Below are 121,896 nucleotides of genomic sequence, written 5' to 3' on the forward strand. Positions count from 1 at the left end.
ATCTGTGAGTAGTGGCTAAATGAACACTAGCCTGGCTTGCTACTTGTCTCAGACGACTAGTAAGAACTAGTAGCTGCACTACTTGCCAGCATTTTCCTGAAACCATATGGCATGACAAGTACGCCGGAGCCTGCGCTCCCTTATGCGCAGCTAATAGAAAAATGAGAAAAATGACTTGAATGAAACACTTCAGTAAAGAGAGCAGGCTGCCTATAGCTGACAGTCAGAAGAATGAGCTTTGAACTAAAGCTGCATCTGACATGATGAGTTGAGTTGAGTTGAGACAATGATAATTCATTTGTATTTCTGGCTGACGACAAATTTATTAAAACTTTCTTCTACATTTCAGAGAAGAACTTAGGAGGATTATTATCACCAGCTATACTTGAAGGACAATGGACAAATGTAGCTATACAGAATTTCTCAGTACTGACCATTGTTGGCTGAAACGTTAATAAACTGCACTCTAATCCCAACAGGCTATGCTGTATAGGCAGTGACTCAATACACATATCTATGGAAGGCAGACCGTTCCCTTTTTATTATTCCTTTCATTATGCTTGGCCCCAAGAGTTCAAAACCATAAACTGTATTTCAGAAATCATATAAACAAGTAAGAAGGACTTCAGTTTACTCTTTTAACTCCCCCAGTTCACCCACACGTGATAGTCTCGCCAATTTTCTCAAATTAACATATATTTTGGAGACTGCTGAAAACTGCAAAACACGGGAGACATCTCACCTCCCCAGTTTCGCATTTTTAGGGATTATTTTCAAGGAATGCAAGTCAGAGACACTAATACTGTTTCTACTATTGGCGAAAGGAATGAAAATGGATACAAAAAGCGTAAGAAAATTAAATGCTGTTTTTTCCACTAGGTGTAACATAAGCAGACCTGAAGTCAGTGAAATACATAAACTCAAATATGGAGAACACCTTAGACTCATTCACCTAACTTGACTGGCATGACTTCCTGCAGAAGGAACTACCTACAACAGGAAACAACCTTTTCAGATTTCCCCTTGGCTGTCTAGAAAATCAGGCACCAAAGACGTGATTTTGAAGCTGGTAGTATTATTTCAAGGAAAATGGATTAAGAGATTATGCTGCCTTGGATCAGCTGCTGCTTCACATGATTTCTGTCTGGGTTATTCATCGCTGTCTGTACACAGCTGAACACTGGTCTCAGCGGAGCCACCAAGCGCAGCTCCTCCGGCCTGGCCCCTTCCCTCGGTCCCTGGGTAAGTGGAGCCCAGCAGAACCGCAGCTCCTTCCCCCTGCCCCGTTCTGACTTGCAATGGCAGAAACACACAGAAACAGAAAGAAACGCCCTTTCCCCCTCGGGCCCGCTACTCTCCTTCACAGAGAGCACCGCCTTTCCTCTCACAAACCACCCGTCAGGAACACCGCCGCAGCAACACGAAGGTTTTGGTGGCAGCACAGCCAAATCTCCCTCAGACTGAGCCTCCTCATCAAGGCTTCAGCTCATCCGGGCTACCACAGCAGGTGCTCGGGCTACCACAGCGGGTGTCGGGGCCTGCCGGAGCCGCGGCCCCCGCCCAGCAGCGCATAGTACCCGCTGCCACCATGGCCACCACCACCCTCTCACGGCTGAGGGGTGATGGGCACGTGACCCAGAGAGAGCGGGAAGGGCGGCCGCGAGCAGGGGGCGGGGCAGTTCCGCCCCTCTGTCTAGGTCCCGCCCCGCCTCCGGGCGCCGGCGAGTCTGCGCCGCAAAGGCTGCCGGGAACTGTGTCCGCCCGCTGCGGCCTTCGCCCTCCCCGACGGCGCTCCGCCCGGCCTCGGCCGCCCCGGGCAAGGGGCGACCGAACCCTCTCCGGGGCGCTCCCTCTATCGCCCTGACCCCTTGTCGTTGCTTGTGTTGTGGGGCCGGGTGGGCGGAGAAAGGAGGCCGCCACGGCCCCTCAACGGAACTACAGCTCCCGGCGTGCGTTGCGCCCCGGGCAGCTAACTGGGGGGGGTGGGGGGGAAGATGGCGGCTGGTAAAGGGAGCCGGAGAGGTGGCTGAGGTGAGTGTGGGGCAGCCAGGAAGCGGTCCCTTTACTTGTCTTCACCTTCACAGCCGTCTCCTTTTCCCGTGGTTCCGCTCTCTCCCCCGCTCTCTGCCTTTGGGCGGGCGCTGAGGGGGGGCGGTGGTGGCGGCGGCAGGCTGGGGCTGACCCGCATGGCGGGAGCCCTCAGGGCGGCGGGAGGCGGGAGAAGAACCCGCGGGACGTGGCCTCAGCCCACTGTCAGCCGAGCACGGAGGGGCCCTGCTGAGCGCTCTGGCCGGCGGGCCGGCTCCAGCCCTCCCTGCGGGCGGGCTGCGCCCCGCAAAAGCTGTCCTGGGGGGGCTTGTGGTAATGAGCGGGACGCCCCTGGCCTTTCCCAGGGGAGGACCTGAGGTGTTGCTACCGCCGAGCGGTGCCTGCACGACGCTCCTCCGAAGGCAGGGACATTCCGTGGGGCGATCGTAAGTCAAAACGTTGTTAGTAGTCAGCCGTGTCCGCTGTGGTCAGGCATCCCTGTGCCATCAGCCTGAGGGCAGCGAAGCACCAGAGGACTCTGGCTTTGGGATTTGCCTAAGCTGGTTTTCTTCAAATGGACCGTAACACAGCGAGGTATTGCTAAGCATTAACTGAACACAGTGCAAATTTACAAAAGGACTATGCTGTGAGCTTCATCGTTTAAAGTTGATTGTGCATCACGGAGCCATGCTTTAGATAATTAAGGTGTAGGTTCACAAATCTTGTTAGTGAGAACTAATTTCGTACAACTTCTCTTTCGTTAAGCTGAATACATCTAGGGAGGTGTCCCATGGTTCTCTGAGCTGAGATACTGGGAAGAAAAGATCCTGGCGTGGGCTGAGTTCTCTGTGCTCTGTTGGAGAACTTGTGAAAAAGCCTGCAACTCAGAACCAGAGTTTTAATTCCTGTATCAAAATCAAGTTTGCCGGGCCAGGTGGTTATGCTTTGTAAAGCTACATCAGATGTTTGCTCTGGAAATTGAGTGGGTAAGCTAAAACCAGAGCAACAGTCAAGGCTTTGGGAAGCTATGGGTAATCTACTTCCTGAAGCTTTTGTAATGCATTCAGAATAACTTGAAATGTTTTCCTGAGTGACTTTAGTATTTAGGGCATCTTACTGGAAAACTCAGTGCATGGATGTTCTTAAACGTGTGGTAAAATTTCCCTAAGAAATTGGCGGTTTAGGGTTGAAATCTCGATTGTAATGCCTTGATACATGTAAAGGCTTATGCATGAGTTTTATGTAGGCCTTTTAATAACACTTTCAATATTTGCTTAAAAAAATCTGTTAGAATTTGAGTAATTTCTGATTCAGGGAAAAAAGCTCACAAAAATGGGAATTAGAATGTAGTTTGTAATTAAGCAACTGTTTTAAAATTAAATATTTAACTTTGGTATCTTGTCATGAAAATGTTTGCAGTTAATGATGAATGGTAACTTCTCTCTATTTCTGATCCAACTTGTGCAGGAGAAAAAGAATAAACAAATTTGATATTACACACAAGTGGAAGGAGGCATTAAAGCATTAGAATACTGATCAGACTTGGCAATTAAACTTCAGGTATAATGAAAGGGGATTGCACTACTGATTATGAAAGCTAAATTGTAAAATGCACAGGTTAGAAACAGCTGTGGTTGGTGTCAGTGACTTAACTGCCCAGCCAAACTCTTTAACAAAGTAATTCTTGTAAAATTACTGTGCTATTTTTAAACAACTTTGAAGTTTTATTTTTTTTTTAAAGTAAAAGCAAATCATGTTTTCTAGAGTTGGAATAGAGCAAAATCTATTTATCTGATGGATGTTTAACCCACCACTGGCAACTTATGTCCCTAGGCATAGGAACATTGATTTTAATTTTGCCAGTGAAATGGATGTTGGGTTAAACTAGCCTTTGAGATGGTGGGAAGGGTTGCTAAGGAACACTTATTTAATGTGCAGGGTTTTTCTTGTCCTAAAACCGTCTGCTCATAAAATTCTTTAAGGTGAGCCAGGACAAATGTCCTTTTAGATGTGCCTGTGTAGATGAGCTCTCTTGGGTGAGAGAACAGGGTGGCCTCATTAATACAGCCAGGCTCATGCGTGGCATTGCTTCTCTACCTGAGAAAGCCAATCCAAAATGAAGTCAGGTACTTTCACAGAATTGCACTGTGCTATGTAAATCCATTTTATATTGCATGTTTTGGATTCTGGGAATTGTAGTTGGAGCCTAACTGTCTATATTTAGGAATGAATGTGTGACTTATTAATCTTGCATTGCATTGGCCATTTGCCTACCTTCAAAACTAAAGGCACTGATTAATTTTTCAAATGGGAAATATGAGTGGGGAACGAAGCGATGTAAAAAGCTAATGTGCAGTGTATTTTTAGTTTTTCAGCTCATGCCTGCCCAGCCTGGGTTGCCTGCCTGTCAGAGGTGCTTAAACCTGTACTCTTCTTTGGCTTAATTTGGAGGAATGGATAGATGCCCAGCTGGCAATTTCATTTTGAATACTCAAAATCAAGTTAATCATTTATAGTGTTACATAATAGAATAACATAATGGTGGACTTACTGAAAGAAAATAGAAAACTTCAGGTATGCTGACTTCTATTTCTTTACCTGTAGCACAAGGCTATATACATTTTTCCATTTTAGATCTTTTACAGAGGTCTGTTGTTTTAGGGCAGACAGGAAGAAGATATCTGCTCTTCTGTTTGGCTTTCAGTGCCATTTATGGAATCTTGTGATAATAAGAAATGTAAGCATATAACTGGGGGAAGAAGATGATCAAAACTAATAAGTAGAACAAAGTGTATTTTTACTGCTGTGTTAGTGCTGCTTGAATCTGATAGAACAGTAAATTGACCTTGGATTTCCTTATTGTAGCCAAATTGTGTAGAATCTCCTTAAACCTAAACTGAAAGTTTTTGGTAAGAAAATTTACACTTGTGTCATACAAGTGTTGATCTGCCTTTTCAGGTACATTCAGTAGCATGGTACTGTGATTATAATTGCGATTAGAATTACTATTATATCCTTAGGAAAACAAATTAACTTTTAGTCCTCTGTAAAAAGCAGACGTGACTCTTATCTGCCTTTTTAAAATCCAGGAGTCATTTGCTTTGGTGCAGGAGACATTGTATAGGTAGGTAACATCCTTAACTTGCTTCTGGTGATCTGTCAAATATCACAAAATGACATAAATACGTTAAACAGTAAATGTTCGGTTATTTAGGAAAACTAAATTATATTTCATGGTTTGCTAGATCTCTTTTTTTTTTTTTTTTAATTCTACTTCATCAAATTCTGGATTTTTTTATTCCCCCTCTTTTGATATGCAAAATTTAATTCAGTGACAAACAGCAGAGCAGACTCATGGTGGGAAGCATCTTATTTTATTTTAGTTCTACTGTAACAGATATCAGCATCTGTGCACTCAACTTTGCCCTAGGCATAATGAGCCTGTGATTGAACGCTTCATGGAGAGGAAATTGTGTAGTCTGTTCTGTGTGTAGAAGCCAGGCCACCTCCATATTGAATTTTTGGTTCTGTTACAGATGATAAAATGATTAGAAATCAGTGAACTATTTAAAAATAAAACCAAAAATCTTCAATTTGAACACCTGTCTTAATTGCTATACAACTTTTCAGGTAATTTCTGCATTAATACCTTCTAAAGTTAGTTGACTTTGCTAGGAGTAACAGTGATAATGTTGTAGCAAAATTTATTGAATTTCTGATTGCTAATGATGGTCAGTAAAATGTTCTGAGTCTCTGGCACTTGACTCGCTTAAGCTTCTCATCAGGCTCTTTGCATTTTTATGTTCTGACAGTAAATCTGTCTTCTCTAATCTCTCAGCTAAATTCTTAACTGCACTCTAATTTAGAGATTTCATTTTTCCATGTCTGTTGAACATCACAATCTACATTACATGTTTCCTTTTATAAAATTATGTTGCCTCTAACTCTGTCCTTGGAGAGGGACATACAGCCTTCTAATAGGATAGGATATTTAAAATAAATTACTTTGAAGCACTATTTTTAATCTCGGTTGCTATCAGCAGATTCAAACCTTTGACTGAAGTACATATACAATGAGAATAAAGTTTATTTTTAGTAACTAAGAATGTTGCTTTAGTGTGTGATCATTAAACATATTTTGTGACCAAATAAAATATTTATTCTCACATCATCGGTGTCTAGGTTTATAGTTTTTTGGTGTTCAAATAAAAACAACTATTAGCTGTATTTTTTAATTTTCTTTTATTTTATCTTTGAAAACAACAACACAGTCTCTTTAACTGAGAACTTTTTTCCTTATTTGTGAAAAGGTACGTTTGCAGGGAGGTTGCATTTGGTAGTTAATGAAACCCAAATGCACTGGTTTCATATTAAAAAAAAAAAATCTTAAATTATTTGCATTTTAATACTGATTAATTAAATGGTACATTATGCTGTTTTTATTCCCAAAATAGGTTGTTGTAACTTCATTTGAGTTAGCTGTATGAAAATATCTGGTTGCATCAAAAATCCTTTGGGCAGCTATTGTTTATAGTAGTTTGCTCTCTGATCTAAAAATCTATATTTTTTGATACTGGGGTAAAAATGTCCTAGAAAGTGCCACGCAGATTTTTCAGCATCATTTTTCTCTGTATAGAGCAGAGACCTTTCACAGGCATTTTAACAGAGAAGTGCTGTGATTTACATTTGAATCCTATGAGGCCATACACCATTTAGCATTATAAACAATGGCAGTTCAAAAGGTCATCCCTAGAAATACACAGAAAAATGTTTGTTCAGGCATCAATTGCAAGAACAGAATGACTAAATTTCAAGAACTGGAAAAAAACTGCATGTAGTCTGGTCAGATAAAATGATATCTTGGTTTCTCTTTGATGTTGGGGCTGAAGTATGTGACTTTGGCTCATTCTGCATAAGTTTCCATGTATATTTGGCTGTAAATTGTCTAAAGCTATTTTCTTGAATTAATTTTTTGTTTTCTTTATAGCGTATTGTGGTTTTGCAAAATTGAAGACAGATTCCTGATTAACAATGCCTGGCAGTAAGTATTGTTACCTTAAGTATCTTAAGACACTATGCAGGGGTGTTCATTATTACGATATTTTCTTTGGGGGCTAAAGAATCTACCAAAATTAAAATGGAATAAACCCAAATTATGATATTTGCTGTCATTTTAAAGATATTTAACATCTCAAGATTATCCAGCCTCTGCCTTTGTAGATCTCTATATTTTTCAAAGGAACCTAGTATGGGCTCTGCATTTTTCTTTTCAGTAAGAAGTTCACAGTTTAACATTGGTGAATTTTGTGATTGAAAGTCTGTTCTGAAATAGTTGTATTCAGAAAATAAAAAGATATTTCAATATAACAATAATCCTAGCTTTGGAAAATTACAAATTATAGAAGATAGAATTACTATTTAGGATATAAAGTGATAAGACATTACTTTTAACATTCAAAGTTAAATGAGATTTTGAGGTTTCTAAGAGTCAAGTTATTTACCTTGAAGAGTAGTAAATTTCTCTAACACAAAGGCTCAAATTATGAAAAGTATTATAATAGTATTAATTGCAACTATTTTTTTTTGATTTTTCTATTTTGTATTTAGAGAAATCCTGCATGGTCTCTAGTAAAGTTACTAGCAACAATTTTTAGATAAAGTGGACTAAGTCTTCATAGAGTTACAGTACCAGTCATACTGAGTGCTCCTTAATTATAGGTTTGTAATGAGTTTCACAAATGTTTAATCTCGTGAGGAAAAGTTTGAGCATTTTTTTTTTTTTTTGCAGTGAGTTAAGATTTGTTATAAGTTGTGACTACTGAGTACTTAAAATTATGTCTTACAGGAATTCTAGGTTTTGTGTTGCATGGTCACACAGAAATGACTGTTCTATAACTGTGGAAGTGCTTTGATGTATTGTGTTGCTTGAACCACTGTCGTATAAAATATCTCACTGAAAGTGTTTAGGTGTTTTCTGCTTTTGTGGTAAATAGTTGAAATTATTCCTCTACATGGACATGAGCTTTTGTGATAAAATAGTGACCAATATGTATGTATTGTATTGTATATTTACACGAGAAGCAGCTGGCATAAATTGTTCCAATTTCACTGTGGTTCAGTTTTTGTAATGTAATGAACTGCTGCTGTGTTTCTGTTGCAGTGTTTGGTACTATTAAGGCCTCTATCATGATACTCACTTTTGCTGTGAAGGAGCGTGTGGGTTTTTTAAACAGTTAAGCTGGAAAAGTAAGAGGTATTTTTTTTCTAAACCAGATATGCTTATGTTCAGGGTTATTATTAACACTATTGACACTAATGCATGTAGAGTCTTCAGAGTTGGATGGAAGTTAAAGGAGACCAAAACCAACTTATTTGTCTGTAGTGAGACATTCATAACTAGGCAGCCACTTATTTCTCTTCTGCGTATATTTGTTGAGTTTTTAAGCGTGTAGCTGAAGGGAAGGTAACCTAACAAATGTGTGTGTATTGTAATTTTTATGAAATAACAGTACTTTCTTAATATATTCCTTCCAAAAGTTGTGGCGAAGAAGAAATATTATTATATTTTAATGCAAGCAAGCATCACTTTGTGGCTAGTTGTACATTTTATCAGTGTGTGTAGGGACAGCCTTCCAGACTTCAACTTTGTTGCCTGTGAAAGGGAAGGCTTCTGCCTGCTAATTTAGGTATCTTTAGAGATTCCACAGGATTCTTTTCAGAGCATATTGATGAAACAGGTTGCTACTATTCAGTGTTACTTTGAAATTTTAAAGCATTTGTCCTTGAAATCTGAGAAGCTCAGTTGTTTGTAAAAGCTGGGATTTTTTTTTTTTTTTTTTTTTTTTTTCCACATGGAGTTCACTCATCCCACACATCAAGAAGTGCATTGAGCATCTTTTGGAATAAATTGTCGAAAAGGTTGTTAGAGTGAAATATTTTCCAAAAATGTTTTCTGTCATGCTAGAATGAGTTCTTTATAAATGAAGTGGAATAATAGTATCTAGTTAAAAGGAAAGTTTGATGCAGTTCTTGGGTCATACTGATCAACGCCTGCTTCCAGTGTTGTCCTGCTTGCTATCCTGAGTCTCTGTATCAGGTCCTGGTAATATTTTTACTCCTTTTTTGCAGTACAGTAGTTAGGGAATGTCTAGGTCTAAAGGTGGTGGTTTGGAAGGTCAGGGGAGGCCAACATACTGGTATTATGGAAAGACTGGACAAGGATACTTAATTAGTCTTTCTGGGGACTTCAGCTGTTCCTAGAGACACTTTAGAAGTCAGCCTTGAAGTCATTGTACATGAAATGTTCACAGGATAATGTACTACTTTTCTCCCTCCATATTAACCGTCCCAAAACCAGGCATGTAGTCAGAACTGGGATGTGGTGTTGAGAGGGAGAGAGATGAACATAGGCAGTTAACCAAAGGTAACGTTCTTATTTAACCTTGTATCAGTCTTGCGTGCTGGTCTCTGCAGTAGTTGTTTGTTACATATTGGATTATCCAATTTTTTATTGATGTTGCTGTTTAGTGATCCCATATGAGAATACGGAGATATAATTCTGCATTGAGTCCTTAATAAAAGAATGTTAAGGTTTTAGCCTCAATACAGTAATAGCCCATAAACAGAAAATTTTTAGTCTGCTCTCTTATTCTTAAAATGTACAAGTGCTTGGTTTTGACTGGCCATGGCACGGCATTGGTATTGACATCTAGTCTATAGTGGAAGTGTAATGCTGCAGCACTTGTAGCAACCTTGCCAAAGCATTGTTTTTCCCTATATTCTTTGTAGCTATAATTTTTCTGTATAGCTCCTATTGTGCAAATAACATGGGCGTTGATGCAAGATATGCTTACAAACGTGGTGTCTTCATCTGAAGTTGAAGTGCAAGTTCTGAAACATTGAGAAAGCAAATGTGTTTTCTCACTGCTAATATAATACAGTAGAAGATTGATTTGAGCCACAGCTATTCTATTAACCAATTTAGCTGTTCCTTATCACAAAGAACCCGTGGATTAAAATATTAATTAGTCCTTTTATTTAAAAACAAAACGAAAGAACTTGTAACCAGATAGTCTTTGCAGTACAGGCAGTATGTTTTTTTCATTTGTCACAAGTTTGCTCTCAATTTCCCTATTCAATAATTTGTACAGATAATTTGATTTAACATACTTCTGTTATGGAACATGGGTGGGTTTTTATAAGTTCTTAGCTTGGCTGCGCTTGGATTGAAATGTTACAAGTGTTTCTGTTGAGGAAAAAAACAGAGCTAAATCATATAACAAAACATTTGTTTAAGACTCTCTTCTGTTTGGACATTATGTTCCAGATATTCACACTTAATCAGATGCTTGAAACGTAGTTTGGTAGATAATGAGTTTTTTCAGAAAGAGCTGACCTACTTACTGGCTGTATTCCCTGACTTCAATTACATACTTAACTTAAAGGTAGATTTTATACTAAAATGAAATTGTTTGGACTAGAAAAATTATGTGCGATACAGATGAGAACAGTTGCTGATTATAAGAGTGTATTTTACTTGTGGTAGCTATGTACATGATTTTTTAATTTTTTTATTATCTCTTATCTTTTTCTATTATTTATGCTGTTAACGTACCTAAATATATCTTTGCTTTTCAAGGTTTTGCTAATAATGATTGTTACGTTAAACTGATTTTAGCTGCTGATTAGCAGGTCCTTGCATGACTGATTAGAACATGTAAATTAAGGGAGCAAATAAGTAAATAAAAAGGATTTTTAAGATTCAGCAGCTCAGAGTCTAGTTGGAGGCCTGTAACTAGCGGTGTTCCCCAGGGGTCAGTCAGTACTGGGTCCAGTCTTGTTCAATATATTTATCAACGACCTGGGTGAGGGGACAGAGTGTACCCTCAGCAAGTTTGCTGATGACACAAAACTAGGAGTGGCTGACACACCAGAAGGCTGTGCTGCTATTCAGTAAGACCTGGACAGGCTGGAGAGTTGCACAGAGAGGAACCTAATGAAGTTCAACAAGGGCAAGTGTAGGGTCCTGCACCTGGGGAAGAATAACCCCATGAACCAGTACAGGTTGGGGGCTGACCTGCTGGAAGGCAGCTCTGCAGAGAGGGACCTGGGAGTCCTGGTGGACAACAAGTTGACCATGAGCCAGCAATGTGCCCTTGTGGCCAAGAGGGCCAATGGTCTCCTGGGGTGCATTAAAAAGAGCATGGCCAGCAGGTCGAGGGAGGTCATCCTCCCCCTCTACGTTGCACTGGTGAGGCCACATCTGGAGTGCTGTGTCCAGTTCTGGGCTCCCCAGTTCAAGAAAGACAAGGAACTACCAGAGAGAGCCCAGCAAAGGGTTACAAAGATGATCAAGTGAATGGAGCACCTCTTTTAGAGGAAAGGCAGAGACCTGGGGCTGTTGAGATTGAGAGGGGATCTCATCAGTACTTATAAATACCTAAAGGGTGGGTGTCAAGAGGATGGGGCCAGAGTCTTTTCAGTGGTGCCCAGCGAGAGGACAAGGGGCAACGGGCACAAACTGAAACACAGGAAATTCCACCTCAACATGAGGAAAAACTTCTTTACTTTGAAGGTGGCAGAGCACTGGCACAGGCTGCCCAGAGATTCTCCTTCTCTGGAGATATTTACAACCTGCCTGGGTGCGTTCCTGTGCAACCTGCTGCAGGTGACCCTGCTTTGGCAGGGAGGTTGGACTAGATCTCCAAAGGTCCCTTCCAGCCCCTACAGTTCTATGATCCTGTGATTTTGACTGCGGTTTGAAATGACATGGTTCGTATCCTAAGCAAATAAATAGAATGTAATTTTCCCGCGTTCTTCCATTGAATTACTGCTGTGAAATTTAGTAATACGAACATCCCCTGTGCTATTCTGTCAAATATTTGCCAGTTAGAAAGAGACCACGCTGATTTAGGAGATACATGTATCAGTTGTGTGGAAAATCTTCCATGATTTGGCCTGTTCTTGGTTCTGGTGAAATGTCGGTTTTGATAACTTCAGAATGCTTCTCCAAGTATGTTCAAGGCATTGATTGCTTCTCATTAAACTATGTAACATTTTGTTTCCTCGGCTTTCCAGACACCCATGGCTTTTTGCCAGTTGTCTTTGTAGAGGCAACTAGCCTGCAGTTGGTGTGTACTGGTGCTTCCCTAGTTTGTTTGAGGTGAAAGTAAATAAAGATAGAACAACTGAATAGTGATTGTCTGTGTTCTTTGTTCTTGGATGCGTCTGCTTTTGGTTGAGTTGTTTCATGGTCTTTAAACAAACAACCCATCCCTCCCCTCCAAACAAAAAAAAAAAAACCACAACAAACTTTTATTTTTGAATAGAGCTTCCTTGCCAAGTGTAGGAAGGAAAGCAACACTTGAAATGGAATTTGAAATGAGTGAATACTTAACTCATATTTAATGTCCTTAATGCATTTTAAGATGCAGATAATCTCCTTGTTTTGGGTTTCTTCCCTCACAACAATTTTGGGAAATTCATTTATTTGTTTCTTGCAATTCTAGTTTTTATTCTGCGTATAATAAGTAATAACAAGATTCTTAATGAGAATATTTATTTCCCTGTGAAATACAGTTCTAAAATATCCATGGTGGCTGGAGATGTATTCCTAAATCTGTTTATATAAATATTTCATGGGCTAAGCATGCTAATGTTTTTAGTGAAAATTAAGCCATAGTTCTAATTAATAAATTTCTACACTTTCTATCTATTATATTTTTTTCCTCATCTGAAGTGTGTTTCTCATATACCCTTGATACTTTAAAACCCCAAACAGGACCTTCCGCTTAATGAGGCATTTTTTGTAATTGCTCTAATTTATTTTATATGCAGTAGAAACCCTATTAGTTTTCTGACTTATTGTTGACTACTTAGAATAGTGTTCAAATACATTATGATCCTATAAAATTTTCATATTTTGGCTGTTACACAAGAGCTACATGGGAGGGTATCTCAAATCATTGTCTGCTGCTCAATTTTAGTATGCTAGAGAATGAGAAACACAAGCAGCCCTGTGTCATGTCCATCTTTCAGGTACTAACCTAATCAACGCAGGAACTTGAAAAACGGCTGCCAAGGGAATGTCATGATTTGGACTACCTTTGGCAGTTTGTCGTTTGCTAGCCCTAGACTGCTAAAGGAAAATAACCGTATTTTAGAATATCTATAACTATTATAAAACTGTGGTCACAAAATAGATAATGGATTCTTTACATAATAATATATAGTAAATGTTTTCAATATGTAAACACTTAGATACAGATTTTTTTCATCTGATTTTTAGGTGATTGTCTTTTCTACGCTGAAAAGAAAAAGTAGTAACTTATCTAAATGTGTCCTTTGATTAAGCTAAGAACAAAAACTGCAGGAACTTTTAGCTGGAAAACTGAAGCTCTTTGTACACCTGTTTATTTCACTCATGATACTCTGAGCTACTTCCTGTGCTAGTGGTGGCTTCCATATTCTTTAATGAATCTGTATGGATTTCTCTAAGACTTGTTAATTTTTAACAAAAGTTCATTTTGTTGTTTTCTGTTAGCTGTTAGTTCTCCCTATGTACATGTCATCCTAACCCCATTTGGGAAAGTTTAATGTTTAGGAGCAGCTCCACAGAAAATGAAGATCACTCGTATTAACATATTGCAAATAATGTCTAGTAACATCATTCCTGCTTTCATTCCATTTGTTTTGGAATAAGCTTCAGTATAGCCAAGGAATGAACAGTCTTATTTCATCCAGTTCTTGTCAAAACCTGAAAAATTCATTTTTTCAGCTGTTGTCATTTATGTGTGTGTTATCTGGGCATATAACATAGGAAATCAAATACTTTAGAGACAAACTTAATTCTGTCCCCATCAAAGCCTTTATGTGCTTTTAAAATATATATGGACAGTTTACCAAATGCTAAAATGTAGCTTAATAGTTTTTTCAGGTTTTATTAAAACATGGCTATCGTTGTTATTTACAGAAATCACTTTGCAGCTGGTTTTCCTGTCAGTCGATTAACCTTCATGTGCAGCATTGTTTGCTATTGATTTCTGAATCATGGGACGAAAGGGTAAGAAGGCTCATGCTGATCATGCATGCAAGTGTCCTATTTTTTTTATGCATGACAACAAAGAAAAATTGATTTTTGGGAGGGGGCTAATTTTTCCACTATGTGATTAAATGCATGTCAATGTGGAAAGACCATGGTAAACTGCTTTTACAATTATGCTGGCCTTCCCATTACGTGGTATATGGGCTCTCTTTCCCATCATGGACCACTAGGATCCCCGGTGGCTCTCTAGAGAATCAGGTACCTTGTGAATCACTGAAGATGGAAGTTAGCTGTGTACATGACTCTTGGCTTTCAAAGAGTGCTGTTTCATTTCTAGAAAGTTACATCATTCAAGATTAATTCATGCAGGAATTAGGCAGAAATGAGTAGAAAGTTGGGGTAAGTAGATGAATGAGACTCTTATCGACTAACTTGTAGACTTCAGCTAATGATCATGTTCAAAGCTGAGCAGTTCCAGATTTTGCTGTCTTGAAGGTGCTTAGCTAAACAGCCAAAGTTCTGTTTGATTCTGTGTTCTGGAGTGCATGTCTATGAAATATACTAGCACATCCTGTTTGTAGCTGATGTGTTCAAGGGAACCACCTATGACTTACTGGTAACCCAGCTGGCTCAAAGGACACAAGCCTTTTGGTAGAATACCAGCCATGTAGAGGTCAGTATGAGTTTTTCTGACATGAGGGACATGTTATAATTGTTTACATTTCAAAAGCTAAAACAGTTACAGAATTCTTGTCTTGCATGGGTATATTTAAGAATCTTAAGACTAGCAAGTCATTTGTAAACTAGGAAATTTCTTAATTTGCCTAAGTACAAAGGCAAATTAGTTTTCTTGAACAGAAGTTTAAATCAGTAAATATATTTGTGTAGAGTGAATATTACAGTAGTGTGACTTGCATGCTTTTAATTCAGAGCAAAAGGTTTCATTGTAGGTAAAAGACTGTCTAGCCTTTGATAATTTACATGTGCAAATAACTGAGCTGATGAAATGAATGCTACTGAAGTTTTGGTATTTTGTATTTAAGAACTTCGGCTTCTTTCAAATATTGAATCGTTTTTCTAAACTTGAAACATGGCAGTAAGGCTTAATCTTTTGTAAAGATGTGCGAATTCCCCAGCAATTATGTGAGAAAAGGTAAATATTTGATTTCAAAATAAACATTGTTTTAGTTCTTGAATTCAATGGCTTCTAAAAAATAGTATTATACTGTGTAAAGTCTGAGTAGAATTCTAGACCCTGAGATTTTAAAAAATAGTTGCTACCTGTATAACTCATCCTTCCTTTTCATGTCGAACTTGAAATCTGTTAAAGGTTTCAGTCCTTTCATTTTCAAGAGCACAATTGTGATTCTAAACTGTACTTGGACATGTCACAGTATTTTGCCGATTAAGGTCTGTACTTTGGCTTTAAATGGGCACCCCAAGTCTTTAATTCTGCCATGAGAATGCTTACTCATTCCTGACTAAGAAAATCAATAAGGAATTTCAACCTAACACTCAGGCATGTCATCTTCCTAAATCATTACTCCTTCCTGATACTTTTGTGAAGCTGTTAATATGTAAGGAAACATGTGAAGATAAGTTTTAACAGATATTTTGTTGTTCTCCTTATGTAGTTCTAACAAATACAGAATAATTTATGTGGTTAAAACAGATTCTCTCATTTTTATTAAACTAAAACATAACTGTTGAATGATTCGAAAAGGACTTTAAGATGCTGACACCCTACTTTTGAACTTCGTAGGTAATAAAATGTGAATAGTTACTAAGGTATAATTGATCAGGGTCTGATATGATTGAGCTAGCAGAGTTCTTGACTTGTAATAAATGCAGTGCAAGCTGGATCCAAGACACTTTTCTGTATGTGTGGGTTGTTTTTTTTTTAAATGAGTTTGTGATCTGCTGCTGACATTAGTTTAGACATGAGCTTAACGTTTTTCAGAACTGACAGAACATTATTTTTGCAAGTTGAATCTGCTGTTGGAATTGCAGCGTTGTGAGAAGTGCTGGCTGTGGGGGAGAATGCTTGCATTGCCGTAGAAACCGATGAGTCTGTGTGTGCATGGATGTCCTGTCTGGTTTCTACAGAGGGCTGAGACATGGAAGACTTGCTGATTAACAATATGTATATATATAAAACTACTTCTTTGTGTATAAATATAAAGCTGTCTGTCTCCTAGACTGACCATCTCCTAGACTGAGCAGTTTAGTTTGGTGGCAGTAGCAAAGGGCCGTTGCCTTAAGGTACTGAAGATGCACAGAATAGCAATCGGCTGCATGTGTGTTCCTTGTGTACTCTGTGGCTGATTAGAAATTACAGGAAGGGGGAAACTGCTTTTAATTAGCTGGGACACATGGTTCTAGATAGGCATATGTTCTGCCCTTAAATCTCACTGTTTTGGAGAGGAGAAGATAATTCGGAATTCTGTGACGGCTGCTTTGCAGTTATTCTGGGAAACCCGAATCCAAGCTGGAGCACTTTTTAGAACTGATTGGAAAAATAACAACCACAAAGATATTTTATAATTCAGATTAACCTAGAAGGAGTTTTTTTTTAGTGTAACTTCTGTCTTTCACCTCTGTGTTTAAAACTGTTAATATTGGAAAGTTGTTGCATGAACTTCTGCTTGATTGTTGTAGCACAAAGCTGCTCTGCTATGAGGGCAGGGTGAACTAGGTAAGGCTGTCTGCAGAGAAAGGAAAGTGTGTGAAATGGAGTGTGTGGGCAGCTCTGAGGACCTGTTCTTGACAACAGGTAAAGAGGTTTTTTCAAATTTTTGATTGAGAATAATTTTAATGTTCTTCTATATGTATGTTCACAAATTGCAATATCCCATTTTGTCAATACTTTCTGGGAAAAGCAAGTGGGTAGGTACAGACACAAATGGAGTACTTAACTGAAGATTGGTAAGACTCAAACAAGAATTTGAGTTCTTAAGCTTATTTATCTTCTGTGACTCTTTTTCAAAGTAACATTACAACATTTTTGTTTAGCATTTTATTTTTCAATAACGTCAATAGAATTTAAACACTTCGTTACTGAGCAGGACCAGATGTTTTGTCATATTTTGAGCCCTGTGTATGTGGGTCAGAAGGTTTTCTCAATGTAGATAGCACAGTATGGTTCTAGATTCACAGAAAAGTTTTTATCCATTCTCTTTCCTATGTTGCTTTTTATGTACAGTTGTGTGTGAAATAAAATTTATGTAATGTGGTATTGAACTACTTGTATAAAGAAAGTTTTCTTTTTAATGAGGAAATATTTTTCAAAATTTGTGTATATGTACTGAAGTCTATATCTGCGTGTGCTCAAATAGGGGTAAAACTTGGTTTTGAAGCTCTGGCTGTGCTTATGCTATCATTTGGCATGTTTTAATAGAAAAATGGATATATAGATCAACACACTCTTACATTGCTTGTCAGTTCAGTGGTTTACTCTCAACTAGTTAAAATCTAGTTCCCTGAGCTAAACCTTCCCACTGCATGAGCTTTGAGGCTTCCAAAAAGAAGGCCTGTGAACCTTTGTTTCTTCCTCATCACGACTTTCAAACCTGACACATATGCTGTTTTCACTCGCAGAAAGCTTCTCATGTCTCATTTTTCTTCATGATGCAATTCAAGTGACAATGTGGTACCTACTCCCTGGTCCTACTTCAGCACTGTGCATCTGAGCAACGTGTGCTCAAGGCGCCATTGGCAGGAGTGGAGAATGTAATCCTTCCAGCCTGCAGCCACAGGATACCTGTGGTAAAGGAGTGACACAACTGATCTGAGCATCCTTTTGTCTGAGGAAAAAGGTGGGCAGCAGCTTAAGATTCTGGGAGTTCTTACTGCTGTAGCTGTGTTCCTCCCCCACAGACTGGGTCAAGAAAACAAGCTGTGTCATCTTAAGAAAATGGGAAAAAGTAGCAGTAATCAGGAACTTCTTCATGCTTCTCTACATTCAGGTTTTTCAATGCACAAAGTTTCAGGTGTTTGTCACCCTGAGAAGACTTGCAACCCTGGGCACTTCATGACCAGTTACTCATTGGTTCAAAGTGAGCTTGTCTTCTGTAGGGCAGGTGGTGATCATAGTTTACCAGTCCCATCCTTCCATCTCTCTTCAAATAGTGCAAATGATTGATAAAATCTTCATGACATTCCAAAAGCAGGGAGCGTTTGACACTGTTCCATCTGTTCCTTGGTGTAAGAAAGCCACAGCTTCAAAACCAGAAGCAACTGCTATGTAATAGAGATTTCAGTTGATCAGCAAGGTAGATCTTTAGACATTTCGGCAACTTTCCCAAGTGTAAAGAGTCATTCCAGTTTCTTTTGTGACTGACCTTGGAATCATAACATGTGCTGAAAGGCAGAACTGTTCATGGGGCTTAGTGGACCATTTGCGTTCTAAGAGATGCCAAATAATTCATACGTGCTACTGCCATAAGCCTGAGACTAATCATAACATTACCACATTTACAATGGGAGTTTGTGTAATTTGCAACATGACGGTGAGAGGGTTGGCTTTGCTCTCATCATAATTTGCAACATGACAGTGAGAGGGTTGGCTTTGCTGTCAACATACCGTGTCCTAATGCCCTGCCTAGAGTTGTATCCATCCCCATGCTCTTGTCCCGGCTTCCTGTTGATGCCCTCTTCTTCCTCCCCTCTCATACTCAAAATACACACATATACACAGGATGCTGCTTTAAAGGCAATGGCTTAATCTACGTGAGTTTCTGTAGCAAAACAGAAGTGAGCAGCAAGTGTTCAAACAACGAAATAACTTTCTTCCTTGCTGGGAATGAGGGCTGTGTCCAGTAACCAATGAGGAAATGCAATGGGAAAGGGGGTGTGGAAAATCTAGTTTAGAACTGTTAAAACCAAAACTGGGAGTGGTACAGACAAAATCCCTGTCAGCCATCTGCCTTGCCGCCCGAAGCTGGGACTGGGAAGAGAAGGTATGGCCACCTTGAGCTTCTGGGATGGATTCTGTAGCCTGGGCATGAGTAGCAGTCACCAAAGCTTACTGAGGCATTTAGCCAAGTATATATAATCTTACCTGTAGCCAGCCAACCTGCTGACCAGAAGTATGGTTTAAAGGCTCCAGAGGCAGACAGTGGCCCTTTTGGAATAGTTTTGCCCCTGGTGCCCCTCAAGAACTGCTTGTTGTCAACCTCCTGGGCACCCTGAAGATAGGCTATGCGCTGCTGTGTGTCCTGTTACCTTTCAACCATGCCTTCCATAGCGTCTTTCCTCTCCTTCAAACACAACATCTATCTCAGTCCTGAGGTGCTGCAGCATCTTCTGTAGAACGGCTGTCTGTGTGAGATGTTGCTTCTTACCGACAGCAATGTGGGAAGGAGGTGGTAGGGGAGGTGAAGGTGTTGCAGCCCCCCTCCTTGTTGGAACCTGTGGAGGAGCGTGAAGCAAGTTTGATGGCCTTTGAGTGCCTATAAAGGTTACGGTCACCTGCAGCTGTGAAATGTTCAAGGATGCAGTATTCTGAAAATTGCTTCTCTGGGTTAGAGAACAGGTTAGGGCCAAGGTGAAGCCAGGCCTTGAACAGGATGGTCTCTCTGGCGCTGGGAGCTTCCTTCTGCTCCAGAATCATCACTGTGCTGGGGAGACCCCCTTCTGTACCCACTGAATGTGGGAGGAGCTGGGAGAGATGGGTCAAAGTGTTTGGGTTAAGTAGCAAGAGCAGAGGGAGGCTGCTGCCGTGTTGTCAATTCTTCTTTACTTTTTTTATTCCAAATTAAATCGTGGGTACAGGATATCCTGCTGGCTCAGTGTGTTACTGGATGAGGTCTTTGAGTACAGCGGGTGTTTTATCAGTGTTTGTTTTGAATCTGCTCCATTCTCTACTGCCGGTCTGAATGGAGGAATAGTGCCAGTTCAGGTGCTTCAGAGGTTACACAAAGCACCATGAGCCGCCTTTTCCCTCCCCTGCTTTAGCCCAGTAGTTTGCTTAGGTCTCCATTTTTCACTGATGAAATCAGTATTTGTTTAGAAATAGGAGTATCGTGACAGAAAACCTCTTTTTTTTTCCGTCCTTTGGGTTTATCACCGAGAACTCGTTTCTCGACTGCGAACCCAATATTGAAGGCAGGAATAGACCTAAACTTTACCTATTTTTTTTTTTACCATGAATAGGTTATTGGTGCCAGCTGTGACAGAGAGGGGTCAAGGAGATTTGTGTTGATGTGTCTTTCCAGGTGTCTTCTGAAGTCAGAGTGACAAAATTTCCTTTTTTTGGGTTGCTTTAGTGATGAGAAGTAAATGACCTTGTTATCGCCACCTTAACAGAAAGATAAGGACAGGAACCGAGAAGCAAATTTCTTAATAAGCCATAGAGCTTCTTTCACTGGAACTAGTTTAATTTTAGACATTCTTAATGCTGTATTAAAAATAGAGAGTGCTGGTACTGTCTCAGAGTTGGAAAGGAGGAGGTGGTGTTGAAGAGAAGAGAAATGAGCAAGCAAAACAAAGTTACTCTGTGAAAACAACAAAGGTGGGAGAAAGGAGAGACAGTGTGGAAACACTGCAGGCGACGGAACTTGTGAAAAAAGAATGCAACCGGAGAACTTGATGTAATGGAAAACTTCCTTTTAATGGATTAGAAGTCTTTAAAAGGCACCGTCCCAAAGATAATATCTTCCCTGGGGATTTGTTTTAATTGCTAATGGTTTTGAAAAGAATACTTCATTGAAGAAGCTTAGTGGTAAGCCTTATTTGACTAGATTTTGTTTTTTTTCTGCTTCTTACTAGTAGCTTGACATGTATTGCCATTTCTCCTTTTCACAAAAAGCTTATGTTTGAATTATTTTTGCATGCTTTTTGCTGTAGCATGCTATGCCTCTCTCCGTGTTGGTTCAAGTATTGAACAACACACCTTGAAGTCACCAGAACTAGCTTTTTAATTAGCTTTACAGCTTTACTGTAAGAATAAGTTCTTGGGAGGCAGTTGTTTGTTTGTTTGGTTTTTTTTTTCATTTGTTTCAAGCTAACTGAGGACCAAAATATTTTTAAAAATAAATGTAAAATTGCCAAACCTGGGTAGCGGATGGAGTTTTCCCCATTGGCTGTTACTGAGATTTTAATGTCATGGGGGTCAGAAGTTGACATCAAGATGAATATCGTGTTCTCAAGACAGAAGTTTCATCTGCGTGTTGGACGTTTTCTTTGCTGCGTCTTGGTGGAGAGAGGCTTAGAAACCAGCTGTTCTGAAGTCAAACAGCAGCAGGGTTGGGGGTGGAGGAGAGGCTTATCTGGGGGATGGGACTTCCCTCTGTCTGGATGACGAGTCCTCTCTTCTCTCTGGGAGTGCGTTACAGGGACAGTGCGATGGCTGATGAGCGCGTCCTTCCAGCAGTTTCCAGCAGTTGATCTTTTTATAGCAGGTTGAATAATATTTTTAATTAACTTCCTTATATGGTTAGAATAATTTTCTTGTTCCAAAATATTTGATTATTTTTTTTTTAATATAGAGGAAGGGGAATGCCCTTGAAAACAGTTTTAGTTCTGAATTAAATGCATCAACTGATATTAACAGTTCAGAACTAAGCAGGTATAGTTAGTATAGCCGTTGAAGTGTTATTTCACGCACTTTTCTCTGTGTATTTGAAACAAATTTATTTTTGCTCATATTTCTCATCTTAGATATAGGAAAATAAGTAAAATTAATGTATAGAAGTGAAGTACTCCATTTTTATGTAGTAATATTTAAGTACATTGAGCAACCGAATGGAATTTTAATTTTACTCAGTTTCTTTCCTGATAGTAGCAAAACATGCATTTATCTGTAGATTCAAACTTTTATGATAATTATACTATTCTTTATAGAATAGGATCTTTTTTTAATAAATCTTTGAAGATAGACACTCAAAGATATGGACAACTATATCCAAGCTTCGGACATAATAAAAATATTCAGTGAGTGAACATGAGTCTTTGTTCAGGTTGCTAATATTCTGCAAACAGTAGACAACAATATTAGGCAGCATTGAAAAATGTTGGCAGAAATTCTAGCATTAGATAAATCATACGATCCATTTGTTTTCTGTTTTGATAAAGAGGAAAATAATCTGGAGATTTTAAGCTCCACGGGCAGAACTTGGTGTTCTGTGTTTAAAGCCGGCTCGAAGGTTTGGCTTTTCTGTAATTTTGTATGAGTAAGATGTAGCAGTGAATATTCAGTTAAAGTCATTTAACATAAAACTTCTTGTAGCGTGTATTTTTCTAATTCACGCTGTAGGGTTTCTTTACTAAACTGTGTGGGGATAGTTTCTGTGCAGCTCAGTGTTTTCGCTGAATTTATTTGCAGTAAACACTAGTTTATTATCCCTTAAGTCTAGAATTGGTATGGAATTTCAGTAGAAATTTTTAGTTATGATTTTATTAACACCAGTACTTTATAATTTCCAGAATTCATTAAAATATCTGTGTGAAAATCCTGTATTTGTGTTACCCAAGTGGATGTAATATAGGCAGTAAAATGGTAAATTGATGAGAAGTAATGGGAAGACAGAAAGTAACTTCAGAATTCCTTAACTCAAAATGGATTCTCTGCCTGTTGTATCACAACCTTTGTGAGTAAAGGATGTTCAGGATTTAAGTTCTGTAATCCTTGCTTCTTAAATTCTGAAGTATTATTAGAGATAATGTTAATTTCATTAACCTATTAAGTTTTAAACTGCTTCTCTAATCTTAGAGATAAACTCTTCTGTTTCAAAAGCCTTTTTGGTCAGCAGTGTGGCTTAAATAACTTTTCTGGCTACTCTACAGCAAGCTCAAGTGAGTATATTTTGCTAAAATATTTATCACTCTACAGTGATACGTGGCAGCTGACTGAACATAGGGTTTTTTTTTTTTGAAACTCTACTGATATTTTGCATCTAGTCACAGAAATAATGAACTGTGCATTCCGGGGAAGTTGAAGTAATGAAACTGGGTCTGTGCGGTTTCATTCGATGAGCTGCGAATCACACATTGACAATGTAACTTTTATTCTTTTCTCTTTTCCTTGTGCCTGGCCTCGTTAACAGAATTTGATACTGAAGTTTTTCACGTGTTTGGTGGCTTTATGTAGATGTCACAGAGCTCATCAGATAAGCTTACAGTGTTGCAGAGCCCTCGCGTGAAGCAACTGCTTCTGTGCTAGTGAGAGAGCGCAAATTTCTGAAAAAGGAGCGAGTACGCGGGGAGCGAAATCATACCCAGGATGAGGCAGTATGTTCAAGTTCCAACTGTTGAGCAAGAAAAAGCCTATGATTATAATTCTGCTTTTGAACCGAGACCGTGTATGTGTTTGGGTAGGTGAAATTACCATTTTCTGATAACGTGGACTGTTTCTTCTTACTGCTGTTGTGTAGAATAAATGTGTGTAAAAAGAAGTACCCGTACAGCTGGGAAATATGCACAGTCTTAAGGTGTAAAATGCAGATTGTAGGACTCCTTTAGCAGAAGAGAACATGCATGTTTGAACTTGGAAAATCCCACTGTTGGAGAAGTAAACAATAAGTATTTTTAAACCGTTTAGGCTGACTATCCTGTAACAGTATGAATTTCTCTGTAGATACTGCTTTAGCCTTTATATTTACTTGTATTAAATGACATAAAGGTGTCTTCGAGGGGGAGACCATTAAAAATGCAAATTTTGCCTGACACAAAGGGAATTGACATAGGATTTTTCATCGATAAACCTGCATAAAATGGAACAGGTTTTTTTTACCTGGCTCTGACTGCGTTCTGTAGACCTACAAAATAGATTATTTGTGTGAAGCGAATGTGTTTATTTGGATCAACTTTTCTCTGGGTTAAATTTGTATCCAAGAAGTAGAGAATCAGTTTTCAATTGTTCAGATTCTATCCATCTTCTACAAATTCATCTTTTCTGGTCTACGTAGTGAAAAGTTCCTAGCTTTTGTTTTATTTTTTTAAGATCAATCTATTTTTAATGTATGTTGTTAAAACTTGATTGTTGTGTAGGGTTTTTTTGTTTTTTTCTTGTATTCATACTTTTTCTAAACCTATTCCTATGTTTTTTGTAATCTTTCCTGGTCATATCAAAACACTGAACAATGAATAGTAATTTTTCCAGAAAAATCTGTCTCATGACTGTTAATTGTTTTGGGTTTTGCTTTTGGCTTTCTTTTTTTCTGTGTTCATTGGAGAGCCTGTCACTTAATTATTTTTGTCTGATAGTGTTCTGTTTAAATTTCTCTACTCAAAATATCTTTGGAGGCTGAGAGCTTTGGTAGATTAACTCTTGCTTTCTCATACTTGAATGTTCTGTTTAATTTAGGAAGTTCTTTGCATGACACGAACATTCATATCAATTGTAGTTTTATATTTTGATGGTAGAGATTTCTTTGAAAAGTTTATTTTTTTTTTTTTCATGTAAACTGTGCTGTAATTAAATACATACGATGTAAAGATACTACTGAAAATCCAGGATGGGGAGAAGAGAAAATTGCCAAGTGCAATATACTTATCGTTAGGACTTTTTTTATGTCAAAATTCACTGTGTGCCATAAATTTGAAAAGCAGTATTTGAACAATATTGAGTTTCCATTAACTGAAACCATCTGGTAAGGCTGCCAGAGTGAGTTGGTACTGTTATCTGATATTTTTCATCCTTCTCAAAGGCGTAACTGTATCCAGGTTTTATGTTAAATTTATGTAATTAACACGGTTCTAAAACACTGTTTGAAGATTTAATTTGTGGTTCTTTGCAAGGATTTTCTTCTTCTGTCACTTAAAGAAGGAGAAACTAAAAGTATTTTTAATTGCCTCAGTCTTGCATGCAATATTTTACAATATTTTCTGTTCTTTCTGTTCTGTAGCAAAATATCTTACTACAGTTGTTATAGGAATATTTTGTTATACTTAGTAGTAATCAAACTTACTGTTTGCTCTGCACCAATGGTAGAAGTCTGTAAGGTAGAAAATCAAGTAGGAAGACACAAGTACAAAGCCAGGTATAGAGCTGCATACCTAACTCAAGAAACATTTAACAATATTAGGTCTTGTTTTGGTGGATTTTGATGGTCTTACTTGAATTTCCCAATACTAAGTGATACACTAGACACTAATGAAGTACTCCTTTCTTATTATGATTTTACTTACTTTTAAAATGTTACACAACATTGCTCTCAATAGAATATCTTTGTACAATTGTCTGAATTATTTCTGTTTTAAGTCAAGTAGGTTTAATTACCTCTTTTGATACCTGTATTTTCCAGTGGCATATGAAAGAGCTTTGATTTTAGCTGCTCCATACCTGCAGCTTTTACGTCAATGTAGATTTTTACATTGATTAGACCTCTGTGAGTAAGAGATGTCAACAAGAGTTGTGTGAAGAACTTGACAGTAGTAACAAAATACTATTTCACACAAAAATTCTCAATATTCTACACACAAAATTGCTCAATATTCTACACACAAAAATTCTCAATATTCTACACACAAAAATTCTCAATATTCTAGTTGTTTATTCCTTGAGTGGTTTGTTTGTTGTTCACACCCTCACCCCCCCCCCCCCAGTTATGTATTGAAGTTGTAAGTCCATCTTTATCTTACTGGTGATACATGACTATAATTCATGAAACGAGTTAAAAGACCACTGAGGAGAACTTAGAGTTACAGCGTGGTTTTAAAATCATATATCTATCTTTGATAATTGGTTTTGATTAAATAAATTGCAATAATTAAGTTGTCAGACTATGAGCAGAATTCATTTTTTTTGTCCAAAAGACAAGTAGTAGCAGAAAACAGCTGGAATAGAGGGACAACGTCTACCCCTGTAGAGTCTTGTAATAAAAACAAGTACAGCAGGGGAAGTCTTTTTCATGAATCTCACAGATGTTCTGCTAAATATGATTTAAAGCAACTAAGGGTACTTGGGTATCTTCAGTAAATCCTTATTTATTTGTCTAGTACTTCTTCCCAGCCTGAAAAATTCACAGATAAACTGTAATCATCAGAGTTACTGCCAAGATACCCCTTATTTTTTCCCCTATTTTGCTTTGCAGTAAAAACTTTTGTAGTTTTACTATTTTTAGCAAAGTGTTTCATGATTTTTTTTTAAGTAGGTAAATGGATACCTTTAATAAGATATTTGTAAGATATTTTGCTACTCTGAATGCTCTAGGTATTGAGATTTGAAAGACCAGAAAGCCACTGATCTGTATGTATACTTGGTATATTATTATTCAGTGTATTATTTTCTACTTACTGTCTCTTGTGCATCAGAGCAGCTTTAATGTTGATCTGAGACCTGGCCATTTAGTTAGTCTGATAATATGTCTACTGAAACATTTAAAACATGATTTGTCAAAACATTTAAATTGGGAATAAATCTGTACTGACAGAACATTTGGACAGACATCTATAAACTTTTTCATTTTCTTTCTGTACAGAGTTTTTGGTTCAGGTGCTATTTTTTAATATAAACTGGAATTAATCAAAAATTCTAGTGGTCCTCAGTGCTAGAAAAAACAAACCATACTTTGTAAGGTTTTATCTTTTTAGAGCAGGCAGTATAACTGCTTTTAAATTAATAAAATTGCAAGTTGTATATCGTGGTTTATATTGCTTTATGCTGATGCCTGTAAAACAGAAGATTTCATAGTTCACTTTTTTTTTCTATAAGAGTGAGCATAATGCATGTTTAGTTGTGTTTTGAAATGATCATTCCAGAATTAAGATAAAACAGCAAATAAAGTAGCCTTGGTTTGAATATTACTAAATTTTGAAATTTCTTGATTTTTCTGCATGTTTTTGAGTATGGCTGGATGACAGGTACGTTTCTAGTGCCCAAGTTGCTTGCGTATTTTCTTATGTATTACATTATAATAGTAGTTTTGCTTATTCGATTTCTCAGTTATTTCCAATTACCTTAATTTTGCTTTATTGCTGGTAGTAACAAGAAGCTGAATTCGTTGTCTCTTTTTCCTCCTTGCTTGTCAGCTAGTCACTCCAAATGAAAATACCAGAGTTCCTAAAACTTAATTCTAAATTCTGTTGGGTAAATCTCTTTGCAGGAGTGTGCTGTTGCTGTGCTGCTTTGCGACCTCGCTACAAGCGTCTGGTAGATAACATATTTCCTGAAGATCCAAAAGTGAGTGATGACTTTAAAATTTTAAGGGTTTGGCACTTGAAGATTTTTGGTTAGTAACTGATGCTTTAGCAATTTTTTAAATTATTTTTTATTTTCTATTTTAACATTTTATAGTAAATTCTGCTTTAGCATTTCATAGCTTTAATAGAGGTTAGCAGTATAATTTAGCTGGAAAGGGAACTCTGCAGATCATCTGGTCTAATTCCCTTTTCAAAGCAAGGCTGTGCATATTGGAGGGTGAAATTGGTATGTTTTGTTCAGAGAAACAGAGATTTAATTAAGCAAGGTATTCTGCAGCAGAGGTAGCACGTAACTGCTTAGAACCAGAAACACTTTTTATGTTTGCGGGTGTGAATGTTTTCTGTTTTTCTACAAGATTTTAATTTGCTAACTTTTGGTGTATTGACTGTGGAAATTTTTATAGTTCTGATAGACTGTTGTGCTCCAAAGGGGTGGTTTGTTGTTGTTGTTTTTAATTTCTCTAGTTATTCATGTACAGTTTTTTCATTTCACTTGAACAGTCTTGGAGCTATACTACTGCCCAGCTCCTACTCCCTGTGAAAATAAATAACTTCTGTGTTACCATTTAGTAATGTCTATATCTATATATAATCCCATGGTGGTTCAGATTAATTGAGAGATTATATTTCTGCTGCTGTATTTTTTTTTTTAAATGTGTTACCAGACTTTGTTATCTTTTACTATAGTAGAAGTAAGTAGAACAGTCAGCATTTGTATAACGTTTGGCTTATATCTTATAAAGTACGTGGGCTTTTCTTTAAAATAGTTGTTACGGAGTGCTAGTTACTATATAAGTGTATGTTACTGGCTTCAAAGAAAATTTTTTCTATGACAACAGTATGTTGAAAGCACGGAATGAAACGGTTTTATAGATTTATTTGGTTAAATCTACCTGTTTGATACAGGTGTAGAAACACCCGAAATTGCTACAGTTATAGCCTTATAGCTTTAATTTTGCTCACTAGCTCTGAATTGGCGCTCCTTAGTATCCGGCTCAGTGCAGGACACAAACCAGTCCGTGATGCTTCCCTGAGTTACAGGCCTTTTCTAAAACACAAGACTTGCTTGATAAAATGCATTAGTTAATAAAGAGTGTGTTAAAAGCATCAAAGTCATTTATTTGAAAAAGATAATGTTTTTGTAGACTTCTAGGGAAAAAAAAAAAAAGATGACAAAAAGCTTTATCCTTCTTACCTGATAGTTATAGTTACAGCCTTACCTGAGGAGATCCATATCGCAGTTCATGTTGCAAGTAATATGTTAATCTTTGAGCTAGTTCTAACAATTAGCCTTCAGGCACCCTGTATGTCAGCCTTGTCGAAGATGTGTTCCTGAAGAAATAAATTATTTAAACTACAGTCCTGTTTGTATATAGCATCAAAATTATCCATCTCATATAAAGTTTGGGGGGGGGGGTTGGGAAAAGAAAAAAAATTACATTGTACTAGCAGAGAAAAAGCGTGTCTTAGAACTGATGACATATCTCACTAAATACCTTCTTTTGGAATACCTGTTCCCTCCCCGAAAAAAAAAAAAAAGATGGGGGAAGAAGTTGCTTCATTTCTTTAAAAAATATTTTATTGATATTTTTTTTTTTATGTTGCTGATTTTTGCAAATAAGCTACTGTCAATTTTGCTCATAAGTTGTGGGTTTTTTCAGTAGCTTCTTCCCATCTGTATGGCTCAGATCTTCAAATGTTGAGTAGACAAAAGGAAAAACACTTCAAAAGCTCTTATGTGAACTTCTTTATTTTATATTTTGTATGCCTGGTTTTAGGATGGTCTTGTTAAAGCTGATATGGAGAAGCTGACTTTCTATGCGGTTTCTGCACCAGAAAAGCTGGATCGAATTGGTGCTTACCTGGCAGAGAGACTGAGCAGAGACGTCGTCAGGCATCGCTATGGGTGAGGAAATAAGTCACGGCATTAAAAACAGATACTAACAAGTAGCTGTATTTCATCATTTGTTCTGATCACTTTTCGGAGGTGAGACCAACCCCGTCGCTTTGTGGTGAGTTAACCTTGGCTGGCTGTCAGGTGCCCACCCAGCCGCTCCCTCACTGCCATTCCTTGGCAGGGCAGGAGGGGAAAATAAGATGTAAAAGCTTGTGGGTTGAGGTAGGAACAGGGAGATCGCTCACCAGTTACCGTCATGGGCTAAACAGACTCAGCTTGGGGAAGATTAGTTTAATTTATTGCCAGTTAATAACAGAGTAGGATAGTGAGAAACAAAAACAAAGCTAAAAACACCTTCCCCCCCTCCCCCCCCTTCTTCCCAGGCTCAACTTCACTCCTGAATCCTTTACCTCTTTCCCTTGCGCAGCGCAGGCGATGGGGAATGGGGGTTGTGTTCAGCTCATAATGCTTTGTCTCTGTCGCTCCTTCCTCCTCACGGTCTTACCTACTCCAACATGAAGTGCCTATCACAGGTTACAGTCTCCTGCAAACTTCTCCAACATGAATCCTTCCTATGGGTTGTAGTTCTTCAAGAACTGCTTCAGCGTGGATCCCTTCCACGGGCTACAGCCCTTCAGGAACGGACTGTTCCAGCACGGGTCCCTCATAGGTCACAGGTCTGTCAGACCAGCATGGGCTGCAGCTCCTGCCAGGAGCCTTATCCAGCGTGGTCTTTCCGTGGGCTGCAGCTTCCTTCAGCTTCACATCTGCCTGCTCCAGCGTGGAATTATCCACACTGCAGGTCCTCCATTCGCTGCAGGGGGATAACCTCTGTCACCATGGTCTTCACCACAGGCTGCAGGGGGATCTCTGCTCTGGTGCCTGGAGCATCTTCTCCCCCTCCGTCTTCACCGACCTTAGCGTCTCCATGGTTGTATCTCACATTTTTCTTACTCCTCTCTCACAGCTGCTGTGCACCATTTTTTACTCCTTCTTAAATATGCTATCACAGAGGTGCTACCGGCATTGCTTTGGGCAGCGGCGGGTCCGTCTTTGGTCAGCTGGAGCTGGCTCTGTCTGCCATGGGAGCAGCTCCTGGTGTCTTACAGAAGCCACCCCAGCAGCCCATCTGCTACCTAAACCTTGCCGTGTAAACTGTCATTCAGGGTATTGGGAAGTGGAGATATCTTTCTTTTCAGCCCTTTTCGCTAAATAGTATTTAAACGTGAACTTTGAAACTCTGTAATACTCTGAAGTCCTGTTTGAGCTAGAAATTGGAAAGAACATAGAGTCAAATGAGGAAATAGAGTAGGAAAATACTGAGTTGAGGAAGTGGCGATATCCATCACTATTTGACTTCATGATGTCAAAAGCTATTTTTATAACTTTATAGAATGGGTGAATGGCCATTTGGTGGAGTATTTAATTTTGTTCCCTGCTTTTCTTTACTCTCTTTCATTTACTTAGCCTGTTGTCTGACTGTACAGGAGCATGAATAAGGTTGTTAGATTTCTGTACTGGGATTTGGATAGGCAGAGGAGCTGTAGACTAGAAAGCTGGGATTAATACCTGGAAATAGAATGTGCTAGAAAAGAAAATTGAACTATATTTACTCTGTTACCAAGTATTATGACATCTCCTCTAAAAATACTCTATTTCCTTCCCTGTCCCTCCCTCCCCCCCCCAAAAAAAGAAGAGAGACGAATGTAGGAAATACCAATAACTTCCATTTTTAGATAATGCAAAAATATATACCTTCCACCCTTTGTTTTCTAATTTTTGTAGTAATAAGTACCTAAGTTGAATTAATTGAGGCAATGATAAATGTAGCCTGTGTTTACGTGAGTCTCTCCAATTAATTTTCAGGTATGTTTTAATTGCCATGGAGGCATTGGACCAACTTCTAATGGCTTGCCACTCTCAAAGCATAAAACCGTTTGTGGAAAGTTTCCTTCATATGGTGGCCAAGCTTCTGGAGTCAGGCGAGCCAAAGCTGCAAGTTCTTGGAACTAATTCTGTGAGTAAACTCGGATAGTAAATCAAATCAGAATAAATTTTTGCTTATTTGCTATGGGAAAGTAGTTTCAGAAGTCACAAAGTATCTGCCAGTTAACATGAACTGAGAAGATTCTGTATGTGGCAGGTTATACCGTTTGGGCCTGAACACCGAGCAGATACCAGCTGGAGGCAGAAAAACTGTTTCCTTTCAATCTCTAAAATTCTTTTGATGGCTGGGCTCATCCCCTGCAGAAATAACTACTTCTTTTGGTAGGAAAAGGAAAGCTGTTCTGTGAATTCATGTTTTGAATCTTTAAACAGACATCCTGAAGCCATTGTATGGATACGACAGTGTTTTCTTCCTCTCCAGCAATGAGAGCAATGGTGTGAGAAAGAGGAAATAACATACTTTTCCACATTACTGACACTACACAGAAAGATTCCCGTTAGTTGAAGAGTAGCCAGGAGGCAAACGCTTTCCATGTTACAACCTCACCATCTTATTAGCTTAAATATTTCAGGATTCAGGTCCGGGCTCGAAGGGTATAATGAAAAGTGTCAAAATGAGGTTTTGGAGGTCCAGTTTTTGAAATAGTGATGGGTGCAATCAGTATTATGGTTCTGTCATAATTCCCTTCTAGCCATTGTATTTCCAGCTGGTACAATGGGAATCTCATAAATTCCAGGATGGTGAAGTGGACTGTTTTCACTTAGAGTGATTGCTTTTACATGAGTAAAGAAGTGATGCTTGCGTTTCTTGTACGTTGCCATTGTTAGCAGCGTGGGGATTCATTGTGGATTCTGTAAAACCATTGGGCTTTCCTTTGGGCACGGTTCCCAGTTGATGGAATTAAACGGAGTTGCGATTCAGGGAGACAGGAGAGTGTAGCAGAGTGATGCTACCCTGGAGTAGAATTTCTTATTATGGTGGAACGCGGAGTTCTTGCTGTGATGTAGGGGAGGAGCGTCCCCTTATGCTCCAAACTAACAGGGCAGCTTTGATGAGGGTAATGAGATAAATTTATTTATTTATTTTAATATCTTTGAGCCAGACTACCCTGCTTCTTTTGATTTGTTTGTATAATAATGCCTGGGCAAAACCTCTTAGGGAAATAGCTTTGGAAATTATTTCCTGGGCTGCCAAATGGCAAGATGTACATCACTTTCCAGTTATGCAAGATCCTTGTTGGCAGGTACTGCCAGCCTCCACTTTGATGTACAAGACACAAGACACTTCCAAACAAATGTTATTGAACAGAACTCCACCGTATGGTAATCTGTTTGATATCCCTGTCAGTTCCTAATGAAGCCTTTTATGAGCAAAGCAGATTAATGGACTTCCTAAATTAGGAGATAATTTGTATTTGTCTGTTGTAAAACTCAGTAACCAAAAAAAAATTAAGTTTTCCTAAATAAGATGTCAAATTCTGTGAGGAGAGTGAATCTATATGGCTCTTCAACAGTATTCCAGGGATAATTTTAGCCTAATTATGCTAATTTCCCTAGATGCCTTCTGTAGTCAATGGAGAGAAAAGTCTTTTTCTGTTGACTCCAGGAGCAAAGTGTATTGGCGCTGACAGTTTGTCTGTTACCAAAGACACTGACCTACTGTGTTCTTAAATAAATTTTGTCACGTATGGAGAAAATTTACCATCACATTTAGCCTTTTTCAGTGTTTCCTCTCCTCCTGAAGGAAATAAATAAACAAACAAAAAAAAAAAACCCAAAAGTGTAGAATTGGTAGATTGACTGAATAATGTTTTATGTGCTTTAGTTATTCTGATCTACCACTTTGGACTGGAAACTGGTATTGTTTTGAAGAGAAGAAAAAATTGTATATGAAGTAAGTGTCTTTAAACTGGTGAAGAGTCAGGCAAACTTTGGAAGGGTTTCCATAATATTTTTAGCTTAAATTCAATTTCAGGCCAATACAAATTTATAGCCTGCTCATACTTAAAAAGAGTATGATTGGGGAGATCAAGTAGATCTTGATATTTCCATCCCAAAGCTGACTTTCAAAGCTTCGCTGGGATACAAAGGCAGTAATGTCTTTCAAGGATGATTCAACTGTCTTACTTGAGTTGCAGGGTTTTTTTCAGCCTTCCAAACAAATTTTGCTTTAGCTGTGGGGACTCTAGTGGTTGCTCAGAAGTCAGGGTTTCAAAGGAAACAAATCTGTGTACTGAATGACTCTGAGTAGTTTAGAGTCTTGGAAAGATCTGGAAGCTCCTACTGTCTTCCAGGGTTTTTTCCCTGACTTCCAAATACCTGGTTTTGGATGCAGAATCTATTCTACTTGGTGCTCTGAATCTTAGAAAAAAAACAAAAGTTTCATTCAGCTGTTTGACTTCTTAAATTCTTTTTGAAGTTAAATTTCGTTGTTTAAGTTGAATTACTTCTAGAAAACAAACCCGCAGATTACTGTTTTGGAAAAACAATTGTTTGGTTTTCATTTATGTACTTTTATGCCTGATCTTCAGGTTACATATAGCTAATTCCTATTTATATAGGATTTTTTATATGTTGCTTATGTAAATTATGATAGCTTATTTTCTACAGCAGTAATGATTTTTTTTTTTTTTTATAACACAATTGTAAATCTACTTATATAGGCAGATACTTGAAAGCAGGTGAAATTCAATAGTGGATATGTTGAATTGTGGGTTGGTTTTTTTTTTATGTAGACCAGATTTCAAATTGGCAGTGTCTATGAAGTACAAAACATCTTTTTCTATCATGGAAGTTATTTTTATTAACCATGTGCTAAGATAGCATATGCTGGTGAGGAAAATGAAAAAATGTGGTGGGAAAAAGTGAGATTTCCTTGGCTTAAGTGTTACAGGATCTAAAGTCTGATTGCAATAAGCCCTTACTTAGAAATTATGCAAATACTAAATTTCTCTCTCGAACCATTTTACAAAATTTCAGTAACCAAATATCATGTAAAACATCTTTCTATTTCATGTACAAATAATTAAATGTATTGCTTAGAACCATAGTGGTTATATTACTAGGACAGAATGAATTAATTGTGCTTATGCTTCCTGTCTAGGGGTGAACAGCTTTAAAATCTTGGAACTTTGGTCAAAATTTTTTGGGACAAGAGACAATTTTTTGAAATATTTTTAATTTTGTGTTAATTTTTTTTAGAGAGGGTTCAGAAAATTTCTTTAGTGAGCAGCTGGTCAAAACCAATGGGGTGAATAATTTAGTAAAACTGTCATCTTAAACTATATTGACAAAACTCAGTTGAAAGCAAAATGTTTTGAGCTAATTTTGAATGTTGATGGGGTGAATTCTTCTTTGTATTAAGATAGTAAAACATTGCTTTCTCATCTGAAAAATAGCAGGTATATTTAGAATCCACTATTACCGCATCTTAAATTATTTACCATGAATGCTTTTTTTTAGTTGGTGGGGTGCTCCATGGTAGAAGGGTAGTTCCTTCTTAGGAGTGAAATTATGATACCATCAGTGACGGTGTTGGGCTTCCTGTGCAGGAGAACGTGACTGTTATTGCTAGTTGCCATCGTTTGTTATTTAAAAGAAGACAAGCAGTCTCCCAAGTGGAAAAATGACCAGCCAGTTCCTTATATAGCAACAAGATTTTTATATTTGTTAGTATTGGCTTGTAAAAGCAGTTGGTTTTGGCCAAATTGAAGTGCACGTAGATGTAAAAATAGTATAAAATGTCAAGACTGTGAAATTAAAGAATGTCACAATTAATATTCCAGTAAAGTACTCATTTATTTGGCTGTCTTGTCTGCAGCATGCTGATCTGGAACTAGGTGATGGAAACTTATCTTTATTACAAGATGCTTCTTTCTTTCCATGTACCAATACGGAATTATGTGCTAGTAGTGATTTAATATACAGTGAAATATTTCATCTCTAGGATCCGTGCTCTATCTTTTTTTATAGGAGTTAAAGGTACAGAGAGACAGAATTGCACAAAGCAGTCTTTCTCATCTTGTAGGTTATTAAATTATCTTCTAAATTCTATGTCTGCGTCTACTAGAATTTGAGTGATGCTGGATAAATCACTTAGGCTGTCTTTTTAGGGCCATTCACAGTTAAGTTTTGCTTCCCCCCCCCCCCGGCTCTCTGGTCCTGCAGTTTCTTAACCACAGTAATGTATGCTTTAAGCCAACATACCATTACTGAGTTTGTTACACAACTGCATATGTGATGTTCCGGGTAATTTTCATCCAAGTGGCATGAAGTAAAACAGAATATGAAGCTATCCATCCCATTCCAGTAAAACTTAAATTGAGAAGTGTCAGGTGACCTTAACTATTAATAACTGCAGTAAATCACCAATTTCTATTGCTGAGAATTTTATCTTGTTGTTATTTATTATGATAATTTTAATACTGTGTTTGTGAAGTGAATATACAAATCCAGTGTCTGAAACTTTCTTATTTAGAAAAGTTGAAGTGTTTGTCATTTTGCATTTCTTTGGTGAAGTATGTAGATACATTCACACGCTTCTCATTAACGCTGTACTCCGTAGTTTACAAGAGTCAATGTTTATAAGATATCATGTCTTCCTATGTGATAGTTTCCTAATAATGAAATACAGGAGGTTTGTCTATAAAATATGGTAACTGTCAGCATCAGCACCCCTTCTCCCCCACCTGAAACATGAGAACATTGCAGGCTGTAGGCGACAGACTGGGGAGCTCAAATATTAAAAAAACCAAACCACTGCTCAGATCCAGCCTACAGTTTTTACAGGGAATTGCTTTAAATGACATAACTCAAACTTTAATAGGATGCATGCTGATTGTCTGTTCTTGAATTGCTGCAAAAACCTGACCTTCTTTAAAGACACCCAGGATGCACTAAAACTTATGGTTTTTCTCCTACTGTACTGGCTAAATAAGAGCGATAAGACAGCATAAATATATATAAGAAATTATGTCCTTAGGAATTTCAGTTGAGAACTTGGATGATTTACTTACAGGATTCACACAATCTCTCTCTCCCTGGTAATATGATCCAACTTTCTTGACTCAGTCTGGAACAAACATCTCCTGAATAGATAATATGTTCCTTCTTTATTTCGTGATGGTTTTATATGTTTTTATGCTGACTGAATTTTATTGGTTTCAAAATTAATGGAAATAAGATATTACCAATGTAAGTTCCTATTTGTACCTTCTGTATTGTACAAATAAAGAAGATGCGTGTATTGGTAAAACTTCCATAAATTACCAGTGGGTGACTGCAAGCAGTTACTATGACTGAATGACATGTTTATATCTGTCAAAGCTTTGCAAGTATATCCCAGGCAAGTGCTTGGACTTTCATAAGTTTTGTCCTTTTTTAGCTTGAATAATTTTTATATTTGAGGTATACTTGACAGTATCTTAGATACTTAGGAGTAAAATATTCTTTACTTAACAACCGTAACAGCTTAAGAGCACCGCTGCTAAGCAAGGGGAAAGTATAGACTAATGTGTACTGTAAAAATTAAAATTTCTATAATGAAATGCAGTTGTATACTTTACTGAATGACAGTGCTACTCAAAACAGTGTTTCCACTGTTAGCTTTCCTCTGGCCTAAATGTTCACTTGTCTGAATTCTAATGCTGGAACGTGCTGCAGAAATGCTTTACATTCGGTGGGTGAAATTGTTTTGTTATACACATGAAATAAAAAAAAAAAATTGCCCTTTCTGGACACTTTACTGGGCATTTTGAGAGGTATAACTTCTGGGTATTTACTTCCTTGCTACAAAGCTACACATCGTGATGCAAGAGAAATGTCGAGAGCAAGAGAGAGAGTCCACGATACTTTTGTGGCCTAAATTCGTTATTTATTCTTACATAGCAATTTCTTGGTACAACAAATCTTTCTTCTAGCAAAACAGTTATTAGAGTTATATTAAGTTTTCACGTTGAAAGATCCTGTCAATCAAATAATTTTGTATTTTAGATAATATTAATACACTAATTGTAGACTTGAACACTTGAATGTCTGTAAAATGCTGAGGACATATTGAGCCCTTTTAAGGACATATTGACCCCTTTTTTTTTTTTTTTTTTTTACTCTGCACTTTATTAAATTGTAAGGACTAATTAGGTTCCTGTCTTCAAAAAACTTTAAGAAATCTATTTCTGTTTTGTAATTAACAAGTCCATGAAACAAACCAGTGAGAGGTAGAATATTTAAAGCATTTTTCAGGGTCTCTTGGGAAGGAAGTGATCACTTTTGTAACTCACTGTATCAAAAAAACCGTATGGTTGCTGTTTGTGGATTGTCTTTCATACTCTGGCAGTAGACTATACAGAATTGTTTTTTGACTCTTTGTCACTTTCTTATCACCTGACTTTACAGGATAGTCTCTACAGAAGGCCATGTAAAATGGATAGGTATTATATAATTTTCCTCCGTTTTCAGTCATTGCTGAGAATATACTTTTACAAACTACGATTTTCAGCTGCGCCTGTAGCTTTCAGTGGGTGAGCTGGTAGCACAGTTGAAAGGGAGAAATGTTCTAGATAAAACAGAAAAAAGACTTTAAAAAGAGGAGAAAAAGTGGTGGTGTTTTTTTGTTTTTTTGTTTTTTCTGAAATACGCAGCTTTCACTTTCAGCTTCAAAACTACCTCAAGACCTCCACAAATCAGTATGCTGTAGATTATGCTAAAGTGCTTTGGGCTTGTCTAGACGTTCGTGGGTAATATGCTGATAAAAGCAGGTTCTGCATCATGGAAAGTCTACAAGAAATGCCTCAGCCTCTGCTTAGCGACTGGCAACAATACTGGGGTGGGAAAAAGGAGAGGACTCTTAATGGGACATCTCTCTGCTTCAGGGCAGAACCGTCACTGTGTTAAACCTTTCCCAACACTTTTCTTTTCCCTTTTTTCTTCCCTCTGTAGTCTGTTCTTAAAACCATCAGTGATGGAGAATCCAAAAGGCCTTTGGGCATTTTGCTTGCTTTAGAAATGAGTTTTTTTTTAATGTGTAACTTAAGTAACCATTGCTTCAGTGTAAGCCTGGTATTGCTTTTCCTATTACCATTGGACAAAGAAAATCATTTATTTCTTTTCTTTTTATAGCTGTCTTCTATACTTCTGTAAGACTAATATCTTTTAGGCAGCTCTAGACTAGATAATTTAATGTCTTTCAGTCTTTTTTTCATAGGTGTTTATCTTAAGCTTTGTTCATTCCCTGAATAATTGAAGGACTGTATCAGTTAATCACTGTCTTCAGCTGCGATGCTTCACCTGGATGCAGTGCTTCATCTAAGGGCTTATTAGTGCCAATTAGATGGCAAAAATTTCTTCATAGGTGTCATGGGGAATATAGATGTATCACAATATATTGTTTTCTTTTTCATGCCAGTGTAATGACATTGACTTTTGTTGAATGTGCAGTTTATTATAACCCAAAGTTTCTTTTCTGCATTCAGCTGTGTCTGGCTTGTATTTGTACAGCTGTCTTAAAATGGTATTTTGCATTTGTCATTCCCAAATTGCTTCCTTGATTTTTCAGGCCCTATTTCCAGTTTGTCAAGAATGAGGCATCAAACATGCCTGCAGCTCTGGCCAGCTTAGTGTTCTTTGCAAATTTTATGAGCCCACTGTGTCATCTAAGTCTCTAGTGAAACTCAAATACTCCTGTATTCCAGACAGGCCGCTTCAGAAGTTCACCAAATACGTTATTGTAGTTTGATGATTTACAAGTGTTTCTGTATTTTTTCCAAGCCCACTTGCATCTATCTTATGGGGAGTGGTTTTTTGATGGTGTTTCTCTAGCTTCCCTTTGAGAATTTTGTGTATTTTTTTATCAACAGCATCACTGAAGCTAAGATATGACAGATGCTGCTCATCTGGATTCACAAAATGTATTTCCTTGTCATAGGAATAATTTAGGCTGGGTTGATGTGATTTGTTCTTGACAAATCCGTGTTGACTGTTACTTACCCCTTCGTTACTTTATAGACGGTTGCAAATTGGAAATTTTTTTTTCAGACTGTCTTTCTGTGAATGGAATTAAAGTTGACTGGAGTATAATTCCCTGGCTCCTCCTTTTTTTTTTTTCCTTTTTTAAAGATACACAGAATTGACAGAATGCCTCCAAGTTTATTTCCCTTGAATTTTGATAAGTCAGAATGTTGCTAGTTAACATGATAGTGTAGTATTAGATTGCTTGAACTTCTCTCTACAACTACCTGAAAGGAGGTTGTAGCCAGGTGGGGGTCGGTCTCTTCCCCCAAGTAACAGGCGATAGGACAAGAGGAAATGGCCTCAAGTTGCACCAGGGGAGGTTTAGATTAGATATTAGGAAAAATTTCTTCACCAAAAGGGTTGTCAAGCACTGGAAGAGGCTGCCCAGGGAAGTGGTTGACTCACCATCCCTGGAGGCATTTATAAGATGGGTAGATGTGGCGCTGAGGGACATGGTTTAGTGGTGGACTTGGCAGTGTTAGGTTAATGGTTGGACTCAATGATCCTAAGGGTCTTTTCCAACCTAAATGATTCTATGAATTAAAGGCACTCGCTATTCAAGTATTAGATGTTTCCATATTGCATAGTATGTTGTATTTCATGCAGTTGCACCCTTTCATAATGATCTAAATGAGGTTGTAGTGGAAAGACTTCAAAAAGAAAACTCTCCAATTTAACTTTTACTTCTCTGAAGTTAAATATTTAAGTGTTGTAAAATCTGGATTCTTTCCTAATGCAGTGTTTTATGTTACTTCTTAAATGAAGCTTTGTATTCATTATTCTCTTTTGGGAAATGGTATCAAAAGTTTTTTTAATGTATTTCATTTTCCAGTTTGTCAAATTTGCCAACATTGAGGAAGACACACCTTCATATCACAGGCGCTATGACTTCTTTGTGTCTCGATTCAGTGCCATGTGTCATTCATGTGACCACGATCCAGAAATACAAACCGAGTAAGTGCCATTCTGTATGTATTACAGAACCCTGTCTTAACGTGTTAATATAGTCTGTAATACAGTAGTTTTTCTTATGATATTTAATGGAATAGTTCATTCAATAAGAAGAAAATGAAGTCTGACTTTTTAAATAGCACCAAATATTGGAAGTCTTACGTGGCTGGAACTCCTAGAATATTGAAGTGAAATTTTACCTGAATAATGCCTGCCAAATCACATGGATTCTCTTCAGAAAGGCACTACTTATCACTGTAAATGTGTGCGAGTTGCTTAATTCATTTGAGAAATTAATGGAGCTACTTACATGAATAGCAAAAGCATATTTTAAGTCTTCTATTTGAGAATTACTCATTAAAATTGAGTTTTCTTAGATGTCTGCAGTATGATACTGTGTGTGAAACTGAAACGCCTTCATGAATTAGTATTACAAATTTTTATGTTATTATGTAAGCATCACCATTTTTTTTACCTCAGCTCCCCCTAGCGATGTGTTCTGTATATGAATTGTTAATTGGTGTTTAACTCCTGAGTACTTTAGAAAACTTCAGGCTTTTTAGATTGTATGATTTGCATCTCTGTTGTACTAACCTTTTCTAATTCCGTGCACTATATTGTTCAGCCAACTAGGAAAAAATCCATGTGCAACTAGGAAAATTCCCAGCCCTTTGGGTGTACTGTTGTTGTGTTAGCTGCAATGCATAAGGATTTTTCTTAAGTGACTGCAGTTTCAAAAACCTGTGAACTGTCTTTTCAAAAAGGATGAATACTGTGTACGTCAGGTAGGGAAAAACAAAACAAAACCAAAACAAAACCCCAAAATGCCGTCCTCCTTCAGTCATTCCTCCTTATTTTTTGTAATTTGCTGCCATCTTATTTGTTGCCCTATTGCTGCGCATATTGTTCTGCTGGAAACTTTGCCTCTGAAAGGCTTAGGATTAAATCTGTCTGCTTCTGCTGTATTTTCCCCCTGCCCCCACCCCCTTTCCTTTTAGGAAGATTATTCCAGTGAATGGTTTTACAGGATGACCCAGTGAATTGTTTGGGGAAGAACGGAAGGGATGGTAAATTGTACTCAGGGACCAAAGGGGGAAGGGGAGGGAAACTTTGTCAGCAGATATCACGAGTGAAGCCAGCGGGTCATGCAGCTGCTTCGTAACTGAGGCTTCTGTCAGGTACAGCGTATTTACCTGAAGCTGGTGGTCGCAAATAGTATTCATAAAAGGTTTAAGGAGTTTTTTGAGATGTTGCCTTTTTAGGGCTAGTGAAACTAAACCAGACCATTAAACTGCTTACACACTGTAAAACATTTCATAAGGGGTTAGGATAGCTCAGCTCAGGATTTTAGTGCTACTTTCACCTTCATTGCCCCTTGCAAATGAGAGGTAACATTAGTAATGCACTAGAACATGGAGTGAATTAAGAGACTAGTAAACCCTTGATTCATCTATCAAATATGATCTACCTCTCATAAGGATACCCCAAAGTAACATACCTCAAAGCTGTGAGTGCTGTAGGAATAAGTGCTTATCTTTTGCTCTTTACATGGTGAGCCTGCACCGTTCTCTGTGTTTCAGTTTGCAATGTTGATGTACCCTTAGACAAGAAGGAATTTCATCCTAGTGACCTAGGACTTCACAGGACCTTAATTTAAATGTAATCTCTGCTTTAATACCTATCTGAGCCTTCTTTATAGAGGAATGAAACCTTTCCTGTATGTGGTGAAATTTGACGCTGCACCTTCTTCAGTACTTCAACTCTCATTTTTCAATCTCCTGTACAAGAGTAAGAACATGAAATGACTGCTAGTGGCACTCCAATACACAGAATTATGGCCTTTTTTTCCCCTATGTGAATCAATTTTTACTCAGGTTAAGGAAATGTGTAGCAATATGACTTTTTTTCACCTCATCCTAGACAGTTTGATTGTTACCTCTTTCAAAAGAGATCTTTACGAACAGCTGTCATTCTTGGAGTTGGCGTACCAGATTTGCTGTAGGTACTGAGATAATTCAGCAAATCAGATGAGCTATGACTGCAGATTACAATTCTAAAGGCAGATGTCACAAGTAGTTGGTACTGTTGGTGGGTGCTGGAGAGTAATTCAGCTCATCCTAAACCCGACATCTGGAGTCGTGGTTCACCTGCATAGCTTGGGGTTCCGCTGAACTGACTGACTTCAACGGGAGCATGAACATCACCTACACACGTAATCAGGTAATGCAGGTGTCTGGGTCTGAAACCGAACCGAACCTCGTAAGTGAGATGTCCCTTTCAGCTGGGGAGGTTAGTGCTGGTATTTAATGTAGCTAAAGCCACAGCATCAGCAAAACTTGATTATCTTAAAAATTAATAATCAAAAAGCAAATATTCTGAAAAAAAAAACCAAACCAAACTCGCTTCATTTTAAATATTAAATTAAGGTATATAAGTTATTGGTAGGTGACAGCAGTTTCCAGTGAAAAAATGTTTGAGTGATGGAATTTTGGAAGCTCTGTGTCTTAAATGTCAATCTTGGATCCTTAATATTGAAAACTTAATATTGGATAATGCACTGTAGTTGTAGTGCAGCAAAGCAAGTGCTTTTCTAGCTCTTTCAGCATCCCTCTTCTTCCCTGTTTTATATGTAACCCCATTAAAACTGTCTTGAAAGGTCCAGAAGGACTAGATTCCTGGTATTGGATCCAGGTTGAACGCAGGCCTTATTCAGAAATAGCTGAAAAACTGGGGGCTAGTTTTAAGTACTTGCAAATTGAAATCTAAACAAAAATATTAATTATAGAGTTCAGTTAACTGTAGTTCATCTAGCAAATGTTTTAATGCAACAAATTTGACTGAAAAAAGGCTAGTGGTGTGTTGTTCATACTGAAGTTAAGATTTAAAAATTGAGGGATGGATTTTAATAGAAATCATTTCAAATTGTAGCAAAGCTTGTGCTTATTTCACTTGATGGCTGTATCACCCTTTCTTCTACTTGTTTTTAGTAAGTAAAATTCTATTCCTAGCATTTTTAATAATGGCTAATTTGCTATTACCACTTCGAAAAATAATATTTTGCCATTCATTTCACTGTACAGATTCCCCTGCAAACTATTTTTGTTCAACAAAATAACGGAAATAGCTAACAGCGAGGCTCTTTTTTAGAACTTATACGATTTTTTCCTTTTGATTATTGTTGTTGTTGATCAGTTCTCAGTTAATTTGGTTGAAACAGTTTTAGGATAAAAGTGGTGGTTCCTTTTGTGTGTCGGGCTTGAGTTGATAGAATTATCCTTTGCTTTCCATCTTGAGAATATTGGAGAGGTCTTTAAAGATTTGTTAAGATTAATCCACAGCCTTAATTACAACTTTTAAGGACATGATCACGTGACTGTGGTAGATACTGCTTCAGCTTTGCTGTGATAACTTCACAACATTTTTCTTGGGCATTGGAATAGGTTGAAATTGTGCACAGTTTGAACCGATGGGTAGTAAATTGCGTAGAGTTGATGGGGGTTTTACCCATGTGACCTTCCTTTGGGGGGTCTATACACAGTTTAAGTTTTCATTGATCAGTGTCATCATTATCCTTATAGATCATCTTCTGCTCTGTTCTGTCAGCTTCCTTATAAGCTATAAAGGTGTTTGAAGGCAGTATGGGCAACCTTAATGAATTGGCCAAATTTCCAAATTACTGCTTGTGAGAACCTAAAGGAATTCCACACTACATAATTACTACTGCCTAATAGGTAAACAGCTGTACCGGGAGGTGCTGTGTTTCTCCTTTTCATTAATTCCTTTTTTCCCTTCCTTAGGATCCGAATTGCTGGAATCAGGGGCATTCAGGGAGTGGTTCGAAAAACAGTTAACGATGAACTTCGAGCAACTATCTGGGAACCTCAGCACATGGACAAGATCGTGCCATCACTGCTGTTTAATATGCAGAAAATAGAAGATATTGACAGGTATTTTTATTCCTGTTCACTGGCATGTTTTTTAAACAATCTTTGGGCTTAGTTTTTATGATAGATGCCTTTTCTTTTTATTGGAAATAACTACTGATGTTTACTAGCTGAGTTGTCTCGAACTGATAGCACAGCTCTGCTTAACTGCTTTTCGTATTTCTTTTCTTACCACCCACATTTCACTTGTTCTAGATTCTGTTGGTCTAAAAATATCTCCAGAAATTGAATATCCATGTTTAGACTTTTTAAAAATTTTAAACTCTTTGTTTGTGATGTCAGATAGAGAGATTAGTAAGCACAAGTTTGTAGGTGACTCAATGATTTGCTATTTATGTTTCTTAAAAATTGAGGTTTCAGTTCCCATTTAGCCATTAGTAACAACTGGCAGTCCCATCTGCAATGGTCCTTGAAGTAAGGATTTAAAATTTCTTTACATGTAGACACCCTTCTCTTTTTTTGCTTTCAGTGGCTCCTAAGCATATTACCTGCCAGGTATGCCTTCACAAAACATCTGTGTGATAATAGATTTTGAGGATATGCCAATCCCATTAAAATTGAAAAGTCACTTTTTTTGGTACATGTCTGTTTTTATGGCTAAACACTATGTAGGTGTATAAATTGTTCATTGCTAGCACTGGCAAATTTCGATAAAACCAACTTCAGCTCTGCAGACAAGCTTAGATGTTTGTTTCATGTCCAACCCTAGCTGATTCAAAACTTGCTCAGTAAGTAGCCTCAGCAGCCTTCCTATAACAACATGCTTTTCATGCTTTCGCATCACACTGCGCTTGCTGAATCTGTCAGGTTTCTCTTTTTTGTTTTGTTGGATTTTGGTGGTGGGTGTTTTTTCCATTCCTCAGCCGTATTTTTCTTCTCTCATTTCTAACTGTTGGTGCCTGTCTCTTCTCTAAAGCAAATATTCAGACTAAATGACTAAAATTAACAGTTGTTTATCTGTCCATGCTTTATCTATTTACTGCATATAACTGAGGGTCCACACAGTGTGTACAGAAATATCCACTTGGTTTTTACATCTGAAGAGTGATTTGAATAAGGGACAAAGGTTTCTGAAACTGCTGTTTGAACAAGGAGAGCCTGCTTAGCCTTTGCTCACTCTTAGAGGGCTTCTAGATGTGGGTGGGCTCTTTCCTTTGTTACTCTTTACTGTGCCCTCAAGCATATGCTTTCCTTTATATAGTAAAATTAAACTACTGATGAAAAAACTGAAATACGATTTGGATCAACCACTTAAAGCAGATCAGTTTATACGCACTGCAGGACTAATTTTCATCATTTGTTGAGCAATGCAATAGTGGTGGTAGAAAAACAAATCTGTCAAAAAGCAACTGTTAATTAAATATCTGAACTGGCTGCTTGAAACTTTGTCTATAATGCACATTCAACAGAAAAAAAAAAGACTAATGATTTTCCAAGTGGCAAGTATGGGCCTTGTATGATGCACATATGACAGAAAAGCTGAAAACAATATTTATAAATTGTTGATCTGCTGGCCTTAAATGATGTTACAGAGAATTTCTCATCTTGTTCTATATGTGACTTCATATTTGTGGAGCATAAACAGAGGCATCTTGAAGAGTAGGAGTAAGAAGCATATTGTTCTGGCAGATGGAATCATTATTTGAGAAAGAACAGAAATTCCAGAAAATACCCCCAACTTAAGGCCATAGAAAACAACCATTTTTGGTTAAAGCTGAAGTACACATAGGTAAAACTTACCTTAAAGATCAGTGTAATTTTTACCTGGGGAACCTTAATGGCTTAATTCAAAATTTTTCTGAGTACATGTCCAATGAGACACTTTTTGGAGTTAAGAATTTAATATTTAAACAACATTTTAAAAAGATAATTTTATTGTGGTTGTCATTATTTGTCCGTATATCTGAATGCACATTCTGGTTACGTGACTATCAGACAAATTTCCAGTGTAACATATTCTAAAAATCAGCTTGTTTCTTAGTTGTACTTTACTACGATTCTGTATTATAAAATAATTGCCGTGCATACTTCAGTATAGTATAAGGTATTGCCTGAAAGACTCTCTCCCCCTCCTTCAAGTTTTCTAGAAGAAAATTCAGAAGAGACAATCATGTATGTCAGTTTATGTGCATCTCTAAAATTGGGATGTATGAAATTGGAAATTGAAGCAGTGTTTTCTCTCAGTTTGTAACATATTCTTCATGATAACTGCAAAGCCGAAAGTGACAGCCTTGTTTAACACAGAAGGACACTCTAGCAGTTGTTGCAGACTTGACTTCAAATCCTTCTAATTTATCTGTAATGTTTGTATAAATTTGGTTTCAGAGGTAGATAAGAATGTATTTCTTCCTCAGGGTGAGTGAGTCATAGTCAAACCTTCCTGTAGCTACTCCATTCAAAAGTAGTGGTTAAGTCTTACTGCACATGTCCCATCGTAGGTGAAGGCTGATCCTGGTTTTATGGTATTAAAGAAGTCCCATGCGGGAGATGTTGAGTTGCTCTGAGTCAGTTTAAGCCTGTGATTAGATGTTTGCTATGGAAACTGCTGTACTTCAAATTGTCCCTCCTTCCCATTCCTTGTTGCTGCCTTTTCTGACAGAGATTACCCACAAGAAAGCTGGTAGACCAGTTAAAGGGAGTAGCTCTTGCCCATTTCATTGCAAAATGCATTTCATGTTTCACTCTTCTGGACTTCTGGTAGTAGAGAAAGTCTGGACGTGGAGGTATAGTAACATTTTTTAAGTGTTGCGGTTGGATTTGTGAGAGGTTTTTCTGATCTTCGTTTAAAAACCAAGTCAGCGAAACAAAAAGAGTATGAATTGCTCATTTGAATGTAGAAACTCGAGAGGCTGAAAGCTTTTTCCTTTGAAACAAAAAAGTTTAAAGTAGGTTTATATTCGTTGTCTTTCATCTGATAATGCTAAGGAACACTTACCAGTGAGAAATACTTAGAGGTAGGTGCTGTTAAAGTTCAAAACAAAAACTTGATTCCTGCAACTAACGGGAGATAATTTTGCTTCAGATAATAACATTCTGAAGCAGCCTAAGACTAACGTTTTGGACTAGGGAGAGCTGGCTTGCAATTTCTTCCTTTAACCTATTCTAAAATAAGTCTCCAAGCAACGCTGAGCAGTCACCTTCTGTGGGATTGCATATACAAACATTTACAAGATAACTTATTTTTATTGTGTTTTAACGAGAATTCTTCTAGATAGACAAACTCTGTGTGTGTGTTCTCCACCCTGCTTTCTTCACGCCCCCCAGCCTTTGTAATGCTGCTGCATCCTAGGGTATCTGTGTCAAAACAGCAATGGGAACGACAGTCTTGCAGTGTCGTGTGTCCCTCCTCTGCACTGGGAAGGATGTCCGTCTATCTGGATTGGAGTCTAGCCAGTACAGGAAAAAAAAAATAGGGAGATTGAAGAGCACAGCAGGTGGATAAAGCTGCAGTTTAGCAGTACTCATGGTGGGTTATATACAAATTGTCATTCCTTTTAAAATTATAATCATTGTCCGCTTGTAAAACTATTTCTCCTCACTTATCTAACAGGGTGCCTGGGGCTTTTTTATTATTAAAATCTGACAAGCTAGCAATGTTATGGTAACTTCTGAAACACTGATGTTACCAGAGGCAACAGGATTTTTACATTGCAACTTTTAGATTGCAGCAGTCTTGGAACACTAGAAGATCTTTTGCTAACAGAAGATATTACAACTATGATGTTAATATGTTCATTTGACTTGCGGCATTTCAGAATTAGACTTTTTATAATGTTCTAAAGCTACAGTTTTATGATGCTGAAGAGTGAACATTAACTAAAGCTGATGCTCTTAATGAACACTTTTGAACGTATTTAATGCACAAGCTTGCAGGGCAGAACTGAAAGTATGTTTAACGTTTCAGTGCACTGATTGGTACAGTCTAAAATAAATTTCCCAATGCATAGGTGCATAATGTTAATGTAGGTGAATGAATACTCACTTAAGTTTCTGTAATGTGTTTTGTGCAAAAAAATATACTTGCCACCTACAGGTACTGTACTTGTCAGTAAGTAATATTGCACCTTAGGGGGAACTGTTTTCTTTCTTTCTTCCTCAGTCTTCAATCTCTCAGCTGCTCAGTTTAATGAAATATTAGCGACAGCTTAATGGGATGATGCGTGAAGCACTTAAATTCGGAAATACATTTCAAATGCTTTTAATTTGGTGTAGTAATTCTGTGTACTGAAAAGGAGGTGAATTTGAGCACAGGAAAAAAGGAAACACAAACCAAAAAAAAAAAAAACCAACAAAACCCCCACAGTCCAAAAAAAAAAAAAAAACCAACTAAAAAACAGTACCAAGGCCTCCATCAAAATTGAGAAGTGGGAAACTGGAAACTCTTCTGGAAAGGCTCTGTCTTTCACTGTTTACAGTGGCAGGTGCTGATTTTAGTTATTCCAAGATGTGGACAGGCTGTTTCCTTCAGAATTTGGTGGTAGAATTTGGGCCTCAGTAGGTTTTAGTTTGTCCAAAACAGTGTGTGGTTTCTGTAGTTTTGCTTCTCCTGTCTCTGGATCCAGTCTGTAATTCAGTGTTCTTGCCTCTCTTTTTGTACCGTGTTGATTTTAAATAGTCAGCCTGATTCCCAGTCACCAAGAGAAAAATAATTGCACTTAAACTTTACAGAAGTTTGGTCATTGCTGCTGTCATTAGTATAAAATGTTAAAACCTTGCTTTGCACAACAAGATTTATTATAAATTCAAATGTTGACATTTAAATGCTGATTTTAACTACTTCTTAATTTAATATTTTTTATTTCAATTTAAGTCATCCATTGGGATATTTTAGCACCTGAAGAAACAGTAGCTGTGGCAGTAATAAATTATGCAGCATCCGTTGCTTTTTTCCTCACCCTCCGATCGTGTCATCATTTTTTTATTGTTCTTTACTATCAGTAAAGATATTGTTCTTTACTGTCATTTCTATGATTGAAATAACTGTAATATTCTAGTAGAAGGACAGATTTCTCATCAAAACTTACGCAGTTTAACACTCTTCATGGTGTATTTACCTGATGCAAAGTTTGACAGTCTGTATTTTTTTGTTATTTTCTGACTGAAGAAATAAATTAGTGGCAATGTTTCTTTTTTAGAGTAATGCTTTCAGGGAAAGAAGAATGCTCCTTCAACAAGGGCCACCTTTATAAATATAGTATGGGGAAATTAATATCAATATCTACGTCTCAAAAATGTGTTTCCAAATGTGAAAGTTGCTTCTCCTTGGGTTTTTTTTTTGCTTTTTACAAGGGCATGTATTGATAGGACGAGGGGGAATGGCTTCAAACTGGAAGAGAGGGGAGATTTAGATTAGATATCAGAAAGAAATTTTTCATTCTCAGGGTGGTGAGGCACTGGAACAGGTTGCCCAGGGAAGTTGTAGAGGCCCCATACCTGGAGGTGTTCAAGGCCAGGCTGGATGGGGCTTTGGGCAACCTGGTGTAGTGGCAGGTGTCCCTGCCCATGGGTTGAACTAGATGATCTTTAAGGTCCCTTCCAACCCAAACCATTCTATGATCCTATGTTCCAGACACAGCTGTTTCAGCATTTATTTCTTCTGGATGAAGATCTGCTATGAAAAATTAAACACCCTGCTAGCCATGGGAATAGAAGGAATTTGGAGGAATACACTGTGATGAAAGAGCACCTGTATGAAGGGTATTCCTCAGGAAACTTCTCAAAGTGAATGTGAAAAAGGCTGTTTGTTATTTTCCATGGCCAGTTTGAAGTGTATGACTCCCACTGATGGATTTTAAAAGTGAGGAGACAGCTCATATTTCTGGTCTCTTCAGCCCAGACTAATGACCTGGCCACATCCCAGCTGCATGTAAGGACATAGTAGGACCATCCATTTCCTCACTTCCTTCAGTGCTGTTGTGCGTTAGCCTCGGCTAACAGCCATGCACCCACCCAGCTGCTCACTGCCCCCTTCAATTTGAGAACAGAATTTAGAGTGAGAAAGCTCGTGGGTCCAGATGAAGACAGGGAGATCACTTGCCAATTACCATTGCAGGCAAAACAGGCTCAACTTGAAGAAAATTAATTTATTGCCAATTAAAATAAAAAGTTACTGATTTGGGTAGTGGGAAACAAAAAGATTAAAACAAGACCTTCCCTTCACTCTCTTTCCCCATTCCCACATTCCCCCCTCCCTCCCGCCCCCTCTCCCCACCCCGGGGGGCACAGGGGTGGGATGGGGGCTGCGGTCAGTCCATGGCAGCCCCTCTGGGCCGCTCCTCCCTCCTCACACCTCTCCCTGCTCCAGCGCGGGCCCTGCCCCGGGCTGCAGTCCCTCAGGGACAACCTGCTCCCGCCGGGGCTCTCCACGGCCGCAGCTCCTGCAGGAAAGATCCCCCCGCTGCGGCCTGGGGCCCTCCCCGGGCTGCAGGCTGGGCCTCTGCTCCAGCGGGCTCTCTGCAGGGCTGCAGGGGATCCCTGCTCCGGGCCTGCAGCGCCTCCTGCCCTCCTCCTCCGCCGCCCTCGGGCTCCCTCTGCTGCTGCTCCCTCCTGGGCTTCCTCCTCCTCTGCCTGGGCCGCCTTGGGCCCTGCCGCAAACCTCTTTTCCCCCCGCGGGGCGCCCCCGGCTTGGCTGAGGGCTCAGCTGTGTCCTGCGGTGGGGCCGTTGGAGCCGGCTGGCACCGGCTGTGTCCGGCACGGGGCAGCCCCGGCACCTCCGCACAGAGGCCGCCCCGCAGCCCCACTGCTGCCAGCGCCGGGGCACGGGCACTTGGTACGACCCTCTCCATAGTAATGTTGGGGGACAGTCGGTTAGAAGGTGACTGTGCACCTGTACACTATCAAGTTAGATGTAACTATGTGGGTGATAATGTTCTAATTAGTTCAATCAGATTTTTTTCAAGTCACCAGCCATCTGTTTCTGCAGAGTTACTGGAGTTGTATTTAACGCTCACCCACGCAGTGCGGATTCAGCAGTGGGCAGGTGAATGAGATCATTAGGCTGAACAGAATGACTAAGATTCTGCCTAACTTTTTGGTTTGGTGGTTTCATGGCCTTCGTACATTGTTAGTAATGGGTAATAGTTTGTCAAAATACAGTGGTTAACAAGTCAAATCAGTAGTAACAGCCATTGTTTTTGCCACATACATATTTATTAATACGATGGTCAGTACTGAGTGAATAGGTGAAGATCTATAGGTCTGCTATAAGCAAATAAAATATTCAGAATTCTGGTTCAATGCATGTTTGAGGTACAATTCTTGCCTAGATTGAGTGTGACTCTTGAACACTGTAGAACAAGGATGTGTACGGTAAGGAAGACTAATATTAATCAATAGTAAAAGCAATGTATTTTTGTCTTATTTCAGCAGAATAGGCCCTCCGTCCTCTCCTACAGGAGGAGAGAAAGAGGAAAATCCTGCTCTGCTGGCTGAGAATTGTTTCAGGGAACTACTTGGACGAGCAACCTATGGAAATATGAATAATGCTGTAAGACCAGTTTTCGCGTAAGTTGAAAATTCATGGAAGGTCTTATCTTAAGAGATTTTTTTTATCCTATACTTATGTTGCATTAAATTCCTTCCTGCTTTTCAACCCAAAGGATTCCACTACCAGTTATTCATGTTGCTTCAAAAAATTGCCTCTCTTTTAACATCACGTCTTTGTTGCCTATCTGTTAAGTTCAAGATAGCTATGGAAAAATATGTGTCCCATTTCACTGATTTTAGAAGTGCTATATTATGATTTGGACGGGTTGTTGCCTCAGTTGGCCTTTCTTTCGAATGTGAAACTGTGCGTTCAAGATACTAATGTCCCATAGGTGACTGTTGCAGTCAGTGAAGAGACAAGCCAAGTAAAATACAAGTAGCACAAAGGAATACTGTGTTGAGATTAATAATAAAGTTAAGATTTCTACTTTCTTGTGGTTTTCTTCCAAGGCCTATTTTGTTATTTTGTGAGGAATACCTTTAACAGCTCATTTAGTAGTGTATGGCAGAAGTGCACACAGTATGCACATTATGCGTAAGGGCACACAGTACAAATTATACCTGATGTATTAACTATCAAGTCTGGTGTTTTTCAGTTCTCTGCATTGCCTCAGTTGCTTCCTTAAAAAATATGATGTGAAAAAAGCTACAAGCATTGAGATAACTTAAATCTGCTTCTTTCACCTCTGCTAGTGTCCATGAAGTAGGCATGTTCTCAGGAGAAAGCTTTGCAGGAAGCTCTAGACTCGGTGTTACTACTTTCAAACTATAGGTTTTCCTGGTGATAAGGAGAGCTGCTTGCTCCTTGTATTTTCAAGATGCCCACGTGCTATGGGAATATCTTCTCTTAGATGGCCTAGTTCTTCCCACAAACACTAAGAACATACACTAAAAGACTTTCAAGGTACTGAAAGCCATTTTTAAGTTGCTACTGTTAAGAACAGAAGCACAAAAAGAAGATAGGGCAGATATTGAGGGCAGAAAACTTTTGTAGCCCTTTGTTTTTCACCCAAAAGCATTAAATGCAAAGAACCATGCTGTTATTTATCTATTACTTTCCATGTGCGCCTATCATACCAATCTGATATGAGTTTAACTGCTGCAAACTTGAGTGTTTTATTAAAAAGTTTTCATCCTCTCCTACATTTAAAATTTGCATTCCCCCAAAATATCTGCCACTAGAGTGAACGTTTAGGTACTAAGCAGTTTGGGTGGACTATTTGGAACTATCTTGCAGCTGCTTTCTTACCACTTTTAAGTTCCTTTTTAGGGGCTTATCTCAAAACTCTATCAGCATGTGGAGTTGCTCCAGTCTTTTGAATCATTTCAGTGTCAGGGAAGTTTCCCACAAATTATTCCCGATTCCCTAGAATAGAGTTAGCACCTGGTTTGGGATTTGAGGAGGTGTCATACCTACATTTGCTGTTGCAGATCCAAAGCTTTATGTATTCAAGGTGTTATTTACAGCTTAATTTCTTTTCTTACTCAGTATGATCCTAAGGAACTTTTTGAGTCTGTGCACCTGTAGGTGCTGCATGCTGCATTTGCGTACTGAAATCGTAATTTGTAATATATTGTTTCTTCTATGAATAGAGAGTCTTTGTGGTCACCATTTTTGTGTTCCATTTTGAGGTAGAATTGCCAAATAAATTTATCTTTTTATAAATAACTGCTGTAAAGATTTAGTATTTTTGAAGAATGAGAGATGCGGAAAATGCAATTTCCAAACTGCTTTTCCTAAACAAAAAGTGAGTGCTCTGTCTAATCTAATTCACTTTGTGAATGAGCAGAACTGGTAGAAATAAAGTTTTGAGATAGTGAGTCCATTGCATTTTATCTGATTGAAGAACCTAGCTTAGTTTATGTATACTTGATTAGAAAACAGTTTTTCCTAACAGTTTTCAACAATTTCACAGCTTTTAAGAAAGCTCTGGAAGTAAAGGTAAGCCCATTTATTACAGTGCTAACACTGAAGATGCAGGTTCAGGTCGCCACTCGAATGCTTCCTTCATGTGGCATTGGAATATCAGTCAACATGCCATCAATCCTTGCAAAATGGAGAGAATAGCGCTTCTTGCATCATGAGGCTGAGTACATTCAAAGATTGAGGGATTTAGATATAATGAAGATAGTGGAAATCTGGTTAGTCTCCTGGTATTGGTTTGGATTGACCTTAATTCTCCTTGCCTTTGGCAGAAAATCTCCCTGGTTATAAGTGTCTCTACATTTAGTAGCGAGAAACTCTCAAATTCTCAGTTTTAATGAAATCTGCCAGATCAATCTGGCAAACTGCTTAATGAAAGTAAAACATTTTATATTAATATAATATGAAAAAAATTGTATTTTGTGTCAAGTCACAAGCTATTTAGACTTACTTGGCATGAATTTGCAACATGGAATAGATTAAGCAGATCCAGAGGGATACAGAAATCTAGTGAATATAAATAGCTTCCCAAGTATAACAAGTTACACCCTATTCATCTCACTGTATTTCCATTCTTGTGAGTTACCACATAATCTGTGCAAGGGTTTTGAATATGAAAAGGCTGGTGTTTAATATTCTGTCAGCAAACATGATGCATGAGGAGATTATTTTGTATATTCTCATACATGCCTCAGTTCTGCTTTCTAATCATCAGTACCAATTTACCATTTTGTACTGCAAAGGATTGCTTGCGTTTGTGACAATGTGAGTGAATACAGGGACCGTTGGTGGCTCTTACTCCATAAAGTAGCAATTCACACCATTGGTTCTGCTGTTCCTTTTAATTTGAGAAATCTAATTGTGCACATTTGCTGCATATATGCAGCAGGTCTTAATGGAAGGCAGAGTTTGGCATTTGTTATCCAGCAACAAAATGTTTTGCAATCTTACTTAGATTTCCTTTATTAAAAGAAATGTAATTGGGAAAAAAAAAAAAAGGCAAGATGTGACTTGAATTTTAACTAAACTAAATGGTGATGAAAATACCATTTACCATCTTTTACAAAAGCAAAACTACATTGAATACACTTCCTGTGTTATGACAAGTAAAATATATTACCTACAGTAATCTAATATTCTTTTTCTTAGGAGAATTCCAGTATACAACATACGCTGCCTGTTGAGCTATTGCACAAAACATTAACCTAAGCTGTCATCTTCCCCCTGCTCTCTTCCCATCAGTTCACCCACCTGAAGCAGCTAATATTTCTCCTTTTTGGAAAAAGAAAACTATATGTCTTGTTTTGAGAGGAAAGGTTTTAAAAAATACTTGATATAAGATGTAGTTGACCATATTCTGCCTGAATGGATCTTTGGGGCAGATAAAGAGGAACTGTCCAAGGTGAGAGAGAACACATGCTACACTGGAAGACTGAAGGATCAGTTCCAATCAGGAGAAGATAGAGGAGAGCACAATTCTGTACTTGAGGAGACAAAAAGAGTATAGGTTAGCTAAAATCTATCATGTACAAGAAATGATGGACTGTACTGGAATGATATTAGGAAGAAAGAAAAAAAGAATAAATACATTATAAGCTGCTAAGGCTTCCAGGATTTAAAGAGGTAATTTTGTTTGTCTTTCTACCCCAACGCAGGATTAAATATACCTGTGTGTTTGGAATGTGCACAAGAAAAGCAGCTATCCCCAACAGGTAGTCCAGCTTAATATTTAGTAATGCAAATATGCTGCTATCTTGGCAGATACTTACTTACACCTTTAAAATTCCTGAAAAATCTTTCCTGTTGGGATTTCTATTAAAGGTATGTAATGTGTCAAAATGGCAGTACATTTTCATAGTTCTGCAATGGACTGCAAGATAATTTAGGGCACAGGAGAGGGTAATTTTATGCCAGTTGGTTTAATCAACTTTGAAGGAGACCTGTGTACTCAGCTGGGTCACTAGGCTGGTAGCAGCTGGCCAGTGAGTTAATTGAGACCTCGAGGTTCTAGGCAAAGTAGGTTAAAGCATTCAGTCAGTCATCCTGTGTTCAGAGTACTGACTTCTTTCATCTGTGTGCTTTTGAGTTTATTTGAAGCATCATTGTATGTTTACTACATTTTTTGGAAAAGGGCAGACCAATAGCGATTCTGTAGCTGAGATAATCCGTTTTGAAACTCTATCTAAATTCACTTTCTGTAAGAAAGTTTTTTGTTGGGTTTGGGGTGGGGTTTTTCATTGTTGTTTGGTGGGTTTGGGTTTGATATTTTGTTAACCTAAATCATACTGATTAAAAGGCATCCAAAATTTAAAAATCCATTTATTTTTGTCATGCTTTTCCAGGTACTCAGATCTACTTATTGGAAAATTGGATATGTGGTCTATTCTTAGTTTTTAGCATAGCGCTTAAGGAGAATTTCTTGTCTTTGCTTGAAACTCTTGACAAAGTTTATCATCTGTGGTTCCTATTCCATTTAGAGAAACCAATGCATTTATCATTCTGCAGAAAGTGTTGAAATGCTTCAGAGTAATAAAGGAGTATATACACAACGATTAGGTCTTTTTTGTTTTCCATATATATTATTCATGAAACCACCGTGAAAATGAAAATAGTTCTTAGTGTCTATTCTGTATGTAACATTCAGCCATAATTGTTTTGTATCTCCTGATTCAAACCAAATTCTGTATCTTATTTAGAGTAAAAGTCTATCGAGGTATTGTAACCATCCTCTTCAGTGTGTCTCTTTCATGTAAATAAGCATATAATGTCACAGCCATTTTAATGCATGCATTTTGTACGAAAACAGTCTATTCTTAAGTGTATATCTTTGGTATGACTAGATTCCTTAAAATCCTGAAACGAGAAGATGGGAAATTCTGTTACAGCCAAATGTTTTGTGATCACATCCTAAATCTTGAAAACAAATGCTTTTCTGGATTCTAGTTTTCTGATTTAGGTAATAAGCCATTGGTTAGAAGCTTTACGTAAGGAAATAATCCCTTTGAGGTGAATTTTGGGAAAACTAAGGTGCTGTTTATAATATCTATGGAATGGTATTTCAGATCCCTTAATTTTTGGTTACAGGCATTTAGACCATCACAGACTCTGGGATCCCAATGAATTTGCTGTTTCCTGCTTCAAAATCATCATGTATTCTATACAGGTAGGATTTTCTCTAGGGTTTGTTTTCCTTGCATACATGTTTCAAGCACATGAGACAGGGGTAAATATTCACCTCACCGTGATAATAATAGATGAAGACGAAGTCCAAAGATCCAGAAGATCCCTTTCCATACATCCTTAGCTTTATTCTTTAAACTTTTCAGATAGTAACCTAGTCGTGGTTTGTGATCAGAGGTTAAAAGATAATAAGGAATTCTCAAAGGAAGGTAGTGCGAGGTCCCTCAGCAAGCAGGGAGCATGAACAAGGAGCAGGATAGCCATACTCGTCTGACATTGTGCTTGAATCCCTCTTAATCCATTTGTCATGTCTCCATGCCAAAACAGCTGTACTACTTTTACAACCCAAGAAACCAACTTCACGTGGAACTGTGTTGTGATAATTTATTTTTACTAGTGGGCAACCTTTATTGTCTGTTGTAAACGTGATCAAAGTCTGGTTCTTGGATTGTGTCCAGCACAGACACCCAAAAGATAAAGTCATAGAATTCTGAGTCTGTGGAAGAAAGCTGAGTTTTCTCAGCGTTTATATCAATGGTGCTTTTTTTGTAAGACTGGCTGAAGTCTTTGAACTGCAGTGAGCTGAATGAAGTACCGCTTCATGCTGCTCCTGTTTTTGTAGGTGTTCCTAGATATTTTAATACTGTAAGCTTTTGTATACTGGGCTGGATGGACCTGTGTGTCTTCATCTTTCATGGTAGATTTTTTTTAATCCATATTTAATCATGACTTGATTAAAATTTAGATAAATTTATGAGTAAGAATGTTGCAGAACAGGAACATGGTTGTGGCTATAGCTGAATGGTTTATGAGTTTATTCTTATTAAAGTAACAGAAGAAGCTTTTCTTTCTCTTTGTTTTTTGATAGGCACAATATTCCCATCATGTAATACAAGAAATTCTTGGACACCTTGATGTTCGCAAAAGGGACTCACCACGAGTTCGTGCTGGCATTATACAGGTTCTTTTGGAAGCAGTTGCAATAGCAGCTAAAGGATCAATAGGTAAGTTGTCTTAAATTAAGGGCATCAGGTCAAAGGATAGATTTGAAGGGTGGTTGTTCATTCTTGCTTTGTTTTCAGACTGAATGAAAGCATATATTTTGAGAAGGTTTTGTATGTATTGATTTTTTTTTTCTCATTTGTGCTGTTAAAAAGCTTGAAATCTTACTTGGTTTACAATTACTCAAACGTACTTACTTGGTCATTTGACTGTTTTATAACCCTTTGCATTGAAAAGATGAGTAGATCTATTTTTACAGCCTTGTGAAAAGCAGGAATTTCTGTTAGGTAAGAAGTCATGAAGTCTGAGAGAACTGTGTGTGACTCTACAAAATGTTGAGAGCACTGTTGCTTTGTGAAACAGCTGCTGCGAGATGAGTGGTAATATGGGAGTCAAGAGTAGAATGGTCTTTGAGAAATTTTACCTTAGTAACTGTGAAGCAGCTGAAATAAGGTGAATTAATGTCATTTAAGGTAGCATAGTTCTTTGGAATAAGAGTAGTTATGAAGATGTGTACACACGTGTGCTCTGCTGTTGTTTTTCTTTGGTCTGAAACACTGAAACATCATTGCTTTGCGTCATTAGCTTGAGTGTGAGCCTGTCCTTTTTCTTTATACAAGACCTACTGACATGCACAGACTTGTGAAGTCTTTTACCATGTAATGAAAAGAGCTCATTATTTGATCCAATATATAGAACTGGATTTTAGTAGCAGGTTTTGAAATAACTGAAATTCAGGTGCAAGTAGCTGTGGTTTAACCCACTGTTTATGCTTAATTTCAGCAACCCTCATATTTCTTATGTAAAACTTGCATGGTGGGTTGACTCCGGCCAACAGCCGCTTGCACAGTCCCCTTTCCCACAGGACAGGGAAAAGGTAGAGAGAAGGTGAGATGTCTCATGGATCAAGATAAAGACAATTTAATGGGTGAAGCAAAAGCTGTGTGCGCAAGGAAAGCAAAGGAATTTATTCAGTACTTCCCATTGACAGGCAGATGTTTAGCTGCTTCCTGGAAAGCAGGGCCTCAGCATGCATAACAGTTCCTTGGGAAGACAAATGCCACACAAAAACAAATGTCCCCCCCTTCCTTCTCCTTTTCTTGAGCTTTTATTGCTGAGCATGACATTATATGGTATGGAACAACCCTTTGGTCAGTTTGGGTCAGCTGGCGCAGCCTGTGTCTCCTCCCAGTTTCTTGCACACCCCAGCCTACTTTCTGTAGGGGCAGAGTGGGAAAAAGAAAAAGCCTTGAGGCATGCTAGCACCCTTCAGCAACAGGCAAAACACTGGTGTGTTGTCAACACTAATTTAGTCACAAATCCAAAGCATGGCACCACCTGGGCTGCTAGGAAGAAAGTTAACTCCATCCCAGTCAGACCCAGTACAACTTGATAGTAATGGATTATGCATATATGCCTGATGGCATTTCCTGATTGCAAAATAATTCCTAAAATATGAAGGTGTAAGCATACTTCAAAAGTTTATCCCTAGGCCATATCCTTCAAACAGTGAATTTCACTTTTACTTTTCAGCTTAATCTGATTTCTCCTGAAAAGGCATTGAAAAGGTTATTTTTCATTTTCTTAAAGCTTCTTTCCCTTGACGGGTGCAATCATTGTTATGTGTTGTTTGCAGGCCCAACAGTTCTGGAGGTTTTTAATACTTTGTTGAAGCACTTGCGCATCAGTGTTGACTTTGAGCTGGGTGACAGGCGCAGTTCAGCAGGAAGTGCCACTTTCAGTACAAGCTCCAAGGAGAGTGATGAGAGGATTGTCCAGAATGCGATTATTCAAACAATTGGTGAGTAATGACAGTAACATAGGCTCACTTAAATTTCCTCCCCTTCTCCCCCGTCCCCAATGAGATAGTGTTAAAACAGCTTAAATCAGAAAGGAAAAATGGCAAGTGTGGTATCTCTGATTGTACTTTCTAAGTATTTTCTAAGGCTCACTTTACGTATTTGATTTCAGAAAGACAGTTCTTTTAATTGTTAACTGAGAAGATAGCCAAGAAGCTCAATGAATATTAAAAATGCTAGTGGTGGACAATAAATTTATTGGTTATGTTATTATACGGCCCTTGAAATATAGAAATCATTCTGTACCCTTGGTACAGAACTAATATTAATCCTTTCATGAAAATCATATTGCAAGCGATCATACACAGTGATGTTTTTCAGTAGATACTACCTGAAAATTTGTAGAAACGAATGTTAAACATAGTGGCAACAATGACACCTAATGGCCGGTTGTGCTATCACGACTTAACCGAAGTACTTTTAAAGCTCAACACTGAAAATGAGAGCAACAATTTCCGTAAATGATTAATTAAATCCTTTTTTCAGATTTTCTCTTTATGGTAGGGATATTATATATTGCAGTGCATTTGTGATATGTATTTCTTTACTTAAAAAACAAGGGGGAATGTAAGTTAAATATTTATTAGTCTGTACCTTTGCTTATGCCTTGAAGCTTTCTGTAGCAGCAGCAAATATATAGTAGATTATTTCTCACCATTACAGTAAAAATCCAAGTTAAAAATTTAAGAAAAGCCCCTGCCCTCCCTCCTCCCCCGCAAAAAAAAAATCCCCCCCAAACCCACAATACAACTAACTGTTTAAAGTAAAGTTTCTTTCTAGTGAAGTTACAACAGAATAGAATATCTCAAGTTGGAAGGGACCGATAAGGATAATCAAGTCCAGCCCCCTGCCTTTCGCAGGACTACCTAAAACTAAACCATATGACTAAGAGAATTGTCCAGACACTCCTTGAACTCTGACTGGTTTGGTGCTGTGACCACTTCCCTGAGCAGCCTGTTCCAGTGACCAACCACCCCCTCAGTGAAGAACCTTTTCCTAATGTCCAATCTGAACTTCCCTGACGCAGCTTCACGTGTCCTACTGCTGGTAACCAGACAGAGGAGATCAGCACCTTCCCCTCTGCTGCCCCCCTTAAGGAAGTTGTAGACTGCCATGAGGTCACCCCTCAACCTTCTCTTCTCCAAGCTGAACAAGCCAAGTGACCTCAGCCGCATTTATAAAAACATTAAAGGACACTGGCCCTAAAATTGAGCCTAGAGGAACCCAACTGGTGACTGGCCACCAGCCTGATGTAACCCCGTTTACTGTAACTCTTTGAGCCCAACCCATCAGCCAATTGCTCATGTAATGTTCTATGGATTTGTCTAGCTAAATTGGAAAGTTTAAGGATTCAGAGAAAGTGAGTGTCATAAAAAGACACTGTAAAGCCATTCAGCAGAAATGAACATGAGTATTATGCCCTAAAACAAGTCACAGTTTTTCTTCAACTATTTTGACCTTGTAAATATATTCCTTGTATTTATAAGGCCTTTCTTATAAAGAGAAGGGCCCTCATCTCTTTCCTTCTGTGATTTCATTCCATATATTTTTAGGATTTTTTGGAAGCAATCTCCCAGATTACCAGCGATCAGAGATTATGATGTTCATCATGGGAAAAGTACCTGTTTTGGGGACAACTTCACAATCACTGGATACAAGTCACCTTGGGTTTGTATATCCTACATTTTTAAATTTCCAATTAAAAATTTAGATTTTAGAATCTTGATAACTTAAAAAGTGAATAAAATTAAGAAAAATGAAATGCAAATTGTCACTTATTAGGGGCTGTATTAAATGCCATGCAGAATCAAAGCAAGCACAGTGTCAGCTGTATGAAATCAATCTTAAAACACGTTGCTGATAGAAAATACTTGATTGGAATGCAACTTTTTGGTTTTTTTGCACTAAAACATTTCTTCTCTCCACATCTCTACAAATGTTTCTAAATTATTTACTTATTGGTGGCTAATTCCATGACTTCGAATATGTGTTTTATGAATGAGAGAAATTGAATTATGACTATATTTTTTTCAAATGGCTGCATATTTTATAAATGTTTTTTGTTTTTTCTTCATTCTATACAAGCTGATTTTGGATTAAGAAATAAACTGCAGAAATTCCAGTGAATTTGTTTTGGTTTAGATTTTCCCTGTTTATTTAGAAATAGGAAAAAGCTATAGGGGGTCAGACTCCTCTAATTAACTCATAGTTAAAAAGCTGCCATACACTGAATTAATATTTTTCCCTGTAACAATTTTTCTTGCTGATTTTGCAGATAACTTGTTTTCAGTCTCGAGTTTCGGAGTCTGACTTCAACAGGAAGTGTCCTGGTTTCTTAAAAGACTCAACTGCATTTTAATTCAGAAGAAATTCTGGGCACCGATGCTTGTGAAAATTAAGTCAAGCATGTAGTGGTTGAATATTTCATATACAAAAGAGGTTTCTGAATGAAACATGAATATTTAGATCTGCTTCACATATATCATTTGCTGTTTCTTCAACTCTATGTGCTTTGTTTTTTAATCCTTCCTATAAATGTCCCTTTCAAAAACATTTAGTTATTGCACCTCGTTTGGAGATATTTGCCCCTAACTTGTGGTCATCCAGCATTCCTTCGAAGACTGCTGTATTCACTTGTCAAACCTGCAATTGTTAGAATGATGTCTGGAGTAGAATGATATTTTGAAGATATGCAGAGAAACTAATTTTCAACTTTTTTCCAATTGTAGAGATTTGGGAACTAGGAGGATTCAAATCATGTTATTGAGATCTTTACTTATGGTAAGCCTTCTGTGTTCAGTATATTATGTTAAAAGCACACAATATTTCACTTGATGTATATGTTTATACCTCTAAGTACAGTATTACAACTCTGTATTATGAAATGAAACATACCTTCATATTACATAGATCTGTAGTTCTACTGGGTAAAATTGCAACAGCATTTTCCCAACTTCCATTACAAGCAGCTCCAGAAATATTCCTCCATCTCTTAGAGCACTTCAGTGAATATCAGTTATAATTGGATCTACAGATCCAAAAGATCACAGAATAGGTTGAGTTGACTAGTTCTGCAATCAGTGCTAGCAACATGAAAGTGAAATTGCTTTTGTCTCTGGCACCAGAATAGCTGTAATTAGTAGAATGGCTAATATAATTAAAACTGTAGGAATAGATGCCTATCTCCAAGCCCTTAGAGCATCAGGCATCATTGTTCTTTCCTTCCTAGTATTTCCCAAGTTTCTTATAAGGTATAATTTATAATTAACTAGTTTATCACAAGTATATTTTTCAACTTGGAAACCTTTAAAGAGTATATCTGGAAATACATCTTGATGGTAAGAATCAGAAGTGGGTAGCAAAGGAGGCTCTTGTTTGTTGAATTCTGGCCTATTTTTTTGCAGAAGCTAAATACCATTTAGTGACTGAAGTAGGGGAAATAGCATAAAGAATGTTTTCCTGACTAAAGCAGTAGAATGCTGTCCTGGAAGATGAGTTTCTGTTCCTGCTTTGACATGAAATTGTATGTGGTGTTCAGCAAATCAATTAAACTGTCCTCTGCTTGTGAGAGTATGAAATCCTGGATTCTGGCTTGCAGAAGAGCTGAGCATTCACAGTTGCAATTTTAGGACAGAAAACCTGTTAGAAAGGACCTCAGGGGGTCATTTAGCACTTTTTCTTCATTAAAGATAGATTCAGCTATGCCTAAACTGTTCTTGACAATATTCATCTCACCAGTTTTAAAATTTTCCATTGAAGCCAGTGATAATTGTTCTAATTATTTCGGGTGCTGCATAGCCTGTAAGTATGCTTTCAGGGATTCCAGTTGTGCATGGAATGAATTTAAAATTTTTGACCCTGAATTTTGTTGTGGATCCTCTTTTCAAATATGGAAGTAAAATCCCATCATGGCACAAAGATGTGAAAGTGAATGTTTTGATGCTTAATGAGTTACTCAGAAATTGATGAATATTGTGGAAAAAATGTGGGAAGGAATTTGTGTTCAGAGCAAATCTTTTATTGTGGTATATAAGGTGTAGTCTGCACACATAATAAAGAACTAGAAACTGGTGAACCCTGCTCATCCTGTGTACTGAACTGAGCATCATACATCATGTGTTCTTTCCAAAAGTAATACTTCATAACATAATTAGTCTGTTGTTGTGCATACACACAGACAGACAACTTAGTGTTGTATAGGAAATTAAAATCTGGTACTTCGTTAATTTGCAGCCTTACATCTGGTAGTATCAGTAATTTTCCATTTTCAAAGTGATTGATTAGATACCTTTCATGTGCCCTCATGCTCCTCTGCCAACCAATTTCCTTTCAAGCTACTTACTCATGCTGTAGGAATGGTGCTTGCTCACATGTTGAGGTGTAACCCCGGCTGGCAGCAAAGCACCACCCTGTCACTTGCTCACTCTTCCCCAGTAGGATTGAGGCAAGAATCGGAAGAGTACAAGTGAGAAAAGTTGGTTGAGATGAAGACAGTTTAGTAAGTAAAAAAAGGGAACAAAGTGGAACAAAACCAAGAAAAGCAAGTGATTAGAAAAAAAAAACAAAAAAACCCCAAACACAACACCAATGAACTAAACAAACCACAAAAAAAAAAAAAGGGGGGGCACAAAATCCAATGGCTCCCCACCCAGGCAGTCCCTGAGCAATGGGAGCCCTGGGAAACTACACACACACACACACACACACACACACACACACACACACACACTCCAGTTTTATTTGTGAGCACAACATCATATGGTATGGGATATCCCTTTGGTCAGTTGGGGTCAGCTGTCCCGGCTGTGTCCCCTCCCAACTTGTTGCCCACCACCAGGCTACATGCTGGTGGGGCGGTGTGAGAAGCAGAAAAGGCCTTTTCACTGTGTAAGCACTGCTCAGCAATAACTAAAACATCCCTGTGTTATTGACACTGTTTTGATCGAAGATCCAGAACTCAGCAGCATATGTGCTACTATGAAGAAAATTAACTCTATCCCAGACAAAAGCAGTACAACACAGTTCACATGTGAAAGCTGTAATGGTATGGAATATGCGTAATGAAGATAAAATTATTATGTAAAGTCTTCTGTAAAAATATGACTGCTTTTATTATAAACAAATTTTGGGTAATTTTGCTCCCCTCATCCTCAACAGCTTATGCTTGCCAGTTTCTGAATCCTGTTTTGATTTTGAGATTGTAATATTCTGGTAACCTCCATTTTAAGGGATAGTGAATTTTAAACGTTTCTGACTGCTGTGAATGTTCAGCTGATTAATATTTAAATTGTCAGATAGAAGTTAACTTTTCCTTATATACCTACAGAGTTTGCTTTAAATAGAAGCAATTGAATGAGGCAAGTCAGCAGTAGTATTAGTTTAAAAAAAGAAAAACTACACCATGGTACCAGATTTCTAAGAGTGATGTTTGCTGCTTGCTTTCTTTTTTGCAATAAAGCAGTACCCATAAACGTTGAAGGTGTACATATAGGCCTTGGTTTCTGTTTTTTCCTTCACATGAGCATACTCAGAGCCTGAAATGGAAACATCTCTATTGGAATTATTACTGTCTTCATTTTATGCCCTGCAGCTTTTCATGGGCCATTTAAAAATTAAAATTAATATGTGTTACCTTTATTTTTTTCTCTTGAGTGTGTTGGTAGAGGGATGATCCTGAGAAATACCAATTTAAAACAGATGAGGGAGCTCATTTGAACATGAGTATTAATTCCAAATTCTTAGTGAGATTAAGAATTTTCAAAACTAACACTTCCATTTGAATCCACCTTTCATGTGCCAAAGAAAGCCGTCTAAAAAGTGAGGGACAGCTGCTAGTAATTCTTACAATGCAATAATGACATACATTAATTTTACTTCCAATAATGAACAGGTGACTTCAGGATACAAAGCAACAACGATAACTAATGCACTTCCTCCCCCATTTCTGGACCCGTTACTGTCTCCTTCACTCATGGAAGACTCTGAGCTAAGGCAGCTGGTCTTGGAAATACTGCATAATCTCATTGATCGGCATGACAACAGAGCAAAGCTCAGAGGGATACGGTAATTCTTTTTGTTTGCTACTCTAAATTCTAGTTTAATATTTGAATGGTAAGTACTGTTGATTTTTAAACATTTTTTCTAATATGAAAAGTTAATGTACTGTTTCAATAAATGCACAGTACTCAGTGTCATTTATTGATGGCAAGAGTTTTACAGGTAAGCCTAAGTGCATGATACCTTAAATGATCATTCCAAATACCTGCTAGTTTAACTGGAAGACAAAATATGGTATTTTATGTAGAGAAAAAAAATACGTGGTTGTCATAATTCTGTTTATGATTTTCCCTCTTGAACTGAAATGTGAATGTCATTGTTAAACATGGGTATAATTAAAATGGAAATTGCTTCAAGATTCGTTTGACTAGCTCATATTTTTCACATCCTCTTCCCTTTCAACTTCTTTTTGCTAAAACGACATTTTTGTTTCCTTTGTAGAATAATACCAGATGTTTCTGATCTGAAGATAAAACGAGACAAAATTTCAAGGCAAGACGTGAGCTTCATGAAAAAGGTAACAGATGAAAAAGTTAACTTTTCTATCTAGAAAGAAGATAAAGTAACTGAATCATTTGCTTTACTTTTCTTCTACAACTGTGTTTTGCAACAAGTTGTAAAGATAAGTATTGAGTGATTTTATTTCAAATTAATGATTTCACTGTTCTAGATACTTGAGAGGTGGTTCCATGGAATAAAATTTTCATTTACGTCTTCAGTGAAAATCCTTCCAGGAAAGAAATTAGAACAGTGTATATATAAACCATGATTCTAAAAAATGCACCTTTTTATAGGACATTGTGCCAGTTTGTATGTTTGTATGTTTGATTCTAATGAAAACCATATTTTTTCTTTAGATGATGCTTATGTGGAGTGAAATTACTTCTTTACCATAAAATTACCATGATTTTCTATGTGGGAAAAAATGCATATAGTTATTAGTGTGCTCTGTCATTCCACGCTATAGTTTATCTGTGTAGGTACGTTTGTAAACAAAAAAATACAAATTACTGAAGTCAGCTCAAGCAGGCTTTACAATGTTTGTCACTGTTATCTGCCTGAAAAACATATATGCATCCTCACAGCTATCCCATACTGTTTTGGTTTTGTTTCCTATTAGCCGTGAAATAAAAAAATGTGTGTCTTCAGAGTGCTGACTTAATTTATTATTGTAATTACAAAAATCAGAAGAATTGCAGTTTAACTTGTCCAGAGGCAAAAATACTACATATATAATAATATGCAAAGTAGAGTTGTGCGGCTTTCAAGTAACATTGCAAGATAAACATTCTTACTAAGTTAGTATAGTTGATATTCCTTGCGGTATATTTACACCTCTTTAGATTAATACTGGAATAATACAAATATAAAGAATATGCCAACATTGGGAATTATTAGCAATGTATCTTTGTATAAAGTGAATTAAACTCTAGTTCATCAATTTAATGTCTAGGATGAAAATTTTAATTGTCAAACTAAGTATTTGAACTGTTAACACTGTCATCTGAAAAAGAGGTCAGGAGAGGAATAGAGACTCTTATCAGGTCAAGAAAAGATTATAGAGTTTTCTAAAAAATGTATTAACCCTGGGGAATGAAGTCATTCTATAATTATCAGTGTGATACCGTTTCAAGTGCATATCATAAACCTAACGTTACTCACCTACTTTAGATGTGTATGTTAGCAGCCTCTCCCTAGATTCCTTGCATTATCAAAGGAGAGGGGTGAAGCACCTCCAGAAGTCCGTTATGATCTGAATGACAATCTAGACTTGTTTCGCGTTAGTTGGGGATCCTAAGGCAATTGTGTATCATACTTAGGAATTTCAGTACCTAAAATTAGGTGGAATTAAACCAGACATAGGTACAAATCTCTTTTCATCTCAGTCCACCTTCTCAAAGCCAGGAGGTTTATTTCTCTCCTTTCTTTAAAGGGAAATGTTGAAGTTCTTGCATTTTGCAATCTTATAGAAAGATACTATATGCCAAGAAAATCCACATAATAATTTATTTTCATATCTAAGTACAATTCTTTATCAGTGGGATGAATAATTTCATTACTTTTATTTTCCAAAGATACTGTATCTTTAAACAGCTAACCTTTACTGTGCTTATTTCATAGTAGCTTCTGTGCTTTGCTAATAGCTCTGTTTCCCTATTTTCTAAATAAAGCATGTATTTGAAAAAACTATTATTTTAGAAGTAATAAAAAGACCGAAAGCATCTGTATTACTTCTTAAATGAATATGTCCTGCTTGAAAAGCAGATGTTTCTTTCTGTATTCTAAAGCCGAACTCGTACTTCCAGAGGTAAAGCATCAGTCCTTTGATCTTGAAAGTTAACTGCGTTAACTGATACAGACCTGTGTCCTGTACAGGTTAAGAGTGCTGGGGTGGTATTGAGTCATGTGTTGCCTGCAAAAGCTGTTTCTTGTTTTAATTGTTTTTGTGTTGAAATAATAGTTTCTTTACAAAAATTTGGTTAAGCACAATGTTATGAGGAAAGGAAAGTCACTTACGAAGTTGAGGCTCTTTCATTAGATAACCTATGTTCTTCACTAGAGCTAGAGCCTGCCTGTGCACAGTGGTAAATGAGCCCTACCATCTCCTCAAACACCCTCCAGGAGAATTTTTTCTCAGTTTGCTATTCAAGGGGACTTGCTTAATGAATAAATTTGATCCTTTCACAAAGGTAACCCTCGAATCTCCTCAGTTACTTGAACATTCTTGAGAGTGTTTCAAGATCTACTTTTTATTTTCTCCTTTTCATGGGCAATTTTTTTTCTGAATATTTCAATAGGAAATGAATGCCATTGTCTGACACAGTGCAGTATTAATGTGCAGTTCTCTGTATTATCTTCCCGATCTGTACACTTCTACATAAAATAGAACACTACTGTATTTTTAAAGAAGTGCTGCTACGGTAGTAAGTTAGTGGTATTCTTGATTAATCATGTACTCGTGTGTGTATGCATGTGTATACAGCCTACAGGAGAGCTGGGGAAGGACTTTTTACTCGGGCATGTAGCGATAGGACGAGGGGGAATGGCTTTAAAGTGGAAGAGGGCAGGTTCAGGTTGAACGTTAGGAAGAATTTTTTCACTTTGAGGGTGGTAAGGCACTGGAAGAGGTTGCCCAGAGAGGTTGTTGAGCCCCCATCCCTGGAGGTGTTCAAGGCCAGGCTGGACGTGGCCTTGGGCAACCTGGTCTAGTGGGAGGTGTCCCTGCCTATGGCAGGGGCGTTGGAACTTGATGATCTTTAAGGTCCTTTCCAACCTAAACCATTCTATGATTCTATGATTTTATCCTTTTTTATTTTTTTAATTCTTTTTCTAAAATGTAACATCAAAGTTGGCCCTGCTTGGATTAGGCAGTTGGACTAGAGGATCTTAAAATATCCTTTCTAACCTAAATTATTATGTGATTTTAATACTCTTTTTCCCTTTTATTTTGTCTTTTATAGCATGGTCAGCAGTTGTACAGACACATCTACTTAGGCTGTAAAGAAGAAGACAATGTCCAAAAAAATTTTGAACTGCTGTTTACATCACTAGCTCTTACCACAATTGAACTAGCCAACGAAGAAGTGGTTATTGACCTCATTCGATTAGCTATTGCTTTGCAGGTATGAGTCTGAATCAGTGTTGGGTTCATTGATATACAATTTTTATTTGTAGTTGGAGATGGGGATAACTTTTTGTTTGCATGTTGATCTTCAAATTAAAAATCACATCATTCAGTCCTAATTTGATCGATCCATTAAGGAAGTGCACTTTATACATAACACTCATTAATAGGGAAACTTCAACTAATCACATTTGTTACAAACTTCTACAGCATGTTCTCTGCAGAAAATACAACAGATGTGGAAATTTTTTGAAGCATTCACTAGAATCACTGATATATTCGTTAGCAGATTGACAAGGTATACTTACAACCTGAGATCTTGTGTCAGTGCTCTGTATAAAATATATGGACTGTCCTCACCTTGGAAGAAAGCTTATGGTTGATTGATTGGTTGGAAGTGTTTATCAAACCAGGCTATTTAATCTTACCTTAGGGGAAAATACTATCTGTGTGTTGACAGGCTTTATTCCTTAATGTTTCTTTCACAGGATCAAACATTATTTCATGCTTGCATATGTTCCTTGGTGAAACTGTCTAATTTAGTAGGTTTATCTGTGTTGAAATTTAAGCATTAAAAAATATAGTGCTATCATGAGTCATGGAAATTTGATGAAATTGTGTTCTGTATTCCCAGTTCACTCTGTCATTAGCCTTATTCCCTAATGTGCACCTGCATTATGGAACCTCTAAAATGCAGAGCACATCCTTAATTTTAAAATACGTCACCACACCAAATCCTTTCTTGATGAAAATGTTGTTACGTGTTTTACTAGAACAAAAATAATACAATCTAAATAAACATAGAAATGCTAATAAGCATTAAATAATTCCCTTTATGGTACAGTATCTGTGACTCACAAGAGTGAATTTTATGATCAAACTACTGTTTCTAATTTTCCTGAAAAAAGTTATGGTCAATGTATGGTAAGAACAAGAGACTACCAGTTATTAATCTGTACGCTCTTTCTGAGAAACGGAAGTTTGAGTTGAGTAGACTTATTTCTCTTCATAGGGGTTTAATCCTTCAAGCAAACTTCTGATCAATATATACCTCCTTTAGGACTGGGCTGAAAGACTAGGATTTTAAGATGAGAAGTATTAAATGCCAAGTAATACTAGATAATCATCATATGTCAGCTAGTGTAACGAATAATAATTTTGACTTCCATATATTCGGAACAGCCTGTTAGCTGGGGAGAGTATAATGCTATCCTTTATATTATAGGACATTGCCATCATCAATGAGGATAATCTGCCAATGTTTAATCGTTGTGGTGTCATGGCATTAGTTGCAGCATACCTAAACTTTCTGAGTCAGATGATTGCAGTTCCTGCCTTTTGTCAGCACGTCAGCAAGGTAACACATAATTAATTAATTAAAGTCATTTAGAACAATACACATTCTGTTGTAAAATGAGTAAATAACTTCTGACAAGTAATTGCTTGTGGTGTTGATCTCCTGTATTTGTGTCCACCAACATTGCTCTTTGTCTTCGGTCTCTGATGGCATTTCTTGCCGAGTCTTAAAATTATACACAAAGTGTTCTTCATTCAAGGTATAGCATTTTTATTTTGTTTGTGGTACCAGATGTAATGGGCTAAATCCCCAACTGGTATAAGAATTTACAGCCTCACTGGCTTTGGTGAAACAGTACTGACATACACAAGACCACGAGAACCAGCTTTTTAGTCTAAAGGATGAGTGCCACAATCTCTTTCTCTGCTGAAAAAAATTCTAAGGGCCTCATTTGTGCTGAGGTAGATGTTAGTGAAGGATTGGTAATCTGAACCTCTTTAAGCAATTTAGTCATTGGAGAAAATAGCTGTGGAACTAGTCCATTTCTACTATTTGTTTTGGGTTTTTTTCAGGTTATCGAAACTAGAAGTCTGGAAGCGTCTTATTTTCTGCCAGAAACAATTTTCAAAGACAAATGCAAGTAAGTAGATATAAAATGTGAATTAATGAACAGTGAAGTACCTATTTTACTATTAAAATCGCACATCATTGAAATATGTTGCATATGTGAAAAATAATTTTGAGGTTTAATAACATACAGGATGGGCAGAAGAAAACCAAGCATTAAAAGTTTATATACATACATGAAAAAAAATCTGGTTTTCAGGCTTTTTTTATTTGTAGTCAGAAACACTTACATCTGCGCAATATGATGCTTGTTATAAGTGCTAACAAGCAAAATACCCTTTCTCTGAATCACAGAATGGGTGAGCTTGGAAGGGAGCTCTGGACATCATCTGGTCCAACCCTCCTGATCAAGCTGGGTCACCTAGAGCAAGGCTGTCCAGGCCCACATCTAGATGGCTTTGGACTGTCTCCAAGGACTGTCTCCACAACCTTGCTAGGCAAGCTGGGCCAGTGCCCAGTCGCCCTCACAGTAAAAAAGCGTTTCCTGATGTTCAAACAGAACCTTCTGTGTTTCAGTTTGTGCCCACTCCTTCTGGTCCTGTTGTTGTCTTGTCTTCAGGTAACACTGTCATTGGGCACCACCAAAAAGAGCCTGACTCTGTTGTCTTTCCACCCTCCCTCCCTTAAGGTAGTTGTACACATTGATAAGATCCACCTTCTTTTCTCCATGCTGAACCATCCCAGCTCTCTGTCTTCCTTCATTGGAGAGATGTTCCAGTCCCTTAATCTACCTTACTGGTCCTTTGTTGGACTCTCTACAGTAGGTCTGTGTCCCTCCTGTCCTGAGGAGCCCAGCACTTGACAAAGTACTCCAGGCTTGGCCTTACCAGTGCTGAATAGAGGGGAAGGGTCACCACCCTCAACCCACTGGCAGTACTCTTCCTAACACAGCCCAGCATGCCATTAGCCTTTTTTGCCACAAGGACACATTGCTGGCAAATGGCAAATACTTCTACTCTGCAGTTTTTTTCTATTTAACAGAGACCATATTCTCTCAAGATGTAGCAAAACAGGTGAGAAACATATTTCAGAAGTGTTAAAGTAATTTAAAATATTGGAGAGGTATTTGGTGGACTCATTTTAGGGTGTATATTCATGGTTAAAAAACTGAGCAAGTTTTATTTCCATCAGATCATTAACAATAACCCTTTTTGTTTGCATGCAGACATTGGAAAAATATTTTACTTAATGAAAAAGTCTCTGTTGGTAGATAGTAACTTGAAATATATATTTTGACAGTCTTCCAAAATCCTTAGAGAAGCATGAAAAAGATTTATTTTTCCTGACAAACAAGATTGCAGAATCGTTAGGAGGCAGTGGATACAGTGTGGAAAGATTGTCCGTTCCATATGTCCCCCAGGTAACAGGTAAGTTGTGATTAGTGGCAAAACTACTAAGTACCAGTTATTAAGAATGCTTTCATGGTGTGTTTTGTGCCAATGAAATGTAATGTGACTGCTTGGCAAAAAAATATAATTATTTTATAATTTTGTTATCTCAAGATTTTTTTTCTTATTATCTACAGCATTATGTTAAGAAGCGTCAACTTTGTGTCCTTTTAAGATATTATTTTTTTCCCCTTAAATTCAGGAGGTGGGGCAGAAAGTTCTTGAACCCACTTCAATTCCTTTTAATGAAGTCTTTGCTTTTGAAAGAATACCTAGGATGATAATGGTGATTATAAATGTTTTTCTGTATTAACTTGAATTAGCAGGTGAGGAAGGATTACACAAGTCAGCATACTTTTTGCTTTTTATGTAAACACTGGATGGAACGTATCCCATCCTTTTGCCATCCGGCCTTATGCTGACTTATTTGCCTTAGTCAAATTCTCAATGAGCAGATGTTAATTTAATCAAGAATTTTACATTTTCCTCCATTAGATACCTATGCTAGCTTAACGTCAGGTAACACAATGAAAATGAAGTATGCCTGAGGAAGATCTGTGAGAGTTCATGGTACTCAGGGTGCAGGAATAGTGTGTGAATAGCTTACTATGTGAAATTGTGTGTTTTCTGCTTTTAATATATTTTGAAAACAGCCTACTGAGCAACTTACTGAAAAAAAAAAAAGGTTTGAAGCATATGTTTTACTAACCGTGTGTGTTTTATGGCTGCACATAACTGGTTGTTATTGTAATAAACTCTAAAGCGTGACCTTTTTGAGAAATAAAGGTTCCTAGCAGGAAAATGTGATTCTTGTGTTTTGTAGCTCATGCATAGAAAGAAACATAGTACACATGGACAGTGAATGCCAGATCTGTCACACTTGCGGGACAATTCAGAGACACTGCTGCCTGTTCTTGAATAAGCTTTTTTGGATAGCTGCTATGGGAGGGGATGCGTTCTCCGGAACAGCAGATGTGGTTTTGTCCCATGCGCTAGCAGGCAAGCTAGTGATATATTCTGACACACAGCTGCAATGTCTGTGTTTTCTGTTCCTGGTTGTCATCTTTTAAAAAGGAAAATGTTGCTACAGTTGACAAATTATTTCTTCTGGCATCCAAAAAAATGGTTAAAATTATATTTTAGTATTGGCAGAAGAGGTAGGTAGCAAGTAAGGAATTGTTATGTTTTCAATTTTTACTGTCTCTGAGTGAGTGAATGAGAAAGATATCCTGGTTGGAAATTTACGTTAAGCCTCGTCTAGAAAATGAGATGTATTTGTACCCAAATGACTTTGCTAGAATTTTCTTGGATACTTTGATAAAAATGCATTCCTACGCAGGAAGATATGTACGTTCTGACAAGGTTAAGCAAGTTTAGCTGCAAGTATGTGATTAACTGCCTCTTCAAGTGATGAGAAATGGCAGTATTTAATGCTAAATCTTAGAGTATGTGAATCAGACGGGTGGAGTTTTTTGTTGGTGTAGTCTCGTGCAAGGAGCAGCAACCAAAACTAGTTTCGTGTCTATTATCATATCTGATTAGGATCATTAATCTCTGAGCCTGTGAGATACTGAGCTTCCAAGGTTTAATTTTAACAAAATCAGTACCAAGGTGAATATTTTGGAATTCTAAAACTTTTCATTTTTACTTAAATGTTTAATTTCTACTATTAATACATATAATGCTAGAATATAGTGTTTCAAAATATATCAATAATTTTAGTAAAAGATGGATCCTTTTTTTTTTTTTGTATATACCTATACCTATGAAAGTTATGGTTGGACCCAAAAAGCCAGTAAAGATTTTACCCTAATTATTTCTAGTATTTCTGAATATTAATGGTGTAATGCTTAACAATGACTTACAGACATAAAATCATCATCCTGTCTCTGTTTCAGTTTTTGGTACTTTTCAGTTTGAAAGACATTCATATTTGCAACTTTTTGTCCCTTGTTCTCTTCCTTATTTGGGGTAGGAGGGAAGCTGATAATTTAAATGTATATTTAATCATTTTGTCTATACGTATGTAACTTTTTTTAAATTTAGCTCTATTTCCATCAGGCAAAAAACTTCATAAACGCAGACACAAGTCAAAAGGTAAAAATGAGCTATAGGTCAGCCTGCTCTCCTGCTAGCTGTGGTGTGTGTGTATAGGATGTGCACAGTCAAAATAAATAGGCTTTTAGAAGGCCTTTAGACCTTTAGGCCAGAAATTGTGTTGTACTTAGTGTTTCCTTCTGCTTTTTTTTTTTTTGTTTGTTGATCTCCTTGATATACCTGTAGCAATGTTAGCTGCTGCAAGGTTTGCCTTTGTGTTTACTCTTGATTTGCAACTCTACAATATGGTGGCTTCCTATTTTCTTTTCCTGAGTGGGTAGTAGGGCAATAGGTATCATTTTTGTGATAGTACTAATTACCTCTTTGAGTGACATTATAAGAACTTGATAGAAAGTTGGAAGAAGCTCACAGCTGTTCACAGAGCGATGATTCATCTTGGTGCCTGTTCAGGGTAAAGGTCCATTAGTGGGACATGTATACATGGATGCCCACCAGTAGCTGGACTTAGATGCTCTCTACCCACCAGCTGTCTCCTGGTTCCCAGTCTCCCCAATGACCGGTGTGGGAGTCCCCAGGGCCCACAGCCCCAGTCCAGCTGCTGGCACAGATCCCTCTTGGGGATGCACATGTGCGTGCACACGTGGGTCTCAGTCAACCCCCCAGGCTCCATGGTCTTTCTGACAGTTGATCTGAGCCTCCTGGTCCCCCCCAGCTTCTTCTCGCTCAGAGACACGCAGGGAGCCAGACACACGGACACCCCCAGCTCCCAGGCCGCTTGACCTACTCACCTGCTGGTCCAGCTTGATACTCCCTCGTGATCACACACTGATGCTATGCACCTTTGTGCACTCCAGACACACAGGCCCTCCCACCCCTGGTCTGACTCTAGTTGCTGTGCTCATTCCCCCGTGCACACACCTGCATGAATAATACAGTCCCTCACCCAGGAAAAGAGACATGGGATTTAACGAGAAGACAGGACAGGCTGCACTGATGAGGCTCAGGACATGGCCAGATGTCTGATTAGCAACTGGTTTACATGGGACTGATGCCTTTATCCCCTTATCCCTCTGTTTTCCTTGCTTCCTCCTTCTCAAACCATCTCAGTCCTCCTTTTCCCACCCTTGATTCCTCCCCTAAACATCCTATAGTAAGCCTTGTGCAATCCCAAGATGCTGTTCCCCTGCATCCCACAGTGTCCCCCGTAACGCCCCAGTCACTGATCCTGCCTCGGTCAGTGAGGTGACCCAGAGGGTGGCTCCCATTGCCCCAAGGGGTGCGTGCCACTCCCAGCCCATGGGGCCAAGACTCCTGGGACAGCCCTGGCAGGGACTGGGGCAGTGGGCTCTGGGGCTCCACCACTGCCCTTGTAGGTGCCTCTCAGCTCCTTCGTGTGCATGGAGACAAGCTTTATGTCATATAACAGAAAAAATTGCAATTTTCACAGTTTTTAACCCACTTAATGTGTTGAAATTCGAGATGAATGGGCATTTTTATTAGGCAAGCGTAGTGAGGCATCCATTGCAAAAATGAATTCTATCCAAAGTAGTCCCAAAAATGTATCTACTGGTGTTTGCATGTCAATTATAGAGAGAGCAGCAAGATGGCAGCAAAGATGTAGGTTTGTCTTGTGTTTACTCTTGTGGGCTAAGGTGCTTTCCTCAGACTCAGTATGTACTGGGTCATGTACCAGTGAGCTGTCGAGGATTAAAAATTAAGTAAATCCTTCAAAATGCCACTTCAAATGCTCAGGGACTCTGAGAACCTGGCAAAGATAGCTAGAATTCAGGTGTTTTTCACTAATCTTGCTCTTTCACTGCCTCTTGATCTTAAAATGGCCTTTCATTTATTTGACTTCTGTAAGTTGTTTCTTGATTTTTAAAAGCTGAGTGTGTTTAGCTCTGCTGGAATGAGTTCTGTTTGTTCCTGCTCAATATTTGCACTGCAAAAGCTCTTTGCTAGAAGTGGTTTAAACAAAGGTTGCAGAAGAAACAGCATAAATTACCTTGTGGTGGGGGAGTTTTACAGTCGTTCTCCTTATCCTTATCTTAGTATCGAGTGCCTGTAGGTGCTTCTGACTGTGTGCAGTGCATGTCATCGAATAAGAACTGGTCCAAATAGATTGATCTCTGCTAAATTCTAAAATGTGACAATGCAGTTCATGGTTTTGTAAATGAGATGCATGCAAGTCAGGTCACTCAAGTCACCATTTGTCCGAGGATCCTCGTGACACGTCTGTAAATGTATTTACTGTTTTTTTTTCTTAGTCTTACGTTAATATATTAAATGTCAAAAAAGAAAAGTTTATTTGTGCATTGTCTCAGGAATGCAGTCGCAAAAAGAAGATACATCAACTGATGGATCATTTGTTCATATCTGCTCAAGCATTAGCGAAATTGTTGTGTTCCTGTTAGTATCAGCATAGTTGGTCTTATTCTTACTAGTTTTTAGGCTGCTGGACTTGCTACAATGTTTGTAGGAAGTTAGAAATTGAGAGGTTATTTTTTTTCACCAAGTAGATTTTTAGCCTCGCTGAGTATGGTACTTGTAGCAACAAGAATAAGGAAGGGTTGTTGTTCATTCCCATTCAGAAACCTATTTCTTCTGTCAACGAGTCATCTTCCAAGGAGCCCTTTTCTGTTTCAGAATACCTTCAAATTAAGACCTTAATATTTCAATTTCCCAACAAAAAAAAAAATAAGTTCAGGCTCTTGTAAATTACTCTGCAGCAATATTTCATCATGTACTATGTTATTTATTATGCATTTGAATAAGATCACATCTCATTTTTTTTGAATCCTGGGCTTCCAAGGGATAGTTGGCAAGATCTGGAATGAGAGAGGGAAGGGACAATAAAAAGGTTATTTTCCTTCGTATTTAATACTTTAGAGCAGTAACTGATCATTTTTCACAACAGTCCAAATGATAAACTAGATGTTCGTGGCATATAGAAACAAATCTGCCTCTGATGTGTAGAAATTTGATAGATGATGTTTCAGCTGTTACACAAAAAGTGAGATAGGATGTTTTTTTTTTTTAGATGAGGACAGACTCTCCAGGAGGAAGAGCATTGTGGACACGGTATCTATTCAGGTGGATATTCTCCCTGGCAACAGCACAGACGAAAAGGTATGAAAATCACAGGATATTTTAAAGCGGCACCTTTGGGGTGGGGGGAGGGGGTGGCGGGCAGGGAATGCAAATTAAGTTTTCCCAGAAAGTCTTATTTCTAATTGTTATAGCAATGCTAAATGCTTTGGAGTTTTGATTTTTTTTTAACTCCTGTATTTGTAGAAATGTGTTGTCAAAGGCACTGATACTGATCTTGCTGTATGAAAATGTAAAGTATTTTGTCACTATAGTTTTTACAGATAGTACTGCAGAATATGGGGTGGCAATACATATATACGACTAGTATTTTATGAGTAAACATTGTAAAATATTTTCTTCGCATTTTGAGGGATCAAATAAAAATCCTATCCCTCCATCATTTGAAGTACCTGGGAGTCTCGTTCATCAACATGGGGCTGACAGATACAAGACTAGGGGGAGACCTGCTGTCTTTCTGAAGGGCAGGTTAAAACTAGGCAGGCTACCTACACCACGGTGTTACTCTATCACTTTTCCCTTCCAGAAGAGTTTAACACACAGTGCTTCAAAGACACAGGAAGGATAAGGTAGCAACAGAAAGTTCATATGTAGGGTACAGAAGCTGATGCTAATTATCCCTTAGGAAGACTGCATATAATTAAAATTATCCCACATCTTTTGACACTTCATCTGAAGTATTTCTTAAAATAAATTTCCATTTCTACTGAATGTTTTTCAAGGTTCTGCTGATTTTTATTAACCAGATTTCTGCTGGCTGCGCTAGGGATTAGCTGTTGAAACCGAGTTGGTTTTATATGCAAATGAATCCTACCTTTAGCACCTTAAAGCACAAACCTGCTAGGGACATGAAACAGAATGTGGGGACAGAGTCAGGCTGAATGTTAGTTAAAAATGCGTTATTAAGCTGTTGCAAAGGAGTAAGCCTTATTTTAGTACTTACTGACAGAAGTTATTTACGTTTTGCATCATTATTATTATTCCTTTCTGCTTTGTGCTGATGATACCTCAGATGATATTCTGTGTTTGGTTCTTGCTGTTGTGCTTTAGCAAGGATACAGATAAGCCAGATGAGAGTTCAGGAGAAGGAAGAAAAGTGTTTAAAAAATAAGCCAGATTATCATTTATTTTATTTATTGAAGAAAATGAATGCACTTAATAGGAATGGGGGTGTTTGCTTTTAGTATCCTTTTTTAATGTCATGTATTATATGTGATTATATGTGATTGAACATGTCTTTTGAAGGCAGAATTAAATGTGAGAAGCTTCCTTTCAGATTTCAAATTATTATGCTGATGTTACGTTAAGCATATATAGACTTTTTTTTTGAACAGGATATAGCAGTTGTAGATAAATTATATCTGTGTATGGGTTCTCACTTTAATGTGAAACTGTCTCGGAAAATGAATTACTGTTTTTCTCTCTTAAAAGAAAGGATTTTATTAATCAGAAACAAGTAAAACAAAGTATTCCTTCTTCAGTTGCTTTATAATGTTAGTTTACAATGTAAAGGGAAAACAAATATTTCTCAATTTGATGTCTGCAAATTGGTCTTGATACCTAAATAATGAACATCTCAAAAACTTTCATAGATTCATTGAATCATAGAATTATTTAGGTTGACAAGAACTTTAAGATCATTGAGTCCAACCATTAACCTAACACTACCAAGTCCACCACCAAACCATGTCCCTCAGCACCACGTCTACATGTCTTTTAAATACCTCCAGGAATGGTGACTCAGCCACTTCCCTGGGCAGCCTGTTCCTTCAGTAATGGTGCTCTGTAATTTTTGCTAATTCTTGCTCCCTCGTAATGCATGGTTTTGGTCTCCTGCAACGTAAGATGATGCACTGGATGTAACTCAAAAGGACGAAGAAAGAAAAAAGGTCCACGAAGATATTAAATCTGGTTCTCTTGCTATGTAGATTAGTAAATATAACATAATCCGTAACTGTCAGCAAAATGAAACTGCAAAAAGAAAAGGAGCGTAAGGCTTTATGATTGAGAGGATAAACTACCTAATTAATGCAAGTTTTAGGATTAATGATGTATAGTATCATTTCTACACTGTCTGAGGTAGAAGACTGCTTATCCATAAAATGTCTATTATTCTCAGCACAATCAAAATTTTTTGATGTGGGAAGTGTGTTAGTGAATGGTGTTCAGAAAGATGGTTTATTCCGTAGTTATCTCCATTTAGAAGATGAAAGCACTTGTGAAAGCAGCTAGTGCTTCTGTGATATTAATAACCAAATATAATGGTGGCTAATATTAGCAGCTACTATGGATATTAAATAGAAATCTGAAAGGCTGCCATAAACAAGTCATATTTAACAAATACGAATTGCATAAAAGGTGATTATTTAAGCCTGAATACTTTTTATCTCTAGTTGTATCCACAAATATTTGACATAAAGGGTGTTTTGCTGTTTATTTATTAACCATTTAGATATTCAGAGGTAGAGAACACAATGCTACTGTAGTAAAATCTGTTAGAAAAGTATCACTTACAGCTCCATCTCCTGAAATAACACTGATGTGAAAAGGAAACAGCTGCTACTTCTGGCTTTTCCATTTACAGTAGGTCAAGTCAATTAATTAAAAAAAATGAATGAATTCAGGGTCTTCTGAATTGGGTGAAATAACTTTTTGCTATCTTACAGATCTTTTGTCTTAGATCATATTAGACCATTCTAAACAATTAGCGTTTATAAGGAAAAATAAAAGCGCTGCCTGTTTGCATGTAGTTAGTTTTGAAGGATTAAAGTAAAGCAGTTCAAGCCAAGAAACCACATTATGTTCAGGTGAACACTGTTCTGCCATCTAAGCATTCTCCCCTAATATTATCACAGTGGTTTCACTGCAACTTACTGATGTACTTGCTGATACAGAAACTCTAGGTCTGTAAAGAATTGAAACAGAAAAATCCGTGAGCTGGAGCTCTTCAGAGAAATGTTCATGTGTCTTTGGTAATTTTGCAGCCCGAAGCAATTCCTAATGGAGTACATCTGCAGTAGCGAATGTATATTCATATTGCTAAATGAACAAATTTTCTCAGTGCATCAGACATAGCTTGTTATGAAGAGCCCTTAGCTCCAACGCTTATGACATAAGCACCAAATTATTTGGAGCCCATACTGGTATGAAGTAAGCCTAAAGCAATAAGCATTTTCCACTCTACCCTCCACTACCGTCTTACTTGAGCATCACGTTGCTGGTAACTCAGCCAGTCTCAGGAAGCAGTTGCTGGTGTTTGCAACAGCTGTCTGAGAACCAGTACTGGGGCTTAGCCATATAGAAACACCACAGCATATTCCTGACCCAGAGGAGTGTTCTGCCAAAATTCAAGTCCTTTTCCAAAGGATTGTTGTCGTAGAGGGCCTTGACCATAATTTGGAGAGTTTTCCTTCATCTCATTTGGTAAAAATTTTCTCACTAATTGCAGTGGCTTAAAACTGTGAAATCGTGATCTGTCGTCTGTCATAGAAACTCCCAATACAGCTATTAGAAACTTGTCAAGCAGAAAAGTTCTGTGGCTGTTTTGACCGTCTGTATTTATCACATACCTTGTTTTTTAGAAGCTTGTTATATGTGAGGTTTAAGGGGGTTTGTTTCTTTGTGTTTAGGTTGATAACACTGAAGAAATCACCTTTGAAGCTTTGAAGAAAGCAATTGGTAAGACTTAACACAGTTGTGTTTATGCAGCACACTTTTAGGTTACTGTGGAATTGCTAGAGAAAACGCTGCTGCCAGAATAGCATAATTAAAGTATTACATTTGTTTCTTTTCAGCTAGTAAATTTATTTAAAACTTCAGTTATTTATTTATAAATTTCTGAAATGATATCTTGATAATTTTAATGCATCCATTTTCTGAAGCTAATGTGACGGAATGAAAAGCATCTGGAAATGCCTTTCATCTATTAAATTTTGCCCTTACAGGCCAAGCGATAAATAACATGAGATTTTCAAATTCCACTGAGTGATTATTTATAAAGCAACTTAAATGTTTTTTGCACATTAAGATTTTCAGCTCTTCGGTGCATTCAGAAAATACATTGTAAGGAACACATTGTGGACTTCAAAACTGCTCCATTTTTTAGTTAGTGTATTGATACACATGTGTCTGATTTGTTTAAAAGAATGTTTTTCTGACAAGTGACCCACCTACCAGAACTCAGAATTATCCAGTTTCCTTATTTCTTATCACTATAAGTAATTACTAGTTAATGCTGTCCAGTCCACCAAAATCCTGTCAAAAACATGGATTAGACATGGATGTTTTAAACAATAGACCAATATTTTAAACAATAATCCAATCTGACAGTTTTCCAAACCTGCCTAATCACTGAGGTACTTAAATTCATTAGATGCTGGGAAGTTCCAGCTGGTTGTAGGTTCACTCAGCCTGTGGAGGTTGAACTTTCTTTTCCCAAATTCTAATGGAAATTCCTGCCCACCTGTCTGCATGATATTGGGAGGGAGGGTGCTCCCTTCTTTCCTCTTGGAGCTGAACTTGTGTGCAGTGAGTGAGAAGTGCAGTCTTGGGTCCGGATAATAAAGCAAAAGGAAGCTTGATGTACTCGTAATTAAAGCACATAGTAAGAAAGGGGCAAAACTGGGGTATCTGCATTTTCCTTTAGAAGTAATGACAGATGACAGCTCGCTTGAGTATGGTCGCATCACTTCAAATACAGCGCTTGTTTGCTTCTGCAGTGCACATTTGAAGGTTTATATCACTTATACTTGATATACAAAGATTACATTTGTGGAGAGTTTTTTTTTTATTTTTTTTAAGATAACAATGGACTTGAAGAACAGGAAAAAGAAAAAAGGCGTCTTGTGATTGAAAAGTTCCAAAAAGCACCATTTGAAGAAATCGCAGCACAATGTGAAACCAAAGTGAGTTTCTGAAAAATGTTTACAACATTGAAGGTACTAGTATAAGCATTAATGGGGATGTGCTGGCTAGAGGTGACTTACGTTACCATGTCACTGCTGCTGTTCCTTGTAAAGAAGTTCAGTCCTTTGTCTTCATCTATTGTCTCCACTATTATCAATGTTGAGAAATTCCAGATATTTAAAGTGTGTTTTTGATTATTCCCAGACCATTTGAAAAGGAATGGAAATCTCATACACTCTTCATCTTAACAATTTCCTTACTGTCTTTGAAATCTAGATTCACAGTCCATTCCTATTTCATCCTGAGATAACTGGAGCTGTATTTACCCCATTGTATATTTTGAATAACTAAGTGTATTTCAGGTTTGTTAAACTCCTGTCTGCAACGGCAAAATTTGCTATACAGTTCCTTGCACTCCAAGACAGGCTCACTCAATCTTGCACTCCTGTTCAGGGCTCAGAATCCTTGCAGCAGTGAGAAAAGAAATAGAGATAGGAAATGCTGCCTAGATTTGCCGTGTGGTGATGTGGAACTCACTCACTGAGTATGGCCTGGCACATTCATTTAACTCAATATATAGTAGTTAATAATTCAATTTTAATTTTTTTTTTCCTAGGCAAACTTGCTTCATGATAGACTTGCACAGATACTGGAACTCACCATTCGGTAAGGCTTTATACAAGAAGAATATGATGAATGAAATATGAGTTATAAAGCAATTGTGACTACTTTCAGGTGCTCATGTCATAGTGTTCACGTGTAATAGGCAGAAAATAATTGATTTAACTGAATGATGTGGTTTAACGTTGGTAGACATTTAAGCTCTATGCAACCACTGGCTCACTCCCCCTCAGTGGGATGGGGAAGCGAATTGAAAGGGTAAAAGTGAGAAAACTCATGGGCTGAGATAAAGACAGTTTAATCGGTAAAGCAAACGCTACGCATACAAGCAAAGCAAAATAAAAAATTAATTCACAATTTCCCATCAGCAGGCAGGTGTTTAGCCACTCCATCACGCATAATGGTTACTTGGGAAGACAAACGCCATCACTCCAAACACGCCCTCCTTCCTCCTTCATCCGTAAAGCTTTTATTGCTGAGCATGTCATGTGGTACAGGGTATCCCTTTGGTCAGTTGGGGTCAGCTGTCCTGGCTGTGTCCCCTCCCAGTTTCTTGCCCACCCCCAGGCTACTCACTGGCGGGGCGGTGTGAGAAGCGGAAAAAGCACTGCTTGGCAATAACTAAACCATCCCTGTGTTATTGATGCTGTTTTGGTCACAAATCCAGAACACAGCAGCATGCAAGCTATTGTAAAGAAAGTTAACTGTATCCCAGCCAAAACCAGTACACTGAAAAAGAATAGTCTTCATCTAAAACAGTCACTTTGATTTTCTTGTTGCTATTTTGAATCTTTTAGATAGTGAAGAATATCCAGAAACCATGTCATAGTATACTTCTATTCTTGTATTATTTCAATCAGTAGTATTGAAGAATGCTGTTTTTTTCCCGTTGCTGTCTGTTTGAGAAAGTAATTAGATATTTAACAGTCAAAATAGTACATGACATTATTATAAAGAGTTGTGCACATCTGTTGAGCAGTATAAATAGTATTAGTTAGTAATAAAATGGATTTTCATAGACCTGCAGTTGATGATTTAGACCAAAGTACAAAAAAAACCCCAAGGCATGATAGTTTCATTAGAATTTCAGGAATAGGATAAAATACTGGTGGGTGGAGTGGGGTGGATAGTTTACTCTTGTTTCTCAGCTATTAATGTATAAAGTTATAAAAAAGAAAGCTGTCCATATAACTATAAATTATACATATTGATTGTTCTTCTCATGCAGTCCTCCACCTAGCCCCTCAGGAACGATGACCATTACCGCTGGACATGCTCATTACCAGTCTGTTCCAGTCTATGAGATGAAGTTTCCAGATCTTTGTGTGTATTAAGTGTCTTCTGAAGTCTGCTGGACATTATTTAGAGTAGAGTACAATAGAAAGAACAAGATGAGTTTTCAAATTTTATTGTTTATTTCATCTAAACTAACTTTAAAATAATGATGGACATGAGCCAAATACAGATTACTCTAGCCAAACTCATGAGTGTTGTTTTCTTCTGTAATATATTTGAAGTTAGGTTTTTCATATATCATGTTTCTTCATTTTCATATTTGAGTACATGTAAAGGTCAGATTTAAAACTTGTGTTGCCATATAGATTAATATTTCAGTTACTCTAGGAATTTGTGTTTCTGTAAATTCCTCTAATTTGAGGCATTGTAACTGAAGAACCTGTTAAAGTTCTTTTTCTACGTTTTGTTTGTTGTTTTTTTTTTTTTTTCTCCACCTCAATTATGTATCCAAATAGAATGCTTTTGGCTTGCTTCGTCTTAATAAATGTAACCAGTGGAGCACTACTCCCTTTTGTTCATGCTGTCATAGCTAGTCAACTCATTTATTTTGGAATATATGGAAAAAAACAATACCTTACATGTGTTCAAGTACAGTAAATGAATTAATGAACACTTGTTAAGTATTTTTTTGATGCATCACATAACATGCTTTTTAGATATATACGCCCAGTATATGTCCTGTGGTTCTTGCTGAAAGTGAACTGCTTTGCATAAAGAGGAAAAATCTCCTTTTGAATCACTGAACTGTGCAATATTTTTCTTGTCTTAAGGTGTATGGTTTACAGACTGTACTTTTGAAAATGCAGTAGTATTTTACTGTTTGCTTTAGTATAAATACAAGAGATATATTTAGTATAGCAGAAAATAAACAGAGGGCATTTTAAATCATAAATACAGAAATTAAAAATATATTCTATGAGGTATTTCTCTGTAGTTTATTACAGCTTTTTAATGATATTTTAGAAATTGAATGAAAACTGAATGAAACCATTTAAAGACCAGGAATTTATTACATTTGTGTCCAAGCAAAAGCATTTTTAGAGATGCATCTCTGTGTTCGTTTTTGTTTCATTTCTCAAACCATAAGGAAAATGTGGTAACTTTCATAGGTTTATGTACCTGAGTATACTATTCAAATGTAAATAAAGTAAAACTGATACAGTAGATCACTAAGCTTTTGATAATTGTCAATGCTGTCTTTATGACTCACTAAATTCTGCAGGCAAAAAGAAAAAACTTTTGCTGATGCCACGAATAGCAAATTTGAAGTCCCTTAATCTATCTGAATCTGACTGAAGCAGCATAAACATGAATGAGTGATCTCAAATATCTACAATAAATGTAAGACATTAAGTTAGCCAGCAGCTTGGATAAACAATCAACAGGCCGTGAACAAAGTGGTCTGACTTCACTTAGCCCTGCTTTGAGCAGCAGCTTGGTTTGGATCACTTTCAGAAGTCCCAACCTAAATTATTAATCTATGATTGCGTAATTGTAGGATCTGAATGGTTATCGGGCCAGCTGATTTGCTGACTGTTTTGAGCATTTGCAAACCCACTGTAAAACAGATTTTAAGTTTTTTGAACTGTAGACCACTGTTCCAACTGATGTGATGTAACATCAGAGAAATATCAGCTACTTAAACCTATGAGAGAACGTGCTGAGACTTTCAGAAAGCATTCACAAAACTCAAAAGGTAATTGAGACCTTCTTTTCAGTTTAACAGTGCAATCACAGCTGTTAGTGGATGACGAAACAGCCCCTTATCTACAGCATTCCGTTGTGATTTTTACTGCTGCAGCGTATCAGCCTGATCAGACCACAGTCTACACATAAATAGGACTCTAGCTTTTAGTTTTCACTTTTGGGTTTTTTTTTAAGGTAAGACATAATAGTTTTTGGCCTATATGAAGAGTGTAATTTTTTAAATAGTAGATCTAACCTAGGGATACAATGTAAAACACTTATCCACTCTGTCATTTTTTAAAAATAACACTGTGCACTTTTGTACAAAAAAAAAAAAAAAATAACGAGTCTAAGAAATAAAGAATGTACTTCTGTTTGCACTCTTGCAGTATGGAGACTGTGCTGTAAATACAGGATTGTTTCTGTGGTTGAATTCTCTTGCATGAATGCTGCATGTGAAAATAACTAGACTCAGCATTTCATTTTCTGTTCTGTTTTTAAAGTATTTTTCATATATGCTGATAGTAAGTTTCCATGTTTTCGATGTTCACATGAGCTTTGTTTGGGAAATGCAGGTGTTGTGCAGGTATTGTGCAGGGAATGAAGAGTTTGTAACTCGCTGTCTGCTCACAGGATATTTAATTTCTTCCTTTATGGAAATTCAGGGAGTCTGTAAGTTGGTAATTGGTTCCCTCTGGCCTTTTTAGGCAGCTGGGAGATGTAAGTGATTGTAAAACCTATTGTTTTGGTAGTTATTGTAATATGTAGCTAATCGATGAAACCAAATGAATGAAGAATGCTGTTGTACAGTATAAAGCTGCTTTGTTTCACTTACCTTTTTACGTTCTTGAGACAGGTTGCAGAACTTAAAAGTTCCATATGCGTACTGGCCCTGTGTTATCTGCAAGACATTGAGTACTGTCGCTATGTTTATAAATTGGTATCCAGCTGTTTAAATGTATTCCAGCTTTTGCTTTGGGTTCTCTTTCCCATTGTGTCACCTTGAAAAAATTATTGCTTTTGGTAGTGGGTCACTTCAAAGTAAATTAAATCCTTGTTAATTTCAAAAGATAGAAATAGCCGGTTGTCCAAAATCGGAGTAGGGCTAATTTGTCCGTTGTTCTGATGGTCATATATTCTGTACTGTACGTAATGAACCAGTTTCAATAAATGTAAGAACACACTGTGCAATCTATATTTAAGCAATAAAATAAACCAAAATTTAAAACTAATCGTTTCTAAAGTGTCAGTTAATTTTTATTGCTCACAATTAAAATGTCAGACATCTTTTTTTAACGTTTAAAATAGACCTCATTTTACAGAATCACAGAATCACAGAATCACAGAATTATCAGAGTTGGAAGGGACCTCTAGAGATCATCTAGTCCAACTCTCCTGCTAAAGCAGGATTGCCCAGAGCACATTACTCAGGACTGCATCCAGGCGGGTCTTGAAAATCTCCAGAGAAGGGCACTCCCCAACCTCCCTGGGCAGCCTGTGCCAGTGCTGTCACCTGAACCGTAAAGAACTGTTTCCGTGTATTTGAACGGAACTTCCTGTGTTCTAACTTGTGCCCATTGCCCCTCATCCTGTCACTGGGAACCATTGAAAAGAGCCTGGCTCCATCCTCCTTCAACCCACCCTTTAGATACTTGTATGCCATAATAAGGTCTCCCCTCAGCCTTCTCTTCTCCAGGCTAAAGAGTCCCAGCTCTCTCAGCCTTTCCTCATAAGGCAGATGCTCCAAGCCCTTAATCATCTTAGTTGCCCTTCGCTGGACTCGCTCCAGGAGTTCCCTGTCCCTCTTGAACTGGGGAGCCCAAAACTGGACACAGTATTCCAGTTGTGGCCTCACCAGTGCCGAGTAGAGGGGGAGAATGACCTCCCTCGACCTACTGGCCACACTCTTCCCTATGCAGCCCAGGATTCCATTGGCCTTTTTGGCGACAAGGGCACATTGCTGGGCCATGGATAATTTACTGTCTACCACAACCCCCAGATCCTTCTCCTCAGAGCTACTTCCCAGCAGGTCAGCCCCTAACCTGTACTGGTGCCTAGCATTCTTCCTCCCCAGGTGCAGGACCTTGCACTTGGTTTTGTTCAACCTCATTAGGTTCTTCTCTGCCCAGCTCTCCAGCCTGTCCAGGTCACGCTGGATGGCAGCACGGCCCTCTGGGGTGTCAGCCACCCCACCCAGTTTGGTATCATCAGCAAACTTGCTGAGGATACACTCTGTCCCCTCATCCAGGTCATTATTAAATGGTCAATATATTAAACAAAATAGGACCAAGTATTGACCCCTGGGGGACACCACTGGTTACAGGCCTCCAACTAGACTCTGTGCCGCTGATCACAACCCTCTGAGTCCTGTCCCGCAGCCAACTCTCAATCCACCTCACTGTCACCTCATCTAGCCCATATTTTCCTTTTTTTTTGCAAATGTTATAGCATTGCAGCATTATTAAACTACTACTTTTATTTATTATTAAACCATTATTATTACCAAGCCCACCAAAAGTTGAGAATGCAACAATACAAAAATAATTTCCTACTGGCAAACAAGCTCCAGGAAGATAATTAAGCTATGCTTTTCAGGCCTGCCTCCCGGTTTAAGGAATGTATTGGGTTTGTAGTACCGATTTCAAGGAATAAAGTTGTCTGGGTGTGTGATCTGCACACAGCTCACCCACAGGTAGTGTTTTTCAAACAGTGATGCCATCTACTGAGGCTGAGCATTATACTCTTGTTTCTTACTCTCATTTTTTGGTAGCATTCATTTATTTAAATACTTTTCATAGTACACCCTGAAAGAAGCGGGAAGAACAATTCTTTTTTTCTAAGGAAGTTGGGGCCTTCTCTAGCTCACGTGAGACTATATAGAGGATTATATTGTCTTTTTTTCCCCTTGCTCCTCTATTTTTGCAGATGTTAAAACTTTGTGTATATTTAGGAGATTGTAGAGCATAGCCGTCATCTTTCTATAATCTATGAATTATCATGGATCTCAGAACCTGCTATGAAGATGTTTGGTCGTCAAGCTTTTTTGTTGCTCACGTTGGTCTGAGCAGGATTTTGACGATGGATACCTCAAAACAATCTGGGGAGAAAATAGTAGCCGCACTTGGGAGATTATTTCAAATCACATCTAAAGAGAAGGTGTAGAGGTGAGTAAGATTCTGTCACCCTACCGCGTGAGACCAGACAAGGAGGGACAAAAGTGGCAGCCACTGCAGTTGTAAGACAAAAAAAAAAGGTCACCTGTTAAGAGCTACTTTCTGGGTACTGGGGGAGTTTCTGTCTGCAAGTTTTTGCTTCTTCATAGTGTTGCCTTTCTTTGGAAGACTTAACTCATTTGTTGTTCACAGTTTTAACGACAGTGTGATCAGGATGACCAGTACCTCTCAGTCTGGTTTTCAGAGCTCAAGCCTTCCTAAATTCTGTCAAGTTCTTTATGAAATTGTATTCCCAAATCTTTAACACTTGATCAGCTTACAGGCAAAGAATAAGTGCTTAAAAATAAGTAAATCAATATCTAGTGAAGTAGAATTTTTTTTTTTTAATTAGTAATTAATAGATTAGTTGTTCACTTTGGGGAAAACCAGGTTTTGGCCAGCTATGACCCAAATCTTTAAAAAAATAGACTGTAAAGCTACTTTGAGAGAAGAAAAAGGCTATGTTTAAATGTCTCATCTTGTTCTTCGTATCATTTTTTTATTATTATTTTAGCACTGATCTCTGAGAATGAATAAATATAGCTAATCATAGCTAGATTATTTAAGACTTCTCTTTATCAACACAATTCATACGGTAGTAATTACTCTATGGAACAACTTTGGTGTTAGAGTCTCCCTGAAATAAGAGATGCTGGAAAAAAGCCCACGGGACATAATGACAACATTGCCTGAGTAACAGCTTGTTTATACTGTAGTTTCTCTGTTAATTGATCAGTTCAAGTGATCCATTTCTATCTCTGCAATCAGAAAATTCAGCAGATCTCTGAATATGTGCATGGGTTATTTACATATCTATGAATGTAATACACTTTTCTAATAATTAGCAGAAAGGGATTTTTTTTTATCTTAAGCGTGTATTTCAAATGAGGCTTCAGAGCAGCAGCGCTGCTATCGTCAATCAGAGAAATGAGCTTGTGTTATTATTAAGCAGCAATGTACTTAATTGACTTGTTTGCAGGTCAGTTTTTCCCATTTCAGCTAATTAGCTATCTGACATTTTCATTATCATTTTTATTTATAAGCGCTGTGAAATATAAATAGTTTTTCATCACTGTGATAAAAGGCTGATAAAAGTTCCGATTCTGAAGCAAGCACAGGTACCAGTGTAATGCAGATCTCATCCTCAGCTCTGGACAAAAATGGGCATTTTGGACATCTGTAGCATTTTGCTCAAGTACTGAAATGTCCTCTTTCTGTACTGCGTAATGTGGGGGTGGTGGGGAAATAATTAATATCTTGTCTGCAGGTAGCTAAGTGATGTGAGAAATTCTATCCCCTCTGCCTTCCCTTAAAGAAAAAGTCTTTATGTTCTCCTGTTTTTTTCACCAGTGCTAATGGTTCAGCCACTGTAGGTGGTGGGATTCAAGAGGATAAATACCTTTAGGGTTTGTTTTTGATTTGGTTATTTTTTTGGTGTTTTTCTTTTTTTCTGCGCTGCTTTAATCCTTTGCAGTTTTAATGTAGGAAAAATACTGAAGGGGGAATACCACCAGCCGGAGGTTTATACAATATTAACTTCTCATCCAAGAACATCCCCTGGCTTTTTCACCTCCTGTTCTCACAATGTTTAGTTTGCACAACGAGATCAAATGATATGGTTTAGTTAACTGCTTCATGGTCTGGAAGAACACGGGTAGCGTTTCTGTACCCAGCGTTGGGATAGTCATTGATCTGTAAGGAATATTTTGTGACAAAGTTCAACCCTGTAGAACAAGATTATAGAGAAGAAATCCAGACCTTTCAGAGCAGCTGAATTGCTAGAAAGTTTGTAGCAACTCCAAGACATGGTAGGGAATCATGGAATGGTTTGGGTTGGAAGGGACATTTAAAGGTCATCTCATCCAACGCCCCTGCAATGAGCAGGGACATCTTCAACTAGATCAGGTTGCTCAGAGCCCCGTCCAACCTGACCTTGAATGTTTCCAGGAATGGGGCATCAACCACCTCTCTGGGCAACCTGGGCCAGTGTTTCACCACCCTCATCGTAAAAAAATTTCTTCCTTATATTTACTCTGAATATATCCTCTTTTAGTTTAAAGCAATTACCCCTTGTCCTATCACAACAGGCCCTGCTAAAAAGTCTGTCCCCATCTTTCTTATAAGCCCCTGTTCAGTACTGAAAGGCTGCAATATGGTCTCCCCAGAGCCTTCTTTTCTCCAGGCTGAACAATCCCAACTCTCTCAGCCTCTCCTCGTACGAGAGGTACTCCAGCCCTCTGATCATCTTTGTGTTCCTCCTCTGGACCCACTCCAGTAGGGTCTTATGCTGGGGGCTCCAGAGCTGGACACAGTATTCTGGAGGCGGTCTCACTAGAGTGGAGTAAGAGGAACAGAATCACCTCCCTTGACCTGCTGGCCACACTTCTTTTGATGCAGCCCAGGATACGCTTGGCCTTCTGGGCTGTGATCACACACTGCTGGCTCATATTGAGCTTCTTGTCAATCAACACCCCCAGGTCCTTCTCCTCAGGGCTGCTCTCCAGCCATTCCCCGCCAAGCCTGTATTTGTGCTTGGGATTGCCCTGACCCAGATGTAGGACCTTGCACTTGGCCTTGTTGAACTGCATGAGGTTGGCTTGGGCCCACCTCTGCAGCCTGTCCAGGTCCCTCTGGATGGCATCCCTCCCTCCCAGCGTGTCTACCTCACCAAACAGCTTGGTATCATCAGCAAACTTGCTGAGGATGCACTTGACCCCACTGTCAATGTCACCGACAAAAACGTTGAACAGTACAGGTCCCAGTACCAACCCCTGAGGAACGCCACTCGTCACTGCTCTCCACTTGGACATCGAGTCGTTGACCGCAACTCTTTGAGTGCGACCGTCCAGCCAGTTCTTTATCCACTGAGTGGTCCATTTGTCGAATCCATGTCTCTTCAATTTAGAGACTAGGATATCATGTGGGACAGTGTCAAACACTTTGTACAAGTCCAGGTAGATGACATCAGTTGGTATTCCCTTCTCCACTGCTGCTGTAACCCCTTCGTAGAAGGCCACCAAATTTGTCAGGCATGACTTGCCCTTGGTGAAGCCATGCTGTCTGTCACCAATCACCTCCTTGTTTTCTACGTGCCTCAGCAGAGTTTCCAGGAGGATTTGCTCCACGATCTTGCCAGGCACAGAGGTGAGACTGACTGGCCTGTAGTTCCCTGGGTCTTCCTTGTTTCCCTTTTTGAAAATAGGGGTTATGTTTCCCCTTTTCCAATTGGCAGGAAACTCACCAGACTGCCACGATATCTCAAATATGATGCCTAGTGGCTTAGCAACTTAATCTGCCAGTTCCCTCAGGACCCGTGGATATATCTCATCGGGTCCTATGTACTTGTGCACCTTCAGGTTCCTCAGAAAACACCATCACACCCACCTCTCCGAGGAAGAAGAGACGGGTTATAGTTGTGGGAGACTCCTTCTGAGGGGAGCAGAAGGTCCAATATGCCAGCCAGACCCTAGCCTTAAGGAAATCTGCTGCCTCCCTGGGGCCAGTGCTGCGGACATCACTAGGAAACTTCCTAGCCTGGTATGGCCCTCGGACTATTACCCGTTATCGCTGTTCCATGTGGATGGCGATGAAACCACAACATGTAGTTCAAGGGGAATCAAAAGAGGCTTCAGGATTTTGGACGGTTGGTAAGGGAATCTGAGGCACAGGTTATTTTTTTTTCTACCCTTCCAGTTGTGGGCAGAGATATTGGAAGAAACAGGTGGACTCAGTCTATTACTACATGGCTCCGTGGCTGGTGTCACTGCCAGAATTTTGGGTTGTTCAATAATGGGATGGTCTACATGGCACATGGCTTTCTGGGATTCACCCTTCTGAAAGGGGGAAGAGGGTCTTTGCTCACAAGCTAGCAGGGCTCATTGACAGAACTTTGAACTAGGCTTAAAGGGAGAAGGGGTTAATATCAGTCTCATCCATGACAAGCCATGGGATGAAGCACTAATGAGGGCCCTCAGCTTGTTGCTCTGAGACTCATTGGGTACTCTGGAGCACACTTGAAGTCTTACGGAGATGAGCCAGGGGCCCCTGAGGTAGAGTAGAATAGAATAGACTATTTCAGTTGGAAAGGACCTACAACCATCATCTAGTCCAACTGCCTGACCACTTCAGGGCTGACCAAAAGTTGAAGCACGTTGTTAAGGGCGTGCCTCTAAAACACTGACAGGCTTGGGGCATCAACCGCCTCTCTAGAAAGCCTGTTCCAGGGTTTGACCAGCATCTTGGTAAAGAAATGCTTTCTAATGTCCAATCTAATCCTCCCCTGGCACAGCTTTGAACCATTCCCACTTGTCCTGTCACTGGATCCCAGGAAGAAGAGCTCAGCACCTCCCTCTCCACTTCCCCTCTTCAGGAAGCTGTAGAGAGCAAAGAGGTCTCCTTTTCTCCAAACTAGACAAGCCCAGGGACCTTAGCTATTCCTCACAGGACATGCCTTCCATCACTCTCACCAGCCTTGTTGCTTGTTGCTCTCCTCTGGACGCATTCAGGGACCTTCACGTCCTTCTTTAAATTGTGGGGCCTAGAGCTGCACACAGTACTCAAGGTGAGATTGCATCAACACTGAATAAGAGCCAGCAGGGAAACACCAGTGAAATACCTCAAAGGAATTAAGGGATGTTCCTCTAAGAAGGTGACATGGTCACCAGCCCAGCTGAAGTGCCTCTACACCAATGCACGCAGCATGGACAACAAACAGGAGGAGTTGGAAACCACCATGCTGTTGGAAAGCTACAACCTGGTTGCCATTACTGAAACCTGGTGGGACGAATCCTATGACTGGAGTGTGGCTATCAATGGCTACAGGCTGTTCAGAAGGGACAGGCGAGGAAGGAGGGGCGGAGGCATTGCCATCTACATCAAGAAATGGATAGAGTGTGAAGAGCTGTCACTGAAGAATAGCCACAAGCAGGTTGAAAGCCTGTAGGTAAGTGTAAGAGATCGAGGCAATTAAGGGAACCTCGTGGTTGGTGTTTGCAACAGGCCGCCCGACCAAGGGCAGCCTATTGACAAAACCTTCTTACTCCAGCTATAGGAGGCATCGCGTTCGCTGGCTCTCATCCTGCTGGAGGACTTCAACCACCCAGGTCATCTCCTGCCAGAGCTACCAGCTCCCGGTGGGTCTCTCCACTGCCCCGGTGTTTTCCCCACTGTGCGCTGAGACCCACCGCTCTGCTCTGCTGCGGGCCTGGCCAGCTCTGGAGCATCTCTCCTCAGTGACTGACTGCTGGCTTCAGCTACATGGCCTTTAAACCTTTTGTTCTAAGAGAAGGTTAAAAAATGAGGGAAAACTGGAGTCTTTTTAATAAAAGTATTTTGTAAAATTATTATTTTGTTTTTTTCATATTTTTTCCCAGTTAATAGTAACAAATAAAAGTACGCCTTTATTAAGCAAAATGAAACGTTAAGTGTGAGAACTCCTGGAGACCTTTCTACTTCCCAGACAAAGCAAGACAGGTACGACTTGATCCTTGAATCAATTATTAATTTGTTTCTGGACCTTCAGGACCACACAAACAAACCTGACTCCTTTGCTGTATCACTTGAAGTGGAACTTATGAAAAATGATATGCAAAGTAGGTAAACTTTGACACCAAAGTTGTTTTTTTTTTTATCTTACCGTAGGTATGGGGGTTCAGGACTGTACAACTTAGAACCCAAGTGTCTCAGGTAATGTACTTGAGCACTCTGTCATGGTTAACGTGTGAAGTTGCCTCAAGTGGAAAGTAAAAGTGCCTTGTTTTGATTTCTGGTTCTCATGTCTGAGATACCTGGGAAGTTATGCTGAGGCGTAGTGCGGAACTGAACCCAGACTCTGAACTCAAAGGTGGTGGGGTGGTGGGGGACGGCGGTCTGTGTTCCTCTCAGTGCTCAGCACTGGGGAAGCTGCTGGTGAAGAGTGAGTTACTGCTTCCTAGCGAGTGAAATGTGGCAGTAGGGATCCAGGGTGCAGTGGAAGAGAGTAAGACCAAGGAACGCCAATATGATTCAACTGAATAAAAGAGTGGGAATCGCCAGTCTAACCTCTAAAAGATCCCATGGCTGATGCAGACACAGCCTGATGTCAGTTATGGCAGGTCAGTGGCGAATGGTCAATCAAGTTAAAACGATATGATCGCTTTTGATCAAGAAGTCAAACCTTCACTCTTGCAGTTAAATGTGCTTACAGAGGAACTTCCATATTAGTATGGTTTTGGTTTTGCTTTTGCAAAGTCGTGCTCAGCGAAAGCATGGAAAAGTCAGGAATCCCATTGAGTTAGAGGTTGTACGCCGTTTTGAGCAGGTCACCTTCTGGGTTTCAGTTGTGCATTTGCACTGTTGCGTGATGTACAACTGAGATGTAAGGAGAAAGACATAGCAAGTTTATACCTTTGTGTGCACCTTTCATATCAAAGTAACAAGGTTATGTTTTTGACCCTAGCTGGTTTTTTTTTTGTTGTTGTTTAGCTTTCTTATTGGTAGTCGTGTTCTAGCGATTTGATTTCTTGTGGCAATATTTTATGATCAAAGCATAGTCTAAATTAGCACCTGATCAGGTAAAAGGATGTACGTATCCTTGTATGCTGCTCTTTTCTGATAACTGGTGAATCTTATGAGAAGTGAATTTGGAAAAAAAACAAAAAAACAAAAAAACAAAACCAAAACCAAATAAACTTGGGTTCAGTAAAAAGCAGAAAGCATTATTCCAGTTTTACACTACGTATTTCAGAATACATTAGTTTTAGTTGATTCCAGGAAGCAGAACCTTTAAAATGATTCCCTTTAGCATCCTGAAATCTCTCCAAACTTGAGATAACCATGCTTAGTACACAGCTTTGGGGCAAGGAATGTGTCTTTTACTGTTGTGATCTGGTTAATCAGCAGAAACTTTGCAGGTTGGAAATTCCATTTAGATAAGATGGGAAGAAAGAACTCATTTTTATGTAATTACCTTACCTTTTCTTTTGGGTGTTTTGTGCTAAGGTCAGTAAAGGAAGAATATCTGCAAAAGGAGTTGGAGTAGTTGCAGTTTGGTTTAATTAAAAACCTGAAATACTTAGCCACCATCAGCAAGATCCAGTCCGAACCAACTACACAGCCAACAAAAATCAATCTTTGATCAGGACGGTTTTTACATAGAAATCGAATGAAATTATACAGAATACTGTCAAATAATTATTTAAGGCAATATCTAACCTAAATAGACGGTCCATAGCACCGACTTCACTACAGTAAGGATTTACACAGCCTAACGTTTAACACCTAGTCTATGATTACGTCATTTGTGTGCTGGAAAGTGTAAGGCAGCATGTAGAGCGATAAGAAAGAGTAAGCTATGCGGTGGCTGACTGAAAGTCTCCGTGCCGTCTCCCAAGCGCGTGGTGGTGGTGGTGGCGGTGGTGGCGGTGGTTGGTTATCTGCCTTCATGTTGCACAATTCTGGAGTTTCCAACGGGACGGTGTGTCTCTCTCTTTGCTCTTCTCAATACGCTCCACAGCGGACCTTCCTCCTCACTGCTCTCCTCGGAGCTGGAAGTCCCGGTGGCTGTTTCTGTGCCAATGGAAGGCCTTTCATAAGGGTCTTTTTGGCAGGAGGCTTTCTCCTCTTGGCACTCCTGCCTCTGTGGAAACTTAAGGCTTTCATTGAAGAAGGCAGAAGCCATGCACTGGGCTGCTGTCTCATCGCAAGCACACAGTAGTTTCTCACATGTGCTCCAACCAATACCTTAAAAAGAAGTTTCAGAATTAATGTTTGACAGCAGTTACCATTAGTCGATGTGTAATTTGCCGTGGGTAGATGAGCTTTTGAAAATAAATTTTTCAAATCTGCCTTGAATTTTAGTCTCCAGATTCACCTTTAGTCATCTAAATATAAGCCTGATACCACACTGGCTTTAGTCGAATTTGGGAACATGAAGACACCACCAACTGACTTCTGTCTCCAGTCATAAAATACCTGAATGCAATTTTCTCAGCATGACCCGATCACATCATACACAGTGGGGTACTAACTTTTACCTCAACTAGGAAAAAAGCTCGTTTTGCGGTTAAGCATTGCTAACATTTTGTAAGCCAATTTTTTCTGTCTCCATACTTGGTTCTAGCAGCTCACAGGCTTGGTGGCCTTCAGTCTGTAATGCTTTGATACACTGTCGTCAGGACATCAGAAAATTCCTCTAACCCGAACTTACATTTTGGCTTATGGTCAAAGCATACAACTTCAGATCTTGAATTTCGTTCTGCATGGCATCCCAGTTTCTTAACTTGTTCCATACAACAGTGATGAGTGAAGCAGCATCTAAAATAAACAATGGATGTAACTGAAAAATACTCTTCCTGCATCACAGAGTACTCGCAATATTTTGTCTATTTATTTTCAATGCCCATTAAAACTGAGAATTTTTTTTTTCATATAATGGAAAAATCTTTTCCATCAGGAGGAAGGAAAAAAACCCAAACCTGTTCCTAATCTTCTCCTATACCTGTTCCTACTTTCAGAACTTCCTTCATAATTCCTTTGGTATCAGTTGCTTAACAGTGCTGTAGTTTTTTGGTGTCTTTTGTTTTATTTTTAAGACATATGATTACAATTTTGTAACTATGACCTAATCCTCTATGAGAAATGTCTTCAAGTGTTCAAATAGTGTTGGCTGAAAATCTGAAAACTGCATCATGATAGCCAGAGCCATGACTACCCTTCATGTGGTCTACTTGATTATCCGTAGGCAATCTTATTTGTGCGCAAGTGTAGGAAATTGTGTGTGCTGTATATTAAGTGTTATACTTAAACCTGATGTGGCCCCAACTATTATAAACTTCCACACAGGCAGAGATTTTTAGTTCTAAATGCAACACTTTTAAATGAGATTTCTTTACTTTGGTTGGATTCTCTGCATTAGTCTGGAATTACACCTCTTTGTCAGTTGTACCTTGACAGCACACAGTTGGCTGTGGCAGGTCTCTCTCAAGCTGTACTCTCTTCTGAAGGACAGTACGCCACATATGTATGTTAACTCTTCTGTTCATAAATCACTTTCCAAACTGTCTCTTAGCCAAGTTTCACAGCAATCCTTATCCTCATCTCTTTTGATATACTCTTCCTTCTGCTCTACTTACCTTCCATCATGGTCCTTTCTTATTTTAATTGAGTTAGTAGCTTCTCTCCAAAACAGTGATGCAATAACAGAATGTGTCTTAGGGACATTAGACTATTTCATGTTTTAGGTATTTAAGAGGCTATTTATTTATTTTCAAAATGTGGCCTGACTACTGATATGTAGCAATGCAAGGCCCAATGAAAGGTATACTGATCTTTGCTGGTCCATGGGCACCCCAGTAAAACCCATAGTTAATGGCAGATTATAGAAGAGCCCACACCTGTCCAGCGCATCAGCAGGGTAACCTCTTCCTTCTTGGCCACAGTAGCAACCGTAAGACTCAAATTCCTCTGGGCATCGCTCAGTTAAACAGAACAGCATTTCTCCTAGCTGGGGCAGCTCCCTCTTCGCTCTTCCGTTTCCTCTCTCTTGCATAAAGGTTAATCGCTCACATACTATAAAGCAAAACATGTTATTTGACACATCATATTTTCACTGGTTGGGGGCTCTCCTGTGGCGATAGAAGTATTTTCAGAGCTATCAGAAAGCTTTAGAGACAACATTTTACTATTTCTAAATTATTGGTCCACTCTATGAACTGTGGCTCTAAGAACACTACTAAGCAAGACAGCAGAAGTGGGGAGAAAATGTTTAAAGGGGAGAGAAGATATAACTTACAAGTCAAATTGGATCGCAATAAGAATACTTTGCAATCCTTTGTAATCCTTCATAGTTAATTTTTTCTTCTAGAATATTCAAACCTAGCTGAGTATTCAGTAACTTCTGTCTTGGCTAATTCAGAAAATAGACCCCTAACTTCTTGTGCTTGCACAGTGATAGCTGGGCAATGACTATGGTGTGCTGGAGGAAACAATAACTCTTTTTTTTTTTTTTTTTCATTTCAAATACCTTTCACCTAGCATTAAAGGTGTACTGGGACTAAATTGTGCATGATTCCTTCACGGTACGCTTATAAACTTGTTCCGACAAAGCTTGGCTACCGTCACAAAGCAATCAGTAATAGTGATGTTTTCCCAAAGGAAAGATTCTGGATTTTCACTTCAAAGAGAATTGTTTCCCGATCTTACAAAACAGGGAAGACCACCTTGGATTAACACAATCACTCTTGTTGAATGCAATTCAACTGGACCTGTGATGCCTCTATCCCAAATGCAGGAGCGATCTGTCGCAATGGTTACTGTGCTGCTGAGGTTGTGGCACCTCTGTGTCCCAACTCTAATGCCTCTATGGCTTCAACCACTCAGGAAGAGCTGATATTGTAGGAAATATCCCCAAAGGTTGAAAGTGTGTCCCGTGTCAGGAAAACCAATGTGAAGGGGCCTCTGTTGTGACTTTGCCAGGGAAAGGGCTTGAAGGGTGTTTGGACTGGGGGAGAAAGAGGCTGTTGTTCCCTGTGCATCCTCCTTGCTCCCATGAGTAATCCCATCTTCCCTTCTGCAGCTCTAGACTGACTGTTCTGCTTCTTCCAGGGACAGCCCTGGATTACTTCCCCCAGTAGGAAATTCTGCCCATGTGCCTGCTTGGGTCTTTGCTCACTCATGTTAATTCACCAAGAACAAACCTCAGGTTTGTGCACTGACATGCCCACTCTAAAACAGATTTATTCCATCAATTTTTCCAATTTGATGGAAGGCTGGGTTGATTCTTCGTCTGCTCTGTTTCAGTTCTGGGACCACTTCTCTCTATTGTGAAGCCTAACAAGATGGATGGGAGAGTCCGTGAGTGTGGATTTGCAGCACTGACAGTTCTGAAATATCTTGGGACCTCTGTGAAATCGGGGCAGGAGTTTGAACAGAATCAGAAAAGGTGAGAAAAAGGTTGATTCTGGCAATACTTTGGCAAGAGGTCAGCATGAGGAGCAGGGGAAGCACCTTTTATTGCTTCTGCTGCTTGTAAAATCAAGTAACTCAAAGATGTGATTAAATTACTGCCTAAAAACAAAAGCAAGGGGAAACATTCACTGAGCTCCTTTTAGATCTTGTACTGTAGGAAAAATGTACTTATAACCTAATCATAAATAGCTTTTGTAAGTATTAAGGATAACACATTGGTGGGAGAGGTTAAACTGTTGGAAGCTTCTGCAGGTGACTGCATCTCCTGTTGTTCTTATAAATACCAATACATATACGCTTGTCTAACTAGTTTAGAATAACTATAATCTTTATATATACACCTCCCTTTTAATGTAGAGGTAGCTGAATATTTCATTAGATACAACTGGGGAAAAAAAAACCCTTCATTTACCTTTTCCTGCAAGTTCATGGGGTCCCGTGTCAGACAGCACCAGTTCCAGAGCTATTCCGGAGGAAGCTGTGCTCTGGTCAACCCTGGCAGGGCTCGTCTCTGGAGATGGCATATGCACAGATTAGACTTGCAAAAGTAGAGTAAACTCTTCTTTCAGTAACATGTCCAGAAGTGCATATTCTGAACCATAATGAATTGGCCGTTTTCTACCATTTGTTTAATTCATCGATGGAAGACTGCTCATTAATGGTTAGTTGAGATTTCCTGGTTAGTGTTTGACAATGAACTGCCCTTTCCAGTGCGGTCGGTGTTGTGCGCCCTGTATTCTATGTAATATATCCAGATTTAGGAAGAAAACAGCGTTATTGTACATGTCTATGAAAAATGCTGAATCCTCAGATAGCTGGGAACAGGAATAGGGGAGTGCTGTAAATTAGTGTAGGTGCAATTCAGTTTTTACTTACCTTTTTCTTTTGTCCTTGCAGATGTGCCTGCAGAAATCTTCTCGGTGGGGACAATTTTGACTTGCATTGAGTTAATATCTCCTGGGAATGAGGCTGGGGAGGTGGTTATCTCTTCCACTGGGACCACAGCTTCCATAAACCCATCCTTTTCTGAATAAGCAGAAAGAAGAAAGTGGAAGAAGACATGGAGCAATAAACAGCAAGATTTTCATTTTAGATAGAGGGTCAGAGTAATATCCTTAGGCAGAACTTGTGTGAACTGATGGTCATAGAGAAAAAAAAAAAATCAAAATGGGGATTGGAAAAGCAAAGAATACCCACACTGGTCATTTCTTCACATTTCTTGCCTTTCAGAAAAGAAGATGCTGGTTGAACAGGACCAGTATACCTACTGATTTATTATTTTTTTTAATTTTATATGTTGCATACTGGGGTAAAGAGCTGTGCCATCTGCTGAAAATCATATTGGTTACTGATCAGTCAGCCATACTGAGAGATAAAATGCAGGTGAGGTGTCATTTTCTGAGTAAATTCCTAAAAAAGAAAATAATGTCCATTCACATGAGGGTACCAAAACTGGCAGCAACATCAGGGAAGGAAGAAAATTATTTGACTGGTGCAGAGCTGGGCAACTGAAGGATTTGCTTCATTGTAACCACAAGCAAATATTAAGGAGAAAACAAGTTGAGGATGAATAGAAACATAATTTTAAGGAGACTCTTTATCCTAAAAATGAAATTGGTATTTATTTTTAGATTATCTGAAGCTTTATTGTTGACCAGGAAAGTTTTGTTTAATATCAAATGCAAATCAAATGGTATCATTTTTCCTAAATGTCAATATGAAGAATGTGGCATTTCACAAACAAAATACTTTGAAAATACTAGTGAACATGTGTTTCCACGTTTTTAAAACCTTTCCTTTTAAATTCCTTGGCTGAACTTATAAACTGGATTAAACTCAAATTCATTAAATTTGTTCCTCTGAAGTTCTGTTTTTAGTATGTATTGAAAATAACCTGTCATAGGATAAGAGAATACATTAAAAAAATGAAAGTACCACTAAGAACACAAGCAAGATCATGAAAGGTTGCAGAAAGGGAGCAACAGCAACACACTAGTTTTAATAGCTAACGAGGTGCACATTTTATGCCACTTTGTTTGACAGTGATGTGTTGAAATGAAAGCGACTCCTGTTAGATGTAGAAAATAAAACTGGAGTTTGGGAAATTCTGCACGTAGCTAAAAATAGATATTACAAATAATCTTCCAGGATCCATGCAGATCTCGCAACACAACACACAGACTTTCTGGTACATTCAAGTTAATGGAGAAGAACATTTAGTGATTTTGACCAGTGCTGAGTACAGCGACACTGTATTTCTGTATGGGGGTGGGAGACGTGGTCCAGACAGTGTGATCAGAGGCAAAAACTGGCTACTTTCTACTCTCCATATTCAGTGTTCCTTGGCATTTTTCTAATTGTTTCAGTCTGTCTGAATGATCCTTTGTATAAAAAAGGGGCCACTGAAAACTCCACTTCTAGCTGCAGCTACTGGTGTGGCTGTGCTCAAAGCAATAACAGCTGCAAAAGCTGAAGTAGGTTTTAGACTGGGAAAGAATTCCGTGAAATTCTGTGTAATAAAGGAGGAGGCAAGATCAAAATGACCTCTTCTGGCAGCCGATGCTACGAATGTAATTCAAAGGACCAACTGTTACATTGGGAAAAGCTTATATGAAGAGGTTTTCACAAATACTTGCATGAGGAGTGCAAACGAGTGGCTGGAGGCAACCAACAGCGAATACTTCTTAGTCTGGTTTTATTGTTTGTGTATCTGCTGTCTGACCCTGATCTAAATCTGATTCCCTGGCAGCCCTGTTGTCACCATGCGTGTATTTTCAGCTGTGATGCTTTTAGATGAAGTATTGCTGCATCAGCCAAAGGAAAAGGAAAGCTGAGAGTCACTCACCTTTTATCGAGGGGACGGAGGGAGCAGGAGCTGTACCTCTGATGTCCCTCGGGGTAACTGTACAAAAAGCAGAGGCATTGTGGTAGAGATCTACATCCTCCAATGCATTTCTGGAGTGACTTCTACTGAAAACGTCATAGAGCTTAACCAGACATCATGATTAGCCTTGTTTTATAAAGAGAGTAATTAGGAGAAATGAAGTGGTTTGCTCAGGGATGCGCAACTCAGCAGAAGAACTGGGGGTATAATCCAGAAATCCTGAGCTGCACATTTTTGCCTGTGACACCATAGAGCTTCATTAACCAAAACCTGTTTTCACCTGGAATGAGGAGTGACTGATTCATCAACAGAAGCGTAATCAGAGCCTTACCCCCAGCTTTGGAAGTCCCCAGGACCATCTCACTGGGCTCGAAAGAAATCACTGTTGAAGACAGAAAATGTAAACTCAGAAAACAAGTTTCCAGCGCAGACTCTTATGAGACATCAAGCTGCTGAGAAGAGCTTTTTCAGCGAAGCAGGAAGACCTAGGCGTTTCTTGTACAGAAATTTGCCCATTTTTCTCTGTGGTGCATCGATTGTTGAAGACAAAGTGATACCCATAAAATAATCTCATTGCTGCGTTCAAATAATGTGCTTTACACTAACAAAGAAGCAGAATAAGTATGAGTGAAGTGGCAAATTCAATATTAGATCCATTTGACAGACAAATACACTGAAGAGACCTAGGTCTAAAATCTCATTGTTGAATGAAGAAGGATGCCACATTTGTTGTGAACACCACATGTTTACCTACGCTGAAAGCCAAGTGCAGACAGGCAGCTACAAGCCCAAATACTGCCCTAACCTCTAATTTATTTTTTTGATAAACTTTTTGCATTTGTCATCAGCTACATTTTGATAAATTATAAAAAAAAGATAAAATTCTGCATCTTAAAAGATGAATGTTAGGATGTTGTGATGTGAGGAAGAATGTCTTTGTCTTTGAACAGGTCCCTGAGTAGTACTTAGCTTCCCAGAGTTCTCAATGGTGAAGCTCCTGTGGGCTTAAATGGGGAGACAGCCAGTTAAATGGGAAATGGTTCTCCAAATATTTCCTTCAAAGTCTGTCTAGATATGTTATCTGTGATACTTGTTCAGTTTTCTAAAATTCCTAATAAAGGTTTTTATCCCTTGGCAATATTTTGAGCCTCAGGATGAACTATGCCTCTTTAGAGAGCACAAGTAATCATCTTCTCGGGAAGTAAAAGATTGTGACAGATGTGCAAATACAGGTGCACTCACTCCTTCAGGAGTTCTTAGTTTTCTGTTAACAAGCCTCCCAGAAGCAGCTAGAAAAACATGAACCAAGACTGGAGCTGTTGCTAGGCAAGAACAAGAAATCTCTGTTTTTTTAACCCTCCTTGATAGTACAGGAGAAGTATGAAGGAACAGCCACTACTTACACTTAGCATAAAGCCTTTTCAGATATATGTCCCTATGCATGTGATACTTTTTTAAAAAACAAAAAAGTGTTGAAGTCTGAAACATTGTTTCTTAAAAAAAAAAAAAAAAAAAGAAGAAGAAAAAAATTCCTTATGGTTTTGCATTATTCCACTTAGGAATAATGCAATAATATATAAGTGAATAATTCACTTAGGGCAATGATTTGCTTTGAGAAACACAGAAGAGCACACTAAATATTGAAACCAGGTTCTTAAGTTCTCAAAAAGTGCAACTTTCCACCTTTCCCCACTCCTGCAAAAGAACTCATGAGTTTCTCTGAGTTGAGCGGTGGCTTGGTGGCACCCATCCAGGGCACATTGCTTCTGCACTTGGCCGATACAGGGTCTCTGTACATGACAGTATGGCTTTGCTTGTGATGGGGCCACATTACAAGAGTGCTAAATCAGCTAAATCAGGCAGTGGATGGTCTAAGAATGGTCTCCTCCTGTATTTCACTACTGTATGACTCGTCCCTCTCTTGCTATGTGTGCCCTCCCAAAGCAACCCAAGACTTTGGATGACTTCTCTGCACGGCCCTTTGTGTTGTAGTGCCCACCACACAGGTAGGAAGAGAATAGTTTTCTCACACCACAGCAATGAGATTTTGCAAGGGTCCATTCCTGAACAAGATAGCTATTGATTGTAGCAGAAAAAAATGAATACTGTCAGAAGAGCCACTTGGTCTCGTGGTTTAAGTACTCACCCAAGAGGCACCAGAGTGAGAGGGACTTCAACCTGGATCAATACACTGTAAGTAAATAAACCACCAAACTGCTGGCTCATTTTCAACAAACCATGCCCAACTTTTCCTCATGCCACTGTTTGATCCTGTATAATTAAATGTCTTTATAAGACAACAAATATGCAATGGTCTGTGGGTCCAGTGGTTGGCACCCACACAGCATGTCTCTGCCAAACAGCTCACCTGTTGTGGCCCATATTCCCAAGGAAAAAAAAAAAAAAAGGTCTGTTTGAGTGAAAACAGGTTTTGTTGTAGAGTGCTCATTTTCAGCCCTTGGGAAACTTACAGTCAGCACTGGTTAAGCACATCACATGCAGAGATTGAAAAATCACACCTTCTCATTCAGTCTTGAATTTGATCACCAAAACATTATATCTACTTTTGTATCTGTCCTTTTAGAAGGGCAGAAAGAAAGCAGACAGCTTATTCTTGTATTTTATTCTTTCAGCTTTTGGGAGCTGAAAACAGTGCTTCTTGCACTGTATGTTACAAACCTTCTTCCACGGATGCAGTTGCAGCCTGTGATTTGTCAGTCCCATGATGAAGGGATTCTGCAAAAATAAAAGCTTTCTTACTCCAGAGAGTCATGCCTTAGGATGCTTATTAGACAGGATCTTGGTGTAACAGAATGGAACTTATTTCTAAATGTTACTACTGTTGTGCTTTTCGTACAGGTATTGTATGATATAAATATAGCAAATACAAACCTAATTATTGATAATTACAGTAGCAGTATTAAAGACCTGGCTTAATATTGTTTCCCTGCTAAATACTAAATACAAATTGTAAATTCTACTCAGCAACATACAGTATCATAAAAAAAAATCCCTTGGTCACAAGTTAGAACACAGGAAGTTCCGTTCAAATACACGGAAAAACTTCTTTACGGTTCAGGTGACAGAGCACTGGCACAGGCTGCCCAGGGAGGTTGTGGAGTGCCCTTCTCTGGAGATTTTCAAGACGCGCCTGGATGCAGTCCTGAGTAATGTGCTCTAGGCAATCCTGCTTGAGCAGGGGAGTTGGACTAGATGATCTCTAGAGGTCCCTTCCAACTCTGAAAATTCTGTGATTCTATCATAAAGGGTTTCAACCTAAACAAGAGAAACTGGCTCACAATCAGCATTCTTTAAATTCTCATTTCAGCAGGTGCTTAAATACATGGCCTAAAATGAAGGTATGAAGACAAGAATTAAACATTTAAACAGAAAACTTAAATGTTGAAATCTAGGCACTTGGCTGGGAACCTTGTTGAAGCCGGGCTTTAAATGTGCGTGCAAATAGAAAAGGATCCACCTTAAAATATTTTTAAGTTGATTTTAGTGTGTTTCTTATATTATTTCTAAATGAGACTCAGGATTCTCTGCTGAAGTCCTTCTCAGAAAAAAACAGTCACTTGGCTGAAATTTTCCTGTGCAGCTGTGTAAAAGCTTGTCACAAAAAATGGTCCTTTAGTTTATTATGATTTTTTCTCTTCCTTTCATATTTTGACATCTTGCTAAAGCTTGTCTTTGCTGCTCAGAAAGGAATTAATAGCTTCCAAAATACTCATATTGTTTTCTGAGTATAAATTTATCTTGATTTAATATACACCAATCAAAGAATTACAGAGATAAGGACATACCCTCCATGTGAAGTGTTGTCATCACTCTCTTGCTGGTTGTTTCTGAAAAGCAGAAAGCTCTCTCATAGACTAAAGTGTGAGAAGGGGGTTTGTCACTGCTTAATCTGAATAGTACAATGAATCAGGAGTTCATTGAATTTATTCCTATTAAAGCAAAGGTTTAGGTAAATATATCCCCGTTTTTCCCTGTAATGAAGAATAAACCAAAATCCTTTTCCTAGAAATTTGTCAGGTAGGATTATTATTATTTTTTTTCAAAGCTTGAACTGGACAGAATGGATTTTTTTTTTTTTTTCCATTAAGAAATATAATTAGGAGCCTAAAATTAGTGGAGGTATTCAGTGAGCTAAAATTGAATTGATCTTTATCAGCAGTGGTAAAACCCACATAATTTTCCTGTTAGCACCTAACAATTTCCCCTTTATTTGTAATGTGTTGGAACTGCCATACTTTATATTAGAGCCATCTGAGAGCAGTGAAAGATTACTGGCTTGCATGAAACAATTTTCTGGCTTTGATGCAAACTTTGCTGTGGAATTTTCTTCTCCCTTGACCTGTTCACAAGGGGATGCGTACATCCAGAGCACGGTATAGATGTGTATATCTGTCCTTAGCTCTGGGATGTGTGAATACAAGCCAAAGGATTAGAAAAACTAGCATTGCTTTTTCCCATCTGTCTCAGCTTCAGAGTTCAAAGGTCCTCCCCCTGCCTTGCTCTGACTGCAATCCATACGAATTAAGTTTTTAATCCAGCCCTGTTCCCACAGGACCCGTATTCAGTCTTACAAGTCTGTAATTTCAGCTACAGAGCACGGATCGGTGCATGACAATGGACATAAATATCCCCTTCATCTTCAGAGAGGATTTTTCCTTCCAAGACGGAAAGCAAGTAACAGAGCAGAGTGGGTCTATTTTTGCCCTTCCAGCTAGTTTTTGCATGATTTAAGGGGAGATTTGAGCTAGTGATATTTTCAGTTTGGCATTCCTGCTGGTGACCTCAGTGGGTCACTAATCACCCCACGTACCACCCACTCATTCATGTTGGCCTCGCAGGGCTGGCAGAAGCATGAAAAAAAAAAAAATCTTCATATCTAACTAGAATTTCCTTGTTGCAGTTGTGTCTTTTGCCTCTTTTCCTGTCCCTGTGCACCTCCAGGAAGAGTCTGGCTCCATCTTCTCTACACACCCCGCTAGCAATTGAGGACAGCAAAAAGATCTCCCTTGAGCCTCCTCCTCTTTCATCATGTCCTCCAGCCCCCGCATCAGCTCTGTAACCTCTCCTGGACTTGCTCCAGGGTGGCAATTAGTCCATCCTCTTCATCTCTCTTGGTATTCACTTGAGTAGCAGTAAATGGGAAGGACACATGAAACGGAGAATAGAGAGACTGCCAGATTTAGTGCAGAAAAGCACCCAGCTCCTGCTTCGTTCTCACTGGGTCAAATTTGATGCCAGAAGAAAAACTGGCAGGAGGAGGCAGCCGATCAGATCCTTGTTATTACCTGTAACCAGAGACGGACAGAAGGAGACATCCAGCCCATTCAAGGAAGAGTTAATATGTGCGTTCACGAAGCATTCAACGGCAGCTTTGTCGCAGTTGCAGAGGAACTGTTCACAAGGATCCCCAGACTCTGGAAGTAAAATAAAAATCCAAACAAGGAACTATTGAAATATCTTTTCTGCCTCCTGCTTTTTCCTCCCTGTAAGTTTTGTGTCTATATTCATTAGCGCAAACCTATTTATGCTGTGCTTCTTCACATCAAATACAGTCAAGTTTAGAGTCCAACACAGTTTGTTTTCGAAACACCAAGCAATGTAGCCTGCCACGGCTGGCAATAGCCTTCTTGCCTCTGCTGGTTCATTCTGCAGAGTACTGAGGGCCACAGAGTAGTGCTTTGCTGCCTCTGTTTTTTCCATGGAAAACTTAACCCAGCTGATAACTGAGTTTGATATTTCACAGTCTTCATTAAAATATTCCTCCTAACCTCAAGAAGTCATAGTCCACAAGCCAAGCTTTTAAAGTACGGTGTGACTTGCTCCTTATAAAGAGTTTGCTCCTATGAAAAAGTTTCCTAGGAAATACTATTTTCTCACTTCAAAACCTTCTACCTTTCAGGATTCAAAAAAAACCATTGACCTTTCAGAGCTGTCACACTTCTGTTTCACATTTATGATGGGGACTAGTTTTTTTCTTCCTTTTTTTTTTTAGTTTGAACAAAATATTTTCTGCTCATTAAGTATGACAACAGCTAAAATAGCACTATTCATGTTTAAACGCACTTGGACCTTTATAGATTGGTCTAAATAGCAAAAATGATTTTACCTTGTAACAAGAAAAGGAAATCGGATCATATCGATGTTTAAAAAAGCTATAAGGTATAGTTTGGGGATTCTGCTCCTCTTTGCTGGTATCCTCAAACCATGTTCTTGCATATAGTCTTTTCTGAGAATCAATAGTTGATGAAAAATTATATTAAAATCAATTAGGTATTAGAGACCCCCAGTCCACACTTGCCAGGACTGTATTAGTATTGCATGGAGTAGCTCCTATTATAACAGAATGGTCTCTGCCCTCGCTGGTGATACTGTTGTACCTGATGAGTGCATATGACCTTGTGAACAAAGAATTTGATCCCTCAAAGTATATTAAAATCAGGCCTTAAAGCTGCAGAAGGGAACTGTTTTTCAGGCCTTTCCCCAGCATCCGCTGCATTTCTGATGTGTGGAGATATCTCAAGCAATGCTTAGTGGTCCTGCAAAGACAGGGAAACCTCAGAAGAGGCTGCCTATTAAAGGAGCCCAACAAGTTTCTAGTTATTGGACTAAAAATTCACTGCCTAGTTCCACTTTGATGCTTCTGTGTATTCCTATTTCCATTCACCCCTGAGCAGAACACCGAAACCCTTAAAAATCCACACTCGGAGGTGCTTTCTGCTTAATTTGTATATGACTTTTGGTAGTTAGACCAGAACAGATGTCTCGGTTGTGGTGAGGCTCCGGTGTTACGGTCTTGTGATAGGTTAATCTTACCACAGGTCAGGTTTTCAGTAGAGCAGCTGACATCTGTAGAAATCTTTGATGGGTCCCATGTGCACTCCATCTCCATTGCTTCCTCATAGCATTTGCGGTGCTGGAAACAGCATCTTAAAGAATGAAATAATGGAGTTCACACAGTCTAGTTTCAGTTCAAGATCAGACTGCAATGCTTTCGTGTTGCTCTTACGCAAGAACATGAAAGATGCCATGGGAGAAAAAGGGGTCCTCGGTGTGGTCCCTAGACACAAGAAAGGCTGAGTACTGCTTTTCCCTGAGTCAGTCTAGTAGGATAAGTACAGCTGGATGCAAAACTCACTGTTGCGATCAGGTCTGCGTGCTGTGGGAGACCACACTTATATTTCTGTCCTGAGTTCTTACAAGGACTCTACAGGGAGTTTAAATGAGAAATCCACTATCTGTGCCCAAATATCCACCCGCAGCACTGTCAGCTCACTGCCAAACAGTGCCCCATGGCTCAGCCCTAGAGGTCTTGGATCCAATCCTGCCATAACCTTTCTCAGAGCAGATTTGGAGAACTACACAGAACCTGGCACTCATGGAGGGTTAATATCTCTGCAAAGCCTTGTGAATCCCGGTGTCTCACTGAGACTATATAAGTATGTGCAGTGTTATCCTCTGTTTCTTGTACTTTCTCTTTTGTGCAACAATCAGAATTAAAATGCACCTTTTAGCCATGGGAAGGGGCCACAAAATATTTTTCTCACACTGGAGTAAAGCAGCTTTCTCCTGCCACCGCACAGCAAAGGCAATTAGAAGCTTTGACTTTTCCTGCAGCCCTGCTGTCATGCAGACCACAGACACCTGCGTGACCATGTTAGCTGTGAATAGCAATGAAAAGTCAACCAGAACAACCAGCTCTTCCTCAATCCTCTCTTCTCTTCAGCAGGTTTTGAACAGGCAAGCCGTCTACATCCATATTATAGCAACATCTTTGTGCACTGACATCAGCTATAAATGAAACAACAGTAAAACAATCAGTCATCACTTACCCCATACAAGATTGTTACACAAATTAAGCAGGGGATTGCTGTTAGATTTAGATTGAAATATCCTCATTTCAGAGAAATGGACTGAGAACAGGGGTCTGATATTGAATTGCCATTGGTTTTGACCATGCTGAATGCAAAGACTACATTAACACTCAACCCCAGCATCTGCCGCCAGGAAGGGTTAACTTGCCATCATGATGTAAGGCATTAACATAAATTAAACTCACGTGGAATTTTTGTTAAAGACACAGTGAATGTGTTATTACACATCACCCTCATCCCTGCATACGCATGGAACCCACCGGTGGACAGAAGCGCTCCTGCACTGATGAGAGCAGGGAGCAAACACCTGCCCCTTGCGGGCGCCCTTCTCAGCCGCGCGTTCACTTTCTCACTTCCTGTATTTAGGAAGCATTCAATATTTAATCACTTACTGTATTAATAAATAATTATTACAATATTTAATATGTCCTCACAACCAGGGAAGCAATCCTAAACACCTACAGACTTTTGACTTGGTGAAAGGCACCAGTGGTGAGGTTTGCTCAGAGCTCACGAACAGCGTTATCCCAGCTGACAAAGTTTCAAAGCCCATTTTCTTGCACTCCAGTGTCTCTGAGGCCTGTTGGCGGTTTTGCTCCCTGCTGTAACCTGGTCTAGGAGACTGCGGGAATGTGTTGAACAAAGGTGAGGGCAAATAGCATTCTGCAGAGAGGCCCACATGGTTCCTCCACACCACAAATGCTACTGTGCCTTGTTTCAGAGGTGAGGCTGAAGTCTGTAAGCACCATCAGGAGCAGGGTTTAAACATACAGCCAATGACATGTCTCAACACCCGCTCCTGTCTCTGCCTGAGGTCTAGTGAGGTGTCAGCCCCTGAAAGCTCCTCTAACTGCATAATTAGTCTAATGCAAACTCCCTGCAGTTCTTTTTTGTTGATAAAGAGCACCACAACTACATCAACACTTAATGCAACAGTTAATGAGAAAATCTAGTTGCCTTCCCTTTGTGAGCAGGGGATTGTAAGACGGTTTGTCCTCTGGACATGCTTCTCTTTACCCATGGACTATGGAGGTAGACTGGGCTCCTAATTTAGATAGGACAATTAGCTACACTCTGGGGAATGGGAAAAGTTTGGGCTTATGGGCACAAGCATATTCCAATGCCTTGGAAACCTACTGTGAGTTGTTCAGCCCTTTTTTATGCAACAGAAATGGCAGTGATAAAATCCAAGGTTTGCAAAACTAGTTTCTAAGAAATAAAGTTAGTGAAAAAATTTCAACACTGTGGGAAGCGTGTCTGAGAAAGACACGTAGCAGCCACCTGTTTGGAGGATCTCCTGAACCAAAGGCATATCTGTGTCAGTGGCAAAACAATAACCAGTCTCAGTCTGCTGCAAACTGCAGTGGGGTAGCCATGCTGCTAAGGAAACCTCACCGCAGGACTGCTAACCAATTTGTAAACACAAAGTGACTCTGGGTGTTTCTCAGGGCAAAACTGCTGATAGATGGCTCTGCTGTTTCTGTATTTACACTGCTTTGCATTAAAATGAGGTTGAGTGAAACGAAAGCCCAGGTGCTCAGCTCTTCGGGTATCAATCCATTGAACTGACTTGAGCTCTCCTTTCAGCATGTCATCACGATTGTTCAGAATAGCTTTTGTAAGAAGTCCCATGGCTTTTTTGCAGTAGCAGGGTTAAATCTTCATTTTCGCAGCCATCCCGTGCTAGAAAGTAGATGCATTGATTTCCATCCAGCTATAGGCATTAGCTCTTTCTCAACCATTGCTGTCTTCACTCAGGGAATTAATACATTAGATTACATTGTTGGAAAAAACTTTTTTCTATTTAGACGTGGATGGATCTTGATTCTCTTTGAATTTCTTTTCACACCTCCTGCTGGCGTAAGTGAAGAACCATTTGATTGTCCTGGCCTGAGACCACATTTTTTTCTCACTAGTCCAATCAGGGTGTGGGGCACTATCCCTCCAAAGCACAGAGTGGAGTTTGGATGGTTTTTTTCCTGGTGCATGGTACTGGGAAGAGCCATTGAGCTACATTGTTCTCTTCTGTGCCCGGATGCTCCAGCATCTTACAACCTCTTCATGTACACAGGTATTCAGGCCAAGATCTACTCAACCTCCTAAATGCCACTTGAAGTCATATTTCGTTGTTACATGATTCTGTTGGTTAAATCCCCCACAGATGCCAACATTTCCATTATAGTCTACTATGAGCTTACATTACTGGTGTATTACACAGCTGTCACTACCACAAGTTTGCTAAGATTGTAAACTCACTAAACTGCTCAGAATAATGCTCTCCTGCTCACCTTCTTAACAGATTCTCCAGTTTTTGGCACCAATATAAGTGTGAGAAAGAATTCCCCAGTATGAAGAAATGAATGAGGTTTTGGTCTCAAAGACCTGTTCAGAATTTAGAGACCTCTGAGTAAGATATGTCAAGGAGACGGGTATGGTGTTTCCTTATTCTATTGTGTTAGTGGCTACTCTTTGTAACCCATTTAAACCAGCTGTGCCACCAGAGTTGCACCAGTGGGATTATATGCAGGAGTGGGGGACTGCTTTTTTCTGTAGGATAGGAATATTTCTCCACATCAAAGTGTGGGAAATAAAAAGAGACTTTGAGCTATGAGAAAAAAGAAGCAAGTAGATCATCACATGCTGTAGATTGTGGCCACCTCAACTTCATCTGTTTCCAAACCATACTGCAAGGAAACTGGTATGGGGCACTGGCCCAGTAAAAATATAATGCTCATCAGCAGGTGGGAATAACAGAGGACAGGGCTGATAAACCAGAGTTGAAGTTGTCTTTTGTAGGTCATAGCAGACATTTAGGTTGCAAACGAGTGATGACTAGATTAAACAGAGCTGGATGGTCTGGGGCTGACTTACCCTCTGAATAAATCTTCTATTATTTTAACAACTGTCCTTAAATCGTTTAGGCAAGTGTTCTGCTTTGGGTCATCAGCGCACAAGGGCACTGACAGCAATCCAGAGCAGAAGAGGACATCTCACGGATAAGACTTACTCATCAGCTTCATCCACTGGGAGCCCTTCCATCTCAAACCGGCAAGAGCAACCATAGTCTTCAAAGTCCCTGGGACAAAAACCAGTAGCACACTTCATTTTGTTCACAAAGTTGAGCAGGGCAGGGAAGTTAGTGAAGATGGACTGTAACCAGGTGAAGTGAGAACCCAGGCAGTCTGGAAAGAGAACAGGCATAGAATGCATGGTAAATGGAGGTGAGCCAGGTGGGGGTCACACATGGGTGATGTTTGTGTGAACGCAGAACCTAAACAAGGCAGTAACATAGGGACATTGAGCAATGCTTAACACTCAGCAGTGTTTAGTATTACAACAGTCTTTGGGGAAATCTACAGCCTCAAAATCCGTGTTCCTTTTCAGTGTATAGAAAAGCAAACCCCACGGGATTTCTGTTCAGTGCTCAAGTACAAATGGAACACATACTTACCAAAAAATAATGCAACACTTTCCACATTTTGAAAGACTCCATTGAAGAATGTGGCATTGTCTAAATGAAAAAAATAAACAAACCACACTTCTTTTCAAAAAAGTAAATGACAAGAACTGTCCCCAGACTGCCCCCAGTCTTGCTTCAGTTGTTAAGCCATTTTGAGATAAGAGTTACTCGCTATTTGCTAACAGCGCACTTCCCTGCAATGCTTCTGAAGTACGAGTGATTCCCCACTGCCATGCAATCTTATAGAAGGTAAAGCTTAAACCATTCTTACTCAAGATTCTTTCAGGTGTGTCAAGAAGCTCTGGCAGGAATGCTGGTGGCTCCAGTTCTTGGCCACCTACCTCAGCAAACAAATATGAGAGGAAAAAGATTTAAAAATAAAAAAATATCCCAACAAGCCAACAACATATACTTCATTATGACACAGACACTGCAGGCATTTTGAATACCTTCCTACACTAGCAAGCTGATTTATCAAAGCCATGAAATATTTGCTTAGCTACACCTGCACCCAGGAAAGCCCAGAAGCATACTGGTAAGTCACATTGACTTCGGCTTGAAAACCAGTCCTCTGTTTAATGGAGGTATTGCTAGTGAGGATGTGCTAGCCCTTGTATTCCTGTGCTCTTCTGAACAGTAGCACTAACTGGGATAAATCAGTAAAATTGTATAAAATTATTTTAGTTGCCTAACTACTTTCGTTGTCCCAAATGTTTCTATTCCATAACCCTGTCCTTCTCACCTATTTGAAGTCAAGAGGCTTGTTTTTTCTGAGTCCTATTATTTCCTCTCTTCCTATAACTGTTTATTTCTTAAGTTAATTATCTCTTTTTCCTCTTGAAGATGCTGTAGTATATTTTCCACACTTTTATTTTTTTCCATTTGCCATGGCCTAAATTAGAGAATTAGAGTAAAATCTAATACTCGTTCTATCCCTTTCCATTTTTTCCTTGTTCTTATCTTCTGCACAATTTTAGGAGAATGTGTTACTTTGAATTTATTTAAACTTGACTTTTTTTTTTTTTTAAGATAATAAATCAAGGGTATTTATTGGCTCAACAATCTAAAAACTGAAGAAAAAAGTGATGTTAAATTCATGGCATAGCTTATGTCTCAGAATAACTGGCATTAGGAAAACTGTCCATTTTCTCTAAAAAGAATTCTGGGAAAGAGCTGACAGTTATCTTGCTAATCTGTTGCATTTTCCTGAAATAAATATAGGTTTAAGAGAGTAAAGCATAGTAGTGGAGTTTTAGATGTAAAGCTTAACTCTATGTTTAGCAGAAGATCAGAAAAAATAGTACTTTTTTTTAGACTGTGTATAACAGCCGCCTTAGGATGTCTACAACTTTTGTGGAGTGTACAAGATGTTCATGGTAACAGTCGTACACCTCCGGAAATTTGTTTCTCAAGTTTAGTAGCAGAATATAGATATGGGATTGAGGGAGGTAGGAAGAAGTTCTTCCTCATACGTTATTCTTTTCCTGAAAGTCTTGCTCACAACGAAAAGCTTTTAGATGAACAGCAATCCATCAGAAGTGCCCTTCATTACAGCAGGTCCAAGAGGAACAGACTGCTTTCCACAAACCAGAAAAGGTCTCCCAATAAAAGCTGGCCTTTTCACAGAACTGGAACAAGTCTGTCGAAAGCTTGACAACCGTGAGGAATCCAGAGTCAAAAAAATAATGGCGTACCTTGCAAAATAAATAGCATCGAGCACTATATATTTTTACAAATGTTTGCTAAAGAAAAACTGCCCCTTATTTTGTGGCCTTAAAGCCTGTATTTCCTCTGCAATGACAAACCTCCTTCCCCCAAGTCATGTTCTATCAAATGCATCTAGAGCCAGGCTTTGACATCCTGCATAACACATTGGCTCCAGCTCAGTGTCTATTGATGAATAGCCATTGATCATTCAGTCCTTTCAGCAAAACTTTGAAAAACATGAAAATCCCATTGAGTAGAAATGAGGCAGCCATGTTACAGAACTGCTGGAAGTTGTGATTACTCCAGCATCCTTCACTTGCACTTAGTTCTTCTCAGCAAACTTAATTTGCACACACCCAATTAACACATAAATGTTTGTAGCTCCCCTGGAGAAGAATCTCTACCACAGGGTCAGCAGCTTGGTAAACCTTTGGCTCTTCTAATCCTTTCATTATGAAGCATGATGTTTCTAATTGTCACTAAGATCAATGAACGAACGTTTGCTAACAAGATTGCTTAATTTTGTTTAAATTAGAGGGGGGAGGGACAAAGAGAAAATACTTTCTGGATGAATTATTCTCTTCTTTAACTATCACATCTTTTGGGGCTATTGGTCCTACATCGTTCTCTGTATAGCCAGTGGAACACTGGAGTATGAAAATCAATCCTTTAAACCTCAGAAGACCCCGGGGAGGTCAACATCTCCTCAGCTTTCTCTAAAACCTGCTAAACGACTTGGGACTTGTCCTGAGCAGACTTGTATGATAAGTCAGCTCTTGGGCTTTCCAGTTATATACCATATCCACAGAATGACTTTCAACATTTAGATACATGTAAAAATGTTTCTGGTCTGTGTCTGTGGTGTTGCTACCCTGACAACACTTTTCTGAAGTGTTGTCTGAAAAAGCCCATCAAAAAACCATCAGTGCACCTCCAGCTGTTTTTTGCAATCGTGGCAAGTTAAAATGACGTTATTCCAGGCATGGACACAGTCAGTATCATCCCTGGGGAACAGACATCTTGATTGTGCCAGGAAAAGTCAGGGTGCCGCAAACCAAACCTGTTTCATTCATTCAAGGTAAATCCCATTAGCCCCTCACAAAGATGCTAGTTCATGCACAGATACCCGCTTCAGTCTCAGAGCAGAGATCAGCACAGTATATCCCACATAAATATATATCAATAAGCTTCTCTGAATCTAAAATTGTAAAATTTTAAATCTTTGTGCTCAGATTCTGCTCAGCTGGGGGAAAAGAACCTAAAACCTGTGGCACAGCTTTCTGAGGTTTGGGGGGAAATGTCAGAAAAATTTTTGAGTATCCAGATATTTCTGAGTGCACTAGACATTATCAATATATATAGTCACCTTTACATCTGAGAACTAAATACTCCTTTATTTTTTATGAATAAATGGGCCAGGTATTTCAGCATTGTCTCCCACTGCAGTGGGAAATGCTAATCTTCTCACTGATTTCTGTTCACGTAGTAGGAGTCTTAAGGTTCAGCTTCATCACTATACTTTAGCCCATGTGTTTTGTGTTAGACCTTTTTCTTCACTGGCTTCTAATGCACACAACCCCTTACAAGAGAGGCAACTGGTGAAGCTGAAGTAGGTCAGTGAAGAGCTTTGTCTATGCCAAGGTGCAGAGCTTTCTTTTCCGTTTAGAAATAACCCCATGGAGCAACCAGAAATTGTTTTAGACCTTCTAAGAGTCCTTCTCTTCACCTGCACACCGCTCCTCTTAATGACATTCCTACACAGTATGGGGACTGCAGGAATTTGAAATGTTTGTCCATTCCTGTCGCTGGGAAGCTTATTCACCCATGACAATAAAATCTAAAGAGTTATATGAAGAGAAAACCCCTATTCATGATAAAATTTGAAAGAGGACCTTTAGCTGAACATAAGTTATATTTCAGAATGCACTGAGTGGTTTGGAGAATTTAGACAATACACGTGTTTAATGAGTAGATTCTCTTTATAAGTAACCTGTAAATTTTTTGGAGTCTAAAGGACTTAAATAATAACCAAATGCCAGCAGAGGGGAAGTTGCAATTTTTTTTTAATATTTTTAATCCTGCTAAATCTTTCTTGCTTCACTACAAGTCCTGAGAAAATATGTTTTATAAGTAGTCCATAGCTAAGCTTATTTCAGTGTATTTAAGTGTTGAACAACTAGATTTGAGGTGACAGAAGGCATGCTTCTAAAGGATTGTTTTGAAATGCACATACTTAAAATAGTATTTAGACATAAATGTCAAATACTCATAAAAATACATTGCCACTTACCACTGTACGACACCATGGACATAGATATCAGCAGAATTACAATCATTTTTGTTTAATCCAAAGTCAAGAAAAAGCCACACAGCAGACTGGTGTGCCTGGTGAGTTAAGTAGATCAGGCAGAATGTTACCTCTTGAATCTGGGATTGGGAAGACATCAACTTAGAAAATCATCCTTTTGTACCCATATTTCTGCTTGATGCAATTCAGTTTTTACCCTTATCATAGTCAATGTGCATATTACAGCAATGTTGAGCCTTATGTGTCTTTCAAATTTTAACAATGTCCTCTATAAACCTGACTAAGAATACTTATTTCAGTATTGCTTTAGGTGAGTCAACACGCTATGTCGAAGTGCCATAGACGGAAAGTCCATTTAGCAATAAAATCGTGTACTTGAAGTTTCTTTTGTTTTGCAAAGAGTTTCCACATCTTACTTGATCTAACAGGATGTTTAAACAATTCTTCACATCATGTTTAAATGCAGTTATTGTGAAAAAAGGTGTAAATTCTGGAATTACTTCTGTTGAACCCTGTTAATCTGCAATCTGTTATGTTAGTTTGCTTCACATCACAAAAGTCTCTCCCACTTTGTAGTCAAACACTTACTCTGATCTGTGTTGAGACTAATTTAATTTATCATATATTTTCCTAATGCTAAACTCTATGTTGTTTGCATATTCAAGTTCTGGGTGTGTTTGTCCTTAGAAAAATGTGTGTAAAGAATTATTCTGAAGCTCAAAGCCTTGCACTAGTATTCATTAAATGACAGATAATAGGTTGGTTTTGAACTACAGTCACAGTTTACCCTAAATTTAGAACGATTTTCTAAGTAAATCACTCATGGAGTATTTTAGAGCCAAATATATGAACATTTACTTATCAGTTGTCAAATATGTATCTACTGTTGATTATCTGTTCCCCTAAAGTCAAATATTGCATTCATTTCTATTAAAAAACCTTGTAATATTTCATCAAGAAGTGAGTTTATAAATCTATCAGCTCTAAATATTTATAGTCTAATATCCCAAATCTCTTACCTACACATTAGTCTAAAACTCCACAGTCCCAAATAGCTTATTCTACATTGTTATCTTCTGATTCCTGTATTATAGAGTACATGTAGAAAGGCTTACCTTGAGGGATATTATTCGAAAGCAGTTGGATGGAGGACAAATGGATTTCAACAAAGTCAGTACTAAGTTATTTATACCCACTTGGATATATACCTCACCCATGTGATCACTTCCATTATCAAACCCACTTCAACATTTATTAATTAATTCTTCCATGAGATTCCTTAGAGTCATTATGCCCACACTGTATCTTAGTAATATAGCTCCAGCCATGTAAAGGATCCATACTCAGAAGTCTGTTCTGCAGGTGCATTCACAGTATAGTAACTTTCCCTAAGATTTCTGGCTGTAATTAAATAACAATCATCTCATTGTTATTAATCACTCACAAAATCTCTGGGGTATGTGAATATGCCTTTAATAGCTTAGCAAGAGGTAGTGTTCAGTGATGAAAGATGAGTGAAAATTTATACAGCTTTAAACACTGGCATTCCTCAGGGTTGAGAAGTCTGCTCTCGTCTATCCACGGTGGCTCTGATCCAAAGCTGAGTGAAATCCAGGGGAAGGTTGAGTCAGTGCACTTTGGGAAGGCTTCTCCTCATCGGGAAGGTGTGCTTTCTGCCAGGGCCAGACACAGCTACCCTTCAAAGATGCCATCCACAAAGGCAAACTGTTCACCGAGTTTTAACATGGAGAAGTGAGAAGTCTGACAAATTGAGAATTGTAAAAATACTTGTGAACAAAAGGCTTGGCTCCTCCGAGTCCCTGTGAACTACATCCTCTTCACAAAGGCCTTTGACACTGTCTCCCAGAAGATCCTCATAGAGAAGCTGTTGATACTTGGGCTGGATGAGCCCAGTGAGGTGCGATGAAAACTAGGTGGGCCCAGAGGGTGATGGCCAGTGACACAGAGTCTAGTTGGAGGCCAGTGACTGGTGGTGTATGCCAGTGATCAATACTGGCTCCAGTCTTGCTTACATCTTCATTAATGATCTGGATGCTGGGGCAGAGTGTGCCCTCAGCAAGACTGCAGATGACACCAAACTGGGAGGAGTGGCTGATATGCCAGAGGGCCATGCTGCCATCCACAGGGACCTGGACAGGTTGAAGAAATGAGCCAACAGGAACTTCATGAAGCTCAACAAGAAATGCAAAATCCTGCACCTGGGGAGGTACAATGCCATGCACCAATATGTGCTGGGGGCCACCCAGCTGGAAAGCAGCTTGGCAGTAAAGGACCTGGGGTCCTGGTGGACACCAAGTTGAACTTAAGTAAGCAGTGGACTCTTGCAGCAAAGAAGGCTAAGACTATCCTCATCTGCGTTAGGCAAAGTACTGCCAAAAGATTGAGAGAGTGGATCCTTCCCCTCTGCTCAGCACTGGTGAGGCCACACCTGGAGCACTGTGTCCAGTTTTGGGCTCCTCAGTATGAGACAGACATGAACAAACTTGAGACAGTCCAAAGAAGTGCCACAAAAGTGATTAAGGGACTAGAGCATCTCTCATAAGAGGAGGGGCTGAGAGAGCTGGGACTCTTCAACCTATAGAAGGCTCAGGGGGATCTCATCAATGCCTATAAATACCTGAAGGGATGGTGCAAAGAGGACAGAGCCAGAGTCTTTTCACTGATGCCAAGTGACATTACAAGAAGCAGAGGGCACAAACTGAAACATGGGAGGTTCGCTCTGAACATCAGGAAACACTTTTTTACTGTGAGGGTGACTGAGCACTGGCACAGGTTACCCAGAGAGGTTGTGGAGTCTCCCTCTCACTCTCCTCTTCTGGAGATATTCCAAAGCCATCTGGACATGGTCCTGGGGCAGTGGCTCTAGGTGACCCTGCTTGGGCCAGGGGTGTGGACCAGAAGGCCTCCTGAGGTCCCTTTCAGCCTCAACCATTCTGTGATTCTGTATCGATTCTGTACTGACATGTTGCCAGGAAAAGGATAGGGTCCAGTCATACCATTTCTGTGACCGGTCCTATCATGAAACTTTACAGAAGAGTGAAACATGGCAGAAATTATGTCTTAATGGTATCAAAATTTATTTTCATCTGAGTTTTGATGCTTCCAGTTGGAGTCTCCAGGGATTGCCTAAAGTGCATTTTTACGGCCTTGATGATCCTCCTTACCCGTGAGGGAACTGGCAGATGAAGTTGCTAAGCAACTAGCCATCGTATTTGAGAAGTCGTGGAGGTCTGGCAAGGTTCCTGCTGACTGGAAAAGGGGAAACATAACCCCTATTTTCAAAAAGGGAAATAAGGAAGACCCAGGGAACTACAGGCCAGTCAGTCTCAACTCTGTGCCTGGCAAGATCATGGAGCAGATAGGCACATAGTGCAGCCAGCAGCCAGCATGGCT

General features: G+C 38.8%; 2 protein-coding genes across 2 annotated transcripts; one reads left to right on the forward strand and one right to left on the reverse strand.

Annotated features, from left to right (window-relative positions):
- Positions 1 to 2,005: 2,005 nt before the first annotated feature.
- Positions 2,006 to 84,883, forward strand: EFR3A (EFR3 homolog A). Its single transcript, XM_082499517.1, has 24 exons — positions 2,006 to 2,031; positions 7,016 to 7,069; positions 27,115 to 27,191; positions 28,990 to 29,117; positions 30,975 to 31,125; positions 39,895 to 40,016; positions 43,811 to 43,960; positions 51,323 to 51,460; positions 56,451 to 56,529; positions 57,415 to 57,550; positions 59,185 to 59,349; positions 60,961 to 61,075; positions 62,137 to 62,188; positions 65,298 to 65,470; positions 65,906 to 65,981; positions 68,926 to 69,087; positions 70,315 to 70,446; positions 70,959 to 71,026; positions 72,253 to 72,380; positions 77,500 to 77,588; positions 81,197 to 81,245; positions 82,368 to 82,471; positions 83,089 to 83,138; positions 84,322 to 84,883. Exons 2-24 carry the CDS (start codon positions 7,060 to 7,062, stop codon positions 84,425 to 84,427), a joined length of 2,460 nt encoding a protein of 819 aa, XP_082355643.1. The 5' UTR covers positions 2,006 to 2,031; positions 7,016 to 7,059; the 3' UTR covers positions 84,428 to 84,883.
- Positions 84,884 to 96,695: 11,812 nt separating this feature from the next.
- Positions 96,696 to 118,480, reverse strand: OC90 (otoconin 90; the record flags this gene model as incomplete). Its single annotated transcript, XM_082499254.1, has 13 exons — positions 96,696 to 97,006; positions 97,473 to 97,579; positions 98,659 to 98,833; positions 100,644 to 100,742; positions 101,108 to 101,257; positions 103,077 to 103,133; positions 103,447 to 103,497; positions 108,422 to 108,550; positions 109,950 to 110,062; positions 114,015 to 114,189; positions 114,459 to 114,518; positions 114,739 to 114,804; positions 118,465 to 118,480. 13 exons carry the CDS (start codon positions 118,478 to 118,480, stop codon positions 96,696 to 96,698), a joined length of 1,509 nt encoding a protein of 502 aa, XP_082355380.1.
- Positions 118,481 to 121,896: the final 3,416 nt, after the last annotated feature.

The sequence above is a fragment of the Vanellus vanellus genome, assembly GCF_965231255.1.
Source record: "Vanellus vanellus genome assembly, chromosome: 2".
Classification (NCBI taxonomy): domain Eukaryota; kingdom Metazoa; phylum Chordata; class Aves; order Charadriiformes; family Charadriidae; genus Vanellus; species Vanellus vanellus.

What these genes read in the sequence shown, in the direction of transcription:
- EFR3A (XM_082499517.1), top strand. An exon ending in GATCCAGAAATACAAACCGA is followed by an intron (nt 40,017 to 43,810) that starts GTAAGTGCCATT and finishes TCCCTTCCTTAG; the next exon opens with GATCCGAATTGCTGGAATCA. An exon ending in AAAATAGAAGATATTGACAG is followed by an intron (nt 43,961 to 51,322) that starts GTATTTTTATTC and finishes GTCTTATTTCAG; the next exon opens with CAGAATAGGCCCTCCGTCCT.